Below are 124,311 nucleotides of genomic sequence, written 5' to 3'. Positions count from 1 at the left end.
ATGTCCATCAAAAACAACTTCCCCATTCCCAGCCCCCAGCCCCTGGCAACCACCCTTCTACTTTCTGTCTCTATGAATTTGACTACTTTAGGTACTTCATGGAATTATACAATATTTGCCATTTTGTGACTGGCTTATTTCACTTAGCACAGTGTCTTCAAGGCTCATCCATGTTGTAGCATGTGTCAGAACTTCCTTCCCTTTTAAGCCTGAATGATATTCCATTGAATGTCTTACATCACTGTTTTATCATGAGAAAACTGGACTTAGAGAGGTTGACTTGTCCAAAATAACATAGCTAGTTAAAGAAAGAGGTAGGATTTAGACCAAAGCAATCTAATTCCATAGTGCCTCCTCATTTCCCCTCTATATCCTGCCTTGTATAGGCAAAGGGCTTACACTGCACCTGGCGCAGGGTGCCTATTGCAGAAGACATCCTATTTTTCTTGATTATCTAGTACTGCTTCCTCAGCTCATCTTGGTAACACAATTCCTCTTTTCCTTGATGAATTCTTTCTGTGATTGTGCCATCCCCATACAAGGGCCACAAGAGTGAGCATGTTACCCAGGTCAGGCCAACCAGAACCTTGTTTCCTACTCCCCACCAGGGCCCAATTCAGGAGTGGCCACATGGGTGCAATCAGAGTGCTATGAGGAGGTTGTGACCCAGGCTTGTCGCTGTCCATTTTAAGCCAAGCAGGGAGACGGAGGAGGTGGAGTCCTGAGCAATCATCTCATCCCTGCATTCAAACATGTCTAAAGCCAACCGCCCCCATCAACTTCCCAGATATATGATCCAATACATTCCCAGGTTTTGCTTTAAGCTAATTAGAGTTGAATTTCTGTAATTTACAAGAGAAAGAAACCTGACTGATACACTGGATCAAACGGCCCTCATGGGAATGGAAAGGAAAAAACTAACAAGAAGCATCGTGAAGCTGTGTGGTGTGAGGAAAAGGGAAGAGTCAAGAGTCCTTCTGAGGTTTAGATACCTGATGACCAAGAATAATTCTGTTAGTGAAAAAGTGGAAGAAGTTGCTATTTTGGATATGGAAGAGAAAAATTTCTGGTACTCCCAGGGGACCCAAGTGCTAGCTAGCTTCCAAAAGTAAAATGCACTTTACTTATGATTGCTAACCACTTTGCTCTCTTCTAGAATCTCAAACTCATGAAGTGTCCAAGGTCTGATTGGGATAGGGCTTTTGGACTCTGATCTTTATCCTCCATCCCCATTCAGTAACCTAGTGTGAATTCTTCTTCCTAATATAACCTGTTCACCAATCTACTTATTCATTCATGTAACACATACTTGCTGAGTTACTCTATGTCAGGTACTATGCTAGGCGCTGAGGATACAGTGATGAGAAAACAAACATGGTCCCCTCTCTTTAAGGAGTGTGTAATCTAATGGAGAGAACAGACGTGGGATGGATGATCACACAAAGTAATATAATTAGAAATTGTGGGGTCCGGCTCCGTGGCCGAGTGGTTAAGTTCGAGCGCTCCGCTGCAGTGGCCCAGGGTTCGGATCCTGAGTGTGGACATGGCACCACTCGTCAGGTCACGTTGAGGCGGTCCCACATCCCACAACTAGAAGGACCTGCAACTAAGATACACAACTGTGTACGGGGGGATTTGGGGAGATAAAGCAGGAGAAAAAAAAAGAAATTGAGTTAAATGCTGTAAGAATATGGAGTTTCATAAGAGGTATATTGGGCAGATCTAATTTAGATGGAGGAGGGTGAGGGCATTAAGGGATAGCTTCTCTGGGGAAATAATATTTGAGTGAAGGCCAGCCCAGGGTGAGAGGTCAACAATGAAATGAAAAGGAAAGATGGAAACCAGAGGACTTAGTCTCATCTACCCAAAGAAATAAGTGATTCACCCATTAGGAATGTGAGACAGTGGGGCTTGGAACTGGGTTCTTTGAAGTGGAGCTACACAGGTCCCTTAGAGCAGGGACTGGCAAATAGATTAGGTATTGTAGGGACCCCACGCCTGTTTCCCAGTCATCTCTCAATGACTCTGCTATTCATTTGTTCATTTACTTACTCATTCAAGAAATAGTTACAGAATACCCACAGGTGGGGGTCATTATGCTAAATAACGAGGATTTGGGAGAAGGAAGACAATCACTAGTCTAGTTCTCAGCAGGAGGGCAGAGGCACAAGTGGGCCCTTCCTGAAATGGCACCTAGATCTTTCCCTTAGGGAACCCATTAGACACAAACATACAAGTACGTTTGCTAAGCCTTCTTTCTCTAGGCGCTCACCTCTAGCAGACTTGTACAGTTTTTTCTTTCCTCAGAGATTTAAATCTAGTCCTTCCAGCAGAAGCAAACCTCCTTTTCCCACATAAAGCTAAGGAAGCGATCACATGGGGCAACATGGCAGCCTGACACCAAGCACAGCGTGGCTGCCCAATCCTCCAGATAAACATGAGGAAAGGTCATCCAAACACAGGAAGACAGCCGTCCCTTCCCTTTTCCTTCACCCCCTCCCCTTCCTCCCTGTGGCTCCCTTATCCCCAGAGGGTGGGCCCAGCCTTTCCCAAGTTTATTCTGAGAGCTCCAGGCTCCCACAGTGGAACGTGCTGTGGACATGGGAATACAACAGCTTAGCCAACAGGGAAAGCCAAAAATATAAATGGAGAGATTTAATAGATTCCTCTCCCTCTCTCCCAAAGTTATGGCAGAAATGTCTGCCATGACTGCTTTTACTGTTCTTGATATAAGTCAGCCCTTCCTTCTGAAGTTTATTGCATCTGTCAGCAAACACTTCGCAGAGAAAAAAGTTCAGCTCTTTCTTTAAGATCTCAGTGCCACTGCCTTGACTTACTAAACAAATGCAATAAAAAATTAAGAAACAAAGTCTAGAAAGCCTTGCATCTCAAACACTGGTAACGAGTTCAACAAGAGTACAAATAACACTCAAACTGCAGGAAAGAATTTATAAGGCTGACTTTCCTTTAAATCCACTATTGGAATTTTATAAATAACCAGGAACCCGAGCACATAAATAGGAAGTCCTTTTATCTTTTACGGACATATTCTGATCAAAACAGTGGTGAGAACACAGGCTTTGGTTTTTATTCTCCACTTAGGAGAAAAAAAGGTTAATATTACAGGACTGGGTAACTCAATGCTTAGAAACTAGCATTTGTAATGAAACATTCAATATTAATTTCAAAACAGAAACAGTGTTTGAAAGCAAAGCATAATGGTGACCTTTCTCATTAGCTGTCACTCAAACAAAGATATGTTCCAGCAATATCCGATGCTTCCTTCCTGCCAGGGCCTCCACCCAGTGCAATTTAAAACACTTGTGTAACATCCAAACCAGAGCGGAGGATGTGGTGGAGCTGAGGTTCAGCAGTATTGTGTTTATGATTTACTATTACTTTCTAAGTTTTTTAATGTTTTGTTTTCATAAATTTATTGCCATGAGTTGGATGTGCAAGATGAAATATATGAAATCATGTAAATGAACTCATTAGATACTTATTTACTCTTCTACTTCTCGATCTCTATTTTGTGGCAAATAGCATCATAGTTTTCTTGCCCATAAAGACAGAGATTTAGCTCATTGCTCTTTGGTAAATGTTTTTACGAATACATTGTAAGCAAAAAACAAAAACCATTTTTTTTCTTTTTTTGAGGAAGATCAGCCCTGAACTAACATCTGCTGCCAATCCTCCTCTTTTTGCTGAGGAAGACTGGCCCTGAGCTAACATCCATGCTCATCTTTCTCCACTTTGTATGTGGGACGCCTACCACAGCATGGCTTGCCAAGCGGTGCCATGTCTGCACCCAGGATCCAAACCAGTGGACGCCAGGCCACTCAAGCAGAATGTTCACACTTAACTGCTGCGCCACCAGGCCAGCCCCACAAAAACCGTTTTTAAGGACTATGCTTAACTTGTTTTGTGTAAAATGCCATAAACACAAGTAAATACAAATCTAGGAAGAGAATATGATAAAGAAACAGAAAGAGAAGTTGAGAGAATGCTTTAATACAAGCAATCTTCATGTTTATCATGACCGATATTCCTAAATTAGGTAATATAAATTGAAAATGGTCAAAGTCAAGGTGATTTTTCCATGGAACAGTAAATAATGAAGAATTTTTCTCCTGGTCAAAGATCTGATGCTCAATCTTTATAGAAATGACCATAAATATTTAGGCCAACTATAAATGATATAAACTATTTATATTTTCTACAATGGGCATAATTTTATAATAGAAAAAATGAATATGTGTTATTTTAAAAGTAATTTTATTTCTTTATACTTATGCAGTGTAAAGTTTTCTAAAGTATAGTTACGTGAGTTAAAAAGAGCTACACACTAATAAATCCCATGAAAGACCAGGGAGGTGGGTGACTCTGATGAACATAAACCAGTCAGGGACTATCCTTGGACCTGAGAGGGGAATCTTTCATTCTTTAACAGTGTTACTAAGAATGGGGGAGCCCCTATGTCCCCAAGAAACTCTGGGCAGTACTAGCAAAAGGGAAGGAGGAATGAACAGTGGAGAGGCAACCAATGGCAGTCGAGGTCAGTACTTCACAGGGGTCGTCGTGGAGATTCAATACCATTGTGGATATAAGACAGTTTGCATAATGCCTGGTGCACATAAGTGCTTATAAAGTGGCAGCTGTTTATGGAAGCATCACGAGAACACTGCTTTTTTACTCTTATTAGCCATCATATACAATTTCAAGAATTGAATAATATGTGTGACAAAAAGGTACTGAGACCTTCAAAGAAACTTGTTAGAGCATGTACATACAATGAGTGTTGTTATGCAGAGCAGTCTTTTTGAGAATCTAAATGAACTTTCAAATGTTACTGCTATGCTTAAGATATTGTACCACTTCCATAATGGGCATCTGCTGCTGTTGTCGTCTCAACATTCCTATTTTGTTTGGAGAAACTTCCCCTCACTTACCCCTTTTGACACTGGAAAATGTGTCAATTACAATATCCCCTCTCCTCATCCTCTCTCCTCCAGGGATGGTCGCATAACCCGGTTCTGGCCAAGCATGGTAGACCATCCCCCGTCTATGGTGACTGAATCAAGGGATGGCCTGAGACACAAGCAAGGTCAGTCTCCAGAAAATTTGGTCGTTGGACACTGGAAGAGTCTTTCTTTCTAAAGGATCATGAGCTGCAGTAGGTGAGCTTAGAGCTGCCAGTAGCCATCTTTCCATATGGAGCCATATGGAGAAAGTCTGCCTGTTGCAAGGGAAAATAAGGAATAGAAACCTCTAAAAAAAACCCTTAGAAATGAAAAAAGAGAGTCCTCATAGTGTTCTCCAAACCTATGGATCCAGATGTGTCTGAAGCCACCTCTGCCCTTGGACCTCCCAGTTATACTAGCCAATAAATTTCTTTTTATTTTAAGCTAGTTTGAGTTTCGTTTCTATTACTCACAACCGGAAGGATGCAGACTAATGCAACCTTCAAGGTCACAAGATCAAGCATCCTGCTCTTTTCCACGACTTGTCATCTTTCCAGCTTGTTTGTTCAACTATGTCTTATCACACAGTCCTCTGTCCACTTCTCCACTTTCGTTATGCATTTATCCTCTCCTGCCTTCACTTTCCTCCCTCTGCAACTTAGACTTATGGCTCACCATTTCAAAAACTCCTTTGCCTTTGCCTACATTTGGCAAAAATTCAATCCATGGAGACTATCTGCTTTCCCCACATCTGAACATGAGCAGTTAAACAAAACCAGAGAAAAATCACACAAAGGGCAGATTGATTTCACCCTAAGTTCATGATCACACCTCAGATGGCCCCCCAGGCTGGTTCAGCAATCCTGCTACAGTTCTCTCGTTGGCTTTCTCTTGTGTTCCCCAGTGATAACATCAAACCTTTCATCACTCTCATCTCTTCCCCCTACTCCATCACAATTGGCGACCTCTGCTTCATAGACAAAATGGAAACCATAAAACAATCTGCTAACATAACCCATCCTCTACTAATTCTCTCTTCTCATAGTAAAGGAGTTATCTTTCCTATTTAAGTCCCATTCGTCTATCTGAGACTTGGGCCTCATCCCCTCCCACCTTGTCAGAAATTTGCACTATCAGTTTGCGCTCCTCTGCCTGGATCTCTAAACTCACTAGGCTGGATAGCTCTGTTTGCCTTGCCAGAGCCACTTTTTCTTTTTTTTTTTAATAAGTTTCTTGCGTGTGTGAGGAAGATTCGCCTTGAGCTACATCTGTTGACAATCTTCTTTTGCTTGAGGAATATTAGCCCTGAGCTAACATCTGTGCCATCTTCCTCTACTTTGTATGCTGGATGCCTCCACAGCATGGCTGATGAGTGGAGCAGGTCCGCACCCAGGATCCAAACCTGCGAACACTGGGCCGCCAAAGCGGAGTGCGTGGAACTTTAACCACTTGGCCATGGTGCCGGCCCCCAGAACCGCTTTTTATCCTTCTTTACCTGCTGGTGCTGAGGGAGGCTGAAGTCTGGTGGTGTTGGCCAGTGGGAAGCCCCAGCAGGAGATCTGAGAGAGGCAGGAGCATGAGACAGGAGTATTTATTTCTCTGACTTCCTCCCTTCAAAATCTTCTTGATTTAGCTGTTTCTTTTGACCAAAGTCATTGTCCTCTCAAGGCAGCCCTCTCCTTCCGGGTTCTGGTAATTGCTCCCTTCCCTCATCCCTTTAAATCTAAGTAATTGTTGCGCTGTTTCTTGCCCCAGGGTACTCTACAATCCCTGCGGTCATTCCCTGTATTGTAACTACACCATTCTAAATAGTCGCTTCTTCAAATTACCCTCATGTGAGTATTTCATCTGCTTCCAACTGACTGACACATTCTCCCTCTCTAATGAATTCCTCTCATCAACATAGAAACATGCTCAAGTATCCTAGCCTCGCAGATCCTCAATCTTTACCTATCTTCTTTTTCTATCCTACACTATTGATCACACCATAGATCTTTCCTTAGTTTTAATTGTTCTATTTCTGAAATGTTAAACTCCAGTATCTGAGCACAATATCCTAACCTTATCAATGCATATTTTTTAATTGCATCGAAAGCACTAAGCCCTTTGATACCCCCACTCCACCTCTAATTTCTCAGTCTCGTCTCGTCATTTCCTTCTCCAGGCAACTTAAAAACAAAGATACATCTTTTCAAACTTTTTCTTGCTTAATACTCTCAATTCCAGTTCTCCTCACTGTTCTACAAACCCACCTGGAAAAACCCCAGTGGGTCAAACCAACTATCCACCTTCTTAACGTTGATGGAGAGGAACATGCATTTGTACATATTGGTGTCACTATTCTTTTAACATCTCCAACCTCATCTCCAACTCTTCTAGGTGTCTGTACTCAACATCTTCTCTCTTCCCCCTTAACGACATAATTTCAAACCTTCTTAAACTGAAAGGAGGCATCTAAACTTGCCATTTTACCTTTCTCACCTCTTTTCTTGCCTTAATCCATTCTAATCTCTTTCAGTCTAACACTGCCCACTGAAGTTGTTTTTTTGCCACAGTCAGCAATGAAGTCTTGATTTCCCCATACAATTGAAGTTTTAGCTTTTACCTTCTTCAGCCTCAAAGACATTTGAGATTGTTGTTGATTTCCTTCTTAAAACTCTCTCCTGCCTGGCCTTCTAGGACAATATTATCTCCTGTCCTCCTCTTCTCTCTTTTACCCAGGGTTCAGTCCTTTTCTCTCTTCTCATCTCCCTGTTATCTCATCTAGACGTTCCTTTTTCAGTTTTTTTTTTTTTTTTGGTGAGGAAGATTGTCCCTGAGCTAACAGCTGTGCCAGCTCCCCTCTATTTGTATGTGGGACACCGTTTCAGCATGGCTTGATGAGCGAACCCCAGGCTGCCGGAGCAGAGTGTGTGAACTTAACCACTACGCCACAGGGCTGGCCCTCATCTAGGCTTTCTCATCTACTGCCAATGGTCACTAGCATGACCAATCAGACACTGATGGTCCCTAAGTCGAGAGGTCAAATTTTACTCCTATGTTCTAAATTAGTGTATCTAATTGCTGAGACTTTTGACTGTATGTCTCACCAGTACCCAGAACTCAATATGTTACAGATTAAATGATTAGTATTTCTCTCCACGTTAGAGTCTGCCCAAGTCCTCCTCCTTTATTGAATGGCACCCTTTTCCATTTTCCCCGTCATTGGTATCCAACTTTCTACAGTCATCTTTGACTCATAGGACATCAATTCTCACTCGTTCTTTTGATCACCAAGCCCTTGTTGATTCTGCTGTTTTCTCAATAGTTCTGAAATCCATTCATCCTCTCTATTCCTTCTGATCTCATTATTATTTCTTGCTTAAAATGTTACAACGACCTTCTAATCAATCTCTATAATTCTAATCTACCCATCTTCCATACCACCGAAAGAATGATCATTCCAAAACAAAAGTCTTAGCATGTTACTTCCCTTCTCAGAACCCTTGACTCTACATTGTCTTGAGGGTAAAATCCAGACACACTAGCATAATATAATAATTTCTAATAGTGTAAAATCCTTTGGTGGCAAGGATCAAAAAATAGCTCTTGGCTAGCTCAAGAAAAATAGAGAATAGTTTATTGGAAAGATATTGGAGAAGCTTATGGAACTGGAAGAATTGAACAACAAAGTGCCAGGAAGAACCTGAGCCTAGGCAACTGTGAGGATATCAGCAGCAGAAGTTTGAAAACCTCAACCAGGGCTACCACTCATAATTGTGCTGATTGTGCACTATTTTTGGTGGCCTTTCTCTCCATGGGGTTGTCATTAACATGTCTCAACTTAAAGACTCCCAGGCTCTGTGTCCCTTGCTTCTAGTTTCAAAATTCCTAGGAATAATTTTCTGATTGGCCTAGCTTGGATAAGTCAATTAATCTCTAGACTCATGGGAGGAGCACATGGCACAGGTATGACCGTTGGGAACTCCCTTCTGTTATAGGGCATTCTCAAAGAACTGGGAATCACGGTGAGCTGAGAGCATATCTAATGGGTGTCCAGTATACTTTGTACTTCTTATCTCTCAATTTTCTTTCTCCACTATTCCTCAAATTCTATTTTATTTTCCAGCCACAGTGTATATTAGGGACTGAATGTTAGTGTCCTCTCAATATTCATATATTTAAGCCCTAGCCCCCAATGTGACTGGAAGAAAATAAGTTGCTACTGTTCAAGCCACCTAGTCTATGCTATTTTGTTATGGCAGCCTGAGATGACTAAGACAGTGTGCCACTTGCTGTCTTCCCGAAAAAGTCATGCTCTTTCAGGCTATCTTGTCTTGTGACCTACCTGGTCTTTTCACCCACTGTTCACTGGGGCTTGAATTAACTTCTCCTTCTCTCCACCAGTATATCCCGTTTGCTTCTTTATCTTGCAAAAACTCATTCAGCTGTTAAAAATCAACTTAAGGATCACTTCCTCCAGAAAGGTTTCCTTGATTCTTCCAGGCTGATTTCATATTCCTCCTCTACATATCCATAGCTTCCTGAGCTCCACTTTATCACAGCTCTTATTGTAGTCCCCTATTAATGGGTCTATGTCTCCTACTAGCTTGTGAGATCTTTGAGGTCAGGGACTGGTATTTTTTTATCTGTATCTGCAGAGGCGAGCATAGCACCCAATTCATTATTGATACTCAACATATATTTGTAGGATGAATGACTGAAACTCACGGCTGCCTAGTTCCACACTCGGGCTGCATTCAATAGCACACTCTCTCCAACCCTCTATGCATTGCCTTGTGACACAGGTGGCTGTGAATGCACGACTCTCACTCATGAAATTATGAATACCTGGACAACAATTATTTTTACGTTTTATTTTTGCATCATCCATGGCATCTCACCATGTACTTTGTACATGGTAGGTAGACAATACATATTTGTTAAAGAAATAGGTATGGTAGACCAAAAAAAAGCATTCTAAGCCTCAATAACAGATGTTCAGTGTAAAAAGAATGTTTATACTCCTAATGATTCTTAGGTGGATCAGATCACATCTGAAATATTGTGTTCAGTTCTGGGCAATGACTATGCATTCCTTCCTTCAACAAATGTTTGTGGAGTGTCTACTTTGTGCCAAGCACCTTTCTTCTATGCCCAGGGCTTAGAAATTAAATACACTTAGGTTTGAATCCTAGTTTTGCCACTTACTATGTATATTGGTCAAGATAAGCTAGGTTTTGCTGCATAAACAAACAATCCCAAGATGTCAGTGGCTTACCACATCACGGTTATGCTTCTCATTCATGTGACATGTCCATCATGGACTAACTGTGGTTCTACTCACATAGTCTTCACTCCAGGACCCAGGCTGCCTCATCTGAAACACTAACTCTCTCACAGCAGTGAGAGAAAGCACGGTGAACAATGCACTGGCTCTTAAAGCTTCTGCCAGAGGTGACACACATCATTTCTGCTCAAATTTCATTGGCTGAAGTAAGTCAGATGACCACATCTGGACTGACACAGAGAGGAGTGAATAAGGGTGAACAGGAATGTAATCTACCATGTTATATGCCCTAACCTGTTCAAGTCCCTGTTTTATCATTTGTAAGATAGTAATCATCTCTGCATTAATGACCGAGATAAGGATGCAAAATAATGTATGAATAGGGTTTGATACATTGAAATCTCTCAGGAAATGGTAGCCATTTCAGTGTGAAAGTTTAAAAATCCTGATATTCAGCTTAAGAAATTACTATAAGCTGGGCCAGCCCTGGTAGCCTAGTGGTTAAGTTCAGTGCACTCCACTTTGGTGGCCTGGGTTTGGTTCCCCAGCTGCTCTGTTAGCAGCCATGCTGTGCTGGCGGCCCACACACTAAAAAATAGAGGAAGATTGGCATGGATGTTAGCTCACGGTGAATCTTCCTCAGCAAAAAATAAATAAATAAATAAAACAAGGAAAACAAATATTTTTTAAAAGAAGAAATTACTGTACTGAAGCTCTCCAAGCACTTCAGAATAAAGTAAATTAATTCTCTCTTCTGTTGAACTTTTTCTTTGAAGACCCCACTTAAACTGTCTGAACTATGTTGTCAGCACTGGGTTGATGTTTCTTTGCATCAAGATGATTTTTGCCAGAATCAAGATGATCTGTGAAGAAATAGGTTGGATAAAAATGCTATGATTTATTATTCATTTTTTCCTGTTTAAGGTCTGCTTTCCAAACAGGATTGAAAGCAACTAGGACAGGGCTGTGTCTGACACCTTTTAGCATCGTTGGAAACTAGCACAATTCCCCGCCCAGGGGATTTCTTGGTACTGATAAAGGTGTTTAGAAATGGAATTGACACTTTATGTCATTTCAAAGTATCCAGTGATTTTCTAAGTTGATAGTTACATTTTACGGATACTTATTTTTAAAAGGACCTTATTTATTTGTTGAATTTACACACCATTTTCTACCAACTAATATCAGAGCAAAGAGCACGGTTGTCTGACTTGGCACATAGGTCGAGTTAAAAAACTGCTGGTAAGATTGCTTCTGGATTCACCCTTTGAAAATGAATAATAATTTACCCCTTTTTCATTGCTCTTCCTAGCATGACTAAAAGAAATTCTGTATATGTAGAAAGTTGAAAATTCTCTCTATGAGGCAATTGCTTCTGGTTCTTTCAAAAATTTGATAACTATGTGAGCTATCAAATGTGATTTTAAAAAATAATTATGCATTTAGGGGCATTCCAAAGTGAGACTTTGAAATACGTATCTTCCAGTTGAACCTCTTAAGAAATCTCATTTGAAGTGAGGGACAGGAGTGACGCTTGGAAGTCACATGGGTGGTACCTTTGCAGACTTCTCTACACCACTCAGCCCTGTGAACCGTGTGTGCGTGGCCACCAGGCCATCCCTTAATGTCATCTTAGGCAGAACATCCTTCATGAATACGCAAGACTTTAAAGATAGGAGCAATGGTACCCAGGCTGCCATTCAAAATAATGGCCGCCTTTTTGGTACAAAAAACAGAGCCCATGGGCCATGTTTGTAATCTCATTAAAATATGCTCAAAACAAGAATCTTACATCATTGGCATTGGGGTTTAGAATAATGCTTTCATGCATTTTTTCTTAAGCTTATAAAAAGGATGCTGAAAGTTGGTCTGTGTCTTTGCTAGGCTTTTTAACCCAGTGTTTACAAAGCTCTACATACTAGGGCCTAGACTGTCTAGGGATAGGAAAGTGAGGGAAAGACCATGTCCACAAAAGGGGAAGGAATACATCCTCCCTTACTCGTAGAGGGAGAAATACTGGTTTGAACTAGACTTGACTAGCTTAGATTCACTCAGATGCTCAGTCCTAATTGTTGCCTGAGGACAAGCCACACAGAGAGAGAAATCGTCTTAATCAGTTTACAAATAGCTCCTTCTAGGTTCTTCTTCAGCGTGAAGCAGTTCATAAATCTCTAGGTTGCAAGACTTCCTTTCTCATCATCCAGTAAAAAAACCTCAGGGCCACGGACATTCACACAGCAGAGAAGAGCCATGAATGCTCTGAGAGATAGTAAGGAACTCTCAAACCCTCTTCCACCATCTTTCTCTTTCTGTTCTCTTTCATTTTTACCAAGCATTAGCAAAAATGGACCATCACTTAAACCAATGGTTCCCAAACCTATTGGATGACAGAACCACCCACAGAACTTTTTTAAAAAGACAGGGTTCTGGGCTCCAGCCCAGATCTTCTGAATGAGACTCTTTGGGTGGTAGGGCCTAAGAACCTTCTATTTTAAAGGTTTTTAAAGAAGCCTTGGGGATTCTGATTATCTGCCAACTCTGAGAAGTATTGAGAGGCTTGCCAAGCTGTGGGCTGCTTTGGTCTCTACCCTTGGTGAAAGAGCTATACAGGGGCCTTGGATCATTTTGGCAATTAGAGAGATCTGGTCAGAACTATAGTCTCACTACCACGCTTCTGCTCTGCCTCCTCCCACACATACGCCATGCTGTCTTAGACACTGAGGAGTGCACACCCATAGACTAGAGAATATTCCATGCAGGGGCCTCAGTGACTGCATGTCCATCAACATGACAGTCCTAAACCATCACATCCCAGTGGAAAAAGTCCCCAGCGATGCTGCCAAAGCTGCACTTATTGTTCAGAATTGATTTTCACCTACCCTAGCTGCTTCCCATCCTGCTGTTTACACTGTATAGCATTTGTCCACTTGCGGGTAGCTGGTCCCTAGTTGAGTTTATCCAGAACCCCCTTTCGCTTGAGTGCTTGTAAGCAGTATGTACCTGCCAGAGAAACTTATTTCAAAGGAGAGGCCTGTGTGCACATAATTCAAATTCTACAGTTTCCAATGATAACGCTATTATGTGTGATTGCAATTCTCTAAATTCTTTCAGCTTATTTCCTGCCACCAGAGTGACGAATGCTTTGATACGTTCCTGAGTTTCTGTGATGTGCTGCCATGAAGTCCTGTAACTTGTCTCAATGATGGTGTTGATCTCAGGGTCAGCTTTAAGTGCTGGGCTGTTTCCAGGAAGAGCAGCCTCCAGCGCACCTCCTGCCTTGTGCTTGCCCAGAGAGATATGATAGTGCAAGGGCCCCAATTCCTTCCCTATCATGCTGTCCTGTTTGGCAAACATAAGGATTTAGTGTAATTTTAGAAGATTACAGATCCTTGTTTTAGAAAATGAGTTTAAATGTGTATACACATAAATCTATGTGAATATTTATAAACGCATATATGTAGATACATGTGTGTATGGTTGTGTGTATGTGTGATATTAAGATCTATGTGTACACCAATATACTATAAACACAAATTTTCTATTGTTTTTTGTATCTTAAAGAGCAATATTATAACTGTTTCTATATTTAATAATCATAACAGAGTACAGTTGTCACCTGAGATACAATTAACCCTTGAAATAGTTGAAATGTTTCTACGCCCCTATAAATCATTACACAAAGTTGGGAAGTGATACCTAGAAACTCAGGATTGATGGAAGACCTGGCACAGGAGAATGGAAGGGAGGACCTCAGTCTTCTCTGCTTATCCCACCATTATTCTGTCTGTGAGGTAATTTGACAAATTCATCCCATCCTCCCAGTTATGGAAGAGGAATGGGTCATGCAACAGTTAGAAAATTGAACTGCAGTTTGCAGAAAAGAACAGGATAAACTCTAGGCATTCTTTCTCTCCTTTCTGAAACAACTTTCCTTCCCACTAGTGCCCTCAAGTTGTTTGTCTTCTTTTATTCTTTATTTCCCTAACTCTAGGGCAAAACATTTTTTTTTTTTTTTGGAAAAAATATGAATAACATAACATTCATCGTGTTAACCATTTGTAAGTGTACAATTCAGTGGCATTAAATTTCCATACCTAATGGTGAATTCCATGCTCATTGTGGCCAGCTAATGTGGCCTGTGGGAGAGATTAACAAGAAAGTACAAGGGAGAACCCTGGAAGACTCCAGCCTTCCCATCTTCCTCCACAGGTCCTTACTGGTTTACTCACTTTTCAATTCAAGAGACTTTTACTGTAGGAAGGTTACCTGTAAAAGGCTATGCCATATTGGGTGGGAGATACAGCATTGAAGACCATCTGCCATCCTCCAAGAGCTCCTCATCTGCTGGAGAAGAAAGCCAGAACAAAAAACTAATCATTAAACAAAATACAATTTAAAAAAGTGCCAAGAGATGGAAGGAGAAGGAAGAATTATGTCTAAGGGAGGAGAAGAGTGGTCCTGGCAGAACACAGTAAGAATAGTGCTTGGCATATAGTAAGTACTCAATAATTATTTATTGAATGAATGAATGAAATGCAAGTATGTGTGAATGAATAAATGAGTAAGGGCCAAATCTGAGCAAAGGCCAGCAACTGTGAAAGTGTAAGGGAACTTGGATGAATGGTGTGTATTAGTGGTCAGAATGTATGGTAGGAGACAGCAGCAAGATGATAGGAGACAAAGTTAGAATCAGATCAGGAAAACCATCAGCCCAAAAGAGAAATTCTCACCAAATTCTCATCAAAATGAACAGACAGACCCTGAGGGGAAGACTACAGGTATAGTGAAAGTCCAAATCCACCTCACCCTTAGAGAGCCTCTGGACACTGGGGTGGGAATGCGGGTGGAGGTGGAGTCTGAAAATTTAGATAGAAATTTAGACCATAGAACCGATTCTATGAACACACTTACATAATGAGTCATAAAACAATGAAGTAGCAGTATGCACTTGACAAGCCTACTCAGGCTGTCCCTGTGGCCACAGAGCTGGGAAGACAGTCACTGTCTTCATGGCTCCCATTCCACTCTGAAAGATAGGAGGTAAATTAGTGATTCGATGTGATCTGAAGGGTGCAGTAATAAAGGGTATGTGCTAAATGAAATGGTACATAGTGGAAGGAGAGATTAGCGCCACCCCTCGGGGGTCTGGAAAACCTCATAGACAGATGACTTTTAAATCTAGTCTTTGAAATATGATGTAGAAGCTCATCAGTCAGAGAAGAGGGGCAGGGCATTCCAGGCAGAGGGTAGAGCACAGACAAAGGGGCATGAAATTGCAAGGCGAGTAAAGCATTGCTTCATACTATAAGCAGCTGGCCACTAATCTATACAGAAATACCAAGAGTGCTGGAGATTAACCATCTGGAGGACCCTCACAGCTGTTCTTTGAGAACCACTGTGTGAATGGGCAAAAGGAAAGCATGAGAAATAGCAAACCTGGCCAAAACAATCAAAGAAGCTAGAAAGTAGGACACTGTTGTCCCACATTCATATGAATGTTAGCTGGATTAATAATAAGTTGTTGGTCAACATGGTTCCTTATAAATGTACATTGTAATTAGTCTACTTTGATTCCTCACCAATGCAAATTGATCAATATTCTTACCATCTTGTTCTCCTACACATCAGAAGTTAGTGTTTTTCCTAATGGTCACATTTGTGCATTCCCCCAATAAGCTTGAATACAAGTCCTCATCGCTCCATGTCCTCTGAGACTTGTGATAAACCAAAACAGCAACGGGAGTTCTACCAGGCAGGCGGCCTACTGCTCTGGAACTATTAAGCATTTGCTCCTATTTATTGACAGTTGGGTTAGTCCAAACCCATCTTCCAGGCTGACATGCTTACTTAGTAATTAAAGTGAGGTTTTTATATGGCTTAAAATATTTTAATATGACAGTGCCCTGAGGGTCCTCAGCAAAGAGTTTGGTTCAATAAATTTAACAGCTAATTAAGACACCCTCAATTTCAACCTCCATTAAGTTAATTTTTTAATGAGTTTCAGAATGTCTCTCAGGACATTTCTTTCCTAGATGTGGTGAGAAACACACACATGCACACGTGTACAAAGTGTGGATATTAGTTTTTGATTTGCCAGGCGCTAGCTGTGTAACCTTGGGAAAAATGGCGGAAGCTTTCTGGGCTGCTTTTTCCTTGTCTATATAGGAAAAAGTCTGGACAAGATTTTCAAAGTCCCTTCCAGTTCTTACCTTTTATTAAGGCAACAGCCGAACAGAGGTTCTTAGTAGTAAACTGTACGGGTCCTAAACAGAGGACCCTAAACTGTACAAAATACAGCGTGTGTGTGCGTTTAAATGTATCTCAAACTATCTAACGGCTTTGTGCAAGTGGTAGAATTAGGATTGGGTGTGTTATCAGTGTGCAGAAAGATTCCTTGAAAGATTTTATTAACTGGTCAATGTACAGATAAATTTATAGACAATCCGGAGTTGCCAAGATATGTTTATTTCCCCAAACTGCTTAACTCCTCTGCTCGTGAGGGCTGAGATTGTTTTCCCCCCAGGAGCTACATGTTGGAGGACCCATCAGCAACTGATGGAGGAGCATAGCTTTAATGGACTCGCCTCTCTCCAGCAGGGATCCCAGGAGAAGGCAAGTCATCAGCCTGTCCTGTCCCCTTCCTTTCTGCTGTCACCATGTCAGGCAGATCACACCGTGGGAAATTTACCTTGATGGGGGAAGGAGGAGAAGATTTCAGAGAAAAGGAAAGAGGAAAATTAAACTGTTAACTATTTCACTGCTACAATTGAACTTCTTCTCCTTGCCGTGTAGACTTATTTTTCCTCTTCCACACTAAGACCACACACATACACACACACGAGATAAAATGAAATGCTGAATCTGATCCACTAAGCACTTACAAAAATAATTGGAACTTTAAAAGAATAACTATTTTATAATTTGTTTAAAATCTTGGTCAAATGAGCATTTGCTTTCACCTTAAAAAGTAATTTAGGGGAACACGATCTGAGGAAAAACAAGGTCTGAACTGTCTCATTCAGGACCGCCAAATGTTGATTCTCCAAATCCATGACAAATCTGCCTTTCAGTTTCTTTGTGACATTACTCCCTCCCCCTGCATATTTAACTCATCTTTAAGAATGAGAACTTGGCCTGCTGTCCAGTTTCTTCAGAGCTAGATCTTCCCAGAATGGCAACATTATTTTATTTAAAGTCCATTGAATTCCCAGAATCCTAGAAATATCCCTATTCAAATGTTAGAATAAAAACACATTCCAAAGGAAGATGAAAAAGTGCACTCCACTCCAAAGCATGGAAAATTAAGAGTTGACTGTTTGGGAAAGTTTCTGCTGCGTCAATACCAGTTGAAAGCATGCCTGTTTTCATTTTCAGTCTTCATAAAGGCCTCAGTAACAATTTTGGGGTCACAGCTATGGTGGTTAAACCCTTTGGCTGGTCAATGCTAAGACTCTTAAATTATAATTATTTGCTAAAGTTAGCTGGCCTTTTACAATGCTCAGGATCAGGGTGACAAACATTACAGAAAAGAAACTGAGAAACATCCTGGATGAGTATTTTTTCCAATACGCCCATAACAGAACTACAGTGACAATGGAGAATTGAGACTCAGGACCTTCTAATACCTCTGTTGTATCTTTAAAAAGATCTCTAAAAATCACCTGTATGTATAAATAATTATGGCTTAATCTGGTCATTTAATACCTTTATAGGATTGTCCCTGTAAGACAGTATTCAAATTACAGCAATCTAACAAGACGCCCCCCTACTCTATACTCTCTGAAGAGACAAATGCAATAATTTAATATCCAGGATGGCTTCCAGAACTTCTGTTAGGTTGAAAACCCTCCTGCAGGGAGTGTGGCTCTGCTTCTGCTTCCAAATGCCCTAATTTGGAATGCCCAAATTCCTAATTTGGAATAGAAGCTGAAAATCCCAGGTCTTTGGAGTACCAGAGTACCCCAAATCCAATAGATGGACTAATTTTTAAGTCAGAATCAGGAAATAGGAGACCTTCTGCCACTCTAATATATCTTTTCTTTCTCATTGCCTTCTAACGCTTCCACTTGTATATGTTCCGTCTCCTTTATTATTTTCCTTCCCCTGCTTATAACTTTTGCCAACTGGCACTCAATGATCCTACTGGACATTAGTTTAAACCAATGTGGGGACGAAGAAGATTCCCAGCCCCTGCCTGTCCAGAACCTGGGGGCAGGAAGAATCTTACTTGTGCTTTGCAAGGCTTGATTTTACACAGGTGCTGCTCTTTTGCTATGTAAAGCACGGTTGAAATAAGCATGCAGGCAGGATCCATCCAAGATTCACATTTTTATTCTGTTACCTAACAAGGAGGAGCTCCTGACCATTCTTCAGCATATTAGGGCAACAGAGTTGACTTCCGCACAACAAGTCTATCAAACAAATCATTGTCCCTATATGGTCGTGATGGGAAGGTAGAAATGGTGGTAAACATCCCTAAAACCAGTTAGATTTTTCCTTCCTTCTTGGTAGGATGTTTGCAAATGTAGTCATGGCAATAAACACAGAATAGCTGGCTGGAAATGTTAAAAGCAACTTTAGAAATCCTCCTGCCCAGCAGTTTCCAAACATAGTTCGTGCACATCAGAATTGCTTGCGGAGCTTGTTAAAAAGTTGGATTCTCAGACACTTAACCAAGACCTTCTAAATCACAGTCTCTAGGGTTAGGGCCCTAGAACGCTATTTCAAGTAAATATCTCATAGACAGCCGGGTTTCCGAACCACTGGCAGGCCTACCCACAGTTACTTGCTCTACGTGCTGTTTTCTGGGGCAGCAGCCGACAACTGAGAGTGAGCACGAAATCTCCTTAGAGAGGGTCAGGGGTCAAGGCAGAGTTAGGGGAACTAAGATTCTTAAACATAAACTGATGATTTCTTTGAATAGACAATGTCAAGCTCTAGTGCGTGAGACAGTTACACCGTAAAGAGCCTGAGCCTATGGAGCAAGCTGGAGCCATGCTCCAACTGTTGTTATTCAAATACCCTCTGCTCCTGGAGAGTGGGGCTGAGTGGTGGGAGCATGGAATTGGCAGTGGATCATTGGCCCATCCTGCCAGAAGCCCCCTGATTCTCCAGGAAAGTTTAGTTCCCTTCTTCTATGTTCCTTTGGTACCCATTCACTGTCCCTACCATAGGGCACTTGTACAGTATATTGATACAATAATTGTCTATCCACTTGCCTTTTTGTCTACTGTAAATACCATCTAAGTATCTGTTATCACTGTATTGCCAACATCCCCGCAGCAAGCACTCACCTAGTAATTGCTGAATGAAAGAGTTTGTATTTTTAGATAGTTCCAACTTGCTTAGAATTTTCTTGGCAGGATTCCAAATACGTTTATTTTGAAAAGCAACCTATGCACTTCACAATTTAAAGCACTGTCCCCTCTCCCGAGAACAGGAAACAACATTCACAAAGGTCAGGCCCACCCGCCAAATCCAGCTGGCCTGTTTTGGTAAATCAAGTCTTATTGGAATGCAGTCACACGCATTCATTTATGTTATCATTTGTTTTCATGATGCCACAGCAGAACTGAGTAGCTGCAATGGAGAGACAGACACCTTATGGCTTGCAGAGCCAAAAATATCTAGATTCTGGCCGTTTGCAGAAGGGTTTGCCCCTCCTGCCCTAGAGACACGTGGAACTGACTGTGTGACTTTAGACACATTGCTCAGCCTCTCTAAATCTCCGGTTTTCTCATCTGGAAAGTGAGGGTGATAAAGGCACTCTTTCTTCTAGGGTTCTTGTTTGGTATAAATGGGATAAACCTTGTAAACCTGCACGTAGTAGGTATTCAGTAAATACTAGCTGCCATTTTTAGAACTTTTGAAAACTTGCCTATGTTCCTTCTTGTCCGTTTTCTGCTATTCCTCATCTGTTTAAAAATTTTTTTAATAAAAATAAAAAATAAAAATCTTTTTCAATAATAAATAAAGGCATTCTCTAGCTTTAATGGAGGCCTTGCCATTTGAAAGATTTTGGATTCAACCACTTCTTGTTGATAAACTACTCAACTCCTCAGAATAAAGACTCTAAAAAATTCCTTAATTCTATAAAAAATCCAAAGCAAGATCTTTGGGTGTTTAATAACCATGTTCAGAAATGAGATATTTGTTTTGCACAAGTTTCAATTATAACAGACATAAGGGGGCTTGACTTCAGATACATTTGTCCCCTCATTTGGGATCTATCTTACATGTTACACTATTGCCTCTAAAATCAAACTTCCATTTTCTTGAAAAAATGCAGAGGCGGGGGTGGAGCATTAAATACATCAAGTGGGTTTTTACAGCAAGAAAGGTCTGAATGATAAATAAGAGACCAAGCCAAGAATCTGAAAGCCATCTTTTACTTCGCATGTAACCCTCATAACCCTCATTGCTGGAAAGCCTGCTGACCACTCTTGTTAAAATAAATTACTTAAGTCCTTTAATCAGACAGATGTCCTCCAGAGTGGATTATAGGTCATGCAAAGGAGGACAGCTCTCTGACTCATCTAACATCTTATTTATTCATTTCTCTTTCTGATCATGGAGCTTAAATGGAATTTCAGTTTTTCCTTTAGCATTCAAGATTTCCAAAGTCTTGGCATTGACCAAGATCCTGCCCTACAGGAATTTATAGCAGCAGGCAACTCCTACCTTGACTCCTTTCGGTACTCATCTATGCATCTGCGGAGTTATCTGCTTGGGCACTGTATCTAATTGCCCCTAGCAACAGGAACTTACAGTTTTTGTTAATGTGCAAGTCTATGAGGATTTGTATTTGAGATATTCACATGTTGGATTAGAATCTATCTAGATTTAAGAAATTTCTTTGGGGATTTTACCCTGAACTCCAGGGGATAAGCTCACTCTGCTCTGGTGTCACTTTGAGTGAGGACCGAGAAGAAGCAGTCACTGAGAAGAATTAGACATGTCTGAGATTTACTGGGGGCAGAGCCCATGAAGGATATAGGGGGCAAGAGAGCGGGAGTAGGCAGGAAGAGACTTCAGACTGTGGCGCAAGTCTAACCTATGTGAGAGGAAAGAAGCGGGAGGGAAATTGGGTAGAAGGAACCTCAGACTGCAGCACAACTCCAAGGAAGGTTTGGCCAGGCCAATCCAGAGCTGAGATTGTCCATCAGAGATGTCTCACGTTGGGCAGAAATGGCCCAGCTCTAGGACCCCACCATCTCGGTCATTGACTGAGACCAGAATGGGAAGACTGGCTTCAGAGTGAACACTGGAGTGAATCCAAAGGTGCAATAGAAGGAGGTTATGCTACACGTCTTGCGTCTGGTTCTCTTGAAGGGAGACCTGAGCAACACACTCCCATGGTCACCACAGTCCACCCCTTGCACCTCACAGATCCACTTCCACACAAGTTCAAAGAGCAGCTCCTCCATGGTTCCCATAGTCCTTTCTTGCTGAGGAGAAACTTAGAAAAAGAGGCTAGGGACAAACTACAGTCCCATCTCCCCAGTTAGTCTTAGAGTCAAAACTAGTATTCACCCTCTACCTCCTCTACCATCCATTCTAAATCTTTCTCATCCTCAACCTTCACTTCAAGACGTATTGGTGGCTCTCCTGGTGTTTGAACCAAACCCTCATCTCTGAAGGGTATTCATATCCTTCCTGCACCAGGGTCACTACATGCACACATTCACAGTTACAACTGGATAACAGGTTATCAAGAGGTGCCCAAGTGGGTAATCTGAGTTCTACATGTGTGCATCCCTGCCCCATTGTATAAAAGAAGCCCCATCTCTCTTGCTCAGCAGGGTCAATTATTCTCGCCAAGATGGTATTTCACATTTTGTCTGCTGGTCTCTGGGCACAAGGATTCCAAAGTATCCAGGTGGGAGCTGTGCCTTGTAATTTAATGAGACTCGTTGCTCTCTCCCCTAGCAAGAGGGCATTTCTTTTGAGGACCAGGACTTGCACCCCTGCACAACCCAGTATTACCAGGATGAGTCATTGGGAGTGATGGTGAGTGAGACTGCTCCTTCTTCCACATTTTGCATTCTTCTTACAGGGCATATAGTTTCATAAAGAGGTCTCTAAAAGGTATTGCATCTTGAAGGATAGCACTCCATTCTGTAGGGTATTGCCACTAAATTGACACTTCCACTGTACGTTCAGGAAGCCATTCCAGTACTCTACTGGGCTGCTGCCACTGGCCATTGTCCAGGAATCTATTGTAGAAGGCAGCTTGTAAGATGGCTCCTAATCATCTCTACCAACTGGTGTTCATGCTCTTTTGTAATTCCCTCCTCTTGAGTGTGAGCTGGACCTAGTGCCTCCCTTCTAACAAATAGAATGCAGCAAAAGTACTGGGATATCACTTCTGAGATTAGTTACAAAAGACTGGCTTCCATCTTGCTCACCTTCTCTTATTCTCTTACTTGCTCACTCTCATGGAAGCCACGCTGTGAGTCATCCTATAGAGAGACCCATGTGGCAAGGAATTGAGGGAGGCCTCTGGCCAACAGTCAGCAAGGACCTGAGGCCCTCAGTGTAACATCCTATGAGAAACTGAGTCTTGTGAACAACCCCATGAGTGAGCTTGGTAGCCGATTCTACCTCAGTCGAGCCTGGAGATGACTCCAACTCAGGTGAAATCTTGGTTGCAGCCTTGTGAGAGACCCTGAGCCACAGGATCCAGGCAAGTCACACCTGGATTCTAACCCACAGAAACTGTGAGATATGTGTTGCTCTAAGCTGCTAAATTTTAAGTTAATTTGTAACAGCAATAAATAATAAATATATATCCTTATCTTAGGCCATTCCTCCTTCTTTGCAAAGTAACTATTCAGGTAAGCTGCTTGCAGCTCTGCCCATTGGGAAGATTTCCTTTCTTCACTCTCTTCAAGTCCATCTGTAAGGGTGGCTGTAATACAGCTGCTCTCTATTTTTGGCTTGCTCCCATATGCAAAGCCAACCCATCCATAACTCAAGATCAAGCATGTTCCTTCTGTTTAAGCTGGTCAACCTGGGAGTCCCAAATGGCATAGGTAGGTGCAAGTTGAGGGAGAGATCCTGGTGTGACTGTGGTGAGTGACATAGGGGTCTGGACTACCCGCTCAAGAAGCTGACCCTCTTGTGCCCTCTGGTGTGGCTTGGGCTCAATCTCGGATGTACCAGTTCCATCTTCTAATGGACTTTACTGTTAGATCTGTCTTACTTTACGATTTGGTGAGTCCAAAATAACCCGACTCATAATGCGTAATTCTGGGTACTTGGTGTCCCATGGTCAAGCATGCCATATCTACCAGGGCTCAGTACCACATCAAGAGCTGTTTCTCAAAAGGGACACAGTGTTTAGCTGCAGATGGCATGACCATGCTCCAGAACTCCAGGGACCTGCACTGTGATTCTCCCACTGGGACTTACCACAACCCAAGCTTGTACTGGACCTGCTGCAAAGCCCTTTTCTGCACTGGGCCCTACTCAAAGCTGGCAGTCTTCCATGACGCTGGTATAAGGACAGGCACAATATTCCTAGGTGTAGGATTTGTTGCTTCCAGAACCCCAAAGGCTTATCAGGCACAAGTGCTTCCTTCTTTGTAGTAGAGGCTGTAAGATGCAATAATGTGTCTCTCCCTTTAGAGGCAGATCACAGTACACTCTTGGCCTTCAGACCCTGAAAACTTGATTGAAGTGGCAGATCGGTTTTTTGCCTGATCAGCATGATGATTACATTGATTCTGAGGGAAGGCCAGTCCTCTTTTTCAAACTTTATTGTGACAAGTGGGATAGTTAACATAGCCCTGGAGCAAATCTGTAATATTATTGTCATTTCCTTGACTTTCCCCACCTCCAACTTCCATGTTTGTCAATCTCAATTATATACTTGAGGATGAGAGAAATGACCCCATTTGGATCCATGGGCCCAGTGGACCCACTGTAAACCAGGCTTCAGCCAGGACTCTAATTATAAGCTCATGCAGCTCCCTATTATTTATTCATCTGTTTATTTTATGTCTCCCCAACTATGGTATAAGCTTGTCGAGAGCCACGTCTTTGTAGGTTTTAGTCTCTGCTGTATCTCCAGCACCTTCAACAGTGCCTGGCACACAGTAGGTGCTCAGTAATTGAATAAATTTCTTGCATTATTATTTTAATTTGCATTGATTTAATTATGAGTAAGATTGTATTGCTTGTTCTGTAAACTGCCTTTTTCTCACTGTCACTGTTATCATTAAAAATATAATAATAATAGTAATAGCCATAATAATAATACATTTTGCTCCCTCTGTTCCTGGCCATCGATAATTACCATCTCAGAGCAGACAAAAGAGCTGATCCCTCTCAAAAATCTCATATCTAAGGTGAAACCTGGAGTGGTCTGGATTACTTAGAGACCATGATATATCCTAACCTCTTGTGTTCCTTTAGCATCCTGTTGTCAGCTGTAAAGAGACTCTTACACTGCATTATAATTGCCTTTTCACTAGTCCATTACTTCCTCTGGATTAGATTCCTTAAAGGAAGGAACTTTGTCCTTTCATCATGTATAACCAGGACCTCGCCCAAAGCCTGACAAAGGGTGAGAAATGGATAAGTTAACTAAATGAATGTTCATGAATAAATGAATGAAGTCAGCCTGCCAGGGCTAAGCAGCAAATAAGTTTAATTTAGATAAAAACAGATTCCTTCTGAGCGTCACTCTAAAATGATGCTCCATATTCAAGCACCAACATGGCAAATGATTCAGTTGTCTAGCTGGACCTGGGCCAGCACTGGATGCAACTCTGAGAGTTTGGGAAAGAAATATTTTCTGGGCTTTCACCCTGGGGCATTCATTGCTCTTTGGGGTATGTGATGAAATATCTATGTCTTTAGAAATAAACATTGCTTCAAAATACAAACAAGAAAAAAGGATTATACTCTGTTAACAGACTGAAAAGTTATTGCACTATGAAAAAACCTAATCTTGCATATGTGTATGTATGTGCATTTATATGTACATTATATATGTATATGTGTGTACATATATACACATGCATATATATATAAATAGTCATTACTGAAATCTAGTTTGGCTTAGTAGGAAAATACCAGAAGACAAATAGAAGTTAATGGCTCAGGGATTTGTTTATATTTCTATGATGGAAGTAAATCTTACTAATTTAAGTAGACTTACTTTAATCAAATATATCAGTATATTCATCTAACAAACATTCGAGTAATATTTATTGTATTTACTGAACACTTACTATGACCCAGGCACTATTCTAGGCACTTAGGATATATTAATGACAGAGAGAAAGAGAAAGAGAGGGAGAGAGGGAGGGAGAAAAAGAGGGAGAGAAAGAAACAGAGAGAAAAATACTACAAAAAAACAAACTGAGGAAGATAGGATGGTTCAGGAATGCCACTGGGGGTCGGGGAGTGGCAGGAGTCGGGGAGGTAGAAGCTTGCAGAATTAAACAGCATGACTAGAGTCAGCCCCATTAAGAAGGTGAGATTTGAAAAAACCTTAAAGAAGGGGAGGGAATTATTACAATGGATGTCTTTGAAATCAATGTATCAAATATTGTCTATAGGTCTTGCCATATGATACGAATATCTTAATTAAACTATTTGAATTAAGGCAAACATATTTAATTTTAAAAATCAAAGTTTTAAACAGAACTATAGTTAATGAAATTTACCAATCATTGTTTCTGTTTTGTCAGAAGAAGCCTATGTTAACTGAAGCTTATACAGTGTGAAAATAAAGAGAGCTAGAGAAAGGGGGAAAAGAGAACAGAACAAATGTTAGCACTGCCAATACGCCAAAGATATGCAGTTAGTTCATCTGGTAGCCTGAGTATTCAAGGTCTCCTATTATATAGTGAAGATTGGGGTGATTCAAGGGAATGCAGTAAAGATAAATCATTATTGGGGAGCATTTACTACTTGCCATACCCAGGGTTAAGCCTTTTTCGTGGATTATTTCATATAATTATTTCAAATAATTCTCATTTTATGAATAAGAAAACTGAGCCCTGGAGAGCTTACACAATTTACCCAAGGCCACAGTTAGCAAGTGGCGGGGTCAGGATATGAACCCAGATGTATTCGGCATCAGAACCCACATCTCACTCTTTACGCTATACTATCTCTCTGCTACATTTGACTATGACATCCGTGTCTAAGATGGAAGATAAAATGTAGGTGAGTTTAATCTTCCCAAGAACAGATGAGAAATGTAAAGAGGATTTGACAATCACATTGCACTTTGACCTGGTCCCAGAACACAAGAAAGTGTTACTCAAGGACATTATGGCCATAATCTATGTTCAAGGCTTGTGACACTATAGCCTCTGGAAACCAAGGCTGTAGAACTGCATCCTGAGAACACACCAACAAGCCCTTTCCAGGGTTTGGGATTACTAGCACACTTGTTGAGAATCTAAGATAGTCCCATGATGCCCCAGTTCTATACTTTAGCAGGTCTTATTATTTTGAGGCTCCATTGTAGAAAGCCAGACAGAAAATGCTGAACAGGCAACTGGCTTATTTCTAAGCTATGGAAGTAATTTTGACTCAAGAGAGTGTTGCATAAGCCAAAGATGAAGAAACCTGAGGAAGCCATGATAGAGTAATGAAAAGATTCCTGCGCTCAGCATAGAAGATCTAAGTTCTTGTCCTGGCTCTACCATTAACTCATGTGACCTTGGGCAAGTCACTTCATCTTTATGAGCCTTGGTTTCCTCATACATACAATGCCCAACACTGTAAAGCTTAAAGAATGCCAATGGGTGTGCTTCCTCCAGGAGCTGATGATTGGTCGTCACAAATAATTTATTTGTATATGTGTTTCTGGAACCAGAAAGTTTGGTTCAGAAAGCTTAGAATGGAAAACTCCAGTGCTGGGGAGACTATTGAATACTAAGAGGCAAGTTATTATTTAGTAAGGATTGGCCAACAGGTTTCCATTGACCTCTTTAGAACCAGAGTTTAGGATTGAGGTGGTTCTCCCAGGCTTTCTCTGTGTTCCACACCCTAAACCCCACCATGACGCAGATGAAAGGAAGCAAATGCCACAGCACTAAGGGGCCTAGTTCATGAAATGGGGATGAAAGAAGAGTGGAAGGGAAAAGAGAAGAGAGGCAGGAGATAGCGTTAGCTCTTAGGTCGGCCCAGCAAACACAATATTCAGGAAAAGTTAGCTCCTCTCTATCAGGAAAGGATAGAGACAGAATCCTATTCAAAGCTCTGATAATTCCTCAACATAGCTGGGCAGTGAGAGAATATTGACTTTGCTGAGAGTGGCTTCTGGAGTAGCACAGGCTTCAGTAGTTCCTATCTTTGCGTGGGTAAGAGGGAGCCCAGGAATAAGCATGCTCCAGAAGGATGGGAAAAACAGTGACCAGTGTCCATGAAGTGTCTGGCATTTGAGCCTAGCTGACCCACTACTCTGGATATGTCAGCCTATTTGCCTCTCATTCCCTACTTCCCTGCTAGCTTTACCTTAGAAGGGCCAGCCCTTCCTCTCATTCCATTTGTCTGAATTCTGAGTAGGTTTCAGTTTCTTTTAATCAAAAGCAGCTTGACCAGAGAGATTACCACCATGTGCCTTGCCTGCTGGCTCATAAAACAGGCCAGAAACAAGAACAGTGCTTCTCTCCAGTCTCCCTACATCCACATTCTTGGTTCTGTGCCAAGTCTGTAACAACTGCTAGAGTGGAGAGGCACCAGACTCTTCTCCTGGATTTTTGGACTTTGGTTTCACAAACTAAGAAACATCTCCTTACCCTCTTGGTTTGGTGTCCCCCATTACTTCTGGTGAAATAACCCCTTGCCCTGTAGCACTCACTAAGGCGACCAGTCATGCCAACCTTTGAAGCAGGGGAATTTAGACAGTCAGCAGTAGTTCTAAGGAAAAAGTCCCTAGGGCTTGGGGAGCAACAGCAAGGAGAACAGATCCCAACTGTGTGATAAAAGCACCATGGTTTATTAATTGATGATATGGAATTGGGTAAGAACATCCCATAGGGGGATGATCAGGGCATTCTAGGCAATAATTGATGGTTTGTTTCTTAGAATTTCTTCAGATCTGAGTGGTTGCCCGTATTCTCCACATTCTTTCCCAAGGCGTGTCCCTGGAAAGGGTTTGCTGGAAAGGGATGAGACCATATGAGCCTGAGCTGCCCATAATCAAGCATTAGGCCTTATCTTCTCAGGAGAAAACTGAAATTCAAGGGGTTAAAATATCCTATCCACATAGCTTCTGGAGCAAGGCCAGAGTCAGGGAGGAGGCAGGGACCTCAGGAATGCCAGGTCATCCTTGCCAGGGCAGCTGATGGATACAGCTTACAGGGAAGCCAGACTAGGCCAGAAATGCCAAGGGAGGAGGGGAGAGCCAAGTGGGGAATGGGGATAGCATACGGTGGGCCAGAGGCCAGAGAGAAGGTCAACCAAGATGCTAATGCCAGAGATGGAGCTTAAACAAATGGGAGGCAGGAAGGACCAAATGGAAATTGGACAGGGAGGGATAAGTCTGGGGAGTGGAATAGAGTTTATTAAGATGAAACTGGCAAACTGCCACAGCCCCTCAGTGCACATTTAGTACACTCCTTTAATATCCTGAAGCAAGGCCTTGAAGTGTCAGTTTCTCACTGGACTTGCAGCACACAGGCTGGGGCGTGCTGCAAACAGAGAGGAAGCCCTGAGCCAAAGAGAAAGGGACTTGTCAGAGTCAGGGAAAAAGCTGGGGCAGAGGTGGCAGCCCAGAGGAGAGGATGGCAATAAGAGACCAAGACCAAACAAGGTATAGAAAATTCTGCCCCATTTCATAGGTGTCAAGGTCAAAGGGACAACGAACACAGGGAAACAGCTTAAGGGAATGGCCTCAGCCGCCTCTAGCAGAGACCATGTGAGGGCGGGGTGGAGAGATTGTGAGATGTAAAGCTAAATCTTCCAGAGAAGTCCATCCAATAGGGGGTGGAGAAGAGCAAGAAGTGGTCCAGCCCCAGGAATGGGGCCAGCAAGGGTGATGCAAGGAAAGCAGATACCAGCTTGATGGTGGAGTACACGGCAGAACTCCCCTGAGCAAACTCAAAAGCCCAAAAGAAGAAAGTGGAGAGGGGCTATAGAGAGCCATCCAGGGGAATCCAGGGAGAACCATTGCCCAAAGACACCAAAGAACCTGGGCCTTATTTCCATCTGAGAACAGAAGACCATTTCTAAACCTCTGTTGACCATTGACGCGTGGGAGAACGGCCATTGATGTTCTTCCCATTCAGAGCCTTCTCAGGCTTGAAATGGGAGGGGTAGGCTTTGGATGTCTGGGTACCAATTATGAACAGTGGAGGTAAGACAAGGATCTGTATAGAATCTAAGAAAGAAAGACTCAGAGAAGAGCCAACAAGAACTCCTGAAGCTCAATAGGACTTATGCTAACTCATGGAAGAAAGAAATCAAGGGCTGCTACGGCGAGATGGTCACTCCAATGTGCTACTGCCAAGATTATGAATAGGCATATTCTTTCTGGAGACCAGCTTGGCAATATGTAGAGTGATCCATAAAAATATGTCCAGCCTTTGACTAAAAACTTCCACTTCTAGGGATCTACTCTAAGGAAACAAGGACTGATGTGAACTCAGCTTTATGTACTAGGAAGCTCCCCATTGTGTTATTCATACCACACCAAATTTGCAAGCAATCACAAACATTCAACAGGAGAGAACTGAACTGGCTAAAGCAAGAAACTTCCGGAAAATGAACAATTACTTGGTCACACTAAATCATGCTTTTGAAGAATCCAAAATGGCATGAGAAAATGCTTATGTTGTAAAATGCTAAGTAGTAAAAGCAAAAACAAAACAAACAAGCAAAAGTAGAAAGTGGCATATACAGAATAATTTCAATTTCGTGAAAAAATTTAAATATATCCATATCAAATATAATCTAATGTAATAATTTAATATTTTAATAGATATATTAAATATATCTATTTAAAACAGATATAAAGTAAATCTATATAAAAATACATGGGGGAAAAAGAGTGAAAGGAGGAATACTCAGGCATTAATAATCACTACCTTGGATAGTGATATTATAAATTATTTTAAAATTCTCACCAACTTTCTAAAGTGAGCCTCTATTATTATAAACAGAAAACATAAATATATTGTGTAACATCCAAAGGGAATTAGGAGATGGGGTGAAATTCATTATATTGAGGGTTTCTGCCTCGTTATGTGATACTTCATAATTGTACCTCAAAATTACACATGATCTACAAGGCTTCTGACATCTTCAGAGCACTGCTGTTTCTGACTGCAGATAAACCAGGCTCACAAGACCCCAAATCTTTTACTTCTAAATTACTGAAATCTTTCATTTTGTTGAGATGTAGCTATTCTTGACCTGTATGTATAACACAGTAAAGTCAAATGAGACCCAACCTTGATGGAAAAAACACAAGTGTTTCTTACTTCATCGTTAAATGGGATCAGTGTCATCATGACCCATGTGCCTCGATTTATAAGGCATGCCAGAGCTTCTGCAGGAGGTGTATTGGGAAAGGGGAAGCAGCAGAGCTGGGGGTAAGAAGGTCTACCCAAGCTAGAGTAATGGGCAGTCTCACTGTCAGTGTTTAATAGAGGACTGCATACTCAGGATCTCTGGGATGGTATGTAAGAGTTCTAACCTGACAGAATCCGGAAGTGGAAGATGAGGGTTTTTAATGTTTCAAGAATAAAGACAAATTTACCTTAGTTGTTGGTGGGAGTCGGGGGGATAAGAAGATGGTGTTGTGGGGATGTAGGATGTAAGGAAGTCAGGGAACACTCTTAACGGCCGCACACCGTGCATCACAGAGACTAGAACGTCATTTAAGAACTAGGAAGTGCTTTAGAAAACAATGCAGCTTGGGTTATCCTGCAGGCCCCTGGGCACTCAACAGTCTGACTCAAATGCTTTGCTATTTTTACAATGATGCAGCTCCTCTTGGTCTTTGTTTTTACTGTTCCTGCCACTTACTGCCGACTTCCTGTATTCTTCTTGTCTCATGGCTTCTACTCACTAAGAGCATCTGCCACCTCATGGTTTCTGCTTTCTGTGTAAGTTTTTTCTCTGCGTTTTTTTTTTTTTTAAAGATTGGCATCTGAGCTAACATCTGTTGCCAATCTTCTTTTTTTTCTTCTTCTTCTTCTCCCCAAAGTCCCCCAGTACACAGATGTATATCCTAGCTCTAGGTCCTTCTATTTCTGCTGTGTGAGATACCACCTCAGCATGGCCTGATGAGTGGTGCCATGTCTGTGCTAAGGATCGGAACCAGTGAAACCCTGGGCCGCAGAAGCAGAGCGTGCGAACTTAACCACTCGGCCACGGGGCCAGCCCCTCTCTATATGTCTTTACAACTTCTGTACCCACTACCAAAGAAGGAGGTCTCCAAAAGCCCCCATTTAAACTCTCCAACATAGGAGGTCTCCTTGGTGCTGCTGTTTATCTTTTTCCTCATTGAGTAGAGCTCACTTGCCAGATTACTTCATAGAACACTGGTAGGCCTATGGATGGGCTACCCTTGGATGAGACATCCAAATTTGGTTGAATCAACTGAGGCCAGGTTGTAGGAGCTATTGCCAGCTTTCCTTAGAAGGGGCAATGGGCCTTCCAAGAATCGAGAGTATAAGAGATTCCTCCCCAACGCAGAGGAGCCCATCTAATCTGAGGCAGACCCTAGCCAGAAGTTAGGGTAAGGTCGGGATTGCCCTTAGAGAAATAAAAGTTGGTGAGGTTGTCAGAATCATGGTGCCAGGAGGGAAACTGAGTCAGGCATCAGGCAGATAGACAAGATACACATGGTAGAGAATGGGAAAAGACTACCACATAATGTACACTCGAATGCCTATGGCTCCCCCAGCCATTTCAGATTTCAGGTTTGGGACAGACAGTATGACAAATGGTGGTAGATTGGTGGATGGACTTCCTATCACAACAAGTCTTGGTCAGGATTATCTTAGAAGTGAGCCATATTGAACCAACACACTGGATGCCTTTGGCCCTTTGTAGAAATTTTTGGTCCTCTACAGATGCTTTGCTTTATATAAGGAGAGAATTTTCCTCTCGGAAGAGTTTACTCTTTAGCTAACAGGGGGTCAGGAAATACTTCCTGAACTTCTGACTTGAGAACTCTGAATTTAAACATTTAACACAGATTCTCCCATTCCCATCCTGAAAGGGCGTTACAGTTTTTAAATTATTTTCTTTAACGTGTGTATCAGTTTCCTGTGGACAAATTATCACAAACATGGATGGTTTAAAACAACAGAAATTTATTCTTCCACAGTTCTGAAGCCTAGAAGTCCAAAATCAAGGCATTGGCAGGACCACACTCCCTCTGAAGGCCCCAGAGAAGAATCCTTCCTTACCTCTTCCCTGCTTCTGCTGGTCGCCAGCAGAGCTTGGCGTTCCTTGGCATACAGCTGCATTGCTCTAATTTCTACTTATCTTTATATGGCCATCTCCCATCTGTGTCTCCTTCTCTTCTTATAAGGACTCCAGTCATCAGATTAGGGCCTACCCTAAGCCAGTAAAACCTCATTTCAATTAATTACATCTACAAAGGCCTTATTTCCAAATAAGGTCGCATTCTGAAGTTCCAGGTAGATATGAATTTTGGGCGGACATTATTCAACTCAGTGCAACATGTTAAATGTTTCCCAATCCTTGGTCAAGTCAATAAGGGAAAGACAATCCTATGCTTTTCTTAGTCGCCATTGGATGAGGTCTATTTGTTACTTGTATCTCTAAAATGGATACAGGATACAGAGATGACTGGGATTACGAAACCTTAAATCGTTTACCAGCTGCCTGGCACCACCATAGATTCTCAAGGGACGTGGGTAGAAAGGACTCTGGCAAATGAATACTGCTTGTGACAAACTGGCACTTTGGCTGTAAATTCCCATGGGGCCCCCCATTCCTAGAAATTTGGGCAGAACCCTGGGCTTCTGATCTAAAGCCCTGAATAAAAAGAAGACAATGTTTTCTTATAGACCCAGAGTCAAGACTGTAATTTTCCATAGTGACAAAAGGTCAAAAAGGATTTACTCAAATGAAAAATAGCCCAAGGGAAAAAGAAAGTTGATCTCTACCTAGGGGAGCAGCAACACAGAGGATAAAGGCGTGAGCTTTGGAGTCAAGTCTGACATGAGTTCAGATTCTGGTTTGGCCACTTACTAACTGGGCGACCTTGTTCAAACTCATTAGTCTCTTTAAGTCTCAGTTTGGAACAATGGAGATAGTGACATCTTCCTCACGGAGCTATTGTGAAGAGTAAATGAGACAATCTATGTAACACGTGTTTAGTACATGGGAAGTACTAGCTACAATCATTACTAAGGCCTTGAACAACTGGCCTAAACTGCTCATATCAGGCCTTTTATCTCCTGGACCCCAGGCTGATTTCTACTGGAACTTCCTAGAGCAAGAAGGCCCTCTCATGTGGGGGGCACCCTCAGACCTTCTGTTGCCAGCTATGTGAGAGACAAGTTCTCCCAAAAGGCAATAGAAAGAGCACTCTCATATCAGCCAGAAGTTTTTTGTTTTGTTTTGTTTTGTTTTGAGGAAGATTAGCCCTGAGCTAACACCTGCTGCCAATCCTCCTCTTTTTGCTGAGGAAGACTGGCCCTGAGCTAACATCTGTGCCCATCTTCCTCTACTTTATATGTGGGACGCCTGCCACAACATGGCTGCCAAGCAGTGCCATGTCTGCACCCAGGATCCAAACCGGCAAACCCCGGGCCGCCAAAGCGGCACGTGCACACTTAACCGCTACGCCACTGGGGCAGCCCCTCAGCCAGAAGTTTTAACCTGGAGGTTGCAAACCGACAGTTCCTGGGCCAGATTCTGCCCCTTGTGAGTTTTTCTTGGCCTGGACAAAATTTTTAAAAGTTAGAATTTTTTTGCCACATTAAAAAATCCAAAGATGTTCTTCAAAAACCCAAATTTCTGGCTTGAAAAATAAGAAGACCAGGCAATACTATGCCTAAATTTTCTTACGACTAGAGTGCCCATATACTGTATTGCACAAATTGGCACACTTTTGAGAGTGAGAGGAGGCTCTATTAATAATTACACCTAAACAGCAGGCATTAACTGAGACTGCCTGGGGCAAACTGGGGTATGTGGTTGGTCACCCTATTAACATTCTCAGTGGTCTGGAGCTAAGTCGGAAAGAATGCCTCCTGTAGGGGGTCTGGCTCTCTCCGTCTGCCCTATCCCTAAGGTTTTGAGTTTTCAACCTCTATTTTAACACTATTTTAACCTAATAATTGGCCCCCTGTCACCAGAATCCAACACGTCTGACCTGGGCTTTTATCATCTTCCTTCTCTAAGAAGGAAAGAGTGTGGGACGAGTCATCAATCAATGCATATGCTGGGCTTCATTCAGGTGCTATCAGGGATTCTGATAGAATTTTTGGTAGCATAGCAACATCTATATAATATCATTAACACTTTGTCATCATCCAGTGTCTTATTAATTAGTCCTTCTCTCTCATTGGGCTATGTCACATGTGTCATAGACTATGCCACATCTGTCACAATAATCATTTAGAGACATTTCAAGTTTCTTGAAGTACCTTGTGAATCATAAAAGCATTGGTTTGATAGGAACCATAAATCAATTCTTTGAAAATTCTTAATTTTCAAGGAGTCCCCATCCGATAAATGGATTGTGTTCCAAAAGTTTGCTTGTAATCTAGCATAAAAAAACAAAAGGCATATTCCTATAGAAACAATGCTGTTGCCTTCCCATCACACTCACACCTACACACTCAAAATAAAATGTATTGCATATATTTCAAAATAAATACACCATAGAATATCCAAAGATTAGTACTGTTAAATCTGTCCCTGGGTATTAGTAGTTGGAACTCTGTATTTATGTAAGAAAAAGTATCTTCTTGGGGCTGGCCCGGTGGTTAAGTTTGCACATTCTGCTTCGGCTGCCCAGGGTTTGCCTGTTTGGATCCTGGGTAGGGACATGGCACTGCTTGGCACGCCATGCTGTGGTAGGCGTCCCACATATAAAGTAGAGGAAGATGGGCACGGATGTTAGCTCAGGGCCAGCAAAATAGAGGAGGACTGGCAGTAGTTAGCTCAGGGCTAATCTTCCTCAAAAAAAAGAAAAAGAAAAAGTATCTTCTAAATATTCTCTTTTTTTTTAGGTAGTCACTCTTTAGGAATTCTGAACAAAGGCCAGTGGTGTCCATTTTATGGGCAAAATGTTTATTCATGTGGTATTTGCAGGATAGGTACAATCCGTATAATAAATATCAAATCTCCTTATTACCTAGAGTATTTGATGAATGCATAAAATGTCATTTCTTGGTCAAAGTGGATTATTTGAAACTTACAGTGTGGAGTAGAACTATCTAGAGCTGGCGGGTGTATTGGAAAAAGTCCTGCTTGAGGAGGCAGGCGACCTTGGCTTTGAGTTTAATCTCTGCTAATAACTAGTTGTGCAACTCTGGGTAAATAACTTACCCTCATGAGATACAGCTTTCTTATCAGAAATCTGAATAAGGATGACAGCAATAATCTATACTTCACAGACTTGGTTTGAAGATAATCTATGTGATAGAGCTTCATACACTGTGAAATGCTATAGAACCAAAAATAATAGAAAAGTAGATGAACGCTTATTAAGCTCTTAGTATGAACCAAGCAGTGTGATGGAATTAGTATTATTAACTAGCCCCCAATATTAATTGCAGTTGCAGCAATAGTATCCTTAAAATTGCCACTCTAAATCTTCCTCTGTGGAATACAAGTGAAGAGACCAGGGCATCCCATCTACTCTGGGCAGGAACCAGTTGCCTCCTCCCCATGAAAGAACTCACAGAGCACCAGGCTTGTAAACATCCTGCCTTCTGATTTTAATGACAATATTACAATGGCTATCGTGCCGCAGCCTGGCCTACACCCCACAGTAGGAGTGATAGTGACTCACTGAGACTCGTGAAGGTTATGAAGAAGAAAAGTCCCACTTAAAGAGTTGGATAAGGGCAATTTTCAGTCAGACTTGGACTTAATCTTTCTATGGGTAGGGGAAGGAAAGGCTCTTGGGTCTAACCAGAACCACTAACAGTATTATTATTTGATTCCTAGAACTTAAATGGTATTGCTTTGCGTGTTAGTTTGCTACAGCTGCCATAACAGAGTACTATAGACTGAGTGGCTTAACAGAAATTTATTTTCTTTACAATTTTGGAAGCTAAAAGTCTGAGATCAAGGTGTCGGCACGGTTGATCTCTTCTGAGGCTTCTCTTGGCTTGTAGATGGCTAGCTTCTCCCTGTCTTCACGTTGTCTGTATGTATCTGTGGCCTCATCTCCTCTTCTTATAAGGATCCCAGACATATTCAATTAGGGCCTACACTAATGGCCTCATTTCAACTTAAATACCTCTTCAAAGACCCTATCTCCAAACAAAGTCACATTCTGAGGTACCGGGAGTTAGGATTTCAACATAGGAATTTTGAGGGGACACAATTTGGCCCATAACACCTTGCCAGATAAATCAGTGATTTACTTTGTTTTCAAGGAATTTTCCCTGTGATCTATATCTTCTTTACCTTTTCCTCCTCCCCATAGTCCTGTCTTGACCCCACTTCCGAAACCACCCCCCAGTTTTCATAGCACTTCCAACGCTGATTCACGAATACAGCCTTGCTATTGGCATCTGCAGCTCCATTTCACTGACTCACTGGTGTTCAAGAAAAGCTTGCGTAAATTAAAATACCAGTTCTCTGTGAAAGATCTTCAAAGAAGCCGTCTGGAATCCACTGTTCCTTGACCCACATCCTATGCTTCTCCTTTTTTCAGTCTCTAAGTAACTCCAAGGTCTATGTCAAGATCTCCCGTCCATCGTTCTACTCATCTCCTTAGATTCTGGTCTCTTGGTAAGCTCTGTTTATCTTTAGCCATTTTTTCCAGATGGAACTCTTCTTTTTCCTCTTGGATCTTAGTCATTATCCAGAAGGAAGTCATTAGAAGTTGGCCCGATCTTGTTCATTCCACCTAAGAGTATTGTGTCACAGGAGAGATCTAAAGCATGTTTCACCTTGCAGCCCAAGTCAGGCTAACTCCTAAGCAAGGCACTTACTGTCCTGACACCTTGTTTGCCATTCCATCTGTCCTCCACCCTGCATACACTAAGCCGATAGTTTCAGTGGTGTTACATAACAGGTATTTCATCAGTTTTTTTGGCTAGTAGGATATACGGTTACATTTGTGACCTCATATACTCTAGTGCCATGTAGCTCCAGACAAAATTTAGTTACACTGATGAACATTCTAAATTGAATATGTCATCAAGCATAATAAACATGTCAAATCCATCAGTGGCAAAGGATATCAATCCACCAATGATAATCAATCAATATTTTTCACGGTCTTGAAGAAAAGTTTATAGACATTTCAAGATAGCAATATTATAGGATTAGCAACTCATAGTGATTTTTCCTGTATTTTATTTATTTATTTTATTTCTTCTAATTTAAGTCCCAGATTATCAGCTATTGAGATATTTCTGAATAAAATCCTTTAAATCCAGGCATCTAAACGATTGGATAATAATAGTTCTTTTGATGCTGTGGTAATGTCCTCTTGAATGAACTTAAAAGGAGACTTTGCTGAAACAGGTTTGTAAAACCAAATATTTTTCAACTTTTACAAGCAGTCACTTCCCAATCCTCTGGCAAGCATGCCACAGGCAGCCACCCCTATATAAATACGCAGTTAGAAAGATAAACACTCATTAAAGGCCCTAGTGGTAGCATTGTTTCTCAAGGTTCAGCAATATTTGTTCAGTGGGTAGATAAAGAAGAGATTAGCAATGTTTCCATTGGGCTCTAGGCCTTCCTAAAGCCAGCCAGCCTTCTCCCTAAGAGAAAGGCAGTAATCTGTGCATGCGTTCCAGAATGCCTCAGGATGACTTTCTACTTCGAGAGCAAACCAAGCTCCTCATCGATTCCATGCTAAGCCACCCGTTTTTTTAGGACCATTATTTTTTGTTAACATAATAAGTTAGACCTCCAAAATAATGAGTAAATGCGTAGAACAAATTTCATATTTAAACATTTTAATATAGCTTAAATATGTATGCATTAAGCTAAGAATGATTCGGATAGGTGCTCCAAACTAATTTCACAGTCTTTCAGACATTTTAAAACCTTAATCTATCAGTCAGTGTAGAAAGAGCCCTGGCCTTGCTTCCAATCTAATTAGGCCAATGACTAACCATGTGATCTCTGGGAAAGCTGGGCTGGGTTTTCCTTATAAAATAAAGGAGAATGGAGTAGATGAGTTCTAACATTCCTCCGACTCTGCAAATAATGATATTCTTTTGGGAAAAACAGATCTCATCTTCCTACCTCAGGGTTTTCGTGAGGATCAAATGGCACGGTGGGCTCCAAAGCACAGCGTCATTCATTGAACACAACACACAGGTGAGGAGGAGCTGTATTTGCTTTCTTATCTAGTCAGCCTTTGGTGGAATAGATGAAAGAAAAACTGTAGCAGAAAATGTTTACCTCTCCACTTTAAAAAAGAAGGAAATAATTTAAGATTCTAGAGTTATTTATGGTTCTTTCAGAGAAAGATTGGGTGAAATAATTAAACTTGGCACATGTTAGTATGTTGCTTACAAGCACCTAATGTAAAATCTCTGTCAAACAAAGCAATATGGTTCTCTTACCTGATTAAAACTTTCAAAATGTTAAACTAATCTTTTCAAAAGATAAATCTAGTATTTGGGCACATGCACGGTTATTTTCTTTAAACCTTCTCATTTAAAACAGGCGGAGTCTCTTCCATCACAGAGCTTACATTCCACACTAGTGAGGGGAAATAAAAAATACACAAACTACTAACATTACGAAGTCAGTAGAGGGATAAATGCTATGGCAAAATTTAAAGCAGGGCAAGGAAGACAGGGAACAGCAAAGTGGGGGAATGCTGTTTTCTACGGACTGGTCAGGGAACATGTCAATGATGTGGAACCTTAGAGGAGAGAGTGGAAGGGAGCAAAGAGCAAGTCACGTAGACATCTGGGGGAGTCCATTCCAGGGAGAGGGACTTTACAGTATCAGGGAACAGCAAGAAGGCCAGTGTGGCAGAGGACGAACAAGAAGAGTGACTACCCACTATCTTTTTCCAAGAAAAGTATGGTCAAACTTGTCTTCATCTTAACAGCGATTTTCATTAAGTCCAACAGAAACTGTTTATTGAACTTCTTTTGTTCTGTGCCTCAGTTTTTCACCGTAAAATGGGGATGATAATAGTACCTCACAGGGTTGCTGTGAGGACTAAATGATGTACCAAATATAAAGAATAATTTAGACAATGTGTAGCACAGAATAAACCAGGGAGGAGCCAGTTTTTATTACTGTCATCATCACCTCATTATTTACAACAATATCAATAATTCAATTTTTTAGGCCAATAGTATTGTCTTGCACAAACCATTAATTACTGGGAGAGTTTCTTACACATCTTGTTAGGACATTAGATCAGGTCACGGTATGTGGTGATTCAAGCACAGAGGTTTATGTCATCATGTATCAGAGAGTTTAAAGTAACATAAACAAATTGGGGTTTGAAATGTAATACCTTAATCTAGACATAAAATGAGTATGATATCATATCCACACACTCGAGTTTCTCTGTGTTTTTTTCAGTCTCACTCAGTTTCCTCTCCTCATGACAACACAGAATTCTTGGATGTTTGCACAGTCTTTCACATTTGTTTCCAGCATGTTGTCTGAATTGATTCCTTGTTTCTCAATTACAACCATTATGGAATCAAGATTAATAACCTGCTTGGTGAGTTTTGTCCACTTTGGAATCTGGAGCCTTTGTACTCACTATGGCCTGTCGGGCTCTCCATGGTTCTTTCTAAATGCTCCAGCAGTGAGGGTCAAGGACAACAGCAGTGACCAGGCACCTGCCTGCATTTGGGCTACCCCTGCCTACTTCCATTATGTCTTCCCCTCTCCCAGGCATTTAACCATTGTCGAGGAGAGTCTGAAAGTGGATTTAAAGTTCACTAACATAACCGCTGTGCTTAGAACAATGCCTGGCATGTTGGAGGTAAACGATAAATATTTGCGGAGTGAATAAAAATAGGGTAGGTCTGCTGGATTATGTTGAGTTCTTTGAATCAGGCTGTAGTTGAAGCATGGCGGAGAGGAAGAGCCCCTGTCTGCTGCACTCTCCTGTGGGGCTGAGCTCCCACCTCCACCACCTTCGTTATCAGCCTCTTCACCATAGGGAACAGGGTAGCTGGGACAAGCTTTGCTTTAAGGCATGTGGTTTTTGTGGCCATTGCATTTGATTTCACTAGTTACAACAGCTTGAGCAGAGCTTACGGTTAAAACAAATGTATCCTGGAAGGATTTTTCATTCCTGGGCCCATTGATCATTCCTTCAATATTCCTCCAGAAAATACTTAGTAGGGGCCCTTTCAGGACCCAACACATAATGTAATACTGTAGACCTGCACAATCTAATTAGTATAAATAAACACTACCGAGTAAAATACTGCATGAGAACAAGTGTCGCAAGAATAGGATTCCGTGTACCATGTAATGTCAAATAGGATGATTGATTTTCAGTGAGGACAACAGGAAGACTTCAGAGCAGAGGTGGCATTCTATCACAGAAAGAATGACGAACATTTCAATAGTCAGAGTGGCTATGTGCTATTAATACATCTTGTAATTATAAAATAGCAATACTACACCATCTGTCATATATGTTTCATTATTAATCCAGTATCCAATTATGCCTCTGATTTTTTGTTTGTTTGCCTGTGATTCCTCATCCTCCACAGCCATGACCTTGAGCCACATTAACCAAGAAGCATTTATAGATAAAAAACAAGTTGGCTTGTAAGGGCACGTGCTGGAACACCATTACAGGATTCGGTGGAAGTATTGCTCTTTATTCTTTCTTTTCTTTACCAAACACAAGAGCCACCTGTCCCAGATAACAGATTTTTGACGTTTGTTCTTTCTTGGTTAATAATTGTATTTACTTTATTGCAAAATTGAATTACCACCTTTCTCTGAGAATGTTTTCAAATATCATATTCCTCCTGACCAGTGAAGGAGAGTGGAAAATATGGCAGATTTTGAATATATTTTGAAAAAGATTTAAGGGGAGGATGAACTTGAGGAACTTTTCCAAATTTCCTTCCCATAATTTTACCTATTTATTCAGCTAATATTCATAGAGTGCCTGCTATGTCTCAGCATAGACGACAGGAAGGGTATTCTTGTCAGAGTTAAGTGTTACTAACCCATACTCTAACTATTCAATAGAAACGCTGTACTCTTTTTCATATATGATGTGTGATCCAACATCTAGATAAATACTTTAACTTAGGTTTTTTCGTTTCCCCACAGTGTTGATGAGTCCCATTACTCAAGGAGCATTTAATGGTAAGATGCAAGTAGGGGGACATACATTTCACGGTATTTATTGAGCAACTTCTATGAAACAGGTACTGTACATAATAGTTGATGTTTTGAGTAATTTAGTTGTCTGAAAATGACAATCAGTCGAAGAGAGAAAGAGTGGAGCAGTTTTAAAGTTAAACACAAAATGTATTTTTGTTCCGAAAAGGAGAATGACGATGTAGGAAGAAGGTGGACAAAACAAGTTGAAGACCGGATTCCTGAGCGGAAGGAATGCAAAGCGTCCACCTGAGAAGTGTCCGCTTAAACAACACAGAGGATCTGCTCCCTGCTGGAGGACGTAAAAGGTGACTTATTCCTAAGGTTCGCTCCGCCTGTCCTGCCGCAAGCCGCACGGGGTGGCTAACACTTCCTGCCGCGCAGGGGACCGTCGCGGGCTGCGGGGCAGCTGACAGCCAGCAGCCGCCCCCACCTGCTGCGGGCGCCTTGCCCCGCCCCCCCGCGCGCGCGGGCCAATGGGCTGGGCCCCAGGGGGCGGGCCGCGGCCCGGTGGGAGGGGCGAGGCCGGGGGCGGGGCGGCCGCGGCCGGCGCGGCGGTGGCCCTGGCTTTCAGGGAGGCAGGGGCTCCGCTGGGCGTCGGCGGCCGTGGGGGATGGGGGCGGCGAGCTCCAGCCGTCGGCGGCGGCGGCCCTGAGTGTCGGGGCATGGAGCGGGATGGAGCGCCGCGGTGAGTGTGGGGCTGCGGCGGCTGCGGCTCGGGGCTGGGTCCCCCGCGGCGGCCGCCCGCGAGTGCCGTCCAGCGTGCGGGCTGCCCACGCGGCGGCCCCGAGAGGCGGCGGCTGCGGGCTGCGCTGGGGGCCGGGGTCCTCGGGGAGGGGTCCGAGCGGGGCGAGGGGAGCGGCCGGAGCGGAGGAGCTGCGAGGGCGCGAGCGGGCGGTGCGCGGACCCCGCGGGGCGGGATGGGTGCGCCGAGTTAGGCGACGCTGCCCGGGCAGTCGGGAGAGGCTCGCCGAGCGGACTTTTCTCCCTTTCCAGCCCCCCGAAAGTCCTGCAGCCCCTCTCCCTGTCCTAACCACACGCCCTCGTCTGGCTCCTTGGGTAATTCAGGGTCTCCTCCCCTCCCCCCTTCCTCCCCGTTGGTTTCCTTCACCAGGTCTTCAGGGGTCTTCACTATCGTCTTCCTCACTTGGAATCTTTTTGGAAATTTGGTGGTGTTTTCTGAAATTTCAGCCTGACAAATGCAAGGGCTGAGATAAAATAACAGATATCTCGTGTTCCATGTCTACCTTTTCTTATCACATGTCGCCTCACCTAGGCCCAGGCTGTTTATTATTTTGGGGAGGGGGAAACTGAAGATAGAAAAGCACTCTCCTTCCCTTTCTATCCGAGTGCCCCGCTCTGGTGCGTCTCTGTCACTCTCTCCACACCACCCCCTGCCCCTTTTCTCTCTTCCCCCTGTAGCTGTCCCTTCAGCATTCTCCTCCGCCCCTGCCCCATCCACCTTTTCCCAGCCTTGGTCCTAGGGCAAGTCGTGTGCTTTGCAAAATAGGAATTGACAGGACTGCGGCTACTACGAGGAAAACCTATCCCTGTGATTTTGTTTCCCTGGATGTCCCAGGACCCGATGATGGAAAGCTTGTGCTCGAGGACGGCCTGCCTTTGGCCGTCCTTCCTTTGGCCGTCCTTGTCTTGGAGCCCCTCTGACGTGTCCAGGGTCTGTCTTGCTTTTTCACCACCACCCTCTTTAGAGACTTGTGAGGTTTGTTTACACCCCCTCCCACCCACCCCCCCCCACATAGGGATTTTTGGATCTTTGACATTTTTTATCTTCTAAGGGTGGATCTCTTGGGGGTGTTAGGAGGTGTTTTGTGAAAGTTCCAAGACCGCAGTGGAGCCAGAAGAGCCAAGGAGCTTTCTCTTCCACATTTACTTTTTCTTTTCCTCTTCTTTTTTGGGCATCAACTTTGCCCCTTATTCAGTTTGGCAGAGGGGATTTCCTCTTCAAGAAAAAGAATTCAAAGTTAGATGTGAAAGTATTTAGAATGAGTAAAGAAATCACAACAAATTAGGAGAGTCTTCAAGCTGTAGATCCCTTTCCTCGGAGATTTCTGTAGGCAGTTTGCCAGGAATGGGTACTGACTGAGAAGTGCTTTCTGATGGTATGAGCTGTGCAAGTGCAGAACCCTAACGCTTGAGCTCCATTAGCTTTATGGTGCAAACAGCTCTGGTCTCGTGATTCTAAGAGTTTAAGAGTGAACTTGAAGGAAAGTAAGATAGGCCTGGGTAGAAAATGTTTCAGTCCCCAAATGGGCAGGAAGTAGAACTTTGGCTGAGATGAAGAAAGCACTGTTCGGCAAATCTGCGTGGCTGGTCACTCCCGCTCTGCCTACCTCCCTAAAATAGAACATCTGCGTAGATTATCAGCGCCCTCACCTCCCAGCTGTAAAAGCCCTTGACCTAGGAATGTGGGCTTCCACAAAGGCTGCTGTTGGTCCTAGGCATTAGTACTATGTTACAAAACTCGTGCCCAGAAGGCACCCTGGAAGGATTTTCATTCCTGCACCATTGGTGATTCATTCAGCATTCTCTCAGAAAATTTCCTGTGATCCCACTCAATATTAGACAGGGTCCTGTGGAACTTTCAGTCTATTGGGTAGAAGTAGACCATTCCGAATAAATAGAGCCCAAGGCATAATGTCTTGGGTTACCCAAGAAAAGTATGTTGAAATCCTGGAGGAAAGTAGAAGGATAATTTATTTTCAGTGGAGGGAATGAAAAGGCATCTTTGAAGAAGTGATGTTTTGTGTGAGATTGAAGTTAAGGGAATGATTTTAATAAGCACAGAAGGCAGAAGGGCCCTTCTGGGCAGAATTGCTGGTATCTCTAATGCGTCCCAGAATGTCATCGATCAGCTTCCATGATTCTGCTTTAAGGCTATTTTGTTTGTTTGTTTTTAATTTCCCACCTCACCTCCAGCATGGTGTTGAGTCAACACAAAAAGACAGGTTTGTACCTAGAGAAACAAGGAGATTTAAAAGAAAGGGTAGGAACACGTTTTGATATGATGAGGATTTTTGTGGAGGATTTGTACTTCCTTCTTTTTATTATTACTCTGATGTGCAAAAGAGCTATTTGATCACTCTGCTTCCCTAGATAAGAATTTTTCTTTTTCTTAAAAAATGTTCCAGGGGCCAGTCCCATGGCGTAGTGGTTAAGTTCGGTGTGCTCCACGTTGGTGGCTGGGGTTCACAGGTTCGGATCCCTGGCGCGGACCTTCATCAATTGTCAGCCATGCTGTGGTGGTGATTCACATATAAAATAGAGGAAGATTGGCACAGGTGTTAGCTCAGGCTGAATCTTCCTCAGCAAAAGAAAAAGAAAGTTTCCAGTATTTGTTGTTGAGAAAGTTTTCAAATGCCATAGTTTTCCTTTCTAAGGAAGAGGATGGAAGGTATTTTGTCATATGGAACATCCTATAATCTTACTTTTGATTTATCTAATATTCATTGAGCACCAGTGTGATGTGAGGTTTGAGTGAGTTTCGACAAATGTATACACCCATGTAATCACCACCGTAATCAAGATAATAGAACATTTCCAACTCTCCAGAAAGCTTCCTCATGCTCATTGGGAACACCCCCTACCCCCACACCACAACCCTTGTTCCCAGGCAACTGCTGTTGCTTTTTGTTACTAAAGGTTAAGTTAATCTTTTCTAGAATTTCATGTAAATGCAATCATATAGTGTATATTCTTTCTGCCTGACTTCTTTCATTTAGCATAATACTTTTGAGATTCATCCATGGTTTTTGCCATATCATGGATATTTATGGTTAAGTAGTATTCCACTGTAAGGCTGCATATCACAATTGGTTTATCCATTTATCTGTGGATGGATATGTGGGTTGTTTCTAGTTTTTTGACTATCGTGAAGAAGGTTGCTATGTACATTTGTGTACAAGATTTTGGGTGAATGTATGTTTTCATTTCTTTTGGGTATACAGTCACATGTTGCTTAATGATGTTTCAGTCAACAACAGGCCGTGTAGACAACGTAGTCCCATAAGACTAGTACCGTATAGCCTGGGTGTAGTAGGTTATACCATCTAGGTTTGTGTAAGTATATTCTGTGATGTTTCCACAGTGACCAAATTGCTGAAGATTTCTCAGAATGTATTCCTGTCATTAACCAACACATGGCTGTATAAAAGAGTAGAATTGCTGGGTTGTGTGGTAAATGTATGTTTAACTGTATAAGGAAATGTCAAGATATTTTCCAAAGTGATTGTGTACCTTGTGTGGCAGCAGTGTGTGACAGTTTCTGTTGCTCTACATCCTACTCCAAATTTGGTATTTCAGTCTAGCTAAAATTAAGAATTCTGGTAGATATTTATTGGTATCTCGTGGTTTAAATGTGCATTTCCCTGATAATAATGAAGTTGAGCACTGTTTCATATGCTTCTTGGCCAATTGTGTATCTTCGTTTGCGAAGTGTCTGTTCAGATATTTTACTCATTAATTTATTGGGTTGTTTGTTTTCTTATTATTGAGTTGTTAGAGTTCTTAATATAATTTGGATACAAGTCCTTTGTCAGGTATTTTCTCCCAATTTGTGGCTTGTATTTCATTTCTTAACAGTTGTCTTTCAAAGAGCAGAAGTTTTAAATTTTGATGAAGTCCAGTTTACTGATGTTTTCTTTTATGTTGTCTATCTGAGAAATTGTTCCCTAGATTTTCTCCCATGTTTTCTTTTAGAACAAGGATCCTCAAAATTTTTATTAAAGGACCAGATTGTAGTTGTTTTAGGCTTTCAGGCTATAGCACCTCAACTACTCAACTCTACTGTTGTAGCTCAAAAGCAGTTATTGACATACGTAAATGATTGGGCATGGCTGTGTCGCCCAAAAACTTCTGTTTGTAAAAACAGGCAGCTGCATCCTCCAACTCTTGAATTTAAAAGACTGATAGTTTTAAGTTATATGTGTAGGTCTATAATACATGTTGAGTTAGTTTTAGAGTATGCTGTGAAGTAAGGGTTGAGGATTATTTTTTTCTCATATGGATATCCAGTTATTTCAGCATGATTTATTGAAAAGACTACCTTTTCCCTCATTGAATTACTTTGGCACATCTTGAAAATCAATTGGCTGTCTATATGTGGGTCTGTTTCTGGACTCTATTCTATTCTGTTGGTCTGTGTCTCTTTTCATGCCAATATTACACTCTCTTGACTACTGTAGCCCTATAGTGGGTCTTGAAATTAGGCAGTGTAAGTCCTCCAACTTTGCTCTTTTTCAAAATTGTTTTGGCTGTTCCAGATCTTTTACATATTTGTATACATTTTATAGTCAGCATATCAGTTTCTACAAAAAAGCCAGGAGGGATTTTGTTTGTGATTGCTTGAAGCTAGATCAATTTGAAGGAAATTAAAGTCTTAACAGTGTTGAGTCTTCCAATCCATGATCATGGTATGCTTGTCAATTTGTTCACTTCTTTGATTTCTTGCACTAATTTTTTGTAGTTTTAAATTTAGGATCTTGCATGTTTTGTTAAATTTATTCCTAAAAATATCTTATTTTTTGATGTTTTTGTACATGGTATTAGTTTCTAACATTTCAGTATCCAATTGTTTATTGCTAGTATGTAGAAATAAAATTTGTTATAGTATATTGATCTTGTATTCTGTGATCTTGCTATATTCATTTATCAGTTGTAGCTTATTTATAGTTTCCTTAGGATTTTCTAGGTACAGAAACATGTCAACTTGGAATAAAGTGTTTCACTTCTTCCTTTTCAATCTGAATGTGTTTTCTTTCTTTTTCTATTGTACTGGCTAAGACCTTCTTAAGTAACAATATTGATCCTTATCATAAGGAGGAACATTGTCTCTTTCATCATTAACTGTGATGTTAGCTGTAGATATTTTGTAGATGTCTTTTAGCAGGTTGATGAAATTCTTTTTTATTCCTCTTTTGCTGACTGCTTTAATCTTGATAGGTACAAAATTTTGTTAGATGCTTTTTCTGCATCTATTGAGATGATCACATGTTTTTCTCTATTGAATATTAAACTAAGCTGGTATTCCTGGGACAAACCCATCTTGGTCATAATGTATTATCCTTTTTATATATTGTTGGATTTGACTTAACTGTGTTAAGAAATTTGGCCTGTAATTTTTTTGTAGTGTTGTTGTGTGGTTTTGGTATCAGGGTAATATTGACCTCATAAAATGAGTTGGGAAGTGTTCTTACCTCTTCTGTTTTCTGAAAGTTTTTGTAGGATTATTTTATCTGGCTCAATAGATTTCATCAGTGTGCCATCTGGGTCTGCAGTTTTCTTTGTGAGATGTTTTAAATTATGAATTTAATTTCTTTAATGCATTTAAGGCTATTCAGATTTTCTATTTCTTGTGTTAGGTTTGGTCATTTCTGTCTTTCAAGAAATTTTTCCATTTCATCTGAGTTGTTGAATTTATTGGCAAAGTTGTTTATAACATTCCTTTGTTACCCTTTTAATATCTGCAGGGTGTGTCCTGATATCTCTTCTTTCGTTCATGGTATTAGTAATTTGTATTTTCTCTCTGTACTTTTTGATCAGTCTAGCTAGGTATTTATCTATTTAGTTGATCTTTTCAAAGAACTAGCGTTTAGTTACATTGATTTTTCTTTGTTGTCTGTTTTCTGTATTACTGATTTCTACTCTTGCCATTATTTTCTTCATTTTATTTACTTTGTGTTTAATTTGGTCTTTGTTTTCTAGCTTCTTGAAGCTTAGATCATTGAATTTAGACCCTTCTGTCTTTTTAATAAAGCACTTAAAGCTATATATTTCTCTGACCACGGCTTTTACTGTGTAACTTACACATTTTGAAATATTGTGTTTTCATTTTCATTCAGTTCAAAATATTTTCAAATTTCCTTTGTGGAAGTTTGACCCATGGATTATTTAAAAGTAGATTTTATCATTTCCAAATATTTGGAGATTTCCTAATTATCTTATGGTTATTGATTGCAAATTTGATGTTGTTTGGGTTAGAGAATATACACTATATGATTTCAGCCCTCTTAAATTATTGGGATTTGTTGTATGGTCCCATATATGGTTTATCTTAGTGAATATTTTATGTGAATTTGAAAAAATGTGTATTTTGCTATTGTTGGGTGGAATTTTCTATAAATATCTATCAGATCAAGTTGGTTGATAGCATTGTTCAAATTTTCTGTATCCTTACAGATTTTCTGTTGTTTGTTTTATCAGTTAATGAGAGAAGATTGTTGAAATCTTAACTGTCAATGGGATTTGTCTATTTTTCTTTACAATTCTGTCAGTTTTTGCCTCATATATTCTGGATCTCTATTTTTAGGTGCATACACTTTTAGGATTATGTCTTTATGGTGAATTGACACATTTATCGTTAGGAAATATTCTTTATTCTTGGTAAAACTTCTTGTCTGATATAATAGAGCTACTTCTGCTTTCTTATGGTTAGTATTTGCATTGTGTATCTTTTTATGTTGTTTTACTTTTTTTTATTGAGGTAACTGATTTATAACATTATATGAATTTCAGGTGTATATCATTATATTTCGACTTCTGTATAGACTATGCTATATTCACCACCAAAAGTCTAGTTGCCTCTTTTACTTTCAATCTATCTGTGTGTTTATATTTCAAGTCTGTTTTTTATAGCAGTATGTAGCGGAGTCTTACTTTTTTATCCAGTATGACAATCTCTGCCTTTGTAGTGGTGTTTAGAGTATTTATATTTAGTGTAATTATTTATATGATTGGGTTTAGGTCTATTATCTTGCTGTTTGTTTTTAATTTGTCTCATATGTTCTTTGTTTCTTTTTCTTCTCATCATGCCTCTTTTAATTTTTTGAAATTCCATTTGTGTCCACTATTGGCTTACTAACTGTATCTCTGAATATTTTAATATGCATTTTTAACTTATTGTAGTATACCTTCAAATAATCTTATACTATTTCACATGTAATATAAGAGCTTTACCATATACTTTCATTTCCCTCCTTCTTTACTTTGTGCTGTTGTCATACGTTTTACTTCTGTATATCTTGTAAATGCCACACACATTGTTATTCTTTTGTTTTAAATTTTTTTTAAAGGAATTTACAAAATAAGGCTTGTTTTGAAGCTTTGTTGTGGTGAGTCTAGAATACTATTTTTAATAGGGCTGGATTAGATGTACTGCTAACACATGCCCTTCTGGGATCTCTCCCTGTGTGTTCAATAGGTCTCTCTACTCTGGCTGATGAAAACTCAGAGGTCTCCCAGCCCTGTGGGAGCCCTGAGAATTGTTCAGCTACTGCTTTCTAGACATTCTTTGCCCATCCTTGTGGAGTTTCGCCCTACACATGTGCAGCTTTGTATTCAACAAGAAAATTAAGGAATTGCCAATGCAAATTTCTGGAGCTCTTCCTCTGCCTACTTCCTTCCTTCCTTGCACTCTATTCTACAGATTCTAGCTTCCCCAGTCTCCCTAAACTGTAATCCCTGTCTCCTCAGTTTAGCAAGATTACCATGCTCTGCCTGGCTTCCCTCTTCCTGTGCCATGGTCTAGAATGTGCCTCCAGGCAGAAAGTTGGGGCAGTGGTAGGGCTTACCTCATTTGTTTGTGATCCCATCTCAGGGATCACAGTCCTGTGCTGTCGGTAGTCCAATGTCTAAAAACAGTATAGTGGAAGGGCAAATCTGGTCTCGTTTTTCCTGCACTTTAGATATATCTAAGATTTTAATTCTTTTTAATATAGAGGTTTTTCTTTCTATCTTTTACCTTGCAATTTATTTCTTTAAGAAATTGTGTTGTTTGCTCTATAAAATGGCCCACAGTCTAGATTTTGCTGGGCACTTCCTGTCTTCTATATTGCTTATAAAGTAGTAATTGTATCTAGATCAGGGTTTCTCAACCTTGACACCATTGACCGTTTTGGGCCGGATAATTCTCTGTTGCAGGTAGAGATGGGAGGTTTGAAGGTGCTCTCCTGTGCAAGTAGGATGTGTAGCAGCATCCTTGGCCTCTACCCACTAGATGTCAGTACAACCTCCTCCCTGGTTGTGACAACAAACAATGTTTCCAGACATTATAAAATGTTTTGAGACCCACGTTCTGTTATGAAAAGTAGACTACCTAAACTACAGAATCAATTTCAGGAATATGAAGACATCTGTCTAGCAAAAATAACAATGCTGACTATGTTAACACTGCAGAGAAACATGAAAAAGAAGATTTTAGGGGCCGGCCCCATGGCCGAGTGGTTAAGTCTGCACTCTCCATTTTGGTGGCCCACGGTTTCGCCGGTTCGGATCCTGGGCGCAGACATGGCACTGCTCATTAGGCCACATTGACGTGGTGTCCCACATACTACAACTAGAAGGACCCACAACTAAAATATACAATTATGTACTTGGAGGATTTGAGGAGAAAAAGCAGGACAAAAAAAAAAAAGGAAGATTTTAACAAAATGCAAGTTGAGGCTTCACAGAATGGCTGACTCAAAAACAACATTATAGAGGATATGAATTTCTGTTTGAGAAGGAAAAAAACACCAGAGACAATAATAATATAAAATGGTAAAAACACAAGTAGTTTGTTTTCAATTATATGTTGCTTCTGTAAATGTTTTTCTGCAACTTATTGAGCAACATTTTAAGATGTTGGACTTCTACAATAGATATATAGATGGTTTTACTTTTTCTTTTTTTTGAACACTTTACAGTTCAATTATAAACCAAGAATTTTGAATTTGCAGAAAGATATTGCAAAAATGTAGTTTTCATACTTGAAACTTATTTTTTGATATAAAATTACTTTAAACAAAATGCAAGTTGGGGGATTAATAAAATAACCTTTTTAATTTAAAAGTGAAACTACTATTTTTGTGAATGTTCCCAAATGTCATTAGCCTCCTTCCTAAGGAAGAAGGGTGGAGAAGATGACAGACAATTAATGTATTTTTTAAAAGATTCAAGAGAAGAATTGGGGTTGAGAGACTTCTCAACATTTCCCTCAGATAACCTTACTTAGAATGTAACCACCTACTATTCATTGAAGACCCACTCTGTGTCAGGTTCTGTGCACCATAGTTGGCTGTTTTGAGGTGGTTTGGAGGTAGATCTGGTAGGAAGGGTCTTAGGATTAACCCAGAGCAGATCCAAGGGGCAGACTTTCTTCCCTTGAGCTCCCTAAGCGTTGCCCTGCCCCTACCCTCCTTGGCCTTCAGAATCCTTTCCTCTCTCCCAGTTGGTGTCCTTCAGTTTAGTCATCAGTGGTTTCCATGGTGAGTGTCCATGGTGTATCATTCTCCTCCAGTGGGGTTTAAAGGAATGTTTCATTTTTAGGTGTCTTCAGTATTTCTAGTGCTTTTGATCTTGGTATAGTTATGTTTAACTACAGGTAAGTTTGTAAAAATTAAGTTCTCTGGAACTGCTTGTGTGTGAGAGGTGTCCCTTTCCCTTTCTGTCAGTGGGTAGTCTCTCGATCCCTTTCTCTCTCTTTATCATCTGTGCCTCTCTTATCTTCCTTAATCTGTCTCCATCTTATTTTGTCTTCCTCTGCCTCCACTTATCTCTGCATCTTCCTCAGTCCTCTTTTCCTCTCTCTCTCTCTGCAATTGTTTCTCACCCTCTCACATCTCTGTTTGTCTCTCTTTCACTGCTTTTTCTCTTCCTCCTGTGTGCTCCTTTCTGTCCCCGTCACACCACCTCCTCCACCCCACATACCCTTTCTCCCCATCAGGACCTTTTTCAAAATATTGTCAGTGATACCACCAGTTCCACTTTTAACAAGGAACACAATCGTCTTTATTAAGGGGAATCGTGGATAAGAGCACAGAATAACTAATGTATGTTAAAATAGATGTAAGGGGGTGTTTGAGGTTGAGTGACTCCCTCATATTTCTTCCCCAAACCTTACATGTGATTAATCAGGGTTGCACTGCTGCAGCCCCATTTTGGCCTGGGGACCTCCCACCTCTCCTCTTAATTAGTTTGTTTCAGTTTAGGGCATCAACAGTTTTCATGGTGAGAGTCCAAGGTGCATTTTTCTTTTTAAGTATGGTTAGCGGGACAGTTTGGTTTGGAGGTTTCCTGAATATCTGTGCCATGTCCTTGGTACTGTTGTGTTTGGGGCTTGAAGGGGTAAATTTGTTTAAGTTGAGTCTGAAACATCCAGTGTGGAGCTAAAGTCACCAAGGAGCTAAGCATTTTCGTATTTATCTTTTCCAAGTAGCAGCTGAGGGGCCAAATTTGCTTTATTTTCTCAACATTGTTTTTCTTGTAAGGGTTCAAAGATATGAGAGATGTTCCTCTTCTCTTTGTCAAGGAGTATTTTCTCCCTTTCTCACTACTTCACTTACTGGCGCCATCATGCTCACTTTTTCTGTCTCTGTAAGTAGATAGTCTCCTCCTCTCTCTCTTTTATTTCTTGTTTTTATTTTCTCTTCCTGCCTTCACCAGTTTCTGCCTTCCTTGGTTTTGCCTCTCTCTCGCCCCCTGTGTCTGCACCCCAATTTTCTTTCTACTTCTTCTCACACTCTCCTGTGTCTTTTCCTGCCTTCTCCCAGCTGTGATAATTTTTCTGTCTGCCTCCACCACTACCCAGTCACCCTCCCCACGTGCCTTCTGTTTCTCCATCAGTTCTTTCTGAATGTACCAGCACTGAGGTAAATGATATTGCTTGTCCAGTGAGTAGTAGGATATGGGGGTTATGTACTTTCAGCCCCCTCCTGCTTTCTTTAGTTATTCCACCTTTCTCAGACATTTTTCTCATTCTGAGCGAGTCTGAGAGTGCAATTGAAGAAAGTAATATAGGTCTAAGTGGAAAATATTACCCTCTACAGAGGGCAGAGTAGTTGGCTGGTTTCATTCTTCTGAAAAGGAGTTGAGCCAGGTCTGTGTTACACTTCACCTGTGTGGAGGCTTGTTCTGTTTTTGTTTTCTTAAAGCAGTTGGAGAGGGAACAACAAGGTGGTCAAAAGAAGTATCTCATCAGAAATGTAGATTGCTCATACGAGAAACTCGTATTAGCCAGCTCTAGTCATCAGGTGACTTATTCCTAAGGTTCGCTCCGCCTGTCCTGCCGCAAGCCGCACGGGGTGGCTAACACTTCCTGCCGCGCAGGGGACCGTCGCGGGCTGCGGCGCAGCTGACAGCCAGCAGCCGCCCCCACCTGCTGCGGGCGCCTTGCCCCGCCCCCCGCGCGCGCGGGCCAATGGGCTGGACCCCAGGGGGCGGGCCGCGGCCCGGTGGGAGGGGCGAGGCCGGGGGCGGGGCGGCCGCGGCCGGCGCGGCGGTGGCGGTGGCTCGGGCTTTTGGGGCGGCAGGGGCTCGGCCGGGCGTCGGCGGCCGTGGGGGATGGGGGCGGCGAGCTCCAGCCGTCGGCGGCGGCGGCCCTGAGTGTCGGGGCATGGAGCGGGATAAAGCGCCGCGGTGAGTATGGCGCCGGGGCGGCTGCGGCTCGGGGTTGGGTCCCCCGCGGCGGCCGCCCGCGAGTGCCGTCCAGCGTGCGGGCTGCCCACGCGGCGGCCCCGAGCGGCGGCGGCTGCGGGCTGCGCTGGGGGCCGGGGTCCTCGGGGAGGGGTCCGAGCGGGGCGAGGGGAGCGGCCGGAGCGGAGGAGCAGGGAGGGCACAAGCGGTGGCCTGAGCCGATGATGACGATGATAAGAAAAGCAAACAGCACGTCCCCGGTCCGCGTCCTGTTCTAAGAGCGCTCCACATTTTAACTTCTTTACTCCTCAGGACAGGTCCGAGATTATTTAACTCATTTGTCACACGGGGAAACTGAGGTTAAAACGTGGCGGAGCACACAGACTAGTAATTGGCAGATTGCGGAGTTCAGCTCCAGAATCTGTACTGTTGACCGCTACCGAGTCTGGTCTAGCTGCGGATCCCGGTCCCACTCGCTGTTCCCTGACGGCAGCCCTCCCTCCGGCGGGCTCTCCTGCAAGGGGCGTCTTAAGATTTCCGTGGGGCATAGTTCTCCTCGCCTCTGTCTTTTGGGCTGAGATGGGGTGTTTGGTTCCAAGGCTTCCTAAGTCTTACTGGTTTTTCCCAATTCTGTTGTGGACGTGTTTGGGGCTTGACGGTTCTTTGGTTTTTGTTTTTTTGAATTTCATTTTGACGGATGAGCTTAAGTCTGAGATGTTTCAAGCTGGAGCCCTAGTGACTGACGAGCCTCGTGTATCCGTGTTTACCTTTCTTTACTCTCTTTCTCAAGAAGAAATTGACCTCATACCTCTTCGGAGGGCAGGACTTTTAGCTGCTAAAGGTGGGAGCTGAGCGCCCCTTCCCGTTTCCCCATCTTTCTCTGTGCCTGTATCCTTTGTCCGTAACTGTAATGTCTGCCGCCCTTTTTGGTTGCTCCATTTTCCCACTCTGTATTTAAATCCTGGGATGGGGTACGTGCTGTTTGACATTGGGAGGCTTTAGCTGGTCAGGGAGAGCCCTGCCTGCCAGGAATGCTAGACATTTTGGAGGCGTGGGAGGTTGGGCAGCTTCCTCTTTTTTAAACGTGCTGGGTTCTGACTGCACAGGAATGAAGTGTGTGTGTGTTGCACGTCTTTCTTTAGAAATTACGGTTATTTGCATGATATTGATAAACCTTTTTTTTTTTTTTTAAAGATTTTATTTTTTCCTTTTTCTCCCCAAAGCCCCCTGGTACATAGTTTTGTATTCTTCGTTGTGGGTTCTTCTAGTTGTGGCATGTGGGACGCTGCCTCAGCGTGGTCTGAAGAGCAGTGCCATGTCCGTGCCCAGGATTCGAACCAACGAAACACTGGGCCGCCTGCAGCGGAGCGCGCGAACTTAACCACTCGGCCACGGGGCCAGCCCCTGATAAACCTTTTTGACATGCCCTTATTCTGTTTGTGGGAAATGCTTTTAAAAAATATAATCAAAGACCTCCAGAATGAATTTTTTTGATTTTTTTTTTAGCATCTTTAAGTAGATTCTTACCAAATCAGAAATTGTGCTGAAATGTCAGACTTCTCAAATATCTGGCGGTTTTTCCAGAGGTAGAAATAGTAAGATGGGAACTATTAAGTACAGATATTTGGAGCAGTTTTACACTTCAGTGAGACAGCCCAGTGGCTAAAATGAAAATACTTCTATAGGGATCCCTTTGCGAGGAGGTACGTGGGGCTTGATTAACACAGGCTACTGAAGTCAGAGAAGCCACATTTTGGGGTACTGGGAACTTAGCGTTCACATCTATAATGCACGTATTACTTAGAATTTGGAACATACAGAGAAAGTAGTTTTGCCCAGTAATTTTATTTGCTACAAAGTTCTTTGCCAAGTGGATAAAACAGGATTTTAATGGTGATGGTTTTGAGTTGAAGAGGTGCATGAGAATTAGGGGAGTTTCACAAATATTTTGCTCAACAGTCTGTTTGCACAGTTCAAACTTCACTTGGAAGCCATTTAGTAGGTTTCCACGAAGTTAGTTAAGTTTCTGGAATTATTTCCATTTCTATAGTTCTTGCTCTCAATCTACAGATGTGTTATAGTGAAGCTACATCTTGTTCATTACTTAAATATATTTAAAAACAATTTCCCACAGTAAACACTGCTAGTAATAATGGCTAACAGTTACTGAGTCTTCATGATGAACCAGGCACTTTGCTAAGTGCTTTTTGTATTGTTATCTCATTTAATTAAATTGCCATTTGCAATCTGTTAATAACTGCGTTTTATGTAACCACCAACTAGAGGATGTTCATTCTGGCACATGGGAAAATTAGTGTGGATGATCTTGAAAAGCCTGTCTCCTCCAAACTTTCTCATTATCGTAGTTCAGTTTTATGAAAGCTTGGATTAGCTTTATGTTACTAAAAATTTTTTCAACCATAATGTTTCCTTTTTTCAGTTTGAAATATGAAAAGTACAGTGTATGTAACAAAATCAGTACATTACTCACCATAATGCTGATTACAGGTAGCGTATTTTCCTTTTCAGCTCCTCCCTTTCCCACCATTTTGCTTGTTTCTTTACAGATTTTCTTAGTCTTGACTAAAAATGTTTAAGCATTTTTGAAACACTTTTTACAACTTTGGGTCATTAATTGGACACTTAATTAAAGTAAACTCTTTGCTGAGATAGGTGAATTGTTTTATTTGAAACTTGTGATACACATCTTTAATTTTTATAATCATCTTTTTACCACTGACAATGACCAGTTCTCTAATTTACTAAACTAAAAGCCGTCAAAATGAATCAAAGTGACTTTCTTAAGTAAGCCGCAAAAGTGATGTGAGGTTAGTTTTAATTAGTCATTTGTGAAGGAGCTGCCCAACAAGGCACTTGAGTGTTTTGTTTTTGTTGTTGGTGGGGAGACCAGCTGTAATGATAGTGCTCAAAAAATTGTCCTAGGTTCATTTTAGAAATTATCTACACATTTAAGGATTAATGTGAGCTTTGAAACTAGTTTAGATGTAGAAATTGCATTCTCAGAAATAATTTGAGATGAACAAGAATATTGAATAAAGGAACTTGAAAAGCTATCAGAGAAGTGTTGGGCACCTTATTTAATAATCAGAAGTAGAGAAACAATAATAGAAATCCAACTCAACTCTGATTTCCATTTTATGTAATCTTGCCTTTACTCAACTTCATATGTGTGGTGTTTTTTAAACATACTGTTTTAAAGATAAATTTTTAAATGCCACTTGTATTTTCCATTCAAAACACTGCAACAATCCAGAGTTAACTATTTTTGTTTCTGTAAATATTAATTGAAGCTTTATAAGTTTATAAGCCCATTATTCATTCTGCAAAGTCATTATTCATTCTGCAAATAATTTTGAGTAGCTCATCCCTCCTAAGCCAAGCATTGTGCTGTGAGCAGAGAACACATGGTTAGCAAACAGACATGGTCTTGATTTTCTTGAGCTTATGGTCTAGATAGGAAGACATGAATCATCTATTTGAACTTTGGTAAATGCAGTGATGAAAAGTATAAGATGCTATAAAGCATCCAACAGGAGATTCTGCTCTAGTTTGGTGGTGGTGGTTATGCGGGCAGGAGTGGTCCTGGAAGGTGTCTTTGAGGAAGTAATCTTTGAGCTGAGAGCAGAATGAGTAAACAAAGGGGAAGGAGTCCAGGCAAATGGAACTGCATATAGACAGGACCCTGAGTTGAACAGTCGATGTTTTTCAAGCTTTAGATCATGACCCATTACGAGTATGAAACCAATTTGGTGGGTTGCAACCAGCCTTTAAAAAAATGAAATGGGATTGGATAGAAAACATCTGTGTACATCACCTGGCCCCTTAGCCAGAATCTGTTTTATGTTTTATGCATTCCTACATACACACCACACACAAACATAACATACTTAACGTGTATACTGGCTCATGGTGTAAAATTATTTCCTACTGTGGATCACGGTAAACAAATATTGTTGGAAGAGTGAGGAGGAGGTGTGTGTGTGGCAGTAGTGTTGAGAAAGAATTGTGACTCCAAATGACATTGCAGGGGTAGGTAGGAGCCAGATCTCATGTTGAGCCTTGTAGTGTACCAGAGCTTCTCACTTGTCTTTTGGAAGAGTTTTGAACAGAGAAATGACAGGATGAGATTCATGCTTTGAAAAGTCTACTCACTCCATTTGGAATGGGACAAGAATGGATGTGGAGAAATCACTAGAAAATTAGTAACAGTAGCTCAGACAAGAAATGATGGTAATTTACCTAACGTTGTAGTAGAGATGGAAGTAGATAGATTAAAGAGCTATAGATAGGAAGAAAAAATCTATAGAGTTGGGTGAGGTATAGGAAAGAGTAAATGCTACAGCAATATATCTTACACGTGACCTGGAAATGAATGTTACCTAAAACTTTCTGTTGTAAATTTCCCAAAAGTCCTTAGTAATTCTACCACTTGAAAGTATCCAAATGTTCAAGGCAAAATATTTGAAAAATGTTTTAATGATAATGCTTGAGCTAATTTAATTCCTCCAATCATTTCCTTTTTGGTTTCAAGAGATGCAAACAAAATTAGGACTTTTAATTCTGGAAAAGTAAAACGTGAGGATGAAGAAAAAACAAATTGAGATTTTCTCGAGTTGCAAATGTGTGCCGGGATTAGGTGTTCTAATAAATGAAGCCTTAATTTTATGTTCCCTTTTAATCCTCACACAAGCCTGTAAGCAAATTGTATGGGTTATGAGTTTAGAAAGTATTCAGCCAAGATTCAAATCTAAATCTTTCTCATTCCAAAAGATTGTGTTTTTAACTATACCATCCTGAAATTACCAAAAATATTGCTCTGGTAATCATACATTTATTTGTTCACCAATCAGGGTATGGCAGATTAATGGAGAGCCTTAGAACTTGTTTTCAACAAAGAAATATTCTTGTTGAAACTTGGTAACCCAGAATGGATGTGTGCGTGTTATTTATGAGAGCTAGCTTTAATTCAACCTCTTTTATTTGCTGGACACTTCTATATCATTGTCTCATCTAATGCTAACAATAATCTCGTGAGGTAGGTGTTGTCTGGATGTTATTCCCATTTTTTTAAATGTAAAGAGCACACCAAATTGAAGAGATGATCAACAGCCTGTCAGGTCACACACAGAAAGTGATGGGGGAGTAATTTGAAAACAGGTCTTTCTTTTTTCAAAGCTCATTTTTCATCTTTGTTTTTGAAGATGATATCATGGAGGGAGAATATGTCCTTCCACTAAGTGACAATTCAGAACAACTTTACAATTAAAAAAGTTCTGTACCTTAGGAGTTAAGAGGAAGTTATTAAGAGCGTGGATTTTGGCGACAAGGCAGATCTGGGTTTAAGTACCAGTACATCCTTTATCAGCTGAGAGCTTAGACAAGTTATTTAACCTCCAATCCTCACGTGCCTTCCTTGTGAAATGAAGAGAATAGTCGTTTGCATGTCATAGAGTTGTCAAGAATACTAGCACTTAATAAATGGGAGCTGCTACTGTTAGTAGTGCAGTGTTTGTTGTTGTTTTTAATAGAATACTGAGGTGGGCTGTGGGCTATTTGTGAAAACCTAGTGTAATGTTGCCCCTGGTTGATGTAGTGTTTGTGTTTCTCTTTCTCTTTTGTTTCTTGCCCCTTAAGGATTTCAGTTTTTCTGACCATGATATGAAAGGATGATTGCTCACAAACAGAAAAAGACAAAGAAAAAACGTGTTTTGGGACCAGGCCAGCTCTCTACTGATGTTACAACTTCTGAAATGGGGCTCAAGTCCATAAGTTCCAACTCCATTTTTGATCCGGATTACGTCAAGGAGTTGGTGAATGATATCAGGAAGTTCTCCCATATGTTACTATATTTGAAAGAAGCCATTCTTTCAGGTTTGTCAACTCTTTTCTGTTATCATTCTTACTGGATAGTTTGTGAAATTTTAAATGCCAGCCCAGCTACAGATAAGTGTGTACACAGTGGTAGGAACAAGGTATTCTGCTTTAGTAATTTTAGGGCTTGTTTTTTTGGCCAGATGTTTGATGTTTACAGTGTAAACTATTTTACAGTCAGATATGTATGGTACAATACATAATAGAAACTTTGGTAAGTGTGAGGGAACAAGAATACAAAACACTAAAATCAGTCTTAGGTTCCTAGCTGTGCCCATCTGACACAGGAAAGTCTAGAGCGTTGGAATTTTAAACTTCTTGTTAATGGTAACACAGTGCATTGATTGGTCTTTAATAAGCTGACTGATGTTTATAATTTACATTGTTGACACTCCTACCTTGATTCTGTTTTCTGTATTGTTCCTAAAACTTAATCTAAAATCACTGCATTTGAGTGAATTTTTTTTTTTCTCAAAAATCAAACTTAATTCTCTTTTGGTTAAGGGATAATCACAGAATTTATTTTCTGTCTAGTTAGAAATGGATAATGGAGCACCAGACTTGATTCTCTGGAATTAAAGGACAATGTACATTTGCACTCCCTGACTTGATCTTAGTTCCTAAGTTTTTCAACTTTTTGTGCCTCTTTTGTATCTAAATTTGATGGCAGTGGTAATTAATAAAGACACAGCTCCTATTTTGTGATAAGTAGCAGTTCATTTCCATATTCATAGTGGTATGTCTGGATGTAGAAAATGAAGATGCCTAGTGTTACTTATATGAGACCTCTTGGGGCTTCATAGATGTTTATAAAGATTTCAATAAATATTTTCTATGTATATGTTAAATATTCATTTTCTGATATACATTCTGAAAAACAGAAACAAAAATCACATCGTGTACTAAATGCTTCTTTTAAGAGTTTATTTCTAACCTACTGTCATTTTCAGGTTAAAATGCCCAAAACAACTGGACTTGAATTGTAGCATCAAAATTTCAATATTTGAATTTTCCTTAAAACGACAATCACATAAATCATTCCTTTGAAACTACAGATATATTCTTAGAAAAGAAGTTGGTCACACTCCTGTTCATTTAAATATCTTGCTTTTGAAGTCTAATTATGGATGATAAAGTGGTAATAAAGTTATCTTGTTGTTATGGAAAGATATTCTAAATATATTAAGTATTATACTGGTAACAGATTTCTTACCAAAATGACACATCTCCCATTTATTTAAAGAAGCATAGCTTTGTAGTAAAGACTTGTTCTTGACTGGGTTAATTGTTTTAAATTTGTGTTCTAATTTATATATAGTGAAAGTTATTCTTTTTGATGTACAGTTAATTGGGTTAATTTTTAAGATGAAATTTAAAATGATATATTACTTGACAAATCATTTACCTCAATTTAGGGTAAAATCTGATTTTATTTAACATAGCAATTTAAATGTTTTTTATTAATGTAAGTAAGATTTTTAGTTAGGATGTCTGTTTGTTTTTAATTGTTTTCCTTAGGAGATTTATATCATTTAAAATTCTCATCTTACATATTTATCCCTTGTTTCACAGATTTAAAATGATGGTAATTTAAAACAAGTTGGACCACTTCTTATCTCCACAGTTTTTTTATATGAATTTTAATTTGTGATTAGACAATTCAGAGATTAGGAAGGAAGAGGATTGAAAGCTGATCCTAAGTGAGAAAAGAGAAAAATGGTAATAAGCATGTGATAGCAAAGGGGACTACCCTTGAGATAAGAGGAATAAAAGGAATACACATATGGGAATATTCATGTGCTTCTGTTTAATTTTGATGATGATTTTCAGCTTTGTAGTATATCAGACTATTCCTTATTTACTTAGAATTATTACAAGAATCACATGAGATATAATCTTCAGGAAAACAGGTAAAAAGTTTAAAATTCTGTAACTATTTAAAGTGGTATTATCATATATGTTCCTATAGGCATAGGCCATGCTTTTATCTTCCAGGTGTGGAGAAAGATCCCTGGGCTTGTGCTGTTCTTTAGGACCACCATAGTTGTCAACTGTGGCCAGGCAGCAAAGAGCTGTTTCACTGTTTTTCTTTTGGAGTGAAGGAGCCTTGCCAGTATTTTGTCTTTTGCCTTTTTAAGAGGAAGGAGGTCAGATTTTTGCCAGTATGTATTACCTTTTAATTCATGTCACTTAGCTGTTAAAAAGCTAACAGTTAGCTTTTAGGAATATGGAATGTAGGGGTACAAGTAAGTCATCTTTTGGTGTATTCTAATACCATTTTCTTTATATACTTCATCTGCTTGTCATGAGGCAGTGATGTGACCATTGCTTCAGGGGTTCAGTCACGTTGTTGAGGCTGGGCTTAAATGAATAGCTCTGTGATTGTTTTATAGACACATTTTTCTTTCCCTGAACTAGTTATAGAGATGATATATAATTCTTCACAGTGCTTTACGTTTTGCAGAGTGCTTCTAGATGCAAACTATTTTAATCACACAGTCCTCACAAAGGCAGGTACTTTTAGCCCCATTTTACAGATGAGTTGTGTTTATAACTTAGATTATGTGATTTCATTAACCTCTTATTGCGGAGGAATGGTGGCTTCATTTGGAACCCAGAGGTTACGAACGCACAGTGATGTGTTCTTTCCTGCTATCTCAGCTGCTGCCCATGGCAGGTACTCTAAAAACGCTGCTCGGTGTTCATTATTTTATTAGCCAGTTCTTTTTCTGATGGGGATTATCTAGACCTGCACTCTCCAATATGGTAGTCTCTAGATATGTGGCTATTTAAATTTAATTAAAATTAAAAATTCAGCTCCTCAGTTGCAGTAGCCACATATAAGTACTTAGACACCTGTGGCTAGTGGCTACCATTTTGGACCGTGAAGATACAAAAATTTCTATCATTACAGAAATTTCTGTTGGACAGTGCTGGTGTAGACATTTGGCCTTTATCAATCTCAAGAACATTTAGATGAGGAGCCAGCCCTCTGGCCGAGTGGTTAAGTTCGAGTGCTCCGCTTCGGCGGCCCAGGGTTTTGCCAGTTCGCATCCTGGGCGAGGACATGGCACTGCTTGTCAGGCCACGCTGAGGTGGCACCAGCATAGCACAACCAGAGGCACTCACAACTAGACTATACAGCTATGTACTGGGGGGCTTTGGGGAGAAGAAGAAGAAAAAAAAGAAGATTGGCAACAGTCGTTAGCTCAGGTGCCAATCTTTAATAAAAAAAAAAAAGGAGAGATGAATTCTTGAGCTATTTTTGATTTCTATAGCATTAAAAGGAAACCCAGAAAAAGTTTGTAATGGAGCAAATTTAAGAATAGTTTACCTAGAAAAAGGAACTCTTGGGGTCTATTTGCAATCCCCTTCCTTAAGCCGCCTGTGGAGTGTGCAGCTTTCGTGCCCTTCTTTGGTTTGGATCAGCAGATCAGTTTCCAGCCACGTTATACAGTTTGGTTAAATTGGTGGTAAGGGATGGCAGAAAGAGCTCTGGAAAGAGCATTACATGATCTAGGTTCTAGGCTTAGTTGTGCTATTGACTAGTTTTGGAATATGGCTTAAGTCATATGATAATTTGTTAGGAATGAGGTGCTTGCACCACTTGCCATCAATTTTGTAATTCTGTGATTCAAAATTGGATTGGAGTTGGAGATTCTATGTTGTTCTGAATATTGATAGTTCAGAGCTGAAGAAGACAGCTAGGTATTTGATGTCAAACTACATAGTGCAAATTTTAGAGGCCTTGTGCCTCCCACTAGTCTATAGGATTTTTTTAATATGAGTTTTATGATAGGTATGTTAAGTGTGATGTTGATGAAAATTTCCCGAGTGCGAATGTGAAGCTCATGTTGCGGTAGTTGTTGAGGAACTGATTACAAAGAGTAAGTGTCTGCCAGAGAGCTCTGTGCTCCCAGCAGGGTTAAGATGTGTATGCAGTTTGTCTTTAAGGGTTTTCTTTACAAATGAAAATGGAGAGCTAAATGTGGGAGATCAGAGGGCCGTGAAAACACTTGCTTGGATAGGGTAAGTGATAGAGTTTGTTGATTCTCCATCCACTGCTTATTTCTGGGAGCAGGTTATCCTGTGGTCTTACACAAGTAGCAGACGTGGAACTTGAAGTTTTAGATCTCTATCCAGTGTCATTAAGGTGCATTATGAGTAATTACAGAGGCAAATTTTGCTTCTTGTATTCAAATGCTGAAGGCACTCAATTATACTTATGTCTTCCATGTTTAAATATAACACTGCAGATTAGTATATCTGCAGGAGAAGTACCAATTCAGACTTATGGTTGTCCCGCTGAGGAATAATGTGTTTTGAATTCCAAATACCGGATTCATATATGTTCCTCGAGCTTATACAGTAATCTTAAACTCTGGCTTTGTGACAGATCTCCTCATTCCCAAGTGGGACACGAGTCAGGGAAGCTCAAAATCTGGGAATTTGAAAAGTGCAAGCCTTTTTAATTGGGCTAGGAAGAACAGTGCAAATTACTTAATTTTTCTGGTACTCAGTGCCTAGAAGTGTCCACTGCCATTTGAAGGAAAATCAGCAGATAGTCTAATATTTCTTGTAGCTTTTTGAATATCACTATTTTTTAAATAAAAGTTTTCTGTTGCAGTGTGTACCTTGCTGTTCTGTTTTGTTTTTAAAATAAGCTAGAAAGGAAGATAAAACTTTATCATCAGTTTCAGATAAACTAGTTCTCTAGTTTTAAAAAAATGCTTTCTAATTTAAGAGTGTATCACTTTTATTTTGTAAAAACGTAACTGATCCCCTAAGTGATAGCTTCTGATGAATTCTAGGTCCTAAATTTGACAGAACTGTAGTCAAAATAGGTATGTTAACTTTCTAAAGCAAATTTTATTAAGTGGAAGGAGTTAAATAAAAAATTTAATGCCATTAAATAATATGTTCTGTTCTGAGAGGGAAATTCTGCATAAATTTTCAGTCTTAACTGAAATCATGTCTTGTGGATTAACTCAGTTTTTTTTCCAGGGTGAATATACAGGAAGATGTATAAATTTATTTCAGACAAATTTCATTGAGTGTTAATTTTACCATTGATGACTGTTACTTAACTTTCAGCCTGTACAGTGTGCCAGAAATTTTCTGAAATATTAGAAACATTAAGTTGCTAGTCTCAGATACATCCTGCTGTGTTCTTTTAGAAGTAAACTTCTCTAGAAGTGATTTCTAATGGATATCACTTAGGAGAAGTTAATGTGAATGTTAATGGGTTATGGCTTAGTGCCTAGAAGACATGAAATGAATTTCTAAGGAATGAACTGTGAAATACAGGTAGCTCATTTACTACACCTGTGCCAGCTCTTAGGCGATTGTTTTCCTCCTCTGCACTTGCCTAGAATAGTTTACATATTTAACACCATTTATAGTAGTAACTGGCATATGTGATCGGAAGTTAAAGCCTGTTAAATCAGATTGCCCAGTACCTGTCATTAAGCCGTAACTTGTTGAACCATGTCGATACGTCATAGTGATTAAGAGAGCAAGTTCTAGAGCCAGAACACTTGAGATGGAATCCTCATTCTGCCACTTGCTGATTGTGTATACCCTTGGGTAAGTTACTTATCTTCTCTGTGCCTCAGTTTCTACCTGTTAAAAGGAGATAATAGTACCCACCTCACTGGGTTGTTCTGAAGATTGAATGAGGTCATATATGTAAAGCTCTTAGAATAAAGTGTTTTAAAATGTCAGCAGTTATTATTTTTTACAATCCCAAAGTGGCTGGATAAAGAAAGCTGCTGTTCAGGCTTTGCTTTTATCCTGTAAATTCACAAGTCATTACAGCAAAAAAGGGAGTTTCCCAGTGATAAGTTCTGGAACTTTTTTCCTCCTTGTTGTTTTCATTGCTTTCCCAGATAGGTTAAGCTGAATTAACAAGACTGATTTTAAAAATTATTGTCAGTTTTTTTAAATCAAGGAAAATACCATGGTTTTTTCATTTATTTACTTAAGCATTTCCATGAAGTGTTTGCAATGTAAACACTGTGGTATTGTGTTAATGCATGAGAACCAAAAAGTGGAGCTGGCTAATCTGTTTTCACTTGATAAGATGAATGCAGGAGAAAATAAATGGCACAAGTGAGCCAAACAATAAATTAAAATTCAGATTACCATATTACAGGGATGGTAGATACACAAGCAAACATTGCTTGGGATTAGGAGTTTTACTCTTCTGGATAACTAGCGTTAAGACTTTGGCTGGACATTATAATATTCACATATATAATACCTTCAGTATAAATTAAATTTTATTGTATTTACACTGTGGCCACTATAAAATTTAAAAATTATCTTGATTTTAGTTATATGACTAAATTAAATGCTATAATTTAACTTGATAGGTATAGAAATATTTTTATAAAATATATTCTTAATTGTTTTACTTCCAAGTAATTTGCTAATTTAGATTTTACATATAAAATAAAAATAAAACAACCTTCCTGAAAAAATGAAAAGAGACATGAAAAAAATGTCTCTTTTTCATTAGCCAAAATATTGTGGGACCTTGCTATGTCTATTTGTTATTTAATGTAATTCTTTGTGGGACAGATCTGTTTTCAAAGGTATTCAGTTTGAATGGCTTGCAGATTTAATAGGAATAATAGCTATATATGTTAAGACTGTAAAGCAGTTTTCTGTTAATTTATTTGATATTCACAGCAATCTGTAAGGTAGCTACAACAGGTGTTCTTATTAGTTCCATTTTACTGATGCTGGATCTGAGATCACAGAAATTGAGGTTCGTATATGGTCATTTCAAGGAAGTGGCAGATCAAGCGTCAGAACCTAGGTTTCTTGATCTAAACCTGTTGTTTTCTACCACAGTGGTCAGCCGCCTGTCTTTCCTCCGTGTTGGGGGAGAACAGTTACTGCCTCACTTGCTTTGCTCATCACTGCTGCTTTTTGGGGAAGGGGGGAGGGGGTGGCATTCAGTGTTGGTGAAGGAGCTGCTTAAACTCCTTAAAACTTTTTTTTTTACAGTTGTATTTTCCATTTGAGAGGGTTTCTGCTTCATTAAGATAAGTTGAAGTAGCTTTCGTATTTTATAAGGAAAAAGAACATTTGGTAAAAATGGAACATTTTTTCCCGCTTATGAAATGTAATTAAGGACTTGCTAATTTATGAAGTCCCAGCTGAAGTATTATCAGGGTATACTGATGCTGATGTCCTAGTAGTTGACTCGTCCACTCAAATATATAGAAAGTTTATGAATCTTTGTAATTAACGTTTTCTTTTTTTAGCTGTTGTGTTCATTTCTGTTGATTTATAGGCTTCAGAAGTGTGTTCAATCATAGGAAATTGGACTTATTTATAGGGTAATTTGAGCTACTTATGAAATTTTTTACTAAATAATTCAGTTACTACTTTTTGTTATTTATGAAGTCTTCCTTGTAGGAAAAAAAGAAGTTCAAGGGGCCGGCTCTGTGGCATAGTGGTTAAGTTTGGTGCACTCCCCTTCGGTGGCCTGGGTTCACGGGTTTGGATCCCGAGCACAGACCTACACCACTCACCACTCATCAGCCATGCAGTGATGGTGATCCACATATAAAGTGGAGGAAGATTGGCATAGATGTTAGCTCAGGGCTAATTTTCCTCAGCAAAAAAGGAAAAGGAAAAAGAATTTCAAATGGTAAAACATTATGTTGACAGTGATGGGAATGTTTTGCAGTGATTTATAAGAAAAACTATAGCAGATATTCTCAGGACCCCTTATACTGTTGAAACTTATTGAGGATCCTGAAGAGTTTTGGTTTATGTGTGGTTATTATTTACTGTGTTAGGAATTAAAACTAAGAAAATTGAAAAACATATAACAGCATTTTGATTTGGAACAACTTCAATATCTGTTTTTAAAGGCTTCCTGTATCTCTATTAAGCTAAACATGAATTCCTGCTGAAGTCTCCAACTCAGTGACCACATCGATCATTATAGCTTCCCCCCCCGCTTATTTGTAGATTTCCAGTCCAACAGTGAGATACATGGCTGCCACCATCCATTTGCCCAGCTGTTCAGTTGCAGCATAGATGTATGGCAGCATCAGAATTGTTAACCTGAAGCCTCAATGAGAATACTTTATCAACTAGAGTACAGTACTTATGTGCAATTCCTTTGCCTTTTTTCTTATCAACTCCAGTCTTTTCCAAGGATACTTCTTACACCAGCACCTGTTCTCCTGTATTTCTTTTTCTGTCATTGAAATTTGTCAGATGGATGTCAGATTTTCTCCTGAAGGCACTCTGTTCTCTCTGCTTCCGTCACTCTCTGAACTATTCCTCTTTGCCTCTTCCTGAAATACTCTTTGCCCCGATATACCCAGCTCCCCTCCTTTCCTGCTGCTCTTACTATACATATTTCTCTCTCTTGATAGTGTTGCTAATGAACGGAATATTTGATGGATGATATAGAATTTTTTGTTTTTGTTTTTTATCCTAAAGACAGTTTTTGTTTCTAGTGATTATCTTTTAACATTTCTGGAAAAAATTAATTGTACAATTATAAAGTAACGCTGTATTTTAAAAATGTTTTTTGTTTTTTTAAACTATTTCAGTAGGGAAGGAGTATAGTATTAAGAGCATGGCTTCTAGAATTATACTCCCTGGGTTCAAACTTTGGTCCCATGGCTTAATAACTTTTTAAACTTGTGTGACTCCATTTTCTCATCCATACATTGGCGATTTTAAAATTATCTACCTAATAGGTAGATAAAGTTAAATGAGATAATATCCTTTAAGTGCTTTTAACAGTGCCTAGCCCATAGGAGAAAGAAGAACCTGGCTACCTACTTCTGAAAAAATTGGCCATGAAAACCCTGTGAATAGCAGTGGATCATTGTCTGATAGAGCATTGGAAGATGAGAAGATGGTGCAAAATGACCAAGCAGGGTTCCACTCTGCTGTATACGGGGTCACTAGGTGTCGGAATTGACTCGACAGCACCAATAAATAGCACATAGGAAGCACATAATAAATGTTAACTATTATTAAACACTAATGCCAGGTAAGGTTATGGAAAGGAAAATTACATCAGAGTACCGTGTTTTAAGGTAGTTGTCTTTTCATACTTTTGGGGATTACTTCAGGGTTTTAAAGGTTAGGATGATTATACTTCCTGGTTTTCCTGGATGGTGATCCAGAAATATGCCTGTTGTGCTGGTGTCACTATGAGTAGCACCCCCCCCCCCCTTTTCACTTGTTAGAGTGTGTTTGTTTGGATGATAAATTATATGCACCTTATTTCCAGGGGTTATAAAACACTGTCTGCATCCCTCTGACCAAGGTTGGTGTAAATGAGAGTAGACACGTGGGGACTGAGAAAGAACTCAGACCTAAGAGAGCAGGGCCGCTCTGTTCAGCTGTGTGTGGCCAAAGAGGATGTGGTACAACCAGATTTTGATTTTTCAAGAATAGGCAGAAATCTGGAATTTTTGTAACGAGGCGATGCTCCAATTTTTCATTATTGGTAACTAATTCAATTTCTCTAAAAAACACAAAAATTCATTGAACCATATAAAGATATGTGTATTTTATCATAAATAAATTATATCACAGTTTAAAAAATGGGCAGGTCAAATGGTGGTCTTTATATATATGTCTGTGGGTAAATGACTTCCAATATCTGATCATTAATGCAGAGAATCAATTCTAACATGGAAACTTAACATGTACGTGTTCTTTAATTTTAGTTCATATGTTAAACATTGTAGGGCTTTAACTCTTGTTACCATATGTATTATAAAAAACATTCTAGTAAAAACTACAAGGCAGAAAAAACTTACCTTATAAAGTTGCTTCAGGGGGAATTTGGAGAGCATATTTACTGAGAAAACTGAAAAGAGTGGTATTAAATTGACCATAACTGTGAGAGCCTCTGAAATCCTAACTGAACTAAAATGATTAAGGATTTTTTGAAGGCTGTATAAATTGTATATAACTGCAATGGTGGAAATAAAAATGAACATACAGTAGGCAAAAATTGTGGAGCCACTGCTTCTACTTAAAATGTGTTCAAAATGGTCTTTCATAGTTCAGATTCCTGAAACTTGGTTTTGGAAACAAATTTTAAAAAGTTTTTTTCCTTTTTAAGACTGTTTTAAAGAAGTCATTCATATACGTCTGGATGAACTTCTCCGTGTTTTAAAGTCTGTAATGAATAAACATCAGAACCTCAATTCTGTTGATCTTCAAAATGCTGCAGAAATGCTTACTGCAAAAGTGAAAGGTAAGAAAGATATATTGCAAGTGGGTTGGTATGGGCAAAAAGGATCCTAGTGATACACTGTGCTCCATCATGACTATAGAGCCATCTCTTCTCACAGCGTTGGTATCGTGTGGATCAGGAGGAGTTGTGTGTACTTTGATATTTAAATATTCCCACTAAGTAACATCTAAAACTCTCTTAAAAATTAAAACTGTAGGGGCCAGCCCTGTGGCATAGTGGTTAAGTTCGTGCCTTCTGCTTTGGCAGCCTGGGGATTGCTGGTTCGGATCCCAGGCGTGGACGTACACACCACTCATCGAGTCATGCTGCGGTGGTGTCTCACATAAAAAATGGAGGGAGATCGGCACATATGTTAGTTGAGGGACAGTCTTCCTCATCAAAAAAAAAAAATTAGTTAAAACTTTTCTTGAGAAGAAACACTTTAAAAGTACTAACTGAAATAAACAACAGACAGTTAAAATTCTTGAGGTTTTTGGAAGAGTTCATGCTCTTTAGGTTATCAGTGTACAAAAAGTCTTTGTTATGTGAGGACAATTGGTGCTGGAAAATGGTCATTTGTAGTGACTCCACTTAAAGGAGGGAACCAAATGGAGAAAAAGAAGACAATTAAGGGACCTTATTTTAAAATGTGAAAAAATGAAACTAAAATTGTAAAATAAGTTTATTATGTGTGTGTGTATATTATGTCTGTGTGTATATATACTAAAAGAATCAAGAACTGGGACGTTATCCTCTGATGAAATGGTTTGCCACCCAAGAGTGTTCGAATCTCTTATTCTGGGCTGCAGGATATAAGGAGGAATGAGGGTGAAGGGAATATTTGAGAAGAAGGAGCCTGGAGGCAGGAGTTCAGTTGGCAGATTGTTGGAGGTACTGCGCTAGATGAGGGTCGACAGTCTCATCTAAGGCAGAAGCTGGGGTATGGTACCAGTGGACTGTGGTTGTTCCAGGAGAGGGGCTGGGTGTTGATTTGAGGAAATACAGGACAGGTTGAATGTCAGGGATTAGGTTGAAGTTTGGTGTTGAAGATGTGGACTTGAGAGTTGATGTCTAGATGGGAGAGGGCGACACCCACTCATGTGCAGAGTAAATAGAGGACTGAGTATGAGATCAGGGGGACAGAGAGAAGGTGGAGGAACCTGAGAAACGGCTGAGAAGTGGGGAGATGATCTGGAGAAAGATTTCATAGAAGTTAAAAAGTGCAGGCTTTGAAAAAATGATTGTCAGTGTTAAATGTCACTGATGGGTAGTATGAATTCAAATATTGTAACTATAAAAAGTTACTCACCTTGGATTGAGTAAGGAAAGGAAAGGCTTCTTTGAGGAGAGGGATTACCTGTCCTAAGTCTGAAAGGTTGAGAGGACATTAACTGGGCTAGAGGGGGGTTGGGGGCTGCGACATAGGGCACTTGTAAAAGAACTCTGGATGTGAGGAACATGACGCAATTGGTGAACACACTCCTATCTGGAGAGGGCAAAGGGCAAGTGTCAGGGATGAGGCAGGAAAAGGAAAAAAAACCCTGCCAGTAAAATATAGTCCGTATACTTAAGAACCGCCTCGCCTACTTTTGGACATAGATTTATCGTGTTTGTGTAGTTCTCTTTTTTCTGTATTTCAAGCATTAAAAGAAAAAATTTAGATGGTTTTAAATGGGAAAAATGGATAGCTTCTGTTATGACTTTTAAAAAGTCGCTTAGTAACCACATTTATTTTAAAATAGATTGTTTATAAGTGCCATTTAACTTAACTTAGAGAGGGAAATTTTTGTCTATAGATAGTAAAATTTCCATGTTGGAAATAGCGACGACGGTTCATTCGATTGTTGTCAGTGGCTATTGTATGCAGTCAGGATGTCCTGGGGAAGGAGTGTGCCTGTGTGTAGTTGGTGTCCACATTCCAGAAACAGACTTGAGGAAGAGGCTTCTCAGCTGCCTTGAAGATCTTGTTTTCTTTGAGGTAAAGCAATCTTTTGAATATTATTTCCCGCTATGACTTTACCCTTTACCCTTGGGATTTTTGTTACAATTTTACTTTTGTGTTGGATGAAATTTAAAAGATTACTTTGGGGTCAACCCCGTGGTCGAGTGGTTAAGTTCGTGCACTCCACTTTGGCGGCCCAGGATTTGCCGGTTCAGATCCTGGGTGTGGACCTACGCACAGCTCATCAAGCCATGCTGTGGTCGTGTCCCACATAGGGGAACTAGAATGACCTACAACTAGGATATACCACTATATACTGGGGCTTTGGGGAGGAAAAAAAAGAGGAATATTGGCAATAGATGTTAGCTCAGGGCCCATCTTCCTCACTAAAAAAAAGAACAACAACAACAGAGTGCTCTGGCCTATTTCAGATGGTTCCTTTTAAAGAAAAAAGAAAGAAAAAAATGATTACTTTGTTATTGGGAAACTTATTCTGTCTCAGTAGGACTCCATGAGACTAGCAAACTTTAAAAATTGTGGGGTTTTTGGTGTAAATTTATCTTTTTAAATAACCCCCCCACTCTTATTGTTGAGACCATCTAAAAATATCATTGATACCCCAAATGAGAAATATTCAATGACCTGAAAAATTGAGGTCGAATCAGAGCTTACTTAATTTTTTCATTTAGTGATAATTTAGTTTTCAAACCCTTGGAAAGGCAAGGAGGAGGTAGAAAGCATTTTTGAATGTCTGTTCCGTAGCAGTCTAAAGGTCTTGCATATACTACTTTAATGTTTTCCAAAAACCTCTAAAGGTACATTTTAATTTCTGTTTTAAAGAAAACCTTAAAGAAGAACTATTTGTATATTAGGATCACAAAGCTGTCAGCAAGGTGGAGATCATTTTGTCCTAACCCTGTGATTACATTTAAAAAACAAATTTGACCTGACTTGTTTTGGAGGCCTTAACTGTCAAGGGCATTTTGCAAATCTACCAAACTGTTAAAAAAAAAATAATAATACATACAGAATAACTTTAGAGTCAGGGAGGTATAATCTTGTTTGTGCTACAACAGATTTGAATGCATGAAATCTGTCTTACTTCCTAGGCATGACAAGTGCATTGGAATAAAATTGCAATCGTTGCCTCCTCTTATTTTTTATCTTAAATGTGGAATTTACCTTTTAATGACTTTAAAAGAGAAATCCGTGGCTTTTCCCCATTCATTCTAGCAGTGATTTGTATTTCCTGTGTCTCCTCCTGTTCTAAACGGGAAGCTCAGTCTGACAAAATATTGGCAATGTGGTAAGAGAGATACAACTTATTTTTGAAGTAGATAAAAACGTTTCGGCATTCAGCAAGTTACTATGTACTTGGTATTTATTTTCAATGATTTTGGTCAATCTTATTTGTAATATCAATTAAAAGGACCATTTATTTAGGTTTTTCAGGATCTGTATTTTGCCGTTTATTTAAAAATTGGCAAATAAAAAAGAAAAATAAGCTTTAGGTATGCATCCAAAATTGTAGAAGCCTTGTATTTGTTTCTCTTTTGAAAGTTTAATTTTTTTTAATAGGCAATTCATTCACACAGTTTATAATGCAAATAATATAAAAAAGTATTCAACGGTGAAGTTTTTTTCTACCTCAGACTCTTAACCATCCATTCCTTTCCCTAGATAAGCAACAACTATTAGTTTTTGTCTATCTTTTCACAGAGGTATTATGCACATACAAGCGAAAACAACATGTTCCCTTTTTTACCCCCCTCTTTATGCAAATGTCCCATTCTGCCCCTTACTCATTGTTCTCAGTTATCTGTACATAAAGGATTTCCTTGTTCTTTTGTTACTTTTTTCAAAGCTGTATGGTAATCCGTTACATTGATATACTATAACGTATTTAACCGGTTCACTACTAATAGGTGTTTGGATTGTTTGCAGTTTTTTTCTGTTACAGACAGTGCCGCGGTGACTTGCCCTGTAAAGTCCTAGATGGGTGGCTCCCGGGTCAGAGGGCGCGTGCATTTATATTTTTGATATTGCCAGATGTGCTCTGCGGAGTTTCGGCCCTCCTGACAGCAGTGCTGACAAGGCTCGTTTCCTGCACCCTTGCCAACAGAGCTGCTCACCCAGCTTTGTTATCCAGTCTGAGAGTAAAAATTGGTATCTCAGTGTAGATTTGGTTTGCATTTCCCTCATTTTGAGTGCAGTTGAATAGCTTTTCATATGTTTCAGAGCCATTTGTACATTCTTTTATGTGAATTGACCTGTTATTCATTTTTTCTTGTTTGTTGGTCTTTGTTGTTAGTATTGAGTTGTAAAAACCCTGCATAAGTGAAATTAGCCCTTAATCTTTGATATAACTGCAGATTTTCTTTAGTTTGTTTTCTGTCCTTTGATTTGCTTATGGTATTTTGTTTTATTTTATTTTCAAGTTCAAAAGATCAATCTTTTGTATGATTTTGGGTCTTAGTTTTAGGAAGGACTGCCCTGCTCTGAGATTATAATAGCATACTCAAGTGTTTTTTCTTCTAATGTTTGCATGGTGTCATTTATTAAATTTAAGTCTTTGATACATTGTAGAGTACCTACATGTCTAACTAATTGATCAAATAATTCATCTTTTCCTTGCTGATTTTGAGATGCCATCTTTATCATAAATACACTAAATTGTCACATATATTTATTTCTGGACCTTATTCTGTCCCATTGATTTGTTTGTTCATGTGCCAGTACCACACTGTTTTTATTGTAGTTTTAGCATATGTTTTAGTATCTGTAGAGATAGCACCTCTTTCCATTACTCTTCTTGTTCAGGATTTTATTTTTCCATCAGTATTTATTTTTTTGTGAGGAAGATTCACCCTGAGCTAACGTGTGTGCCAATCTTCCTCTTTTTTTTCTTTTTTGCTTGAGGAAGACTAGCCCTGAGCTAACATCTGTGCCAGTCTTCCTCTATTTTTTGTATGTGGGGTGTCTCCACAGCATGGCTGATGAGTAGAGTTAAGTCCAAACCTGGGATCTGAACCTGTGAACCTGGGCTGCTGAAGCAGAGCTCATGGAACGTTAACCACTTGGCCATGGGGCCAGCCCTCTATCAGGATTTTTGAAATGGCTTGTCTAGTTCTAAAATATATCCATTGGTACATTGAGTTATATTTATAAATTTATAAATTAATTTATGATTAAATTTATAAATTAAAGAGAATGTATATTTAGCATTTCTGAGAATATAGTATGCATTTCGTTTCTTCAAGTTGTCTTTTGTATTTCTCAGAAGCAACTTAAAGTTTTCATTTTGTAAATCTTGTAGCTTTAAAAAATTTTTTCCCCTAAGCATTTTTTTCCCATGAAAATGGTGAAAATTTTCTTCCATTATATTTTTTAATTCAGTGGTTTTCAAACCGTGGGCTCTGATTTGTGGCATCAAGTTGGTGGATTGTGACCAGCATTTTTAAAATATGACAGAGAATAGAAAAGAAAAGTGAGAATCCAGCTCTTCTTAAGGAGATACTAAATGTGTCTTAGTGCTTCTTGTTTTGACTTGATAGGGACCCCAAGGGAAACAGTTATTTAAACCTTCAGCAAAATTTTGATGAGATTTTGAAGAACGGCTAATGGGGGGAGAGAGTGGAGACGTAAATACCAATTAGCAGGTGGTTAAATAGTCCAGACTAGAGACAAAATGTGGCCTTTAGAACTAAGTCAGTGGCAATGGGAATGGAAAGGAAGAACAAAAATATTTTAGAGGCCTTTTGAAAGTGAAGCTAATGAGCTAAGGAATGTATGGAAAAGTGTAGGCCCGAGGGCAGAGCAGAAAGGACCATAGAGTTCAGTTTAGCACAGGCTGAGACTGCAGCGCCGGTGGGTAAAGACTGGGAAGCAGGGAAGGAGTATATCCAACAGACTATGGGAAATGTGGGTCTGGAGCTCAGAGGCTAAAACTAGTCAGGCAGTTTAAGGATTCATTCCCTTCAAGGTCTGAAAGGGGTTCTCTGGGGATAATGTGTAGAGAAGAAAGCCAAGAAGAGAACTGCAGGCTCAGTGGGAGCGACTGTGTGAAGTGCACATCATCTACAGTTAGGTGTAGAACGTGAGGGCTCTCGTGTTACCGGATACCAAGCCCTGTACCCTACGCTCTTTCTGTTTATTTCCTGTCATTCCTTTCAACAATGATCCGTTTTCCATATGAAGAGATTGAAGTTAGGTCATGTATCCAGAGTAACTCAGGATGTGGTAGAGGCCAAATCTGAACTCAGCTCTGAAACTCTGAAGCCTTACCTCTTGGCTTGCTATAACCCATTGCTTCTAAGAGAGCAGAATAGTTCAAGATGGAAGGAAGCGGTTAATATTTGTAGTAATAGTAGCTGACATTATTGAGGATGTACTTATTGTATGCCAGACACTGCTAAGCTGTTTACATGGATTATCCCATTAATCCTCACAGCAAATTTTTGAGGTCAATACTATTGTTACATCAGCTCCAATTTTGCAGATAAGAAACCTGGGATGTAGACAAGTTTGTCCAAGATTGCATATTATTAAGTGGTAGAGTTGCAGAATGGTCAAGTAGGATGAGAACTTAGAAGAAAAAAGACAGGAGCCGGCCCGGTGGCGCAGTGGTTAAGTGCGCACGTTCTGCTTCTTGGTGGCCCGGGGTTCGCCAGTTCGGATCCCAGGTGTGAACATGGCACCACTTGGCACGCCATGCTGTGGTAGGCATCCCATATATGAAGTAGAGGAAGATGGGCACGATGTTAGCTCAGGGCCAGGCTTCCTCAGCAAAAAGAGGAGGACTGGCAGTAGTTAGCTCAGGGCTAATCTTCCTCAAAAAAAAGAAGAAAAAAGACCTCCAAGTTTGGCTAGTAGGAGGTTATTGTTGACAGTGTTCTTCACTGGAATTGAATGAAAATAATAACTAACATTTATTGAGCATTTTTCTGTGTAACACGCTGTTTTGACTTCATTTAAGCTTCACAACAATTCTCAAAATGCGTATTATCTCCATTTTATAAATGAGGAAACGGAGGCACAGAGCACGTAAGTTACTTAACCTAGTAAGGGACAGTTAGGATTTAACCTAGGCAGACTGGCTTCAGAACCTTGCTTAACCAGGGGTCATCAAAATAACTACCAGTGGACCAAATCTGACCTGCTGCCTGTTTTTGTTAATAAAGTTTTATTGGAACACAGCCAGTCTTATTTATCTGTCATCATATCTCATTCGTGTATGTATGGCTCCTTTAGGCAGAGTTGAATAGTTGCAACAAACCATATCGCCTAAGTCTTAAATATTTACTATTTAGCACTTTACAGGAAAAGTATTCCAACCCTTAATAACCATTAAATTGGATGAAAAGCCAAATCCTGGTCAAGTCAGACCTGTTGATACAGGTTTGGCAGTAAAGAAATGTTAAATTAGATTGGGTGGTACCTTTAAAAAGAAACATGGTAAAATGAAAATTTTTTCACATAAGAAAGATTTGGGTATGTTACTACCATAAGAAAAATGTCAGGTGAATGGGAGGCAGTGAAGCTATGAGGAAGGCGCAATGGTGGTGTAGGGTTTGAGAGAATGCAGGAGAGTGGGAAGATTTATTATCGGAAGGGAGCCAAAAACTCTTCTTTGAAACACTGAGCAGGAGCAGAAAAGAGAAAGGATATTAGAAATATAGGGCTGTTTCGAAATGGAGGCCAGGGGAGTAATAGGAATTTTCATTAGGTGAGTATCACCTCATTCATGTAGGGATGAAGATAAGGAAGGAAGGTCATTCAAATAACTGTCTTTCTACTGCTCACGATTATTTTTTTTTTAATCTCCCAGTCATGTTTAATGCTATGAAAATGTATATTCATAGGAAAGAAAGAATAATTATTGAATTTTGGGTAGTGTTATAAAGTATTTTTTTCTTTAAAGTCAAATAGGTTAAAGTTAGGAAATATGAGTAGGCTTTGTATTTTGGCTGGTATTACATTATAAATTACTATTTAAAGTCTACTTTCTAATGATATTTTTAAAATAGCTTTATTCAGGTATAATTGACATACAATAAACTGCACGTATTTATAGTGTACAATTTGGTTAATTTTGACATGCATACTCTTATGAAACCGTCACAATCCAGATCATTCATGCCCCTTTGTAATGCCTGCTTTCTCTGCCCCCTGTACCTCTCTTTCACCAATTTTTGTATGTTGTTTTCATTTTCATTCTGGTCAAAATACTTTCTAATTTCTCTTTTTTCTTCTTCGACCTGTGAGTTAATTTAGAAGTGTGTTAATTTAGTTTCCTAATATTTGGGGATTTTCCAGAGATCTTTGTCATTTCTAATTTAATTCCATTTAGTTACAGAACATATTTTGCCTGATTTGAATCCTTTTAAACCCATTCAGACTTGTTTTATGACCCATAATATGGTCTATCTTGGTAAATATTCAGTGTGCATTTGAAAAGAACTTGTGTTTTGCTGTTATTGGGTGGAGTGTTCTATAAATGTCTGTCTGGTCAAGGTGGCAGATAGTATTGTTGAAGTCTTTCATAGCTGTACCAATTTTCCATCCACATGTTCTGTCACTTATTGGGAGAGGGGCATTGAAATCTCTGTCTATAACTATGAAATTGTCTGTTTCTCATTACAGTTCTATTAGTTTCTGCTTCATGCATTTTGAAGTTATTAGGTGCATAAATGTATAGCATTGTTATGTCCTCTTGATGAATTGACTCCTCCATCATTATAAAATGATCTTCTTTGTCTCTGGTAGTTTCCTTGGCTCAGAAATCTACTTTGTGTGATATTAGGCAGTAAGCTGGGTTAGTGGTAGAGTTCACCATGTTTGTTTCTATCTGTCAGGATTCCTGTGCTGTGTTGCCTGATAGCCAATGTCTTGAAAACTGTTGTTTCATGTATTTTTGTCTGGGTTTCTTTTAGTTGTTTCAGGCAGAAGTGTAAGCCTGTTTTTCTGTCATGGCCAGAGCACAAGTCCAAAAATATTTTTTAAATTATTTACGATAGTTCTTAAGTTTTTCTTTTTGTTTGTATCAGGGATACTAAGAAGAATCTGATGAAAGATAGAGACCTTAGCTCCTCTCATCTACAAAGGCTTATACATGTAAAATCTTGGTTATAATTTCATGAGGTTTACAGTCTTGAGGTTTAATTCATCCTTGCTTAGGAATCCTTGCTTTCCAGCATTTTCAGCCCTAGTTACACATTAGATTCCCTGGGAGAGGTTTTGAACAAAGATCTGTGCTTCCCCAGACCTGTGAAATCTGAAACTTTGGTGGTGGGACCCAGACTGTGTTTAAAACTCTGTAGGTAATTCTGATCTTCCGCTAAGCTTAAGAACAACTCTGTTAAAGCAAAGGATGGCTTCCTCTCCACCAGGTTTCTCTACCTTCCCTTTATTGGCAGGGATCCTGGGGAGGGTAGATACAGGGAGCCAGTTGCTCCTTACACTCATCCTGAGTAGAATAGGTTACTTTAAAAAAATTGCCAATTCCACCTTCAGATTTTGTCTCGGTAAATTGTATCTGGGCTTTTAACAAAGATGCATGCGGAAGAAGTTATAGTAAGAAACCTTTTTCAGTTATGTTTCACAATTTGTTTTAACAAAACACAAAATGTTAGAATATCCCTATGGTAAACAAAAGACAGCTATATATCAATTAACATGGACCTCAGAGCCCAAGAACCTGTAGGAAATAGGCTATAAATAAATAAGAATTTAAATTTTTTAAGCATTGGGTGTTTTTTATGTGTTAGGCTCTATATTATAGATTTTATGCTATGTCGAATGTATATATGACTTCAATTATTGGTAATTCCTAGAGAAATTGTACTTCATATTGACTTAAGAGAGCCATAGTGTGTTTAGCTGTTTTAAAAAATGCCATGAAGCAAGAAGCAAGAGAAAATAGCGCGGTGCACTCTTAGTGAGAGAGGTCTGGTGTGACAGGGACTGTGTGAGTCCAACACCGATTGATTTCACACCGACTCATTTTTTAGATGTGTCGAATTATGTAATGCGTGGAGTAGTCAGTTTGGAATGCCAGCTACTTTTATGCAAGCTAATTCTTTTGTATGATTTCTTTAATGAAGAATTTGAACATCATGTCTGTTTTGTGTATTCGGCTTTTCAGTTTTCTGAATCTTCTAATGCTTCTAGAAGTAATGGTGGGTTTTTAAGGGATTAAATGACTTTGTATAAATGTAGTTTAAGATATTTTCACCCTCATTTATTGTAACCAACCTTTCTCTATAGCCGTGAACTTCACAGAAGTTAATGAAGAAAACAAAAACGATCTCTTCAGAGAAGTGTTTTCTTCCATTGAAACCTTGGCCGTTACCTTTGGGAATATGTAAGTAGAGGACTGTCATTTAGAGAAATTTGGGCCTAGGTCTTTCAGTGAGGGTATGTCCTTAATTGAGTAGATACATGAAAAGTAAAGTATTAACCAATATAAAATATTATCACAGCTTTGGCAAAGCTACATTCTATGTTCTTTGATTACTGTATTTGGAGGTGTCTTGATAGCTGTTTAGAAGCAGCTTCCATTTGCAAGTGGCTGTGGTTTATGTGAATAGATTCCTAGGAGTTTATTTCTAAGGGTCTTACTAGAAAAAAATTGGTTCTAGATTATGTGTTGAATGTAAAGCCTATGACAGAGCAGTGTAACGACTTGTCTTTTTATTTCTATTGCTTTTTTTTAAATCCCTGGGTAGCCTGACAAACTTCCTTATGGGAGATGTAGGCAATGATTCATTACTGCGACTGCCTGTTTCTCGGGAAAGTAAGGTAGGTCAAATCTGTGTGAGAGCAGAGACTTTAAAATTGTTAACTGAGTATTTCAGTAATTTCCTAGTCTTAACCTCAGTAGTACTGTTTGATGGGTTTTGAGTTTAGCAAGCAAAACAGATCCGTTCATTTTAAATATGATAATTTATGATTAGTTTCCAGAGCAAAAGTTTAATTGTACTTTCTATGTGAAACTATCATTTTAAAATAATGTATTTGATAATTTTATAGTGTCTTATGTAATGAGTCTCTATGTCATATGGTCCAAAATTTTAGTAAGGAATTCTTAACCATTTTTCCTTCCTAACGTTGTTGCAGATCTTAAAGTCTGGTGGAAACTTAGAAAAATAATACAAGAAGTAAAGAGGGTGTTAATCTTTTCACACATCCTACCGTTTGTTTGTTACCATGAAATACTTATTAACAAGCCCATAGGTCTTAATTCTCCCGAAGAGCATCCCTATAAGTATGTCAGAGGATTGGGGCTCTGATTCCCACTTGGAAGAAAAATGGCATCAAATAATAGAACATGAGGAATGGATGTAGAATATTGCTTTAAAGATTTTTATAGTAATAGTAATATTTTCATTTGACTAAAATTTTTTCACCAGAAGGAGGATATTTAAACAAACGGTGTTAGGGACATATGTCAATCATTTCCTGTTAAGGATGATCAAATCTACAAAGGATTTCAACAAATATTTGAAATGTGCCAAATACTTGTGTTATATCAAAATAATATAAAAACTTCAGGTCTTTCTTAAAATGATACAAAATATGAATGATTATTTAATGCATTTGTTATATGTACTACAATATTGGGAAAAAATTGTGACTATTTCTGAAGTCATCCATTGATGAATCGAGGAGGATAGTGTATAAACCGTATCAGAATGATGAAAAATTTTAAGATCTTTAAATATTTTACTATTATTCTGATTTTTCCTCAGTTTTATCTTTTCAAACTTACTGCTAATTCAGAACATAGAATAAAACATTATATCTGCGTGACAAGGCTCTGAACAATTTAAATTTTAGATGTGAATCATATTTCCTGTTCCTGTGCCTCTGTTGTGCACCCATATACTAATTCTTAGTAGGAAAATACTTTTTCCTTTCTTTTTTTCTTTTGCACCTTGTTTTCCTTTTTGCAATTTTTAATTTACCCTAGAGATTGAAATAAAAAGGTCCTTGATGCTATAATGCTGGTAATAAAATAAAATTACTTTGTTTGATGAAGAGTTTTGAAAATTATCTTTAAAAATAGTAGTTGCCATCTATTTAATAGTCCTTATTTTGTACTATGCACTGTGGTAAACCTACATCATCTTAATCCTAAAAATAGCCTTATGAAAGTGGTGTTCTTATCCCCATTTTACAGAAGGGCAAACCACAGTTAAGTGAGCTTAAGTAATAAGTGAGCCCAGTGTCAGACCCCTACTAAGTGCTGGAGCTGGACTTCAAACTCCAGTTCTCTGATCCGCTTTGCCCTGAATCCCTGCATACTCTGTGCTGCCCCCCGAATAGATGACATTTGTTTAAGATCTCACAGTTTTGGCATCTGATATTTTCCTGTACTGTCTAGTAAGGTAGCCACTTGTTACATCTAGCTCTTTAAATTTAAATTAATTAAAATAAGTACAATTAAAAATTTACTCCTCATTTACATTAGCCACTTTTCAAACGCTCACATAGCTACATGTAGCTGATAGCTACTGTACTGAACAGTGCAGATACAGAAGATTTCCATCATCGTAGAAAGTTCTGCACTAAACTGTCCAATAGTCTTTCAGAGAAATGCTTGTCATAAAAGAAAATGATAAAAGGTGGCTGGAAGAGACAGGGCTTTGTCTGCTCTTTGGATAGCAATCTGTTTAGATTGCTTCTGTAACTTCCTGACTAATATTTTTGAGATCTGCGGAATTTAAAGTTTTGAATGGATTCACTAATGTTAACTTAATGCTTTTAGTAAACAATGAGGTTATTCATTCTTAGACCTTGAGAACTGCTGTTGTAAAAAGCTGTATAATTCTTATAAAATGTTCTGGCATTTAAGCAGACTTCTCAGGCCCTTTGAGTTCTAAATACTTGAAATTCCTTGGAAGGAATTATGTCAGAGTAACAAATTAGAGTGAAAAATTTCTGAAGCAAAGATCTGTTGTCTTCTGCTCTAATCTTAACTCTGTTTCCTTCCATGCTGTAAGTCTTTTGAAAATGTTTCTGTGGAATCAGTGGACTCACCCAATGAAAAAGGTAATGCTGGAAGTACTTACAAGTTTTGTCAAACTTTTTGCAGTTACTTTTGATGAAGTTAATCGCTTCTTGCTTAGTAAACTAAAATACTCATTTTTAACATAAAATGGTGTGTAAAGTTTTACATGTCAAACTTAAGGAAAAACAACCTGTTAGAGTAGATGATAGAGACTGATGAAGAATTGCATAGGGCTTGTAACTTGATGAATAATAGAAATACACATTAAGATAAAAAATACATTATAATTTGAAACCAGTTTAAGTTTAAATGGTGACCCTTTAAATTTGTCACTTGTATTTCTTTTTTTTGTGTGAGGAAGACCTTCCCTGAGCTAACATCTGTTGCCAGTCTTTCTCTTTTTGCTTGAGGAAGATTGTCACTGGGCTAACATCTGTGCCAGTCTTTGTCTATTTTATGTGGGATGCCACCACTGCATGGCTTGATGAGCAGTGCTAGGTCCACGCCCGGGATCCGAACCTACAAACTTAACCGCTATGCCACTGGGGCAGCCCCACACTTGTATTTTTTTTTAAACCAGTTTTCATTGAAGAAAATTTTAGGATTGTGTGACTGCTTCTTTGTTTAGAGTTATGTGGTTATATTTAATATATCCATACCTTGATATTTCTATTTTCAGGAAATTTTTCTCCTATAGAACTAGACACCGTGCTGTTAAAGAACACTGACTCTGTGGAATTGGCTTTGTCGTATGCTAAAACATGGTCAAAATATACTAAGAACATAGTTTCATGGGTTGAAAAAAAGCTTAACTTGGGTAAGTTGCCCTTTAGGCCATCTGATTAATTTTGGAATGTAAGAAATAAAGTTTGTGGTTCATTTTCTACAGACTATGAGTGATATGATTCCAAGTTAGTAGCTGTTTCAGTGTGGTAAATAAAGTCATTGTCCGTTTTCTCTTCTTGAAATAGGAAAGACTCTTCTTCCAATAAGCATACTTATTGAACATTACTCTGGGCCAACCTCTAGATCTGGGACACAAAGACAACTAATATACTGTCTTTGCCTGTAAGGAAGTCATACTCTAGTGGGTAAAAAGAAGTACAATCAGATAATACAGTAAAAGGAGATAACAGCAACAATAGATGTATGAGCAGAAGGCAACAGAAACCTGTGAGGAACATCTTAATAGCTATTATATTCCCAGTGTTTTATAGCTGACAAAGTGCTTTTATGGTTGACAAAAATTATCTCATTTAATCCTTACCAAAACCCTGGGAAGTAGGCAAGACAAGAATTGTTATCCCAGTTTTACAGCTGAGACCAGCAAGAGAGGTGATTTGCCTAAGGTCAGATAGCAGATTTGCCTAAGATCACATACCAGTAATTGGAATAATGTAGAATTTATCCAGAGCCCGGGCTCTTTCTACTACATTATCTGTTTTTAGTAGGGCATGCCCATGAGCATCACCTGAATAGCCTTATAAAAGGACAATGTGCAGGCCTAGGTGCCATCCCCCAGAGAGGTGAGGTCTAAGCAAGTGTATCTGGAAAGTCTCCCAGTTGATTTTGATGAGCACTTCCAATTAATAAGCACAGCATCATATCCTCATGCAGACTAGTATTTGCGATCGGTTTTTAATTGGAGAATTACCAATAATTTTAGAGTATGGAGGGGGAGAATAAGTTAATTTTACCCTCTAATGCCTTCTTTGACCTTTTCAGAATTGGAGTCCACTAGAAACATTGTCAAGCTGGCAGAGGCAACTAGAACTAACATCGGACTGCAGGTAAGTGTTGAGTGAACTACCAGGGTTCTTTACCAAGAGATCACTCAGATGGTCTCCGGATAGTGCCATGCAAAATCAGAAAATTTCATAGTTAATATGGGAAAGAACTGAAACACTGAACTTTTTATTGACCAAATAAATTTTAAATTTACATGGATACCTGTTATGAAAAAAACTAGGAAATTCACAATTTTAGATGAATGTTGATTGGTTAGCTGCTAATTTTGCTAACTAGTTTTATAATTAATTATAATTAATTTTCCTCAGTATTTTTCTCATATAGTTAGATTTATGACTAGTCATTTTTCTGGGGAAAAAAATGCAAAGTCTAAACTTAAAAGTTCTCGTTTTGAAGAAGAAGAGTACTGGGCGGGGTCTAGAACTCTAGTGCCATTTCTATTGGAAAGTTTACTTTTCAATTTTAAATTCTAGGAGTTCATGCCACTGCAGTCTCTGTTTACCAATGCTCTTCTTAATGACATAGAGAGCAGTCACCTCTTACAGCAAACAATTGGGGCTCTCCAGGCCAACAAATTTGTGCAGGTAAAAATTTATATGTACAATACACATTTATTTTAACAACAGCATACCTTTAAAAAACAGCTTTTCTTTCTTTCTTTTCTTAAAATACTGTGGACAGCCTCTACTTGGGAGGAAAAATGAAATGGAAAAACAAAGGAAAGAAATAAAAGAACTTTGGAAACAGGAACAAAATAAAATGGTGAGTATTGTGATGGAGTTTCATCTAGCTCTTTGTGAACGTCGTCGAGAAGCCTCTGCAGCATCCGAGCAGCTCTCTGGGAAGATCGTTCCTGAACCCTATTGTTTTTCCAAAATGCTGTCTTGATTATCTTGCTGAATATGCTCAAGAAACTTGTACTTTAGGGTTACTTTCTCATTCTGTGTTTAATACTCTTCTTTTCTGTGTAGCTTGAAACAGAGACTGCTCTTAAAAAGGCAAAACTGTTATGTATGCAACGTCAAGACGAGTATGAAAAAGCAAAATCGTCCATGTTTCGAGCAGAAGAGGAGCATCTGTGCTCAAGTGGTGGATTAGCAAAGAATCTGAACAAGCAGCTAGAAAAAAAGCGAAGGCTTGAAGAGGAGGCTCTTCAAAAAGTAATGAGCTTTGCTTGTTACTTGCAAGTTGAATTAGCAATAATCTGCTCAGGCTTCGGTTCTCAAACTTCAGCATGCATCAGGGTCACCTGGAAGGCTTGTTAAAGCAGATGGCTGTGCCCCACCTCCAGAGTTTCTGATTCAATAGGTCTAGAGTTGGCTCCAGACAATTTCCATTTCTATCAAGTTCCCAGGTGATGGTCCTGCTGTTGCTGGTAGGGATCTACACCTCTCTCCCTCTCTTTTTTTTTTGGTGAAGAAGATTAGCCCTAAGCTAACATCTGTGCCAGTCTCCTGCTATTTTGTATGTGGGATGCAGCCACAGTGTGGCTTGATAAGCGGTGTGTAGATCTGTGCCCGGGATCCTAACCTGCAACCCCAGGGCTGCCAAAGCGGAGTGTGTCAACTTAACCCATGCGCCACTGGGCCTACTCCTTTGTGGGGATCCACACTTTGAGAAGCACTATTCTAAGAGACTTTTGGTTATCTCTTGAATTTTTGGTTGGTTTGTGAAAGAAATATCTTAGAGAAAGCAGTAGTTTAATGTTTTTTACTTGATGTTCAGGAAGTTCAACGTATAGACAACTGTGTATATATGTGAACTAATTCCAATACCTGATAGAAAGGCTCGGCTGAAGCTTGGTATTATTTATAAAGTATAATTTGATAAATTCTGTGAGAAGATTATATGGAAAACAGTAAATAGAAATAGAAAAAGCTGTTCAATAGAAGTGGACGTTTATTTTATAGACAGTATGCTAATTGTAAATTGTACTTGACTATCCATTAAAATTAAGTGCCCTTGAATTACTGATTGTTATCAGAATTTTGTGCATAAAATCGTTTTTTTTTTTATTTTTAGTTCTTTAAATTGAGCTTTACTACAGTAAGTAAGTGTTTTAAAATATAGGTTCTAGTGATCAGTGGTATTTTTTTCTGTCATCTTCCTGAAGGTAGAAGAAGCAAACGAACTCTACAAAGTTTGTGTGACGAATGTTGAAGAAAGACGAAATGATCTCGAAAATACCAAAAGAGAAATTTTAACACAACTGCAGAAACTTGTTTTCCAGTGTGATCTTACCCTTAAAGCTGTAAGTAGTTTGCAGTCATCAGTCTTTGCAGGCAAGGGTGAAACGAAGAGTCCACATCTGCAGGAGGAGAGCGATGCTTGATGAGTCGGGATTCTTATAGGATTTAATTTCTGAGATAGTGGAACATTTAGAGTTTAAAAATTGACTTTCAGTTTTTAATAGTGGTATATAGTTTCAGTTACATTTTTTCTCTTGTCTCTCCTCCCCACAACGGATTGATTTGTTCAATTAAAACGGAAGTCTGAAAATTTGAAGTGGCCTGTAAGCCGCTACCTTTCTCATCTCGGTTGACAAAATGGATTTGACTCCCGAAACTTCTGTCAGCACTATAAGATCTGTTCTTTAAAATTTGAGTAAACTAAATATTAAAATTGAACCCAATGATTTATTTGAAGACATAGCATCCTGCCTTCAAGTGTTTTCATTTGCCTCTTGAAAATAGTTTTTGTCAAATATTTACGTACAGAAAACCTTTTTTGGGGGTGTACATTTCACGAGTTTTAACACATGTATAGATTAGTGTACAATACCCCCACTATCAGAATTCAGAACGGCTCTATCGCTCCAGAAAACTTTCCTCCTGCCGCCCCTTTGTAGTCAAACTCTTCACCCACCCCTCCCCCCTGGTGAGTATTGATCTGTTCCCACATCTTTGTAGTTTGGTCTTTTCCAGAGTGTCATATAAATGGAATCAAATAGGATGTAACTTTTGGCGACTGGCTTCTTTCCCTCAGCATAATGCCTTTGAGATTCACCAAGTATGTGAATGTACCACAGTGTTTATCCATTCACCGGTTGGACATTTGTGTTGTTTCCGGTTTGGGCGGTTATGAATAGAACTACTATGAATATTTCTTTATAGGTTTTTGTGTGAACATAAGTTTGCATATTTCTAGGGTAAATACCTAAGAGTGAGATTACTGGGTGGTATGATAAATGTCTGTTTAACTTTATAAGTTGCCAAACTGTTTTCCAGAGTGGTCATCGCATTTTTCATTATAACCAGCAATTTCTGCATCCTTGACAACACTTACCAGTTGTTGCTTTTATATGTTATATGTTATATGTTGCTTTTATATGTTAGTTGTTTTGATAGATGTGTCATGGTAGTGGTTTTGTCTTTCCAGAATAACTGATATTGAGCATCTTTTCAAGGGCTTATTTACAATATGTATTTTACCTCTTTTTTAAATTGCGTTTTCTTATTGTTGAGCTTGCATCCATAGTCTTCCAGTCTGAAGCTTTTCTTTATTCTTTTAGCAATGTCCTTCAGGGAGCAAAAGGTTTTAATTTGATGGAGTCTAACTTATCGATTTCTTCTTTTATGGGTCATGCTTTTGGTGTTACATCTAAGAGTGCTTCACCTAACCCAAGGTCACAAAAACTATATTTTCTACTAAAAGTTTTATAGTTTGACATTGATGTATGATCCGTTTTGAGTTAATTTTTGTATAAGTTGTGATGTATAGGTTGAGGTTCATTTTTTGCATATGGATGTTGTATTAAAATTACACCTCTGGGATTTTAGTTTATGGAGGTTTTTATTTTATTTAGTTTATGGACTAATAACTTAGTTTATGGAGGTTTTTATTTTATTTAGTTTATTTTAGTTTATGGACTGAATGCTGACATGGAAAGTTCAATGTCATTGAAAGATGAATTACTTACATTTCCCAAGATAAGGGGACATACTTTGCCAGGCAGGGCCACAGGAAAAAAACCTGTTTTGGTCAAGCAGAAGCGGAAGTGAGGGGAAAGCTTAGTACAGAGCCTTATTGGGGTTTCCGAGGGAAAGGCGGGATAAGCAGTATAGGATTGGCTAGTTGGAATAATTCCAGGAGGCTTTGGGATACTGAAGTGGTCTCTAGTTGCTTGGTATCAGGCAGGGGAAAATATTGGCTTGGTGTGTGAGAGTTAGGTAATGAGGTGGCTGGGGTTACATATGAAAGATGTGTTCCCTGGCTAAGAATTGGGTAGCCCTGGGAGGAGCAAGCAGTCTCTCCCTGGCCAGCAAGCTTTTTAAGATGTCAGAACATCAAAAAATACAGATAATAAAAAACATGATTTATACAGATGTCCACTTGTTCCAATACCATTTATTGAAAACATTTTGTGACATCTCCATTGAGTTGTTTTTGCGTCCTTGTCAAAAATCAGTTGACCATATTTTTGTCTATTTCTAGATTCTCTATTTTGTTCTATGGGTATATGTGTCTGTCCTTTTGCCAAAACCCTCCTGTGGATATATGTGTCCACCCTTTTCCCAAAACAGTGTCAATTACCGTTGCTTTATAGCAAGTCTTAAAATCAGATAGTGTGAGTCTTCCAAGTTTCTTTTTTTTCAGAATTGTTTTGAGTATTTAAGATCCTTCAACTTCCATAAATATGTTAGAATCAGCTTGTCTATATTTGCAAAAACTTCTACTAACATTTCGAATGGAATTGTGTTAAATCTTAAATCAGATTGAGGAGAATTGACTATATATGTGGCATTTTAACTATATGTGGAGTTGCCCAATCCATGAACCTAGTATATCTTTTGATATTTGATATTTTTTTAATCAGCATTTTGTAGTTTTCAACGTGTGTCTGTCACATGTTTTGTTAGATTTAAACCTAGGTATGTATATATTTATTTTGGGAACTATTGTGAATGTGATTGATTGATTAATAGAAAGATGCACACGTATAATTTATGTGTATGTGTGTGTGTAGCTATACATACACACACACACACATTTATTTAATATCAAATTTCAGTTTTTCATTGTTAGTATTTAGAAATACAGTTGATTTTTGTATGTTGATCCTGTATCTTGCAACCTTGCTAAACTCACTAATTAGCTCTGGGAGCTTTTTTTGTAGAATCGTTAGAGTTTTCTACATAGAAAATCACATTATCTGCAAATAGGGACAGTTTAATTTCTTCCTTTCGGATCTGTATTCCTTTCATTTCTTTTTCTTACTGCACTGGCCAGGACTTCCAGTTCATTGTTGAATGGGAGTCTTGAGAAAAGACATCTTTGCCTTATCCTTGATCTTAGGGGGAAAGCATTAAATATGATGATAGCTGTAGGCTTTTTGAAGATGCCCTTCATCAGGTTAAGGAATTTCCCCTTTTTCTAGTCTGCTGAGAGTTTTATCATGAAGGTGTTGGATTTTGTCAAAAGATTTTTTTTTGCGTAATTTGATTGATATGTTAATGTAGCTTTTCTTCTTTAGTTTGTTCATATGCTGGATTATATGGATATCTGAGTGTTGATCTAGCCTTGCATTCCTGGGATAAGCTGCTCTTGGTTGTGATGCATTGTTCCTTTTATGTATCTTTCATATAGATATGTCTATATCCTTTCATGTAAGTTGTTGATTTTATGTGTATAGAGCTGTTCATAGTGTTCCCTTATCCTTTCAATGTCTCAGTAGGCTGTAGTGATACCCTCTCTTTCGTTCCCGATATTGGTAATTTGTGCCTTCTCTCTCTCTAGCTAGTCTGGCTAGAGATTTATCAATTTTAGTGATCTTTTCAAAGAAACAGGTTTTGATTTCATTGCTTTATCTCTGTTTTTTAAACATTTTATTTAGTTCTGCTTTTTATTCTTTATTTCTGCCTGCTTTGGGCTTATTTTGCTTTCTTTTTAGTTTCTTAAAGTGGAAGCTTAGATTGTTCATTGAGACCTCCCTGCTTTTTGAATACAAATATTTAGTGATTTAAATTTCCCTCTAAGCACTGCTTATCTCCATCCCACAAATTTTGAAATACTGTATTTCTATTTTTGTACAGATCAAAATATTTTCTAATTTCCCTTGAGACTTCATCTTTGATCCGTGGATAACGTAGAAGTTTCTCGTTTAATTTCCAAGTATTTCAGGATTTTCTGGAAAGCTTCCTGATATTGATTTCTAGTTTAATTTTGTTATGGTAAGAGAAATATTTTGTACGATCAGTTCTCTTAAATTTGTTGTCGTTTGCTTTATGATTCAGGATATGGTCTATCTTGGTGAATTTTCCATGTGTGCACTTAAAAAGAATATGTATTCTGTTGTTGGCTGGATTGTTCTGTAAACATCAGTTAGTTCCTGTTGGTTTATGGTGTTATTTATCTTCCTGTGTCTTTGATAATGTACTTTTTACTTCTAGCAATACTGAGAAAGTCTTGAAGTCTTCAACATAGTGTATATTTTTAGTTTATCAATTTTCGTTTTGTGTATTTTGAAACTCTGTCAGTTGCTTATACATTGATGGTTGTTATATATTCTTGGTGAATTGATCCTTTTATCTTTATGAAATGTCTTTTTATCCTGGTAATTTTCCTTGCTTTTTAGTCTATTTAATATTGGTATAGCTATTTCAATTTTCTTTTGATTATTTTTAGCATGGTATATCTTTTTCTATTCTTTTACTTTTACCTTTATCATTATATTTAAAGTGAATTTCTTAAAGTTCACTATAAAACATATAGTTCAGCCTTGATTTTTTAAAAGAAGACTCTTTGACGATCTCTTTTAAGTGAAATGTTTAGACCATTTATATTTAATGTAAATATATATTTAGATTTAGGCCTACTGTTTTATTATTTGTTTTCTCTTTGTACCTTATGTTTTCCTTCATCCTTTTGCTGCCTTATTCTAGATAAATTGACAGTTTCTTAGAATTACATTTTAATTTATCTAAAATACTTATCTTTATTTTTTGAGGAATATTAGCCCTGGGCTAACTACTGCCAATCCTCCTCTTTTGCTGAGGAAGACTGACCCTGAGCTAATATCTGTGCCCATCTTCCTCTACTTTATATGTGGGATGCCTACCACAGCATGGCTTTTGCCGAGTGGTGCCATGTCCGTACCCGGGATCCAAACTGGTGAACCCCAGGCCGCCGAGAAGCAGAATCTGCACACTTAACCACTGTGTCACTGGGCTGGCCCCTTATCTATGTTTTAATTTGTCTATTATCTACATTTTAGTTTATCTATTGAGTTTTGTACTATATCTTTCTGTATAGTTTTTTTAATGCTCACGCTAAGGATATATCTATATAAACTTCTCACAGTCTGCTTAGAACTGATATTTTACAACTTGCAGGTGGAATGTAGAAATTGTACCATCATATGAATCCCTTTACCCACTTTGGGTTGTGATTTATATATGTATATTACATCTATGTACATTGAAAACTTCACCAACAATGTTACAATTTTTTCTTTCAAAAGTCACAAGTTTTAGGGCCAGCCTGGTGGTGCAGCAGTTAAGTTAGTGCACTCCACGTTGGAGGCCCAGGGTTCACCAGTTTGAATCCCAGGCTTGGACCTACACACCACTCATCAAGCCATGCTGTGGCAAGTGTCCCACATATAAAATAGAGGAAGATGGGCATAGATGTTAGCTCAGGGCCAGTCTTCCTCAGCAAAAAGTAGGAGGCTTGGCAGCAGATGTTCACTCAGAGGTAATCTTCCTCAAAAAAAAAAGTCATGTATTTTAGAGAAGTTAGAAGAAGAAAAGTAGTCTTTTATATTTATCATTTCTGTTATTATTCTTTTATTCCTGAAATTCCATCTTCTCTCTGGTATCATTTCCCTTTTGCCTAAAGACTTCCGTTACCATTTCTTTTATAGTAGGGATGCTGGCAATGAATTCTCTTGGTTTTCTTTCATCTGAGAATGTCTTTGTTTCACCTTCATTCCTGAAGGACATTTTCACTGGGTAGGGAATTCCATTCTTTTCTTTCAACACTTTAAAAATGTTCCACTGCCTTCTGGCCTTCATAGTTCCTAACAAGAAATCTGTAGTTGTTTGAATCATTGTTCCCCTATGTGGAGTGTGTTGTTTTTCTTTGGCTGATTTCAAGACTTTTTTCTTTGTCTTTGGTTTTCAGCAGTTTGATTACAGTGTATGTGTGTGTGGATTTTGTTGAGTTTTCCTGTTCTGAGTTCTCCCAGTCCCTTGAATCTGCAAGTTTGACTCTTGCAATCTTTGGGAAGTTTTTGGCTATTGTTTCCTCAGATATTTTTTGTAGTGCCCTCTCCTCTTCCTCTAAGACTCCAATGACTCAAATGTTAGACCTTTTGTTATTTATCCCACAAGTCTGGAGGGTCTTTTTTCCCCCAATCTTTTTTCTCTTGGTTGTTTGTACTGTTCTATAGATCTGTCTTCAAGTTTACTGACTCTTTGCTTTGTTATCTCCATTTTTCTATACAGCAATCCAGTAAACTTTTTGTTTTGGATTTTACATTTTTCAGTCGTAAAATTTCCTTTTGTTCCTTTTTTTATCTTCTATTTCTCTGCTGAGATTTCAGTCTTTTCATGTTTCAAGATCGTTTGCCATTGCCTTTTGAAACTGTTATACTGCTTCCTGTAGTATCTTTATCTGGTAATCCAGATAGCTGAGTTATGTCAACATTGGTGTCTATTTATTGTCTTTTCTCTTGTGGGTTGTTGAGATTTTCCTGGTTCTTTGTGTGACAGGTAATTCTGGATGATGTCCTGGACACTTTCCATATTACCTTAGGTGGCTCTGAGTCTTTTTTTGTTTTTTTCTGAGAAAGATTAGCCCTGAGCTAACATCCGCCACCAATCCTCCTCTTTTTGTTGAGGAAGATTGGCCCTGAGCTAACATCTGTGCCCATCTTCCTCTACTCTATATGTGGGACACCTGCCTCAGCATGGCTTGATAAGCAGTGCATAGGTCTGCGCCCAGCATCTGAACTGGCGAACACTGGGCTGCCCAAGTGGAGCACGCAAACTTAACTGCTGTGCCACTGGGCCATCCCTTCTGGGTCTTCTTTATAGCCTGTGTTGAATGTTGATTTTTAAAAATTGGAGCAGACATGTGATCTAGTTAGGTTCACTGTCCAGCTCCTGAGTGATTCCCTTCCAGGCCATCTGGCTGGGAAATTGTAGTCTCCCTGCTCTGCTGCCATCGAGGGACAGGTCGGGGAAGGATATAGAGAAAGAAACAAACCCCTCCCTCTTCACACTGCCGTTCATCTGGTCATAGACAAGAACTCCCCGCAGAGCTTTAGATGTCTGTTTGCTGCTGCAGCCATCACTGCCACGGTCACAGGACTGCATCTTAGGGCTTAGGGCTTGAGAGAAAACAAACATGCAAAAGAAGCCCGAGTGTTTCCTCTGCTCTTTCAGTCACGTGGTTTTGAGTAGGGGCTGAGTACCAGCTAGGAAACACAGGAGCAGGAAAAACAGCAGGAAGAGCACCTCTGGATTTGTCATGCCTTGAACTGTAGTTTCTTTCCTTAATGTACCCACTACCATTTACTTTTCAGAGTCCTGAGACAGCTGATTCATGCATTCTGTCCAGAGCTGTTAGGTGAATTCAGTGGGAGACTGGGGAGTGAGCTTATCCCATCTGAATCACAAACCCTCCTTAAAATGTTTTTTGAGTGTTTAAAACTATATCTCATTCATTTACCAAGTTCTTATTACTTAATGTGTGATTAACTTACGGTCATTCACTTATAGAATTTTAATAAAGTGATTTAAAAGAATTATTATACAATCCCAGGATTCAAAATTACCTTGTAAGTCATGTAGGTGACCATTTACCTTTGACAAATCATTTTTACATCAAACAGTAGCTGATGATAGCTAAGACTGAGTATGTGCCTGCTGGTGTGTTAAGCTCTTTGGCTACATTAACTCATTTAATTCTCATAAAATCCCTGTTAGGTAAATGTAATCATTTTTAGCTCATTTTAGTGACAAGGAAACTAATTTAGAAAGCCTTTCTTCTCAACAGGCGGTCCTTGGACCAGTCACATTCTTGTTAATTTGGGAACCTATGAGGAAGGCAGAATCTTGAGTTTCAGTCCAGACTTTTGGAATCAGAATCTGCATTTTGAACAAGGGCCCCCACATAGTTCATTTGCACATTAACTGTTTGAAGCACTTGTTTAGAGAAGTTAGGAATAACTTGATCAAATTCACCCAACATGCACTTGTAAAGCCAAGTTAGAACCAGGTTGAATGACTTCAGAGCCTGTGTTCTTAATACGCTGCTTCTTGCTGAATGGTTATTCAGCCTCGAGTTGAACGACTCCAAAATTAATATGATGTTTATATTGAGCTAAAAAAATCTGTCTTCCTGTGGACCTGGTAAGGTCCTGCGCTGATAACATCCCTCCTCCCCAAGACAGCCCTTTCGGTATTTAAGGGTAACCTTTATCTTCCTTCCCTGGATGTTTTTTTCCAGACTAAATACTTGCAAATCTGGTTACCTTTCTTCATATAACATGGTTTTAAGTCCTCTCTTGAGCTACAGTCTTTTTTTCTACATCCCTTTTAGAAAGTGAGGCTATTTGGTGATCCAACAATTATGATTTCCTTTCATTTGATGTGATGTAAAGAAGAGGTTACCTAACTTGTATGTAACATATCTGTTTATGAATGCCAACTGTATAAAAGAAATGTAAGACAGATACTGCTGTCAAGGAGCTTAGCATTTTAGGGAACAAGAATTAACACATCTGAAAAACTGGGGAGCAGCATGTGTCAGTGTAAGAAGTAGACTTTGAGGTTAAAGCTCCCCAACTTAAACAAAGCCCCAAACTCATGAAAATCGCTGCAGCTCATAATCTATAGAGACAGTTTCTAGAGAGGTTCTGTATATATCTTGGTGAGCAAAATTTCTTCTTAGCTAGAGTTCTGTGGAGCCAATTTAATCAACCAGTTTTTCTTGTTCTGTATGGGTCATATGGCATTATTTACATGCAGATCCAAGGAGACACCAAATCCAACATTCAATTTTTGAATATAGATATTATTTTCTAGGTGAAAACCATGACTTTCTCAGATTTCTTTATGTTTTCTTCTCCATCAAAAGCAGGAGAAATTGGGATTTTTGGTGACTTTTCAATACCATCTCTCAAATTATTTAAAAAAAAATTTTATTTTCACTCTAGGACATATCATTGCAAATGTGATTATAGAGAAAAAAATCATATGAAATATGAAGATGCCAGACAGTTAGGTTCAATCACTATCTTAAGGAAGATACACAAATCAGCTTCATGTCCCAGCAAAATTATAAATTATAGGCACCAAGAATTACTCCTGAATATTCAGAATTATCTTGAATCATGAAGTATTGAAGGGTGTGGGTTGTAAATCATAATTACATTACTAAGTGAGAGGAAGAATAAATGACCAAGTCAGTCACTAAAGACCTAATCAAATCAGTGGGCTTTGAAGAATGTGAAAAATTAGAACAAGGCTGAATAATTGAGGGGAAAAAATTTTAAGATTGGGCTACTGGTATATATTATTGCTTGTCTTTATTATTAATAAATATCCGGAGACTAGCATTCAGCAGATGAATTAATTATGCCAATATAGTCATTTGGCTTTTTATATTATTGGTGTTTTTAACTAGATTCATAAAGTTTGCTAAAAGAATTAAAAGCATACAGTTACCTTTAGTAAGTTCAGTTTACTATTAACTGAGGAATTCTCTGATCATAGCCAGTGCTGGACTTAAACTTTACCATTCGCAGTTTGAATTTCTTTCGTTCCTTGAAAGAGTTAGGAGACAAATAAGCTATTCTGTTATGTGCACTTTTCAAATATTATTTATGCTGAGTCTTCGTTTTCCTTGGGGGAATGCTTGTCTACCTGGGAAAGGACTTCGAGACTAACCAGAAGCTCAGCATAGTATCTGGTATATCAAGAGAGATGAAGAGGAAACATGGCAGTCATTGAGTCATTGAAATAACATGAAGCCAATCGAAATTTGGCATTCAGTCACATTCGCCACATGGAGCTGGAATGGCTTTTTAAAAAATAAATCAGGTCATGTTATAGCTCTTACCACCCTTAAAGCCCTCCACTGGCTTCCCATTGTCTTTAAATCCAAACTCCTTACCCTGGTTTAGACGACTACCTCTCTTTCTGTCTCCACTTCTCAGTGTGCTTCAGCGCTGTTGACCTTCCTCTTTCTTGAGCGCGACAAGCTCTTTCCCACTCACTTTTGCCCTCTTGTATTGCCTCTTCCTTTTGTCTGAATTGTCTTCTCCCTGAAACATTGCCCTGGCTCTCTCTTACATCAGATCTCAGTTCAGATGTCACCTCCTCAGAGAGGCCCTCACTAACCTACTATGTCAAATGTACCCTTCCACTAACGTACCTGGTCATATTCCTAACTTGACAATCTTATATGGGATTCATAACAGTTTTCAGTACCAGAAATTATCATATTTACCTAACTTGCCATAATATACCCCAAACCTAGGTTTTTGTGAACATTAAATTAGTTAATTCATGTAAAGCTCTCAGAATGGATCTGGCTCGTTGTGAGCACTCAGCAGCTGCTGTCCTCGTTCCCATAAGCAGTAGTAGTGCTAGTATATTTAGACGTTCGTAGAAACTCAATGGATAAATGGATTTTGAATAGATTAAAGATTACCTAATTAAAGAGCTGAGTACTGGAGGATACATTAGAAGTATAAAGAATTTCTATTTTTATAGGATTGAAAAAATGGAAGTCAAAATAATAGTGCTCTGATTGGAATTTTTTTCCCCATGTTTTTCACTTAAGAGTTTAAACAGTTGTGGTCAGACCATTGGACTACAGAGCTGGAAATCCTCAAAAACACATCCATTTCCTAAAATTGTGAACCCGTAGGGACATGCGGTTGTATTTTTTGAACTTTTCAGTTTAGAGACAGTTTTTCTGGAAATGATTGCCCCTAGATATTGGATTAAAACTACTTTTTTTTTTTCCCCTTATCTAGACCTTGCACAAAGTAAGGCAACATAGTATGCACATGGATGATATTCAGTGTTGTATGCTTCACTGTGTGGCCTTTTTGTTGGTGCTGTCACTTGAAATAAATGTCTATTTGCATAGCATGTATCCCATGAGTTGTTCTGCCTTTTGTCTCTGTGACCACAGGTAACAGTTAACCTCTTCCAGATGCAGCACCTGCAGGCTGCCTCCCTTGCCAGCAACTTACAGTCTCTCTGTGACAGTGCCAAACTCTATGACCCAGGCCAGGAGTACAGCGAGTTTGTCAAGGCCACAAATTCAGCTGAAGAAGAAAAAGTGGATGGGTGAGAATTAATGTACAGATGAAATTATTGCAAGAGATAAAACCTGTATTGCTAAGTTCCTGTCTGGTATAAAATGGTGTGTTTTCTACATTGGCAGAATTGGCTTACAACTTTCTGAGTTTTTAAATATTATTTAGGATGTAACTTAGTTAAGCTTTCCATTTTGACAGAGAGCTCAGTTCTTTGAGATTTAGAAATCCTCTGAGAATGGCAAATTATGGTCATATCTATTTTGATTGTTCACAAATTTGACCTACATTTCCACAGAAGTTATACTAGAAAAGTTTAACCATGACATGAATTATGACTGGACTTTCACTACTCTTTTTCCGTGTATCAGCTGTAATAAGTACAAATGGTGAATAATTAATTTTATTCACATCTCCTTTAAGCAGTTGAGCCACATAATATAGTTTGTTCTTAATATTTAGTTAATTTTGTTACTCTCCGTTCATTAAATTAACAGATTTTCCTGACAACAGAATAAAATATGCTGCTTAGTAGTCATGCTTCTGAATGATGACTTTTATTTGGGTTTTTCTTAGGAATGTAAATAAACAATTAACAAATACTCCCCACTCTTCTGGATACGGACCTGCGGACTCCTTAGAGGACGTTGTGCGCCTTCCTGACAGTTCTAATAAGATTGAGGAGGACAGGTGCTCCAACAGTGCGGACATAACAGGTAGTTTTTCACCTTAAAGAGAGACTAATTTATGAAACATCAAATTGATTCAGTGTGATTTTTACATGAGTTGCAGCTCTGGAATTTAACAATCAGGCCTTGAATTGTAGCTTTTTGAGGCCTTATTCACAGCTGTAATCCCTATGCCTGTCTTGAAGTCAATAGTTGATTACTGTTAAAGAAATTTGGCTTCTCTCATTTTACATAATGTCAGTATTTTGCCTTATGAAATCCATCTTTAGCCAAGTTTTGACATTAAATATTCTTCTCTTAAAGGTCCTTCTTTTATACGGTCATGGACGTTTGGGATGTTTAGTGACTCCGAGAGCACTGGAGGAAGCAGCGAATCTAGATCTCTGGATTCCGAATCTATAAGTCCAGGTATGTAAGTATTTAAGCCTAGCAGTGAAAATTCAATGAAAGATTAACATAGTCCTTTTGGGGGATATTTTTTAACCACCTTATTTTTTATAATGAACTGTTTCATAGAGAGAAGTATATACATATATATCTACAGTTTAAAAAAAAATAATACAAACCCTCCTGTGTTTACCACCCAGCCTGAGAAATAGAGCATTATCAGAGTATTGGAAGGCACCTGTGTGCACCTCCTTGATAACGTTGCCCTCTCTCCCACCAGAGTAAACCATCATCTTGAATTTTGTTCATCATCCCCTTGCTGTTTCACATGTTTTAGTACCTGTATCTAGTTGAGCTTTGCCTCTTTTGAATGTTATACAGATGGAATCATACTATTCTTTTGTGACTTCTTTCATGCATCTTTTTTTTGTTTTTGAGATCCATATTGATGTGAGTAGTCATCTTTATTTTATACTATATGCTGATAGTATTCTATTCTGTGAACATAATTATCATTATTTATCTTTTGGATTGTTTTCTGTAGTTAATTTCTATAATGACCAGTAAGCACCAGTCCTTATGCTCTGATTACTTAATTTTTTACAATTGTGCTTTAAGTTACTTTCATATGAATAGTCTCATGCTCCTTAGAGAGGCAGAGTAGGTGTTTTGAACTTTAATCCCTTAGTGACTTCAAAGAGGCTAACTTGCCATAGGTTATACAGCCAGCAGGAGAAGAAGGTAGCACTTGAGCCCAGGAGATTCTTACCTCGAAATTCATTCTTTCTCCTCCGCTCTTCTGACAACAACTGCTTCAGTCCTGTTCTTCCTGCCTACGTTTCTTTCTCCTAGGATCTCAGCTGTGGGAGATGCATTATAGGATTTAACCTTCCTCAAAGTCCAAGGCTTTTTTTTTTTTAGTCCTCTACATATTACAGAAATTTTATTCCTGTAAATAAATCTCTCAAATTTAAAGTTGGAAATAACTTCCATGCAGCACTGGGGTTTGTAGGCTTACTTTGTGTCCTGCTTTAAAACTGGCTGTGTTCAAGGGACACGCTGGAGATATGAGCCTAAGTATTTAACTGAATATTTGTAATTAGCTTTGTAAAAGCAAGGTGGTTCCAGCTGTCCCCTGAAATGAAGACCCAATTTAGAGCAAGCCCTAAATCATTGGGATCCTATAAGACTTCATGTGATAAAGACAAAGATTTAGAAGCTGGTCTCATGGTAAATAGGTGAAGACCTGGGGATGCTTTGCCTGGGGGAGAGGAGCTGGGGGCGTGCCAGCTGTCCTCGAATGCTGGAAGTGAGGAGGGACGGGAGTCAGAGTGCTCACTTGCTCCTTTGGGGAACAGTGGAACCACAGGCTGGGATTTAAAGGGAGGCAGATTCTGCTCAATAGTGTAAGGAAGCCATTTTGCAGTAAGAGTAGTTCCACGATGGAACATGTGACATGATTTCCCAGTCACTGGGGACACATTCAAAGCAAAAACTAGACAACAGCTTTTTAAGCATATTTTGAGGAGCAATCTTTTTGCAGAGGATGTTGGTTTAAATCATTTGTAAAGGCCTTTCTAACTCTGAACCTGAGACTGTTAAGGCCTTGAGTTAAGTGAATTCTTCCATGTGGATATGTTTGTATATCAGCAGGGAGCAGATAAACCTCATTACCTAGCTGGGCTGCTTCTGAACATGCATTGCTACACACGGCAGAGTCCTCTGCTGGCTTTGTTGCGTCCTGTGCTCTCAGCTCCCTGCCAGGGATCATGGTTCCTGGGTCCCAATCTGCTGTCTTACTGATGACATGAATGTGGTGTTACTGTTGTATTGCTGTATTCTAGATTTTTGTATATTTTAGGAAGCTTTATGTTACATTGTATACTTTTATTTATAACTTAATTCAGCAAGCATTTAACGACAACGTTTCCAGTGTGTTAGCCCCTCTGTCATATACTAGATGTGAGACGTGAATAGAAAATACTCCCCATCCTTCTAGAGCCTACAGTCTCCGATACTTACTCTTAGAAGTTGGCAGTAAGGTCTTGTTGGGATGGATGTAAATTTGTGTAAATTTATTGGGAAAATTCAGATTTGGTTAAATTCTCTTTTGTTCCCAGGAATAAATATCAGAATTCTCTGTATCCAAAGTCTGAGAATGGAAGCAAATTTTTACACTGTAGCTAATAAAATAGTATGACTTGTACTATTCAAAAAATGATACTACCCATTTCTAAAATGGCCAGGTAATTGTATCCACAATTTTCTTTAGGAGACTTTCATCGGAAACTTCCACGAACTCCATCCAGTGGAACCATGTCTTCTGCAGATGATCTGGATGAAAGAGAGCCTCCTTCCCCGTCGGAAGCTGGTATTGTGCTTCCTGAATCGAGTTCCCACTAAACCAGTCAAAGCGATAGCACTGCATGATATTGGGAACATAGTATAATTTAAAGAATTACTTTGCTGTGTATTAAACAAAAGGCATTATAATGACTTAAATATATCCCAACAAATTATGTATAATATGGGTTGATAATATTAATCAAGTGTTAGAAATAGAAATATAAGAATAAGCAGCAAAACTACTAGATTTAAAATGTATTAGCATGGTCCTAAAATAGGCTAGATATTTTGATCTTTCGTAAACCTAACACTGTGACTTAACTGTTAAAAGGGTTGCAGTGTATGGAAATTCTGAAAAAGCCTCTTCAAAAGAAATAGTGCAAGAAGCTAGGCAGGAAAAGTAAATACGTATACTTCTTGAAGACAGTGCAAGTTGTGGATTTTGCAGGATCTAAAAGAGAAGGCAATTACCTTAGTGACTTAAATTAGACTCTCATAAGTTAGTTTTGTACTTTTGAGACCTCCAGACACCTCTTTTGGCATCAGTTCCTAAAATAATATGGAGCATCTGACCTGGTAGGATAATGATGTATAACTACCTAGTGTCATCTCAAACTTTATAATGAATTAAGAATACTTTTTTCTTATTGCAAATAGTGCTGACACACAAACCTCATATGGCTGGTTTTCTTTGAAGCTTTCGTAGGAGCGTTTTCTAAGAATGTAATTCCACCTATGTAACACTTCCCAGCTCTCTAAAGGGCATAATAACCATAAATTTCCTGATTCTGAAAACATTACGCCATGCCATTTTAGAAGTATCTTGCTGGTTGATGGTGATTTTTACTCGTAGCTAAAATGTTTGATAAATGTGTGCCTCATAAGAGATCTATAAACTGGATGCTTATTTTGATGTTAACGGACTCAAAATAGTATAGGAATGATTACAAAGTCTAAAGATTTTTCAAAATAAGTATCATATGCTATGATTTTTCTGTCATCTTACAATTCTTATATATTAATCTATTTCTGTTGCAAGGACCCAATTCCCTTGGAACATTTAAGAAAACATTGATGTCAAAGGCAGCCCTCACTCACAAGTTTCGTAAACTGAGATCCCCCACGAAATGTAGGGATTGCGAAGGCATTGTAGTGTTCCAGGGTGTGGAATGCGAAGAGGTAAGAGCTTTCAGGGGTTACATTAGTTCTTTTGTGCTTTATTCTTTTTTGTTATTAATTTTACTGATTAGAATCTTTTGCAAATATATTTTTAATAAATTGAACCGCAGTGTGCATTCTGTAATTTCATACTGCTATTAAGTGTATTTTGAACACTACAAGCAATACCTTTTAAACTCATTTTTGTCATGTTACCACTCTACCTGTAGTTTTCTCAGTTGTGAATAGTTTCGAGGTGAGTTAACCAGTGTTAAACTATCATTTTTCTTGTAGTGTCTCCTTGTTTGTCACCGAAAGTGTTTGGAAAATTTAGTAATCATTTGTGGTCATCAGAAGCTTCTGGGGAAAATACACTTATTTGGAGCAGAATTCACACACCTCGCAAGAAAGGAACCAGATGGCATCCCTTTTATACTGAAAATATGTGCATCAGAGATTGAAAATAGAGCCATGTGTCTACAGGTACATTATAACCCTCAAGATGGAAAGTTTAAAAAGATAAATGCCTGTGTGATTTGTTTTAATGATAACGAGACTTTAAGGGAAAACAGTGCTCTCAAATTTTAATAAGTAACCAAATTTATTCAGATTTATTTGGAAAATATTTCTTCATTTTGCCCTAATTTTTTCCTGAAAGATTAATAAAAATTGAAGTAGACGCATCAAAAATATTTAGATGTCTGCATTTAGCTATTTGTACTAGTGTAGAATTTTTCAAAAATTTTCCCCTTTCTTCTCAAGGGAATTTATCGTGTATGTGGAAACAAAATAAAAACTGAAAAACTGTGTCAAGCTTTGGAAAATGGAATGCACTTGGTAGACATTTCAGAATTTAGTTCACATGACATCTGCGACGTCTTGAAATTATACCTTCGACAGGTAAAGTTTTTACCCTTCAAACTACCATTAAATAGAAAAGAGCAAAAATATGATTTGTATTTTGCTGATAACATTTGCTACAAGTATTTTCATTGACATAGACCATATTGATATCTAATTGTTAATGTACAGATCAAAGAGTGTGTAAAATAGATGTACAATTTAAAAATAATAATAAAAACAAACTCTCCTTTCCCATCACCTAGATTACGGAAATAAAACATTACTGTACCTTATAGAAGGCCTCTGTGTGCCCTCCCCATTTGCAGCCCGCAGCCTCACCCTAGTAGTCTTCCCTCACTGTGTCAATAGCTCCTTCTCTTTTCTTTATAGTTTTAATACCTGTTGTGTATTGCTAAGCAATGTATCATTAAGTTTGGAAAACTAAGTGGAAAGCGTAAATCTAGCTGTGTAAGGAAAGGCTATTATTCACGCTGTTATATGAAGGATTCAGTAAGTAGAATAGTGTCCAGGTTATGGTCCAGCTGTACCTTCTCTGATATTTTAGAATAGCTGTTGTGAGAGGTCAGCGGGCAAGGTCGTGAATGCATCCTGGAAGTTCACCATATTTGGGGCCTCAGGCAGGGCTGTCCCGTAAGCTAGGTACTGGAAGTTCAGCAGGAGTATGACTAGGGAGCAGGCTGCTCTATATTTTTTCTGTCTGCGCTCACGGTTATTCCTGCAGTTGACAGGAGTAGGTCCAAAGAAAACACCTCTACGAGGTGAAGTAAGTGGCCTCAGTGGCTTCAGGCAGCAGCTCATGGAAGGGTTGCAGGAACAATCGGCACATTGTCCTGATGAGCCAAGTACAGAAAGATCCGGGCCAAGCGCAGCTGTGTTCTGTCCTGAGGTGCAGGTGAAGAGACAGTTAGGAGAGTGGTGGTGCTGGTCCTCAGCACGGCTCTGGGTGCTGCTCTCCATCTGGGTCCTTTGTAATGTGATGAATAGCTGTCATCCTGGGATCTCCACCCTCTTCTCTTTTCTGAGGGAACACCTGTCTTCTGTGTCACGTCTTCCTGTTTTTGTTTTATTCTCCTGTTTTGGTCATGCACATCCTTCAGCAAGGTGGAAATAAGAGTAAATATTTGAAGCCTTATTTATGTGTAAATGTATTTTGTAGTATTTTTGACTGGAAATGATTTTTCTTCAGAACTTTGAAGGCATTTTTTGTTCTATTTGAAGCCTGAGATCCTTCTTATTCCTGATTGTTTGTACGTGGCTTGTTGTTTTCTTTCTGAAAGCTTGTAATATCTTCTTTCTCCCCCATTATCCTGAAATTTCACGGTGATATTCCTTGATGTGGGTGTATTTTCATCCACGGTTTCAGACACTCCACGAGCCCTGTCATTCTGGTTACTTGTCCTCTAGTTCTTGGAACTTTTATTTTGTTGCTCATTTTCTCCCCGCTCCCCTCCCCCCCGTCCAATCTTCTATGTATTTTCTTTCTGGAACTTAGTTTGGATACTTGACAACTTGTACTGGTTCTCTAGTTCCCCTACCTTTTCTCTATTGTTTATTGCTTTTCCTTTTTTTGTTTTTGTTTTAACACTTTCTCAGAGATTTCCTCAGCCTTATCTTCCACCCCTACTGTAAACTGTTTCATTTCTGAGATCATGTTTTAATTTCTAAGAACTCTGGTTTTCTCTGTTCCTTATATAGCATTCTTTCTTTTTTAATGAATGCAGTATCTTATCTCCCTGAGGATATTCATAGCCCTGTCCAATGTGAACAGAATGTGAGCCCCATATATAGTATTAAATTTTCTAGTAGCCACATAAAAAGAATAAACAGGGTGAAGTTAATTTTAATATTTTATTTAAAACATATTGAAAATATTATTTAAATATCTAATCAATATTTTCAAATTATTAATGAAATATCTTACCTCTTTTTGGTACTGAGTCTTCGAAATCTTGGTGTGTATTTTTCATTTAGAGGACATGTCAGTTTGGACCAGCCACATTCTAGTGCTCAGTAGCCGTATGTGGCTAGTGGCCACCATATTGATAGCACAAGTTTAGACCTTCAAGTTGGTTTTGTTCTGCCTGTTTTGATTTGTCTTCCATGGTTGTCTGCTTAAAATGATAGAGTTGGGAATTGAAATCTCTTTGGAAGCTCTTGAATACATGAAGGCTCTGCAGATTTGAGCTTTAACTGTGGTATGATATAGGTGGGCTGTTTGGGAAACACCTACGTCTGTACCTCTAGGAGTCTACTCTTGGGCTGGTCTGATAGCCCAAAGAAGAGTCCGTCCCTGCCTAGAGATATGGTGCCAGAACCCTGGGGGCCAAGTACAGTAGAAGGCTCCAGGATCTGGGCATGCATGCAGTCCCTAAATCCCTATTTTTAGGTATTGCCCATCTGTTCCTTGTGTTAGCATTACCCATCCAGAGACCCTCTGTTTTACACTGCCCAGGAAAGAATCCCCAGACTTTGGGGGAACAGTAGTCAGGAGCATGGAATGGAGGTAAGGACCTAGAGATCTAATGCTTCTTAGATAGCCCACCCTCGCCCAGCACCAGAGGACCTAGTGCTGACAGTCCCTGAGTCTCCTTAGGGTCCTGTAAATCGTGTTGGGTCTCAGTCTGGGATTTCAGCTCTCTCAGGACTGCTGAGTCAGCACTTGTTCCTGTGCTGTTCTGCTTGTGAAATGTTGCTTGTGTCTCCATTCCTGTTTTCCCAGTCCTGTGGGCTTAATTGTATTTCACTGGAGTTGCTGAAGGGAAAGAAATTAGGTACGAAGGTTGGATCTGCCGTGTTAGCCCAGGAAACTATTGATAACTCTTTAATCACGTTTAACAGGATTCTCAACTGAGAAATGGAGGACAGCTACTTTTGAATGACTGTAAATCTCACGACGAATCGTCCTTTATCGCTTCGAGCCAGTCAGGGAGAGGAAATGAATGGAGCCCAGTGCTGTCAGTTCTCATTCTGTCTCAGGAATGCTATGGGACCAAGACTTTAGTGTGGGAAGCCGTTCTCGATTCTTACAGTAGTAGAGAGTAGCCTTCATTTTACTCCCATACCATGTGGCAAATCTGAAGCTCCAAGAGGTTCAGTGACCTCCGTCAAATCCCAGACTGGTGGAGCTGAAAGTTGATCTCAAGGCATCCCCTCTCAGGGATCAGCAGGAAAACTGGAGAAGCGGGCGCCTACCTCAGACAGATAGTATAGGGCATCAGCTACCCAAAAAACCCTGTATTTTCCATCAGTGAGCAGTGGAAACATTGAAATCAGTTATGCTTGTAGACAGATCAGGGTGGTACATTCTCTTTGATAGTTTGTTAGAGAAACTTTTTCTTTTGATCTCCTTACAGCAATTCAAGTTGTATTTAAAAATTAGATAAATGAAATGTTGACAGTTTCTTTCTTGTAAGCCATATTATCTTATGCTAATCTTCAGTCTGACCTAAGTAAAACTCAAGAAATAAAATTCAGAATATAAGCTTTTTCTAATTAATTTGACTTATTTTGTGGATTATCCTGCATTTGTTTCCACAGAACAGTTGAAGATCATGTTGGCTTCGGGGCAGTCATGAATGTAATTGGTACAGGATATGTATCAGAGTCTTTAAGTCCCATTATGCAGCTTTAGGTTTACAGTTTTTATTGATTATCAGTTAACTCATTTTTAATATAGATAGAATTTATGGTGATGATGTCGGATTCACTTTATAGATCACATCTGTAGCAAACATATGTAGATTTCTAAATGTGGATTGACCTTAAGTCTTGTTAATATAAAGGGACATGCTAAACCATTCAGTAGCTATTCAGTAAGTTATTATCAGGGTAAAAATGGATGGAATGATATTCCTAATGTAATTTTATTTCTTTAGCTCCCAGAACCATTTATTTTATTCCGATTGTACAAGGAATTTATAGACCTTGCAAAAGAGATTCAACTTGTGAATGAAGAACAAGAGACAAAAAAGGATAGCTCTGAGGACAAAAAATGGCCAAGTACATCCATAGAAATAAACCGAATTCTTCTAAAAAGCAGAGACCTTCTAAGACAATTACCAGCATCAAATTTTAACAGTCTTCATTACCTCATAGTCCATCTTAAGCGGTAAGAACTTTGTATAAGACAAGCGTCCATTAGTGGATGGAGGATTGACCAGTTTTTTGTTTTTGTTTTTTTGGTTTTTAAAAATTGTGGCAAGATACACATAGCATAAATTTACCATCTTAACCATTTTTGAGTGTACAGTTAGTAGTATTAAGTACATTCACATTGTTGTGGTGGTGTTTTTAAAATGAACATTTCATTTCTAATATGTGTTAGGGAAAAGGAGACAATGAATGTATGTTCATGTAGCCAGCATCTTTTCTGCAGATGCCTCCTGTGTGCCAGGCCCTGAGTAGGGAAACAAGAATGAAAACAAGGTTTCTGCCATCCGTTGTGCTTGTCAGCTTTAGGGACAGACCTTCCGCAAGTGCAGTGCAGCATCATTCCTGTCATAACAGAGGTGTGCACAATATGCTGAGGAAGACTGGGGAGCGAGGGTCGTGAATCAGTGAAGGTAGCTCTGAGCCAGACTTGAAGAACTCAGAAGTGGTTTTGTGGTAGACAATGTGCAGAAGAGCATTCCGGGCAGAGAGTACCAGACACAGAGACATAAGAGACCATTTTGCATTTGGGAATTTGGTTAGGCTGGGATATAGCAAGCGTTAGCAGGAGGTGGGCTAGGGAGAGGCCTGATAAAGAAAGTCTTGCATACCTGGCAGATGAGTTGACTATCTTCCTTCTGTACCCAGTAAAGAATTTTGAGCTAGGTATTTAACATGCTCAGATTTGCCTGTTAGCTCTTTCTGGCAGTGATATGGAGAATGGCTTGGAGGGGAGGCCTTTACTGCAGTTTAAATCTCCTTGAATAGTCAGAAATAAAAGAGGATGAGAGCTCGAGGTAAAGTCAGAGCAGTGGGAGTGTCGAAAGAAGAGAGAGATCTTTAGGAAGGAGAATCAACTAGGCTTGAAGAATAGCTCTGGGCCGTGAGAGAGAAATCGACGTTGGTGTTTGTTTCCAGCATAAGGACCTGGGAGGATGTACTGTGTACTAAGATGGGAGCAGGTTTTAGGGGTATTTTTTAAATTTCTGCTGGTAAAACTGTAGTAGTTCCTTCTACTTAAATTTCATCCTAACATTGTGAAACCCAATTTGGTGTGTGGTTAATATTTAATCAAATATATCCTTTTCCTAGACTTACGTAGCCCGTTTTTCCTCCACACTTCCCAAGCCATAGTAAACTATCATCAAGGAAATCTAATAGGCAAATCTCATAGAACTTTGTGTGTTCTACTTCTCAGAGTCGTAGATCATGCAGAAGAAAACAAGATGAACTCCAGAAACTTGGGATTGATATTTGGACCAAGTCTCATTAGGCCAAGGCCCACAACTGCTCCTGTCACCATCTCCTCTATTGCTGAATATTCAAATCAAGCACGGTTGGTGGAGTTCCTCATTACTTACTCACAGAAGATCTTCGATGGGTCCCTACAGCCACAAGAGGTAGTTGTGTGTAGTACAGGTGGTGTTGCACCTCAGGTTGATCAAGGCTGTTTTCCAAAACCTCTGTTGTCACCAGAAGAAAGAGACCCAGAACATTCCATGAAGTCATTGTTTTTCTCTTCAAAGGAAGTAAGTTTTGACCTTTATGAAATTGTGTTGGAACTTTGTAATGTTTATGTTAATAAGTTAAAAATCCTTGAACTGTTTATTTTGAGGTGTGTTTTACTTCTTCATGTTTAAAAATTCTCTTCCATCAACAGGATATCCATACTGCAGATAATGAAAGCAAGATTTTTGAACCAGCTAAATCATTTGAGGAATCAGAACGAAAGCAAAATGCATTAGAAAAATGTGATGCGTGTCTCATTGGTGAGTGGCCTTGTAAAATACATATTTAGTGACTTAAAACTGTGCCAATAAACCATGATTAAGAGCCAACCTGAGTGGAGTTGGAAGTCAGAGAAGGAAGCTTCACTAGTAAACGGATCTTTGCTCGCCATTAAGGAAGTTTCCTTTTAGTGTACCTCGCACTTAAATGAATGTTGTCCTTCACAATAATCCTTCTTACAAAAAGACATCCTGAAGTTCTAGGTGTTTTTTGTGCTCTTTCTGAAATATTTTTTTGTCTTTATTTTTGCCCTCAATTAAAGTCAAGGCAGGAAGGTGTTGAGCAGTATGATAATTCGTTAGCATCTCTGTTACTACAGATCATTGTATTGATCTAACTGCTAATGAAGAGTAAACTAGACTCCTAAAATTCAAAAAATTCAGACTTCTAAAACTTAAAATTTTTTTCAAATGCTTTTACTTGTCACTTGCCTTTAACACATTAAGCACACGTAAGCGTGTGTCTTTTTCATTGACTGTTGTCATTTTATTCACTGTTCGATAAGTTTAGTTGCAGTGATTGCTAACTGTCAAACTGGTGGAAAGATCTCCATTTGTTACTGTAATTCTGTATATTACTACAGCTAAATTCCGATTTTATTAAATGCAGCCATATCTGTTAAATTGATGTGTAATCAAATATCAGTGATCATAGCCTGATAGGGTCTAAAAAAAGTAGAAGAGCGAACATTCGTTAAGTACCTGCTGCTGTGTGCTCAGCACTGTGCTTATCATTTGATTCCATTTGTCTGATTTGATCTTCATAACAGTTCTGTGCTATAAAGTAGGCAGTATTAGTCCCGTCCAACCCATAGCCTAATAGTCAAGAGAGGTTAAATAATGTCAAAGGTCATGCCCCTAATAAATTGTTCAGTTAGTATTTGAACCTCTGTTTGTGCTTATTTCACTATCCCATGATCCAGGGCTCCCAATTAGGAATATGTAGTAGTAATAATAAATGCTATTTTTTGAGTGTTTATTATAGATAGACCAGATGATTCTAAGCACTTTTTATGGTTAGATCATTTAGGCCACACATCAGCATAGCTCCAGTTATGATTCCTTTTTCACAGATGAGGACACTCAGGGACAGGGAGGGTGCCTTGCCCAGTACGAAAGCGGTAGAGCAGAACTAAACTCGGCCACTGGGCTTCAGAGTCTGCTCTCGTATCCAGTAGGCTATAAGGTTTTCCCACAGAACTTGAAAATTATCCTTTGGTGGGTGCCTACAGCCCGACCCCAAAGAGTCAGTTCCCGTAGAATGGTCTATAAATGTGGGAAGGGCCTGGGAAAGCAGAACAAGAGAGCATCGCCCTAGAAGCCCAGGGAAGAGAGGTCAGCAGTGTCAGGGAGGAAGGAGGTCAGCTGAGACATGACTAACAGTGATCCTGAGGGTCACCTGTCTGAAGACCCTTGCCCTGAAGAGGAGCATGAGCAGAGGGCTGGAACTTTCCAGAAATGGGCATTTTTTAGGGGAGATGCTGTAAAAAGGGACAGGGTTTGAAGGAGCTCAGGGTTCCAGTTTGAGAAAACATAGACCATGGTTCCAGACTTGATAGGAAAGAGAAGAAAATAAGTCAAACAGTAAGTGGAGAGAACAGCATTTTTCACTTAGAAGTATTCGACCTTAATTGGACAGGATGAATGCTACAGTACATTAGTTTTTCAGGTATGAGGGGCATCTAAAGCAATTCTGTGATATGCTCTCACTGTGGGTTGAATGTATCTCAAAAGCAGGTTGAGTGAGTTGGCTAAAGCCTTGGGACTCAGGGCACACCTGCATTTGGTTGGTGTGTAAATTGGTGTCCCTTTCCTGATGTTAATATACCAATGTCTGTCTGCCTATTGAAATTGTGACAGCTCTTTCACCCAGCAAATACTTGTTCATGTGCATTACGTAAAAAGAAGTTCTTAAGCAGGTGTTTTTTTAATTGACCTGCAAGGGATTTTGTAGCTGCTTATTATATTGATTTAAATAAATAGAGAATTCTCACATTTTTATTTATTTTATTCAAAATGCACCTTTAATGCTTTATGAATATGCAACTCCTCTGCATATATAACTGAGAATAACTTGAAAAAAATATGGAAGACCCCTTGGAGTCAGCCCTGTGGCCTAATGGTTAAGTTCCATGCTCTCTGCTTAAGCAACCCAGGTTTGGTTCCCAGCATGGACTTTACACCACTTACCGGCAACTGTGCTGTGGTGGTGACCCATATACAAAATAGAGGAAGATTGGCTCAGATGTTAGGTCAGGGCAAATCTTCCACAAGCAAAAGGAGGAAGATTGGCAACAGATGTTAGCTCAGAGTGAATCTTCCTCAGGAAAAAAATAGATATGGAAGACCCTTGTTGTTTTGAGAGGATGTTCTTTTATAACTCATTCAGACTTTCTTGTTAACCACCTGCCATAAAGCTGACTTTTAAGTAAATCCTTTCGTTTTTCAGACAGCAAAGTGCGTTTCCTTGTAGACCAGGAGCTTGAATCTGCGTCGCAAAAGATGGAAGATGAAAGATCCAAGCCACTTCCTCTGAAACCCAGTAGGGAAACAAACAGTGTTGAGAGGCATCCTCCACGGACCAAGATTAGACCTGTTAGTTTGCCTGTCGATAGACTACTGCTTCTTGCGAGCCTTCCTAATGAGAGAAATGGCAGAAATGCGGGAAGTGTTAATTCAGAGAGGTTTTGCAAGAATCCTGCCTTTGAAGGAGTTAATAGAAAAGACACGCCCACTGTTGTTTGTTACAACTTTGATGGCTTTGACCAGCAAACTCTACAGAAAACCCAGGAGAAACAGTATGAAAAAAATGACCTTACTGCAAAGACTGCAGTGATTGCACCCGGTGTGCTCCAGGAAAGAGGAGTGACGATGAGTGTCAGGCTCGGAGGGGACCACCCAGTCAGTGCCGCCCAGCCCAGTAAGCCATACACAGACCCGGTGAGGTCGGCTCGACAGGTGTCAGAGAGACGGTCGTCTGACTCATGTCCTCCCACTTCTGCCAGAGCACCCAGGACACTGCAGCCTCAGCACTGGACGACGTTTTATAAACCACACGCCCCCGCGGGGAGTGGGAGAGGGGACGAGGAGAAGCCTGCAGCCGCCTCCGCAGCAGGGCCTCCTGGCACAGCTCACGCTCCCCAGGGGCCCGCGCCGAAATCAGTTCCAAACTCAGAAAGTGGGTCAGCCCGTGCCGGGCAGCCGGGCAGTCAACCTAAAGAGAACTCTGAGGAGCGGGACCTGCCGGACGTGCACCCCACGTGTCAGAGGCCCAGGCTAAAACGCATGCAGCAATTTGAAGACCTTGAAGATGAAATCCCACAGTTTGTGTAGGGCTGTCAAAATTCAGCTTTTCTATTTTTGTCGTTTTGTTTTGTGGTATTGTGTTTTGTGAAAGACATTTTTGGCTGCAGGGCCCCTTTTGTAGGATTGCCACATCATGGACTTGCCTTTCTGTCATCATGTTGTGTTAGCCTCTGTTGGTTATACTGAATGGTAGAATGTTAGATAGGGCCACAGCTGTGCCTCACTGGAATTATCTGTGTTTTTGAAGTTGTGAATAAATAGGTGGACTCATATTTTTTTAAAGTTCAGTTGATTATTCCCATAAAATGGTCCATTTAAATGCATCACTAATATATGATATAGTTCTTGACTAATAGGTGCAATTGGGGAAAAACAGCTTTATTTTTTTTAAGTGAAACTAAGTGCTTATTTATAAAAGGAATGTTTCTGACTGCAAGTGCCCAAAAGATCTTTGTTTGGTATGATTGTTTTTTTCACGCAATTTTATACTGCGTCTTTGACCATTTGTGCTTTTATGGTATGTATGTAACCTTTTATTTTTCAATTGGCAATTCACTTAACTTTTTAATATTCACATAATGGTCAAAAGGCTTGCAAATCTATATTTAATTGCATTTTAATTAATTGTCAGATTTTACATGTGATAGGCAGTTGAATTGTACAAAGAAGATGCACTTAAACCTGTTTTTAAATTATATAGTTCAGTTATGTTTTATTTGGCTTTAGATGGTTTTAATACATTTTATAGTTTTTCACCTCTTGGCTTTGTTCTATATAAACTTTTGTTGTTCAACAATTTTGAACTTTTTGGTGTTTTATATAATGGTCCAAAAAAACGTTTTAAAATTCAATTCATTTCCTCTTATTATTGTCTGCGTTTCTTTTTAAAAACCATTCCTTTTGTATGAAATGTTTCTGAATGTTTATGAATAATTTTATGTACTTTTTCTACCTGGACTTTTAACCATTGACAATGTATGTTTCATCTGAATCGTGCAAAGATTTATTTAAGTTGATTCTAAGAGTATAGTTCAATAAGCCTCATTGTTTGGAATTTGAGGGGTATAGATGATTGAATATATTTCATTTATAAAATTCCCATTTTTTAGAACTAGTACAGTTTTGTTATTTTCTGGGTTTTGTTATTTTGCCTAAGATAGGATATAAAGGGACAAAAAAAAAATCCTCTTTTTGTATGTGTGAATTCTATTTTTAGTATATGCTTTTATATGACCGTGTTATACTTGATAAAATATATATCTGTCTATGTATAACGTGTTACATTATTTCAAGTTCTTATGACTTCTCTGCAGTTGTTGCCTCTTAGGGTATGAGACTTTAAGGTTTACTGACCATTGTCTTAGTGTCAGCACTTGGATCTCTACATCCCTTGACTACACCGTGGAATGCATTTTATGAGAAGTTGTTATATAGTTCTACATGACATTAAGGACTAGAGAAACAGGAATAGCTTGCCTTTTTATGCTGGAGCCTTCTTTTTAGTCTGCAGTGTACAAAATATAGAAGAAGTGTATTGCTGCAAAAACCTGAAAAGAAAGTAAGAGCCAGCGTTTATTGAGTTCTGCTGATTTCCTATGTAAATTATTTCATTTCAGGTTCACAGCAGCCTATGATGGGTAGGTAAGTATTTTTTTATTCCTGTGTTACAGACAAGGAAACTGAGGCTCAGTTAAATGATGTGCTCTCAGTTCCACAGATGTAGCAGTTGGAGTCAATCTCAGACACAGGGCTGAGAGATTCTGATGGTTAGTGCTCTTAATGACTCTGTTATTACTAAGTAGTATCAGTAGTGTTTAACAATAGAAAATGCACCTTTTAAAAAATTTTTATTGTGGTAAAATATGCATAACATAAAATTTACCATTTTTAAGTGTACAGTTCAGTGGCATTAAGTACATTTGCATAGTTCTCCGTCCATGAGCACTATCCATCTCCAGAATTTTCTCATTATCTCAAACTGAAACTTAGACAATGTACTTTTAAAACTCCTTCAGTTCTCTCTGATCGTATTGCGACAGCTCAGTGAAAGAGTATATCGTATAATTAACTGGCCTCTCTGTTCCCCTCACCGTTAAACCTCACAAGTGAAAGTTCCACTTTTGGGTCCTTCCTGCCTTTGGGGCTCTCTGGCATCTTGTCCAGCTTCAGCCGTCAGCATGGAGATGCTTTCTAGTTTCCTGGGGCATTATGAAGTATTTCCTGAGAAGGTGTTGCTGTTATTAGGGCAGCCCAGTGTGCACTGTGCCCTGGTCCCCGATAATGTGGTGGCCATCATCCATCAGGACGTTGTTCTGTGACACGTGAAAAGCACATGAGCTAAGGGAAAGGGCAAGAGTGGAGGGTCCTTTTAGAGCTGCCCGACCACCAGAAAGCTTTGTGTGAAGCACAGTGTTCACGTTTGTGAAGTTGATCATAGCTTCCCTAGATAGGCTTGTTTTACGTGCTGAGAACTTAATTAGAATTTACGAGTATTTAAAATTACTTCGAGTGTTCCTTAGGCGATGTATTTTTTCTGATACAGAGATGAAGTTGTTATGATCCCTGTGAGGGACTTGTGGCCTAGAAATCTCAGAAGCAAATGCAATCAAACCTCCCTTCCTTGGGTGGTTAATTTAAAGGTGGTACAGTGGTTGCACTGTTCCCAGCTAACACTGTGTTACCTACAGTATTTGTACAGCTATAAAAATCTCTTTAGATGGCAACCATTGTATATTTTTATGACAAGTTATAGTCAGTGTAATTCTCTGGATTTTTCTTTCCTAAAGGCAGGAGATTGTTTTGATGTGTTGATTTGATTTGATGTGTAGACAATTTGGTAACATCTAAAGTTTAGCAAAGTTGTTACATTCACAATCAATATGCAGAAGTCACTTGTATTTCTGTATATCAGCAACTAACAGAAAATGAAAGTTTTTAGAAAGATCTCTTAAAGCAAAAAAATTTGAAATACCCAAGATTAAACCTAACAAAATATATATAAGATCTTCAGAGAGAAAATTATAGATTATGTCAACAGGCATTTAAGGAGATCTTAAATAAATGGAGTGCCCTGTGATGTACATGGATTGGAAGCCTGGATATTGTGAAGATGTTTGCTTACCTTATATTTGTTTATAGATTCAGTGTTATCCCATCCAATCTAATCTTTGAACCATTGGAAGGTAAACTGCAGACATGGTGTCCCATTACCCCTAAATACTTCAGTGATATTTCCTTAAAACAAGAACAGTCCTACATAACCATAATATGACCTCAAAATCGGGAGATTAACGTTGACATATGATGTCTAATCCGCAGACCACATTCAGGTTTCACTGATTGCCCCAGTAATGGTCCTCTTTGTTCCAGCATCCCAGTCCAGGGAGACGTGGTGCATTTAGTTTTCCTCTCTCGTCTCCTTCAATACGGAATAGTTTTTCAGTCTTTTCTTTCTTGACTTTGACACTTTTGGAGATTGTAGGCCAGGTACTTTGTAGAATGTCCCTCGGTTTGGGTTTATCTGATGTATCCTCATGACTAGATTCAGGGTATACATTTTGTCAGAAAAAGCACAGAACTGACATTATAGTCTTCTCACTATTTTATACCAGGAGGTACATAATGTCAAGTTGGCCCATTCCTGGTGATGTTAACTTTTGAACACTTGGTTAGGGTAGTATCTATCAGATTTCTCTATTGTAAAGTTGATAAAAAGAACTTTGTGAGGAGGTTCTTTGAGACGGTTTAAATGTCCTATTTCTTATCAAATTGTTACCAGTTAGTTTGAGTGCATTAACACTTCTTGCCTGAATCAGTTGTTACTATTCTGGTTGCCAGTGGCGAGTCCATCCTTACTTAAGCTTTGATTGATATTCTACAGTGGGGAAGAACAGTCCCTTCTCCATTCGTTCCTCTGTTTTTTGATTTATATCAGTATGGACTCAGGGATTCGTACTTTATTCAGTAAGTTATAATATATTAATATCATTTATTTTGATACTGATCTTTTCTCAGATTTTGTCTATGGGAGTCTCTTTAAGGTTGCTTCTGTGTCCTTTGGACTTTTGAGCTCTTCCTTATTTTTTGGCACATCAAAGTGTCCCACACTTATTTTATACTTTCCCCTGCCCCACCCATTTTTCCAAGGAGCCCTGGTTCCTTTAAATGGAAAATAGTATATGGAAACCATATACTATTGGGAAGTACTGGGAAGTACTCATTGCTGCTGGAAAGTCATTGGCTTTAAGCTCTATTGGTGGACAGATCAAAGAAATAACTTGTGTGTATACACACACCCAGATACGTCTATATGTATTTCTCTGTGTACGTGTATACTGAAAACCTTGAGATCACATTGATATCTTCAATTCTAATTCAATACTTCAGGGTTTAATCTAGTCTTTCCCTTTCCATATTTGTAACTCCTTTCTTTCATATGAGAAACCTGGCTCCCATAGTCCTGAATATATTATTTGCGCCCTCTCCCTTTCTGTTCCAGTCTCCTGACAATGCCATCTGCTGCGCTGGCCCACCTGGCCCCAAATATGCCAAATAAATCCTTAGCCATTGCTGTCCTGGTCCTGACCACACTGATCCCTAACATGCCAGTCAAAACCCTAGCCTCAGCTACATCAAGGACCGGGTGAGCCGAAGCTGTGGCCCCAGTGATGCCAGTGCTGACCACGCCGTTTGAACCCTAGGCCCTGGTCATCTAGCTGGATCCTCAGCCCCACCTGGAAGGGAGGGAAGGGGCAAATTTATGATCTTTTGATAATGAGCAACTATTAAATGTTGATTGAATTTAATAGGAAAAGTTTAAAAATGAATGGTTACGCATATTTATCAGAAGTGTTTAAACATAGATGGACATATTTATGAAATTTATAGGAAGTTTTAAGTTATGATTTTGCTGTCCCTTTTTTGTCTCAACTCTAATACTTCAAAACAATTGTTAAATATTATTAATACTCCCTGTAATAACTAAACCATATACCATAGTATGCTGTTTTTATGTCTTTCCAGTCAACCAATTTAGTTACTCTGCATATATAAAATTAGCATACTTTTCAGAAAATAGAGTACAAGAGACTAATTGTCCATGTTTCGGAGTTACCCGTTTTATTCGGGTTCATTGTTGGCTTTTAAGTAAACAGCAAATAAATAATGGCCATACATCCCATGAAAACCTTTCTCAGGTTTCTGGATATGGTCCTGCCCACTCATCACATGGTGGTATAAATCTTCCTTATAGTGGTGAAAGAGCTGGAAAGAAGACATGGTGTAACAATGTGAATAGACCAGTGAGCACTAATTAATAAGTGTCTGTGGCCCGGAAATTTAAAAATCGGAACATAAACTAAGTGTGGTAAGATCTTATTTACAATTCTAGGCACAGAGCCTGGCATATAATCATGTTGTCTGCTAAATTAATTATCTGTTCTCATTTTATTTTACGTCAAAAATTGGCTTTTTGAGATCTACTTCCAACAAAATCAAAGCTTTTCTGTATCTGACTATTTTCTTCAAAGTTGTGAGAGTTCATTTGGTCAGTTGCCAGGCAATTAAGAGTGTGTTGTGATTCAACACCGGAGAAAGCACTGAGTCTGAATTCTGCATCTGCAGGTGCAGATACACATTTACTTCAGATTTAATGAAAGTTTTACATGATTTTTTAATTTCAAATTGGATCATAATGTGTATGTTCCATTTAAAGAAGAATTATAAAATAAACGTCCATTTGCCCTCAACTGCCTTAATAGAATGTGAAGGAACCACCAGGGGACCCCTCCACTATCTTGAATTTTATGTTAATTATGCCCTGGCTTCTTAAAAAAGTTGCTGTGTATTATTTAATTTTACCTGTTTTTTGCAACTTTTACAAGTGGAATCATTTGATTCTTTTGTGGCTTGCTTCTTACATTCAGTATGTTTTTGAGATTAATCCATGTAGATGTTTGTAGCTGCGAACATATTTTTTTCCCTTTTTTTTTTTTTTAGCGTGAGAAAGATGAGGCCTAAGCTAACATCTGTGCCAGTCTTCCTCTATTTGTTTTGTGGGTCACCACCACAGCATGGCTGCACCCAGAATCTGAACCCATGAACCTGGGCCGCCAAAGTGGAGCGTGCAAACTTAACCACTATGCCATTGGGCCAACCCTTTCTTTTTTTTAACTAGAGTATTCCATTGGGTAAATATACTACAGTTTATTATTCATCCCACTGTTGATAGGCATTTAGGCTGCTTCCAATTTTTTTGTCACTATGAGCAATGCTGCATTGAAAACTTAATCTTTACTTTTTCTTTCTTTCACTTTTTTAAAAAAAAAAATCTGCTTTGTGGTTGTCATCTCATTTAATCTCTACCAAGGCAGGTATTCTAACTTCCTTTTTCCGATGAGCAAATAGACTTCAAAGAGGTTAAGTGATTACCTATAAGTTATATGGCCACTAAGATAGGGTGTAGGACTTGAATCCAGGTGTTTTTATTATAAATTCTGCCTTATTTCATCTTCATTTTTTAAGCCAGAGACTGTCATAAATCATATACTTTCAGGTTGTATGTTTTCTTTCCAGTTACCAGAATACTGAAGTTTAGGGTTATCATATCCCAACTCCGAAGGTCATTTTTAGTGTGTGCATATTAAAATTTATTCATTTAGTTAAAAACCTGTGCATCTAAAATTGCTGAAGTTTTTCTGGGTTACAGTGAGTTTGTAGGTTAGATTTTGCTAATAAGGAGAGAACAGCAGAGCAGATGACAGAACGAGCGTGCCCCGCCACGCTCAGCCTCAGAATCATTTGGGAAACAATACTGTAATGGAGAGCTGGTGAGGATTTTAAGCACAGAATAAGATTTGAATGAGATCTCTTAGCTTCTGCTCATAATCAGGAAAAGAGTCAGCAATCTGGGTGAGAAGTAGGCCCTAAATTAAGACACTGTGGGGATGATGACCTAAATTCCAGTTTATTTTTAGGAACATAACTGACGGGGATTAGTGAGTCATCGTGAGTGCGGAGTTGGTGAAGGTGGAGGGTCCAGTTGGGCAGGGCGGAGAAAGGGATGCTGAACCTGGAAGCCGGGATATAGTAGCTTTCTTCAGATATCCTAAGTGAAAGCAAGGATTAAAGTTAAACATCTCACTTGCTTCTTTAGGCAGAATGAGGTCCCATGACTGGGAGCTGAACGGATGCAGATTTTGTATCAGTACACTCAGGAAACCATTTATGATTCAGACAGTTTGGTGAATTCCCCCAAACTGGAAAAACTGTTCAAGGCAAATGCTATCTATCTTTGAGGATTATTAGGGAGGAAATGGGGCTAGATGATCTGTAAAGTCTTTTCAAGCTCTGATCATGAGTCTCTGACCTTGAATTTGAAGTAAAAGAGATGCTTCTGGGTGCTGCAAATCCTTGCATTCAGGAATTGCAGTATTTTCATTACGCCGCTATGATTAATGTCAGCAAGGAAGCATTTAAACCTCATTACCTGGAAGACATCTGTAAAGAGCTGGGGGGGAAAAAGTCAACCCAAAATTATATAGAGTAAAAATAGCCTTCAGAAATGAGGCTGAAATATAGATGTTTGTGACCAATAAAAAAGAGAATTACTCACCAGCAGGCCTGCATTAATCGTGAATCTGTAGAGAGGACTTTCAGAAGAAGGAAAATGATCCCAGATGCAAATGCAGAAATGCAGGAAAGAATGAAGACCTCCAGAAAAGCTGAATATAAATGAGTAGGAGTATAAAATTTATGTAGAGTTAAAATACATGACAGCAATAATGAAAAAGGTCAAAAAATAGAAATTCTGTAAAGTTCTATCATTATCAAGGAAGAGGTAAATGTAATAATTTGTATTAAGTCTAATCAAGATGTGTCGATTTTAAAACGAATGATACGTTAAAAAGAGGGGAAAATGAAATATTTGAGTAATTTAAAAGAGAAGACAGAAGAAAAAATTGAAACAGTAGGTCAAATAGAACATAAAATGTAGGATGGTAGAAATAAAGTCACCTAAATCAGTAATTACCCTAAGTGACAGTGGACTAAATACTCCAAGAGGTAAACTAATGTCAGACTAGGGAAGAAAACAAAACCTATCTGTATCCTGTTTACATCTTCATAAAGGCGCACAGAAAAACAAGGGCGGAAAAAGATAACCTGTGCAACTACTAATGAAAAAAAGGTGGAGCTATCAGTCATCGTAATAGCAGATAAAACAGATTCTAAGTCAGGAAGTATTACTGGACAGAAAGAGGGATATTCTGTAATGATAAAGTTAATCTACCAGGAAGGTTTCACAAGGATAAATAGCATTGTTTCAAATGTATAAGGCAAAAATAGACAAAAGGAAAAATGGACAAATCCACAATCATAAGGGTTGCTTTAACGTACTTCTGAACAAACAGAAAAAATAGTAAAAATATAGATCTGAAGAACACGGTTAACAAACGACCTAATTGACATACAAAGAACACTGTTAACAATGACAGAATTCATATTTCACTTAAGCCCATATTTAAAATTTACCAAAACTGACAATAACCAGGCCATAAAGAAAGCCCCAAAACGGTTCAGGAGATTGAAATAATTCAAAATATGCTCTGTGACCTCAGAAAAATTATGCTAGAAATCAGTAACAAAAGATAACTAGAAAATCCTCACATGCCTAGAAATTAAGCAGAACACTTTTGAATAATCCATGGATCAAAGAAGAAATAACAAGCATTAGGAAATATTTTAAACTGGATGATATTGAAGACAGGCCATATCAAAAATTGTGGGCTGCAGCTAAAGCAATGCTGAGAGAGAAATGTATAGCCTTCACTACATTTACTATAAAAGTCAAAAGATTAAAAATCAAATTTCACCTCAAGAGGCAAGAAGAATAGTAAATCAAACATAAAGTACATAGAAAGAAGGAAATAATAAAGAGTAGAAATCAATGAAATAGAAAACAGTTAAAAGAATAAAGCTAAAACTGATTCTTTAAAAAGTTTAAGAAAATTGATAAACTTGTAGTAAGACATCAGTAAAAAAAGAAAAGCACTAGCCCTGATGGCTGAGTGGTTAAAATTCAGTGCTCTCACCACTTAAGCAGCCCGGGTTCATTTGCTGGTTGAGGAAGCACACCACCCATCTGTCAGTTGCCATGCTGTGGTGGCAGCTCACATAGAAGGACTTACAGCTAGGATATACAACCATGCACTGGGGCTTTGGGGAGGAAATACAAAAAGGAGGATTGACAACAGATGTTAGCTCAGGGCAAATCTTTTCCTGCAAAAAAAGAAAAAAAATAATAAAGTGAACTTTAAAAAAAGAGAGAGAAAAGTAACAAGAAGTTAGACTCTCTAACCATTGAAAAGGTGTGATGATGTAAAGAATAACTTAACATCAATCTGAAATTTTGAATAAGGACAAATTCCTCAAAAAGTTAAACTGACAAAATAAATAGAAAATCCATAGAGTTTCCTCTTTTAATGGAAATTGAATGAGTTAGAAGTCTTTCCATAAAGTGTAAAGCCTTACCAGTGAATTTTTTTAAGCATTTAAGGAAGAAATTAGTACAATTTTATATAAATTCTTGCATTAAATAGAAAAAGGGAATGCTTCCAAACTCTCTAAGTTCATCCTAACCTTGATACCAAAACCTGTCGAGGACATCACAATACGGTAATGCCCCATCACCCACAGGGATGCCTTCTAAGACCCACAGTGAATGCCTGCAGTGTGGGTGGTAGCGAACTGTATGTGTACTATGTTCCGTCCTCATACCTACTTATGAGAAACTTTAATTTATGAATTAGGCATATAAGAGATTAACAACAATAACAAATAAAAAAAGGAACAATTGTAACATATTGTAATAAAAGTCATGAGAATGTGGTGTCTCTTTCTCAAAATATCTTATTGTATTATACTCACCCTTCTTCTTGTGATGATGTGAGATGATACCACGCCTACGTGATGAAATGAAGTGAGGTGAATGACGTAAGCATTGGGACAGAGCGTTAGGCTACTACTGACCTTCTGACAATACCACAGAAGGAGGATCATTGAGCCATAATGATGTTGATGGTAGGATGTCAGGAATAAATGTCTGCAGTTCACCTCCGGTAACAGAAACCATGGAAAGCAAAACCATGGATAAGGGAGAACTACTGTTTGTAGAAAAGAAACTTGTGGGGCTGGCCCTGTGGCCAAGTGGTTAAGTTCATCCACTCCCCTTCAGTAGCCCAGGGTTTTGCTGGTTCAGATCCTGGACGCAGACATGGCACCACTCATCAGGCCATGCTGAGGCAGCGTCCCATATAGCATAATCAGGAGGACCACAACTACAATATACAACTATGTACTGAGGGGCTTCGAGGAGAAGAATAAGGAAAAAAAAATAAGATTGGCCACAGATGTTAGCTCAGGTGCCAATCTTAAAAAAAAAAAAAGCTTGCAATATGTAAAAAAGATAGTATATCACTACCAAGTGAGGTTAATTCTCCACGTGTGGAAGTGTGGTTTAAAACACTTAAAAAATCAATAAAATTAATTGGCCACATTAATTTTTTAAAGGGAGAAAAATATAGTTATCTCAATAGATGCAAATTGAAAAAAAAGATTTGGTGAAATTCAACAGCTGTTTATGATAAAAACTCTTAGCAAACTATGGAGAGAACTTCCCTAAACTGATAGAGATACTCTACAGCAGACACATTTTGTGGTAAAATATTGAAAATTTTGCCCCTGAAACTAGGAATACCGACAATCACTACTTCAGCTTAACATTGTACTAGAGATTCTAGCCATGCAATAAGGCAAGAAAAAGAAATGAAAGGCATAAAAATTGAAAAGAAAGAAAGAAAATAGTCATTTGTTTGCTGAATATATAATTATGTACATAAGAAATCCAAATAAGTTTACCAACTATTAGAATTAGTAGGTGAATTTAATAAGCTGCTTCTAAGGTCAGTATTCAAAAGTCATTAATAATTATATATCAACACCAAATAGAAAATGGAATTTATGAAATGATACTGTTTCAGATAACATCAGAACATCAAAGAGCTAGGAAATCGAAGGAGAGATGTATAGAGATGTTTATTTCTACACTGAAATATACGAAATATTTTTGATATAAAGTAGAACTAAACAATGTAAAGATAGGTCATTTTTGTGGATTGGGAGATTCAATATTATCAAGATAGCAATTCTCCCCACGTTGCTCTATACATTCAACCCAGGCTTATTTTTGTTAATTTTTTACAAGTGTGCTTTAAGGTACTTTGACATAGATAGTCTCATGGTCCTTAGGGCGGCAGAGTAGATGTTTTCACCTCTCCTGTAGTGGCTTCAGAAATGATCATTTTCCATAGGTTATATGACTAGCAGATGATAGCACTTGCACCCATGAGAT

General features: G+C 39.1%; 1 protein-coding gene across 5 annotated transcripts; it reads left to right on the top strand.

Moving 5' to 3' along the window:
- The first annotated feature begins 42,239 nt into the window (after positions 1 to 42,239).
- On the top strand, positions 42,240 to 114,178 carry ARHGAP29 (Rho GTPase activating protein 29). Of its 5 annotated transcripts, none has more exons than XM_070486865.1 (24): positions 42,257 to 42,400; positions 59,773 to 60,009; positions 62,005 to 62,171; positions 70,127 to 70,261; positions 80,448 to 80,544; positions 80,909 to 80,981; positions 83,186 to 83,234; positions 83,873 to 84,010; positions 84,919 to 84,983; positions 85,416 to 85,526; positions 85,624 to 85,704; positions 85,914 to 86,102; positions 87,056 to 87,193; positions 98,092 to 98,249; positions 98,795 to 98,934; positions 99,211 to 99,315; positions 101,567 to 101,665; positions 102,680 to 102,819; positions 103,093 to 103,281; positions 103,561 to 103,698; positions 107,538 to 107,770; positions 109,010 to 109,340; positions 109,472 to 109,580; positions 112,048 to 114,178. In XM_070486865.1, the coding sequence occupies exons 4-24, from the start codon at positions 70,189 to 70,191 to the stop codon at positions 112,929 to 112,931; spliced, it is 3,540 nt and encodes a 1,179-aa protein (XP_070342966.1). In that variant the 5' UTR covers positions 42,257 to 42,400; positions 59,773 to 60,009; positions 62,005 to 62,171; positions 70,127 to 70,188; the 3' UTR covers positions 112,932 to 114,178. The 5 variants fall into 5 exon arrangements, with proteins under 5 accessions (XP_044604805.2, XP_070342966.1, XP_044604806.2 ...); XM_070486866.1 differs by lacking the exon at positions 42,257 to 42,400 and adding an exon at positions 53,975 to 54,120; XM_044748870.2 differs by lacking the exon at positions 62,005 to 62,171 and having other exon boundaries at positions 42,240 to 42,400.
- The last annotated feature ends 10,133 nt before the right edge of the window (positions 114,179 to 124,311 follow it).

This window comes from Equus asinus, chromosome 16, assembly GCF_041296235.1.
Source record: "Equus asinus isolate D_3611 breed Donkey chromosome 16, EquAss-T2T_v2, whole genome shotgun sequence".
NCBI lineage: Eukaryota > Metazoa > Chordata > Mammalia > Perissodactyla > Equidae > Equus > Equus asinus.
Note: the sequence above shows the minus strand (reverse complement) of the source record. Positions and strands in the feature narration are given on the sequence as shown.

Bases quoted from the DNA above. Each gene is read 5' to 3' on its own strand.
- ARHGAP29 (XM_044748870.2), top strand. From the start codon at position 59,805: ATGATTGCTCACAAACAGAAAAAGACAAAGAAAAAACGTGTTTTGGGA. The intron at 85,527-85,623 runs GTAAAAATTTAT...TACTGTGGACAG, and splicing joins AGGCCAACAAATTTGTGCAG to CCTCTACTTGGGAGGAAAAA. The intron at 103,282-103,560 runs GTACATTATAAC...TTTCTTCTCAAG, and splicing joins ATAGAGCCATGTGTCTACAG to GGAATTTATCGTGTATGTGG.